The 121896-nt window shown below is 36.0% G+C and overlaps 2 protein-coding genes across 3 annotated transcripts; both read left to right on the forward strand.

The window, feature by feature from the left end:
* Positions 1 to 37044: 37044 nt before the first annotated feature.
* Positions 37045 to 113851, forward strand: RADX (RPA1 related single stranded DNA binding protein, X-linked). 2 transcript variants are annotated; one of them, XM_005594282.4, is made up of 14 exons: positions 37045 to 37793; positions 49044 to 49186; positions 51908 to 52100; positions 60420 to 60528; positions 60730 to 60821; positions 60928 to 61050; positions 64317 to 64421; positions 65540 to 65704; positions 67002 to 67162; positions 68032 to 68201; positions 76020 to 76093; positions 96554 to 96844; positions 103665 to 103832; positions 112561 to 113851. In XM_005594282.4, exons 1-14 carry the CDS (start codon positions 37151 to 37153, stop codon positions 112689 to 112691), a joined length of 2568 nt encoding a protein of 855 aa, XP_005594339.1. In that variant the 5' UTR covers positions 37045 to 37150; the 3' UTR covers positions 112692 to 113851. The 2 variants fall into 2 exon arrangements, with proteins under 2 accessions (XP_005594339.1, XP_045239318.1); XM_045383383.3 differs by lacking the exon at positions 67002 to 67162 and having other exon boundaries at positions 65540 to 65574.
* A 5248-nt stretch (positions 113852 to 119099) lies between these two features.
* LOC123570883 (endogenous retrovirus group K member 8 Gag polyprotein-like) lies at positions 119100 to 121437 on the forward strand. The gene is made up of 2 exons (XM_045383323.3): positions 119100 to 119967; positions 120051 to 121437. The coding sequence occupies exon 2, from the start codon at positions 120065 to 120067 to the stop codon at positions 120965 to 120967; it is 903 nt and encodes a 300-aa protein (XP_045239258.2). The 5' UTR covers positions 119100 to 119967; positions 120051 to 120064; the 3' UTR covers positions 120968 to 121437.
* The last annotated feature ends 459 nt before the right edge of the window (positions 121438 to 121896 follow it).

A 121896-nucleotide genomic window follows, 5' to 3' on the forward strand; every position in this document is an offset into this window, starting at 1 on the left:
TGACCTGATAGAGCTTAAAAACACACTATAAAAATTTGATAATGCAATTGCAAGCATTAACAGCAGAATAGACCAAACTGAGGAAAAAATCTCAGAGTTTGAAGTCTGGCTTTCTGAAGTAAAACAGTTAAACAATAATAAAGAATAAAGATTAAAAAGGAATGAGCAAAACTGCCAAGAATTATGGGATTATGTAAAGAGACCAAACCTGTGACTCACTGACAGCTCTGAAAGAGATGGGGAGAAAGGAAGCAACTTGGAAAACATATTTCAGGATATCATCCATGAGAACATCACCAACCTAGCTAGCCAGGGCAACACTCAAATAAGAAAATACAGAGAACACCTACAAGATGTTTCCCAAGAAGATCATCCCCAAGACATATAATCATCAGATTTTCCAAGGTCAGAATAAAAAAATAAAGGCAGCTAGAGAGAAAGGACAGGTGACCTACAAAGGGAAGTCAATCAGACTAACACAGATCTCTCAGCAGAAACCCTATAAGCCAGAAGAGACTGGGGGCTAATATTCAACATTCTTAATGAAAAGAAATTCCAACCAAGAATTTCATATCTGGCCAAACAAAGCTTCATAAATGAGGGAGAAATAAGATCCTTTTCAGACAAGTAAATGCTGAGGGAATTCATTACCATCAGACCTGCCTTACAAAAGCTCCTGCAAGAAGCACTAACTGTGGAAAGAAAAGGGTATTATCAGCCACTACAAAAACATACTTAAGTACACAGACCAGTAATACTATAAAGCAACCACACAAACAAGTCTTCAAAATAATCAACTAATGACAGGATGACAGGATCAAATCCATACATATCACTACTAACCTTGAAGGTAAACTGGCTATATGCCCCAATTTAAAAGGCACAGAGTGGCAAGTTGGATAAACAATTGAGACCCAATGGTATATTGTCTTCAAGAGAACCATCTCACATGCAATGACACATATTAGCTCAAAATGAAAGGATGGAGAAAAATCTACCAAGCAAATGGAAAACAGAAAAAAGCAGGGATTGCAATCCTAACTTCAGACAAAACAGACTTTAAACCAACAAAGTTCAAAAAAGACAAAAAAGGTCATTACATAACAGTAAAGGGTTCAATTCAACAAGAAGACATAACTATCCTATATATATATGCAGCCAACACAGGAGTGCCCAGATTCATAAGACAAGTTCTTAGAGACCTTCAAAGAGACTTAGACTCCCACACAATCATAGTAGGAAACTTCATCACCCACTGACAGTACTAGACAGATCATTGAAGCAGAAAATTGACAAAGATATTCAGTACCTGAACTCAACATTGGACCAAATGGATCTGATAGACATTTATAGAACTCTGTACCACCAAAAGAACAGAATACACATTTTTCTCATTGCCACATGGCATATAAAATTGACCATACAATTGGATATAAAACAATCCTCAGCAAATGCGAAAGAGCCGAAATCATATCAGCTACACTCTCAGATCACAGCACAGTAAAAATAGAATTCAGGACTAAGAAAATCATTCAAAACATGGAAATGAAACAATCTGTTTCTGAATGACTTTTGGGTAAATAATGAAATTGAGGCAGAAATCAAGAAATTCTTTGAAATTAATGAGAACAAAGAAAGTAACATACCAGAATCTCTGGGACACAGGTAAAGCAGTGTTAAGAGGGAAATTTAAAGCATTAAATGCCCACATCAAAAAGTTAGAAAGATCCCAAATTAACAACCTAATATTACAATTAAAAGAACTAGAGAAGCAAGAGAAGACCAACCCCAAAGCTAGCAGAAGACAAGAAATAACCAAAATCAGGGCTAAACTGAAGGAGACTGAGACACAGGGAAACATCCAAAAGATCAACAAATCCAGGAGTTTATTTTTTGAAAAAAAATTAAGATAGACCATTAGCTAGGCTGGTAAAGAAGAAAAGAGAGAAGATCCAAATAAAGATAATTGGAAACAGCAGAGGGGACATTAGCACTCACCTCGCAGAAATACAAATAATCATCAGAGAATGTTATGAACCCCTCTATGCACACAAACTAGAAGATTTAGAATAAATGGATAAATTTCTGGACACATGCACCCTCTGAAGATTGAAACTTAGGAAGAAAGTTAATCCCTGAACAGACCAATAATGAGCTCTGAAGCTGAATCAGTAATAAATAGCTCACCAACCAAAAAAGTTCAGGACCAGAAGGATTCACATCCGAATTCTACCAGATGTACAAAGAAGAACTTGTACCACTTCTACTGAAACTGTTCCAAGAAATTGAGGAGGAGGGACCCCTCTCCATCTCATTCTATGAGGCCAGCATCATTCTGATAACAAAATCTGGCAGAGACACAACAAAAAAAGAAAACCTCAGGCCAATATCCTTGATGAACATTGATGCACAAATCCTCAACACAAACTGAATCCAGGAGCACATCAAAAAGCTTACCGACCATAATCAAGCAGGCTTTATTCCTGGGGTGCAGGGTCAGTTCAACATATACAAATCAGTAGATGTGATTCATCACATAAACAGAACTAGAGACAAAGACCACATGATTATCTCAATAGATGCAGAAAAGGCTTTTGATAAAATTCAACATCACTTCATGTTAAAAAAAACTCTCAATAAACTAGGTATTGAAGGAAGATACCTCAAAATAATAAGAGCTTTCTATGGCAAACCCATAGCCAACATCATATCGAATGGGAAAAAGCTGGAAGAATTCCCCTTGAAACCTGGCACAAGGCAAGGATGCCATCTCTCACTACTCCTGTTAAACACAGTATTGGAAGTCCTGGCCAGAGAAATCAGGCAAGAGAAAGAAATAAAGAGCATCCACATAAAAAGAGAAGAACTCAAACTCTCCCTGTTTGTAGGTGACATGATCCTATATATATAGAAAACCCCATTGTCTTGGCTCTAAAGCTCCTTAAGCTGATAAAGAACTGCAGCAAAGTTTCAGGATACAAAATAAACATACAAAAATCACTAGCATTCCTGTATACCAACAGCAGTCAAGCCAAGAGCCATATCAGAAATGCAGTCTCATTCACAAAAGAATCTCATGCTAAAAACAGAATAAAATACCAAGGAATTCAGCTAACCAGGGAGGTGAAAGATCTCTGCAAGGAGAACTGCAAAACACCGCATGAAGAAATCAGAGGTAACACAAGAACATGGAAAAATATCCCATGCTCAGGGATAAGAAGAATCAATATTAAAATGGCCATACTGCCCAAAGCAATTTATAGATTCAGTGCTATTCCTATTTAACTACCTATGACATTCTTCACAGAACTAGAAAAACTATTTTAAAATTCAAATGGAACCAAAAAAGACCCTGAATAGCCAAGGCAATCCTAAGCAAAAAAAAAAAAAAAAAACCAAAATAAACAAAACAAACAAACAAACAAAAAACCAACACTGGAGGCATCACGCTACCTGACTTTGAACTATACCACAGGGGTACAGTAACCAAAACAGTATGATACTGACACAAAAACAGACACATAGACTAATGGAACAGAATAAAGAGACCAGAACCCAGAAATAAGGCCACACACCTACAACCATCTGATCTTCAACAAAAACAAGCAACAAAAACAAGCAATGGGGAATGGAAAAAAAATGTGGTACATATACACTATGGAATACTGTGTGGACATTAAAAGAACAAGATCATGTTCTTTGCAGGAACGTGAATGGAGCTGGAGGCCATTATCCTTAGCAAACTAACACAGGAACAGAAAATCAAATATTGCATGTTCTCACTTATAAGTGGGAGCTAAAAGATGAGAACACATAGACACAAAGAGGGAAACAACAGACATTGGGGCCTACCTGAGGGTAGAGGGTAGGAGAAGGGAGAGGAGCAGTAAAAATAACTATTGGGTACTAGGTTTAATACCTGGGTGATGAAATCGTCTGTATAACAAACCCCTATGACGTGTGTTTATCTATATAACAAACCTGCACATGTACCTCTGAACCTAAAATATGAGTTTTTAAAAAGAAAGAGTAGACAAAGAAATAAGACACTTGTAGACTATATGTATTCTACAAGAAACTGATTTTTAATATAAAAATACATATAGATTAAAAGTACATAGATGGAGAAAGATATACCATGCCAATACTAATCAAAAGAAAACAAAAGAACCTATATTAGAGCTGACTTTAGACCAAAGAAAATTATCAGGGATAAAGATGGGCATAACATAATGATAAATAGGTCAAATTTCATAACAGATGAAGTGGGTCAATTCCTTGAAAGACACAATCTGCCAAAACTCACACAAGAATAAATCGACAATATGAATAGGCTTATATCTATTAAAGAAATTGAATCAATAATAACCATCTAAAACAGAAAGCACCAGGCCCAGATGGGTTCACTAGAGAATTCTACCAAACATTTAAGGAACAATTATACCAATTCTTTACAATCTCCTTTAAAAGATAAAAGCAGGGGACATACTTCTTAACTCATTCTACAAAGCCAATATCATCCTAACACCAAGGCAGACACAGACAATCTAAGAAAACGACTTCACACCAACATCTCTCTTAGACACTGTTGCAAAATCCTCAACAAAATATTAGTCAATTAAATCCAATAATGTGTAAAAAGAAGTATACACCACCACCAAGTAGAATTTATCCCAGGTATGCAAGGCTGGTTCAACATTTGAAAATCACTTCAATATAATCTATCACATCAATAAGACAAAGAAGAAAAATCACATGATCATATCAATAGACACAGTAAAAGCATTTGACAAATGTTTTTCATGATAAAAACTCTCACTAAACTAGGAACAGAGAGGAACTTTCTCAACTTGATAAAGAATATCTACAGAAACCTACAGCTAACATCATACTTAATGGTAAAAAAAACTAGAAGGTTTCCCACTAAGTTCAGGAACAAGGCAAAGGTAGCTCCTTTCACCATTCCTTGTCAACATCATACTGGAAGCTCTGGCCAATGCAATAAGACAAGAAAAGGACATTAAGATATGCTGATTGGGAAGTAAGAAATAAAACTATATTTATTAATAGATGACATTATTGTCTACAATTAAAACCCAAAATGCTCAACAAAAAACTCCTGGAACTAACAAGTAATTATAGCGAAGTTCCAAGGCACAGGGTTAATATATAATACAAAAGTAAATCAGTTTCCTATATACCAGCAATAAACAAGTAGAATTTGAAATTAAAAATACAATACTACTTACATTAGCAACCCCAAAATGAAATACTTAGGTATAAAATTAACAAAATATGTGTAACTTCTGTATGAGGAAAACTACTAAAATAATTTAAAGAACTAAATAAATGAAGTGATATTCTATGTTCATGGATAGGAACACTCAATATTGTTATGATGTCGGGTTTTCCCAACTTGATCTACAGATTTAATGCAATCACAGTCAAGATTCTAGGAAGTTATTTTGTATATTTTGACAGACTGATTCTAATATTTATAGAGAGAAGCAAAAGATCCAGGGTAGCCAACACAATATTAAAAGAGAAGAACAAAGTTGGAGAACTGACACTAACCAACTTCAAGGCTCATTATAAAGCTGCAGCAATCAACAAAGTGTGGTATTGGTGGAAGAATAAATAAACAGACCAATGGAGCAGAATAGAGAGCCCAGAAATAGATTGACATAGATATATTAATAGTAAACTGATCTTTCACAAAGGAGCAAAGGCACTATAAATATAGGGGAAAAGATAGGGTTTTCAACAAATAATGCTGGAAGAACTGGATACTCAAATACTAAATAAATAAATAAATAAATAAATTCAGACACAGACCTTAAACCTTCACAAAAACTAACTCAAAATGGATCACAGAGCTAAATACAAAATCAAAACTATAAAATTCCTAAAAACATATAGGAAAAAATCAAGATAACCTTAGGTTTGGCAATGGCTTTTTGGATTTGGAGAGCTCTAACGCAAAGTATGGACTCTGGGCAATAATTATGCATTAATGTAAGTTTGTCAGTTTAACAAATGTACCACTCTGGTGAAAGATGTTGATAATAAGGGAGGTTATGCATGTATGGGGAAGGGAGTATTTGGGAATCTTCTGTACCTTCCACTCAGTTTTTCTGTTAATCTTTAGCTGCTCTTAAAAATAGTTTAATATTTAAAAATTTAAACACCACTGTTCCATAACCAAAGATACAATCCATGAAAGAAAGAATTGATAAGCTAGAATGTATTAAAATTAAAAATTTCTGCTCTGTGATTGATACTGTCAAGAGAATGAAAAGCAAGCCAGATGCTGGGAAAAAATATTTGCAAAAGACATCTGGGAAAAGGCTGTTCTCCAAAATATTCAAAGAACCCTTAAAACTCAACAATAAGAAAATGAACAGCCCAATTTAAAAACTGGCTAAAGACTTACACAGACACCTTACCAAAGAAGCTATACAAATGGAAATAAGTATATGAAAAGCCGGTCCCCATGACATATCATCCCAAGTAAAAAAATCCCAATTAAAACAACAATCTAATACTACCATATATGTGATAGTATAGCCAAAATCCAGAACACTGAAACACCAAATGCTGGTGAGGATGTGGAGCAACAGAAAGTTTCATATACTTCTGGCAGGAATGCAAAATGGTATAGCCACTTTTGAAAATAGTTTAGCAGTTTCTTATAAAACTCAACATACTCTTAGCATACAATTCAACAATCATGCTCCTTGGTATTTATCCAAAGGAGTTGAAATCTTATGTCCACACAAAAACCTGCCCATGGATGTTCATAGCCAGTTTATTCATAGTTGCCAAAACTTGAAAGCAACCAAGATGGTTTTCAATAGGTGAAAAGACAAATTGTGACACATCCAGACAAGGGATTATTAGTCAGTGTTAAAAGGAAATGAGCTATGAAGCCATGAAAAGACATGGAAGAAGCTTAAATTCATATGCAAGTGAAATAGGCCAATATGAAAAGGCTACATAGTATATTATTTCACTTATATGATGTTCTACATAAGGCAGAACTATGGAGACAGTAAAAAATCAGTGGTTGCCAGGTTAAGCTACAGAAAGGGGTGTATAGGTGGAGTACACAAGAATTTTATGGCAGTAAAAATACTCTGTATGATATTATAATGATAAATATGTCATTATACATTTGTCCAAGCCCATAGAATGTATGGAGAGAGCCCTGATGTAAACTATGGGCTCTAGACAATAATGATGCATTAATGTAGATTTGTCAATTTAACAGATGTACCACTCTGGTGGAGGATATTGATAATGGGGGAGGTTAAACATGTGTGGAGAACTTCTGCAACTTCCACTAAATTTTTCTGTAAATCTTAAATTGCTTTTAAAAATAAAGTCTAGTTTTAAAATATTTAAAAATCACTATTCTTTAACCCAAGCTTAATACCCAGTGATTGAGTGGAATATATGAGGCTGCCACGAACCAATTGTATCAACTGGCAGCAAAGTTGCTCCAGTTACCGCAACTGATATTTGCCTACCTAGGCAATTTAGTTAGGCTCAACATGAACTACCACTTTTAACCACCTAGATATTTACTGATCAAAGGCGTCTACTAAGGAGTACTAGCAGTAGCAGGCACCACAGTACATAGTTGGTCTGTCATACATTTTTTTAAAAAATATGGCATTGGCTAAAACTATGATGAAGAGCACAATGGAGTAAAATGAACGCATAAAATACTGTTAGATAAATTTGAATCTCACATTAAAAAATCACGATTCCAATTAGCAGCAATTAATTCTTCCCACAAGTCATTATTTATGGTTTCCAGAGGTTCATTTTAAAATCAACTACCTATATCTATATATCTATATATTTGTCTAGCAATATACACATATTGGCATGGGTGGCTGTCTGTAAAGTGTTCTGAAGAGTAAACTGGTTTCATAGTTATGGACAAACAATGTTCTAATGATGAAATATGAAAATAAATTAATATGACAAAATTAATAAAACAAAATAAACCACCCCATACCTTGCATTTCAGTGGAATCTTAATGTGTGTGTATTTTTCTGTGTATGTGACAAATGTATTTGAATGATACCCATGCAGTTGAAACTAGGAGTAAAATGGGATATATGTAGAAAGCTATGGAGTGAGAAATTATGAAATGCTGTATTATAAACAATACATTAAAAGTGTGTTACTTCAAGCAATAGGAAAAGGACTCCCTATTCAATAAATTGGATGGGGATAACTGGCTAGCCATATGCAGAAGAATGAAACTGGACCCCAGCATAAATAAAAATTAACTCAAAATGGATTAAAGATTTAAATGTAAGACCTCACACTATAAAAATCCTAATAAAAAACCTAGGAAGTGCCCTTCTTAACATAGGCTTTGGCAAAGAATTTGTAGCTAAGTCCCCAGAATCAATTGCAACAAAAATAAAAATTGACAAGTGGGGCCTAATTAGACTAAAGAGCTTCTGCACAGCAAAAGAAATTACCAACAGAGTAAACAGCCCACACAATGAGAGAAAATATTTGCAAACTATGCACCTGACAGAAGTCTAAAATCCAGAATCTACTAAGAGGTTAAACAAATCAACAAGCAAAACCCCAAAAAAATGGGCAAAGGACATGAACAGATACTTCTCAAAAGAAGACATACAAGTGGCCAACAATCACATAAAAAAGCTCAACATCACTAATCATCAGAGAAATGCAAATCAAAACCACAACGAGACACCATCTCACACCAGTCAGAATTGCTATTATCAAAAATTCAAAAAACAACAGATCCTGGCAAGGCTGTAGACAAAAAGGAACACTAATATGCTGTTGGTAGGAATACAAACTAGTTCAGCCATTGTGGAAAGCAGTTTGGAGATTTCTCAAAGAACTTAAAATAGAACTATCATTCAACACAGCAATCCCACTACTGGGTACATACCCAAAGGAAAATAATTCGTTCTGTCAAAAAGACACATGCACCCATATGTTCACTGCAGCACTATTCGCAATAACAAAGACATGGAATCAACCCAGGTTCCCATCAACAGTGGACTGGATAAAGAAAATGTGGTACATATACACCATAGAATACTACACAGCCAAAAAAAAAAGGAATAAAATCATGTCCTCTGAAGCAACATTGATGGAACTGTAGGCCATTATCCTAAGTGAACTAACACAATAACAGAAAACCAAGTACTGTATATTTTCACTTATAAGTGGGAACTAAACATTGAATACACCCGAGTGTAAAGACAGGAACAATATGGTAGCAATATATAATTGTATACCTATGTAACAACCCTGCACGTTGTGCACATGTACCCTAGAATTTAAAGTATAATAAAAAATAAGAAAATGTCCATTATTACAGCTATCAAGGCAAAAGTTTAACGCCATAGTTATTTCCAAATTAGAGACTACTTATAAACACACAAGATATTAATCTTGAAAATGTTACTATCATTAGTAAAGATTAACACTATTTCATTTGGCTATGTTTAGATTCCAGGTTTCTCTCAATTTTCTGAAGGAAGTCCAAGTGGGTTACTAAGGTCCAACTGTATCAACAAGTAGCAAAGTTGCTCCAGTTACCATAAATCATCATTTTGCTATTTGACAACTTCAAGTGGAGCCTCATATGCGGGGCTAGCTCAGTACCTAGAACAAGCTCAAAATAGTGAACTCATAAGAAACATTAGTGATAACATCCAACAAAATATTTACAATCTGCAATACCATTATTAAAACTATTAGAGTTTGGCTACGGGATATTAGCAAGTTTTTCAGCTTCTAGAAACCCTGTATAATCCTATAGTGAAGGACTTAATGGAAGAATTTAGAAAGATTGTCAATGTCACCCATTTATGCTCACCATGATGCATCCCCTGAGGCTTAGAGCTTGAACTGAACATAAACAAATGCATATATACTTTGGCATGGATGCTCATGAAGTGATCTCGAAAGTAAATATGTACATATTGATAAGCTGCATATGTTCCATATTTTTATATGAAAAAATAAACCAACCCTTACACCACAGATATTTCAGTATCACATGGATTTTGTCCTGACAAATGTTGAAAGATATCCACCAGGAATATCACTGGTTAAAAACGGAATGGTATGTGGAAGCAATATGTAGTTATGTAGTGGGAGATTATTAAATATCTAATTATAAATTATTTTCTTATTTCAATGGTTATGTTAAAATTACTATTTTCTCTGCAACACAACTTTTCTACACATTTGTTGTGACCCTTGCCTTCATTATGTAGCAGCAACCCTAATCCTAATGATAATCAGAGACAATTATCTCTACTAGCAGAGTAACTCCTTTCTTTGCCTCCTGGTCTACCAAAATGAGGAGCAGAAACTGCTCAAGAGGTCATTGTAGCTTCAGGTTTGGTAGAACTCTTAAAGTGCCCCCTGATGGAAGCATTTCTCCTTGAAAAGCAGAACCTCTAATTTAGCAGAGCCTGAGTATGTAGAAACAAAAAGCACAAATTGTATAAGTAGGTTATTGGATCAATTCCCAGACCTATGGAGTCTAGTTATTAGAAACACAGCACTGATATCCGTTATTAGTATATGAGTACATATACCTCATCCTGGAGGACAGTATTCCAACTCTGCAAGGTGTTATCCTCTATCTGGTGCCTTAGCTGAGCCATTAACAGGCCATGCAGTTGATTTCTTTGATCACCTGGTGTTAAGTTATATGTTAAATTATAGGACTAGTAGATCCTATGATTAGGTGCACATCACCACACTTCCTTCAGTGTAAAATGGGTCCTTTCATTACAATGTTATGCAGGATCCCCTGTCACAAATCAGGCATTTTGTAAGCTTCAAATTATGATGCCAACAGAAATATTGAGGGCAGGGAAAGGAAACTAAACCCATATATGGAGAAAGTATCAATGCTGTTGAGGACAAATCATTGCATTTTTCATGGTAGGAAGGTCTGAAGTAATCAACCTGCCATCAAGATGCTGGATGGCCATGGTGAGTAGTCCATGCTTTCCAGCCCATGTATAGCCTCAATTCTTACCATTGTGGCTTTTCCATTCCTAGGCCATTGTGCAAACACTGGAGTAGCCAAGGACAGAGGCTGGCTGACATGCATAGGACAAGTCAGAGATAAGGTTGTGCAATTGTGATTTGGAGTGCTGAATGTGCCTGCCACACCCGTACTCAAAGGTGTACACCACTAAATTCCTTGATATAATGTAGAGGAAGTAAGCCAAAGAATTAGAAAGGTAAGAATGGCGAAATGGGTTTATCATGTATAACCCACTAACTTGCCAACTATGTCCCCCAAAAGGACCCAAATGACACTTTCTTCACCAAAAATTGAGAAATTATTTGGAGAGGAGAGTACTATAATATCACTATAGTGGCTGCCCTCTGGGAGGCTAGGTAACTGCTGCCACAGAAATAGGCTTCTGAATTTCAATGGGTATCATAGGATCCTGAACCAGTAGAGAACAAGTGACAGAACCTTTGCTGACCTTTTGCAATGGCTAATTGATTATGGTAACCCTAAGACTAAAATAGATGGGCAGAATACTAAGGTTCTGTTTGGTCTGCATACCAAAAAAAAAAAAAAATTAACTCAAGTCTGGTGAACAGAGGCATGACTTAGGTCACCAAAATAGAAAGTCAGGCCCTTTCACAGTTCCCAAACCTAGGCCATTTTAAAACCCAGAGCCCACTGAATGAAGGGAAGGCCAAGTACCCTGGAAGTAGGATCCTGTAATACTGCCATAAGTATATGCAATAAATATTTCCCCTAGCCTATCAATCTGTGACCATTTAATGGGCCAAGTGTACACAGGAGAAGGGAAATAACCAAACATTAAGAGTATCACTGGACACTGATTCTGAGCGGATGCAAATCTCTGCAGTTCAAGAACACATACTACCAAATCAAAATAGAAATAGAGGCCACTCTACATAGTTCAAGAAGAAAGAAACTTAATAAAGGAATTTAGGTGCTTATAAAATTATTGTAATAGCTAGAGGGTGGAAATCAGAGCGCTGCCACTGCATCATTAAATTCAAGCCACTACTGTTGCCACCCACAACTACTTCCAATGCCCATGAAGCTAGGAACTAAACAATAGGATGCTAAATTGGCCTCTGTAATTGCCTTTACATACTCATAAAACTGGTGACCAGACTCTGGAATACTGGGTCCAGCCACAGCTGTCATTCTCTATCCATGACCTTGCCAGCAGCAATAGTTGCAGAAAGATGTCTTCCATCTCACTTCCACCTCACAAATATAAGACAAGTCTATCTAATTGACAGAAACTAATTTGCTATCAGAGCCCTAACTATAATTAGAAGGGTAGAATGGAGGGTTAGGTTGGTCAATTCACAATATTTGCTACATTTATTAAGGGTTTATGTACCTCTATTCATAAATGCAATTAGTCTGTTTTCCTGAGTTATCTTTGTCAGGTTTGTGTTAAGGTTATACTACTTTATAATTGAATATCTGTATACATTTCTGTGTGTGCCTGGGTTAGTTTGTAGAGCATAGGAGATACCTATTCTTAGAAATTGTTTAGGAAATATTTAACAATCTTTTCCACTTGTTTTTATACTTAATTTTTTATTTTTTAAAGAAACAATTGTTTCATATCTGTTGAGAAAAATAATAAAACAAGTCGTGGTAACAAACAACCCAATATTCTCAGCATGTTCAATTGGCTCTGTAGGGCAGTTCTCCTCCAAATGGTGACTCACAAGCTAAGCTGCTTCGGGTTTTGGCACTGCTATCTCAATCCAAGACCTCATCTTTTTGCCACAAAAAAGGAAGAGAGACCACAAAAGCAATTAAATCCTCCTGCCAAGTAGTGAATGTCACACTGATCACATGGCTCTTAAAAGAGATGGTAAATGTGATGTTCTATATACTCAGGAAGTAAAGGAGAAATAGATATTGGTGAACACGGTTATCTCTATCATAGTCCACAAAATATTTGCTTCATTCTTCCCACAGGGAAAACTCACTCACCTTTTCTCCAAGGAAGATACCACAAACCCCATTCAGTCACAATTTAAAAGTCCGGAATCCCCAGGTGATTAACGGTACTCTCCATCAGGTCAAATTGTGATTCCCGTTGGTCCTGAGACCTATAAACTAAAAAGATAGATCATCTGTCCCCCACTCACCCAATATGCAATGGTGAAAGAATGATGGAGTAACCACAGTGAACACTCTCATTCACAGAGGCAAATTGTAGCAGGCATTGTGAATATCTCTTATCCAGGGAGGTTAGAGATATTCATTTATTAGGTCTTGATTCTTTTCTCTGTAATAGTTCTCTTGTTCATTGTTCTCTGTGGACCCATGATTCACCCTCTCGGTAAGTTTTTCCTTTTCCATTATCTTCCTCAGCTGTAACTAAATTGAGCATTATGGAATATATGTCCTCTTCTGGGATATCTATTTCTCTCAGCCTGCGTCTTGCCTACAGAATTTTGATGGACTAAGGATTGTTTTAAGTCTGATGGCCTACTTTGTGTCTGATGGCCTAAATTGTTTTAATCCTGGTAACCCAAAGATTATTTTAAGTCTTTGTCACAGGCTTTCTTAGTTTAGGCTCATGATTTAACAGTTCAATTGTCTCAAAAACTTAATAGGCTTGGTTTCAGTCAGCTCCATGTGCAAATAACCACACCAAGAATTCTTTACAGGCAAAACTCTCAGATTTGTAGCCCGTTTTTTCATTTGTTTGCTTTCTTGCCCCCCCATATCTTCCTGTACCTTCAATGTGGATTAACCTGAGACTGTTAGTCTTCTATGGGAAGACTATACCCTTAAGATAATCTTTGCCTGGAGTAATTTTATTTAACTAAAAGGTTTTACATGGTGTCACACCATTAGTCTAATTTTTTCCTGAAAGCTCTCTAAATCTTTTTTTTTTTTTTTTTTTTGCAGTTTGAAGTTGAAACTCAATTGGTTTTCTCAAACACACAAGGTCTGAAATTTCTGTATTCTCTATTCCCCTTTATTTATGTATGCAAACCAGCTAATTCTTTCTGATCTCACCTCATTCTTGTACTGTCTTGCCAATCAAAGCCAGCAGCAATCAACAAGAACTACTATCACTCCTATTAACACTACTAACATTTTGTTTTCCAGGCTCTTTTCTATTAACACTTTTTTCACAATTTTTTCTTCTAGAGTTAGAAGTTCTTAATTTTATGTGTTGAGTTCATTGCAGATGACTGTTATACCAAATTTTTGCCACTGCAAAATCCTGCCACAAAACCACTTAGCCAATGTCGCATTTCAGGGTTTTGTTAAAATACTCCACTTTCAGTATCAATTTCTGAATTCATCAGAATAGGCTAAGCTACCCTATGGTAACAAACAGTCCTGTAATCTCAGTGGTTTAACACAACAAAAGCATGTTTCTGACTCATACGAATTACACTGTGGATTCAGGCAACTCTCCTGAGTGTCTGCCCCCTACATGGTGACTAAATAATAAGGCTACTTCAAATTTAAAGCTCCAGCATCTCAACACAGGGCCTTCTCGGCAGCTGCAACTAGGAAAGAGAGATGCTAAGAGAGTTTCACATTATCAATTAAATGTTGCAACCTGGAAACTAAATACATCATTTCTGTTCACAGACCTTTGGCCAGAACCAGTTATATGACTCTGACTAATTACAAAAGGCCTAGGAATTATAGCTTTCCAGTACTCGTTAAATGGAGGAGAACCAGATACTTGTTGAACTCCAGTGTTTATACCTCAGATACTACTGGATGTAGTATAGCTTGTAGTTAAAGAGTACACCTGGAGTCACAAACTAAATTTTAGCCCTAGCTCTTCCATTTGCTACCTGACAAATGGTTTAAACCCTGAGCCATGGTTTAAAGTGTGAGTAATAATATGCTTGTAAAATGCTTAACACAGTTCCTGGCACACAAGAAGCAATTATTTGAAATGATGTGTGGTACAGAAAAACATTGCGACTCGCTAAGCTGTGATCATGACCAGTGAGAAAGCTACTTCAGACAATCCTATGGACATCATGGCAGCACCACTTGTAACATATACATTATGACAGTTCTCAATCATTTACTAAGTCTTTAACAGACTGGAAAAATATTGATACTGTTATAGTCTCCATGGTAAATTAAAGTGAAGACTGTGATGATAGCAATGTGTTGACAGTAAGAAAATTACTGTGACAGAGGCTATTTTATTTGCTAAAATGTCATAAATTTTGTGGAACAATGACCATTTTCTATAATCAGGACTTACTTCAAAATTACATGCTGAAATAGAAATCTGAAAAGGAAACACACAGGAAGAACAAGTAAATGACCCTGAAGAGCCTCTCAAAAGAGCTCTGTGTAACATCCTTTTATTTGGTTTCTGAAATGCTATTACAAAATCTCCTGATAAGTAATTGTACCCTAAGCTATTACAAAACCTCCTGATAAGTAATTTTACCCTATCTTTATCTGTCATCAATGAGGATTTTTGAATAAATAAAATTTTATAATTTATGTTATTGAATGATGATTAGGCCCTTTTGATGAAGGAAGTGTGTGTTACAAGTAAGTTTTTGTAAGAGAACTCCTAAATTAAATGTATTTATTATGTTTATGACCCTAAATACCAAGGGCTTATGCAATGTGTTATTTTTTCTACTTTTATGTAATGTGTTTAAGTTTAAAACATAATAAATGATAATGTTTGAAATGTATTCTTCAACTGATATATCCGTATTAAACAAAAGGTTTTCAAATTTGTACATTTTTTCATTCTGTAATCGAATGTTCTTCCAGAATTATAAAATTAATATGCATTCACTGCAAGCAATGGAATGGAATAATATAATGATCTTCTCAAAAAAGAAATAAAATTTCACATACACATAAACCTTGTCCTTCCTCAGCTCCAACTCCAGATAATCTACTCTGTGTTATCGTACACTTTTCTCAGTATTCATTGAGTGTGTGTACATTTCACTTACCAATACATCATGAATATCCTTCTAGTAATTAATATAGCTGTAACTCATTCTTTCTCTAATTGCTGAATAAAATAGTCTATTATGAATGTAGCACAAGTTATTCAAGCATCCAGCTATTGGTGTACATACAATTAGTTTCCAGTATTTTGCCATTATAGACAATTCTTCAGATAAGCATTCTTATGCTAATAGAGTACATCAATAAAACATATGCAGTTCTCATTGAGAGAGTAAGCGAAAGTAAAAGACAGTTCCATTTCTCTTGGTACCAAATCTGGAATAATGTAATTTAGAAACCTGCTTATAGAGAATATCTTGGAAAGGAGCCTAGGTGTGAGGTCATAGGGCAATTAAATCTTACTTTACAGATTTTCCCTGTCATTTGTTTATCTAAAACATATGCTATCCTTATAGTCAGAAAAGTAAAAGAAGTAAACGATTTTGAAGCTATGAAGAAATTATTCCTTCTGCAAGTGATTCACATCTACTAATGATGTAGATAGTATGGACAATGAAGGTTGTCAAACATGCTGTTGTTTTTTGTTAAATGATTTTCAAATAGTTTATTTAAATTGTATGAATAGGGGACCCTTAGGAATCAGTTTCCTAGGGGTGCCATAACAAAATAACACAAACTAAGTAGCTTAAAACAAGATAAATTTATTTTCTCACAATTATGAAAGCTAGAAGTCAAAAATCAAGGTTTTGGCAGGTCCATGCTCTCTCTGAAGGCTCTAGGGGGAGAATTCTTGCCTCTTCTGGCTTCTAGTGGTTGCTGGTCCTTGGCTGGCAGATACATGACTCCAAATCCTGCCTCAGTCTTCACATGGCCATCTCCTCATACGTCTGTGTCTTCCCATGGCATTCTTCTCTGTTTCTCTCTGTCTCATCTTCCAGTATTGGATTAGGCCCACCCTAATTCAGTGTGATCTCATCTTAAGTTTGATTACATCTGCAAATACCTGATTTTCACATAAGATCACATTCATAGGTAACAGAGATTAGGATTTCAACATATCATTTGTGGGGACACATTCAACTCACAACAAGCAGGATAAAAGTCTGAAAGTTTACAGACCTAAATGTTAATAACAAATATTTCTGGGTGAAGAAATTACTGATAATATATAGGTCCTCCTTTATAATTTTCAGCATCTTATTAGATTTTTAAAGGACATTTATAAAATCAGAATAAAAATTGAAGTGGAAACTGACCTATCCTATTTTGTTAAATACGCACACGTGACTTATCTTTCAGTGAGAATGGAATTCTCCATGGAGCTGGAGAGTAGAGTCCTGCATATGTACTTGATGTAGAGAGTTGCCTGACTTGCTTAGAGTGTGTTTCTCTTTTCATCTCACTTTTTGGGTAACAGTATAATCAGAGAAAAAATAAGCTTAAAATGACATATCTCATTGTGTTACACATCACAACCTGTCACATATGAACACATACACATACATCCTTGTCTTTAGTTAAGAATGGAATTTTCCCTGGCTAAACAGTGCAGCCCATAAATCCACTATCTCTACTTGCCCAAATACCCTGGGTGTATTTTCCTTGTCATCTACCTGTATCGATGACTAACTCTAGTCAGCAGCTGATACTGGTATGTCTATGCTTTCCAACGAGAGAGCTATGGATATAGACAGTCCTGCGTTCTGATTTAAGCTTTCCCACTTCCCAGATGTGTGACTTGGGGCCCAAAAATGCCCGTTTCCTTTTCCTACTGTCAACATGGTGTTTGGTCTTTTTCTAATTTTTATATGCAAATGGGCAAAAAATCAATTCTCAGTACTATTTATATTTGAATTTACTTAATTGTTTTGTTTATTGTTTGTTTACCTAGTCATTGGTCATTTCTATTTTGTTTGTGGATATGTCACTTCCACTCAAATTTTATTGGCCAAAGCTAGTCCATGGCAATACCCAAATCCAAGGGAGCTGGGAAGAGCTAGCCTACCACACACCTAGAGTAGAAACCAGAAATATTACGCAAACAATATTGACTACCACAGATAGATTCCCAGAAGTGGAATTGTTTGGTAAATGACAAGTATATTTTAATTTTTCATAAGTACAATTTTCAATATTCCAAAGGAATATAGTCAAATTTTAGTAAAAAATGTGCAAGAGTATCTATTTCCAACAGCTTGATGGCATTTTTTTTTCTACAAAATGAGCACACCTATGGAACCAACATCCAGATCTAGATCTATAACATCATCCCCATCCCAGAAGCCTCCTCCATACTGCTCAGTCATCGGCATCATGATATAAACCACTATTCTGACTTTTATTACCATAGATGAGTTTTGACTATTTTTAAATGTTGTATAAATGGAATAATATGTGCATATTCTTTGTATCTAGCTTCTTTTGCTCAATATTCTTTTTGTGAAATGTATCCTTGTTATTTGTAATTGTGGTTTACTCTTTTCCATTGTTGCTAAAATCCCATTGTATGAATATAACACAATTTATTCATTCTGTTGTTGATGGACATTTGGGTTATTTACTGGTTTTGTCTATTACAATAATGTTGCTATCAATGTTCTCATGCATTTCTCTTGGTACACATGTATAGGCATTTCTATTGTACTTATATGCTTAGAATTGCTGGGTAACACCATAAGCTCTAAGATATACAGCCCATAATTTTCCAAAGTAGTTGTAACAATTAACATGCCCTCCAACAATGTATTAGAATTCTTACATTCCACATCATTGATGACACCTGTCTGCTTGCTTTTTTTTTAATTAGCATTTGTGATGAATATATAGTATTACCAGATACTGATTTTAATTTATATTTACTCAACTAATAAAATTGAGCACCTTTTTATTGTTCCATTGACCATTTGGATATCCTGTTTTTGATCTGGCTGTTCAAGACTTGTCATTTTAAAACAACAATTGGGTTTTTATTTATTGATTTATAGTTCTTCGTGTATTCTGAATACAAGTCATTTCTCAGATATAGGTATTGCAAATATTTTCTCCCACTCTGTGACTTGTCTTTTAACTCCCTTAGTAGTGTATTAATTTTAATGAAGTCGAATTTATTTTATTTTTGTTTAGAGTTAGTGCTTTTTATGTCTTTTTAAAAGAATGCTTGACTACATCAAGACCATTAAGGCTGCCGGGCGCGGTGGCTCAAGCCTGTAATCCCAGCACTTTGGGAGGCCGAGACGGGCGGATCACAAGGTCAGGAGATCGAGACCATCCTGGCTAACATGGTGAAACCCCGTCTCTACTAAAAATACAAAAAACTAGCCGGGCGAGGTGGCGGGCGCCTGTAGTCCCAGCTACTTGGGAGGCTGAGGCAGGAGAATGGCGTAAACCCGGGAGGCGGAGCTTGCAGTGAGCTGAGATCCGGCCACTGCACTCCAGCCTGGGCGACAGAGCAAGACTCTGTCTCAAAAAAAAAAAAAAAAAAAAAAAAAAAAAAAAAAAAAAAAAAAAAAGACCATTAAGGCATTTTCCTATGTTATCTCCAGTAACTTTTATTTGTTTCACCTTTGACATTTACTCTACAATTCATTTGGAATTAAATGTCGTATGCAGTTTTAAATAGGTGCAAAGGTTCATTTGGATCCATTTGGATACCCACTTGATCAAGATCTACTTATTAAAATGACCGTTCTTTTCCCCACTGCATTGTTACAAATTCTTCGTCATAAAGAGAATATGTATAGTTCTCTTTTTAGACTATTCTAGTCCATTGTGTCATTTTTCTATATTCATAACAACAATATATTGGTTTAACTATTGTGGCTTTGTAAAATATCTTGATTTCTGTAAATCATTAAACTTTGTTTTTCTTCAATATTTTCAATGCTACTCTTGACATTTGCAATTCTATTTAAGATTTAGAATTCATTTGCCAATGTCCTTGAAAAATAAGCCTACTGGAATTATTATTTTGAATCAGAGATCAAATTAGGAAAAAATAATATCTTTAAAATATGAAGTCTTCCAATTCACAATCAATATATAATTCTCTATTTAAGTCTGTGTTAATTACTTTCGATGTTTTGAAGTTTTCTGTGTAAAGATCTTGGACATATTTTGCTAATTTTAATCCTCAATATTTGATTATTCTGAAACTAATGCAAATGGTATTGCTTTTAATTGTACTTTCTGCTTTCTACTAATATATAGAAATACAATTAATTTTTGTATACTGACCTTATATCTGGCAAACTTGAAAAATTTACTTATTATTTCTAAGTTATTTGTAAATACTTTTGAAATTTCTAAACGTAATTATGTCATCTGTGAATAATGAAAGATTTACTTCTTTTCCAGTCTTTGTAAAGTTGATTCATCTTTCTTACCTTGTTTTACCGGCTAAAATATGCAGTGATTAGAAATGGTGATACAGAAAAAGCAGGTCTATTTCTGATCTCAGGAGGAAAGCTTTCAGTATTTCACCATTAATATGCCATGTATTGATGTATTGTAGTTTTTGAAGATTCTCTTTATCAAATTAAGAAACTTTCCTTCTATTCCTAGTTTTCTAAAATTGTTTCATATGAACGAGTGTTGAGTTTTATCAAAGGCTTTTTTGCCTCTATTGTAATAATCATATATTCTTTTTTCTGTTAATGTGATGAATTATGTTATTGCTTTATAAATGTTAAACCGTTCTTTCATTCCTGGAATAAATTCAACTTGGTTGTGATGTATTAACCTTATAAATCCCTGGATTAAATTTATTAATATTTTATGTAAGATTTTTGCATCTATATTCACAAGAGATATTGGTCTACGGTTTTCCTTTCTTATAAGGTGCTTCATAGATTTTTAGTATCAAAGTTATAATAGCATCACAAAACAAGTATGGAAATGTGTCGCTCCCCCTTTTTCTAGTTTCTGGAAGAGTTCATGTAAGATTGGTATTATTTTTTTTCCTGTAAATATTAGGGAGATTCACTATGACAGCACCTGGATTCAGTATTTTCTTTGCAGAATGATATTTACTATGGAATCTATTTCATTAATGTTTATGAGATTATTTGGATTTTGTATATCTTCTTGAAATCAGTTTTGGTAAAATGTATTTCAAGTAATGTGTGCATTTTATGCAAATTATCAGATTTGTTGTTCATTATACCTTCTCATCTTTTCAATATTTATAGATTCTGTACTGATGTCCCTTTTCCATTATTGATACTTACAATTTATGCCTTCAGTTTTTCTTCATTGATATTAATACAGATTTATCAATTTAATTATTCTTCTCAAAAAAACAACTTTTGGCTTTGTTGATCTTCTTTATTGTCTCTGTTGTACTTCTTTGGTTTCAGCTCTTACTATTTCTCTTCTTTCTTGGAATTTAACTGGTTGTCTGTTTAACCCTTTTGGTGTGAGTGTTTACATAATTTTGCATTTCTTCTTTTCTAATGTATGCATATAAGGTTTAAAGCTCTAAACACAAGTTGTGATGTCATACTTTTATTGTAATTCAGCACAAAATATTTTATAATTTCCATTTTGAGTCCTTCTTTGACTTGGTTTATTTAGAAATACATTGCTTAATTTTCCAATATTTGGGGATTTCTATCTTTTTGGTATTATTTCTGACTTAATTCCACTGTAGTCAAAGAACATATTCTGTGAATTCAGCCAATCAAAATTTATTGAGACTTGCTTTGTGGCCCCACACATGGTCAGTTTTGATAAATAACTTGCGTACACTTGAATGTGCATTCTACATTTATTGCATGCAGTGTTCTAAATATGTTAGCTAGGACCTACCTGTTAGTCTTCTTATTCATTCTTCCACATTCACACTTTTCTTTATCTGATTCTTTTACCAGTTACTGGAGGAGATGTGCCAAAATTTTCTACCATACTTGTAGGTTTATCTATTTATATTTAGAGTTCTGTTAGTTTTCACTTTTTGTATTTTTTATCTACTTCATATACGCATACCAAATAAGTTTTTTTAAAAAAAACTTGTTAAATTGATCCTTTAATCATTGTGAAACGTCTCGCTAGTATGTCTCACAATGCTTCCTGTCTTGAAGTCTGATTTGTCTGATATCACTATAACTACAGCAGCTTTACTTTGGTTCATGTTTGTATGGTATATCTTTTTTTATTACGTTTACTTTCAAATATTCTGTTTTATTTAAAGTATGTCTCTTATAAGCAGCACATAGTTGTAATTAGTATTTTTATCCAGTCTGACAATCTTCATTTTTTAGTTAGAGTACTTAATCTATTCATATTTAATGTGATTCCTTGAATTGCTTTGCTTCCATCTACAATTTTACTATTTGCTTTCCATTTGCTCTCTCTTCTTTATTCCTTTTTTAACTTTACTGCCTTCTTTTTAATTGATCAAGTTGTTTTTCATTTCATTTTAACACTCCTATACCTTGTCTGTGATATATTGTTTATTAATAGTTTAGTTATCATGATTACACCATTCCTTCTTGGCTTATGAAAATCTATGTTGAGGCTACAGAGAAAAGGGAACACTTATGTACCATTAGTAGGAATGTAAATTAGTTCAGTCACTGCGGACAGCAGTCTGGCGATTTCTCAAAGAACTTAAAATAGAACTACCATTCGACTCAGCAGTCCTACTGGGTATATACCCAAAGGAAAATAAATAATTCTATCAAAAATACATATGTACTCATATGTTCATCATTGCAGTATTCACAAGAGCAAAGACATAGAAACAACCCAGGTGCCCATCAATGGTAGACTGGAAAAAGAAAATGTGGTACATATACACCATGGAATACTACACAGCCATAAAAGAATGAAAGCATGTCCTTGGCAGCAACATGGTTGGAGCTGGAAGCCATAATCCTAAGTGAATTAATGCAGGAACAGAAAACAAAAATGGGAGTTAAATATCAAACACACATGGACATAAATATGGGAACAACAGACACCGGATTATTAGGGGGCAGAGTGGGGATGGGCTGAAAAACTACCTACCAGTTACTATGCTCACTATCTGGGTGATGGGATCCATACCTCAAACCTCAGCATCACACAGTATTCCCATGTAACAAACTATGTACCCCATGTATCTAAACTAAAAGTTAAAATTTTTAAAAATCAAAAATAAATGTTCACATTTCAACTAAAAAATAAATAAAAATAAAACCTACCTTAAGATAGTGCTTTTACTACTTCCCATATTGGGTAAGAACCTTAAAACACTTCAACTCCATTTATAGTCTCCTACCTTTTGTGCCGTAATCATGTATTTTAATTGCACATATATTTTAAATCCCAAAAGATATTATTGCTGTTGTTTTAAATAGCTAATATTAATATAGATTTACTCATATTAATCCTTTCTAGTGTTCTTTATTCCTTCTTGAATTGCTTTGCTTCCATCTACAATCACTTCCCTTTTGCCTAAATAACTCCCTTTAGTATTTCTTTTAGTGCACATCTTATAAATTCTCTCAATTTTTGTTTATCTTAAAACACATTTGATTCACTTTCATTTTGAAAGAATGTTTACTAGGTTGGCATTAATTTTTTTCCAGCACTTGAAGATGTCACAACTTTGACTTCTTTCACTATTTCTGTTGAAAAATTTATTTGTCAAGCTCACTGTTGCCCCTTTAAGGATAATGGACCTATGTTGTCTACTTACTCTTAAGATTTTATCTTTGTTTCTGATATGCATCATCTTCACTTTGATGTACCCAAGTCTGGTTTTCTTTCTCACTACATTAGTTTTCTATGGTCATAACAAGTTTCTACAAATTTAGTGACTTAAAACAATGCAAATGTGTTGTCTTACTATTTCATAGGCCAGAAGTCCAGAAAATGTCCTACTGGGCTAAAATTAAGGTATCAGCAGGGATAAGTTCCTTTCCGTAGGCTCTAAGGGAAAATTCATTTCCTTGCTTATTCAGATTGCTAACAGAACTCAGTTCTTTGCACTTGTATGACTGAATTCCCAGTTTTCTTGCTGGGTATAAGTATCAGCATTTCCTTCTTCCAGAGGTCACCTGCATTCCCTGACTCATGGCCCCCTTCTTCCTTCTTTAAAGCCAGCAATGGTTGATCAAATTCTTCTCATGCGACGTCTTTCCCTAACCAATACTGCTACCTTCCTTGTCCATGTTTAAGAGCACATCTTAACTAATCCAAGATAATTTCCTTATCTGAAAGTCATCTAATTAACAAACTTAATTCCATCTGAAACCTTAAATCCCCTTTGCTATGTAACATAACATATTCACAAATTCTTCGAATTAGGGTCATTACGCTCCTTCATAGTTACATAGCCTTTTGAACATGTAGCTTGATGCCTTCCTTCAATTTGTGGAAAATCCTCAGCAAGTATTTGTTTAAATATTGCTTTTGCCATTATCCTCAGCAAACTAATGCAAGAACAGAAAACCAAACACTGCATGTTTTCACTTATGAGTGTGATCTGAACAATGAGAACACATGGACACAGGGAGGGGAACAACACTCATTGGAGCCTGTCGGGGGAGGACAGTAAAGGGAGAGCATTAGGGAAAAGAGCTAATGCATGCTGGGCTTAATACCTAGGTGAAGAGTTTACCTGTGTAACAAACCTTCACATCCTGCACATGTACCCCAGAACTTACAAAACAAAAATAAAAAATAAAATAATGTTTTAAAAAATTCAAAAGAAAAAAATATATACATATATATTGCTTTTGCCCTCTTTTCTCTCTGTTCTCTTACCAGATTCCAATTCCACATATGTCATACCTTTTTATCATGTTGTCTATGTTTCTTACTCTCTTTTCTTTATCATTTTCATCATGTTATCGATGTTTCTTATTCTCTTTTCTGTATCCTTCCATTTTTTTCTCTACTGATCTAGTCAAGAAGAAATTTCATGCAGAATGTTGATCACACTTCTCTGTAGCTGTGTCTTAATCTGCTCAGACTGCTATGACAAATTATTATAGGCTGGATGACTTTAAAAAGAAATTTATTTCTCAAAGAGCTAGAGGCTGGGAAGTAGAAAATCAAGGTGCCAGTATGGTCAGGTCCTAGTGGAGGCCCTCTTTCTGGTTTACAGGCAGCCATCTTCTTAGATCTCCACATAGTGGAGAGAGAGAGTATCTCTCTTATGTCTCTTACAAATCCACCATTTCCATTCGTGAGGGTTCCACCTTCATGAACTAATGACCTGCCAAACACTCTGTCTTCTAATATTATCTTTTTAGGGGTTAGGATTTCAATATATGAATTTTGGAGCAACATAAACATTCAGTCCATAACAGCCTCTCTTTTTCCCCTGGGGACCTTGGACATTCAAGTCCCAGCCACTTGGTAGGTGTGACCTTCGGTTTTGGTCTTCCTGGCCCAGTAAGAGTGCTATAATCTCTAATTGCTGCTTTCTGTTTGGCCTTTATATCAAACACTCTGTGAATTGGACAATTCTTTCAGGGGAGAAAGCAGCAGCAAATACAAAACTCATCTCAATGTTTTTCCCTTCACTATAACCTATCCTGTCATGTCCTATCTGCCTTGGTTGGTCTCTAGTGTCTTCAAACAGCTTTGTAAAATATTTGTCAAGCATTTGTAATTATTGTCAATAGTTGAGCTAGTTTGATATTAGCTGCTCCATCCTAGCTGAAAGTAAAAGCCCAATGCATAATTTTCAAGCTATAATTTTTATATTCTAAAATATATCTCTGCCTTAGAGGCACCTCTGCAGGGAAGAAAAGAGATGGCTTCTGGCCTTAACGTGATGTCTAGAGTTTGGATCAGTCCATAGTATGAAAGGAGAAAAAGCATGAAAGATCCATAAACAGCCCAAGTGCCTTCCCTACAGTTTGGTTAACAAGTCCTTCTTCTCCTTGTTACTCTCACCTCACTAAGGTCCAACCACTTGGAGATGAGACAAAATGGCTACTTCACAATGACCCATTATCACTCTTCTAAAATTTTCTGGCAATTTGGTATGTAATTTTGTTTTTATTATTTTATTTTATTTTATTTTATTTTATTTTATTTTTGAGACGGAGTCTCATTCTGTCGCCCAGGCTGGAGTGCAGTGGCGCGATCTCAGCTCACTGCAAGCTCTACCTCCCAGGTTCACGGGTTCACGCCATTCTCCTGCCTCAGCCTTCCAAGTAGCTGGAACTACAGGCGCCCACCACCACGCCCGCCTAATTTTTTGTTTTCGTATTTTTAGTAGAGACAGGATTTCACCGTGTTAGCCAGGATGGTCTCGATCTCCTGACCTCAAGATCTGCCCACCTTGGCCTCCCAAAATGCTGGGATTACAGGCGTGAGCCACCGCACCTGGTCAATTTGGTATACAATTTTAAATGGCATTTACCTGACTACTAAAGAGGTTAGGATACTTTTCCTATGTTTATTGGCCATTTGGATTTCATACACACACAAAATTCAAAGTCATGTATTTCTTACCACGTCTCTGACTTATATACTATATCTTACATTATGAAACATCTTTTTACTGACTACTGCTCTTTAGGAATTGCTATTTGAACCCTGTAAATAGTGTTAACTTTCAAACAGGCCAGGTTCTAGACCTTCTAGTTACAGCATAATTCAAATCTCATAACAACCTTGTGAGGTAGGTGATCCACTCCACTTTTAAAAGGAGGAAACAGGCCTAGAGAGTTTAGGTAACTTACACAAGGTCAAACAACTAGTACGTGGAATAATAAGAATTCATATTTGTACTAGTTGAATTAAAAGTTAGGCTATCCAGTTCTCATAGTGAAAATAGAAGCAAACTGTGGATAAAACACGCAAATATGTTGTTGCCAATGCCTGTCTCCTATGATCCAGTGAGGAATAAAGTGGAAGATTCTCAACTAAAGAGAAATTATGAGTTAAAATGTCTCAACATTCCTCAGAGTATAAAGTACACTGATAGAGGAGAAGGATGGAAAAAATTATTTCAAGAGCCTAAGGGTACCCCCAAAGAAACCTAGCCATCCAGAAAATTGTGTCTAGTCAAAGAAGGAATAGTACATTTTAAAGTATGTGTCAGAGGTTATAATAACACCAACACAAACTAGTGATATGAATTGTTTCCAGGCTGTTTAAAAAATTAAAACCTTAGGCCTTCTATCTTATGAAGCCATCTAAGTACTGACTTTTATGAAAATTAGCAAACATTCAAGATTTAAGCTATCCAATCACATGGAGGACCACCAGATATCCAGAGTCTGATGAACCTTAATTACATCAAAGGTGGTCAGACATTCAGAGACTGGGTTGCTCAGGCATAGTAGTCGGCCTTAAAAATCATATAGCTAAAAGCCAACCACATGCTTTCATTTCAAAACTATCGGTGCCTCAATTCAGAATGTTGTATCATAATCAACTTGCATCAACCAGCATTAGATCTAAGCCCTATGGGTTTCACACATTTTAGGGGATAATCTGGTGTGGTGATTAAAGGGGCAAAATCTCATTACAATACCACATTTTTTTTTGGCAGGGTGCCTACTAAAGGACAGAGCTCATTTCCAAATCACAGTAATTTTAAAACTAGTATTTTTTTTTTTACAGGCTGGAAAAGTAGCTAAATAAGACAGATTATTTTGCTCTTACATTATAAAGACTGACCATAGGCAAGTGAGGGCTGGTATGCTGATACCATGAAGGCATCAAGTTATTCCATTGTGTGATTACATCACAATTTACTTATTCAGTCTTCCATTATGGACATTTGGGCTACTTCCACTTAAGAGCTATTGTGAACATTCTTTTACACATCTATTAGTGCAGCTATTTGGGTTTCTTTAGGCCAATAGGTCTCACCTGGGAAGGGTTGATTTTTCATAGTGATTGGGGAGTAAAACTGCCATTCAGAGGGTTAGGACCAGGGATGTTAAACACCCTAAAATGTCTGGTACTTTCCAGCACAAGGAAAAATCATTTCCCCATGAAATGTTAGTATCACCCTCCACTTTGAAAAACACTATTCTTGGAGATACACACACACGCACACACAAAATTTGTGGATCATAGTGTATGCATGTGTTCCATTTAACAATTAGTTGAAACAATTTACATTCCCACTAGCTGTTTATTGGTTCATGCCCTTTTTATTGCCAATCTAACAGGTATATAATGATTCTTTATTTAATTTCTTTTGTCCCCTTGAAGTTCTTGGGGGATGATCTCTAGATGATGCTGCTGAAACAATCCTTGCTGCAGATAAAGTGGAATACTTTTTCCATGACTCCCAGGATCAATATGACATCACTCAAGAGGTGTCACAGAAGATAATGATGCCTCTGATGAAGAAGTTCAAGATCCTAATGAAGATGGCAAAGAACCAGATGAGTCAAATTAAGAATTAAGAAGAGGAGAAGTAGGAGGAGGATAACCAAACAGGATCCAAACCAAGAGAATGCAATCCACAGTAATCAGGGTGTATGCATCCTTAAGGCTAATCTATATTGAAAATAGTCTAAATACCTCTACTATTTCACTTAGAACATTTTTTTCTTCCTAGAGTTATGGCTTTTTAATTTTAAAAATGGACTTAAAATAATTTTGTTTTTTAAAGAAATGTAATAATATCCTTTTCTGTTACATGTCGGTTGCAGAAAATTCTCTAAAGTATGTTCACTTATTGTAAGATATTTTGGTTCTGACATCTTGATGTCATGTAGCTATTTGGGGAGTATCTCATCTTTCTCTTAAATTAATATTTTCGACTGAAGAGCCCCCACCCCGCATTAGATTAACACTCTTGACCTCTCCTCCCATCCCTTAATTGCTCCTCCCCACAGGAGGAATAATGAAACGGATGACTTTGGGGTAATGATCTCAGAACATACAGCTTAGTCTCATCGTCTGGTTTCTGTGATCTCTGCCTGCTGCCAATGGTATATTCTGCTCTATTCTTTCAACTACATGCTGAAACTGGTGGGACAAACTCTGCTCTTGTGAGGTAAAATGTAAGTTAGGAGGTACATTGGGTTCAATTCATGTATACCAACTACACTATTTGTCTGTTAAATCTACTGAGAAAGTTGAATTTCTAATTTTTAAAAGGTCCTGAAAGAGAAATCTCCAGGCTCCAACGGTTTCACTGGAGACCTCTACCAACTTTTTTTTAGATAACAATTCTACACAATCTCTTCCAGAAAATAAAAGAGTGAAATTGCTTAATTCGGTTCATGAAGGCACTGTCACTCTAATGCCAACACCAGACAGACAGTACAAAAAAAAGAAAATTGGCCAGGCATGGTGGCTCAAGCCTGTAATCCCAGCTTACAATGAGGCCGAGGCGGGTGGATCACCTGTGGTCAGGAGTTTAAGACCAGTCTGGCCAACATGGTGAAACCCTGTCTCTACCAAAACTACAAAAAATTAGCTGGACGTGGTGGCAGGCACCTGTAATCCCAGCTACTTGGGAGGCTGAAGCAGGAGAATCCCTTGAACCTGAGAGGTGGAGGTTGCAGTGAGCTGAGATCGCGCCATTGCACTCCAGCCTGAGCAACAAGAGCGAAACTCTGTCAAAAAAAAAAAGAAAGAAAGAAAAAGAAAAGAAAAGAAAGAAAGAAAATTACAGACCAATTTTCTTCATAAATGTAGACATAAATCTTCTCAACAAAATATTAGCCAAGCAAGTTCAGCAATGTATAAAAATAATTATACATCATGACCAAGCAAAATTTGTTCTAGGTATGCAAGACTTGTTCAATATTCAGAAGTCACCCAATGTTATCCACCATATCAATGAGCTAAATAAGAAAAATCACATGACCATACCAATTGATGCAGAAAATGCATTTGGTGAAATCTAAAATCCATTCAGGATGCTTTATAAAATTACAGCAAAATAAAAATAGAAGGTAACTATCTCGATTCAATAATGGGTATCTACAAAAACCGTAAAGTTAACATCATGCTTAATGGTGAAAGACTGAATGCTTTCTTCCCAAGATTGGGAACAAGGTAAATATGTCCACTCTCAGTACTGCTATTCAACATTATATTGGAGATCCTAACTATCACAACAAGAAAATAAATAAGAGTTATACAACTCAGAAAGGAATAAATAAAATTTTCCCTATTTGCATATTACATGGTGGTCTACGTAAAATATGCCAAAGCAGGTACCAAAAAATTCTAGAACTAATACATGAGTTCAGCAGGTTTGCAAGATACAATTTCGACATACAAAAATCAATTTATTTCTACATATTAACAATGAAGACACGGACACTGAAATTTAAAACACAGTATCATTTACAATTGCTCAAAAACTGAAATAGGTGTAAATCTCACAATACACGCACAAAACTTACATGTTAAAAACTATGAAATGCTGATAAGAAAATCAAAGTAAACAGAGTTCATACATTGAAAGGCTCAATGTAGTAAAATCGTCAATCTCCCCAAATTTATATACAGGTTTAAAGCCATTACTATCAAAATCCTACCAAGATTTTTGTGGATATGGACAAAATATGTCTATAATTTCTACGGAAAGGTAAATAAATTTGAATAGCTAAAATAAATTTGATAAAAGGAGGAAGGAGAAATCTAATTTCAAGACTTGACCACCTACAATAATAAAGACTGTGTGGTATTTCTGGAGGAATATGCACATACATCAATGGAATAAAATTGAGAACCTGGAAATACCCTCACACAAGAACGGGCCACTGATTTTTTGACCAAGGTGCAATTCAGTGGTGGAAGGTTGGTCTTCAACAAATGGTGCTGGAATAATTGGATATCCATGGGTGAGAAAATGAATCTTGACCTAAGTCTCCCATCTTATACAAAAACAAACTCAAAATGGACCATGGACTAAAATATAAAATGTAAAAGGATACAACTTCTAGGAAAAAAAAAAAAAAGATTATTTTTGAAATCTAGTGCAAGGCAAAGGGTTCCCAGACTTCATACTAAAAGGAAATATTAGATCCCCTAATAAGGGGTTAGGAGGAATTGGTGATGATTAATGCATACCAAAAATACAGTTAGAAAGAATGGGCCAGGCACGGTGGCTCACGCCTGTAATCCTAGCTCTTTGGGAGGCCAAGGTGGGCAGATCACTTGAGCCTAGGAGTTCAAGACCAGCCTGGGCAACATGGCAAAATCCAGGTTCTACTAAAAATACAAGATTAGCTAGGCACAGCAGCATGAACCTTTAATCCCAGCTACTCAGGAGGCTGAGGCAGGCGGAGAGATTGAGCCCCGGAGGTGAAGGTTGCAGTGAGCCCAGATCACTCCACTGCATTCCAGACTAGGCGACACAGTGAGAACTTGTCTCAAAAAAAGAAAAAAATAAATAATAATAATAATAATAAGAGCTAGTATTTGATAGCACAACAGAGTGAATATAGTCAATAATAATTTAATTGTATATCTTAAAATAACTAAAAGAGCATAATTGGATTATTTGTAATACAAAGGAAAAATGCTTGAGGTGATGGACACCACATTTACCCTGATGTGATTATTACGTATTCCATACCTGTATCAAAACATCTTATGTACTGCATAAATATATACACCTACTATGTACCCACAAAAATTAAAAAATTAAAAATATATATTAATAAATTGGACTTCATCAAAATTAAAAACTGAAAAACTTTTGCTCTGTGAAAGACACTGTTAAGAGGATAAAAAGACAAGCTACAGACTAGGAGAATATATTTGCAATATTTTACAAAATATTCCACTTCACACACATAATAATAAAAAATAATAAAAAAGGAAAAATAACAAGTGTTGGCAAGAATGTGGGAAAGTAGAAATTATACATTGCCAGTAGGAATGTAAAATGATGCAACCCTTTGTCATACAGTTTGGCAGTCCCTCAAAAAGTTAAACATAGGCTTGTCGTATGAGCCAGCAATTTCACTCTTAGGTAACTATCAAAGAGATTAGAAAACATATGTCCACACAAAATCTTATACACTAATATTCATAGCAGCTTTATTCATAATAGTCAAAAGTGGAAACAACCCAAATGTCCATTAGCTGACGAATGGATAAACATAATATGGTGTATCCATACAATGAAATATTATTCAGTCATAAAAAGGAATGAAGTATACTACAACACGGATGAACCTTAAAATTATTACGCTAAGTGAAAGAAGTCAAGTACAATGTATGTTTCCATTTATATGAAAAGTCTGAAATAGGCAGATCCATGGTGACAGAAATTGGATTAGCAGTTGCCAGTGGCCAGTTGGAATTGGAAATGGCTGCTAATGTGTATAGGGTTCTTTTATAGGATAATAAAATATTCTAAAATTAGATTGTGGTGATGGTTGCACAAGTCTTTATACTACAAACAACTGAATTTTCCACTTCAAATGGGTAAATTGTATGGTCTGTGAATTATATTTTAATAAGGCTGTTGTATAAAAACAAAACAAAACAAAACAAAAACTAACAAAGACATCTTCAGAGAAATAGCCTATTTTGAACCAACTACCAGTCCAGTTCTATTTCAAGTACAGCAACCCAGGGTAGACACTGGAGTTCGGATTTCCAAAATGTTATCAAATTTTAGCCACACATTTTAACAAACAAAATCTTGAAAGCAACAATATAAGCACTGAAGGGTGTTAGACACATCATGACAAAGGAAAATGATAAGTGAGTATAAGAAGGACTAAGTTAATCTGTAGAATCCCAGGAGTTCACTGGCAATCCCACTTTCTCTAACAGTCAGAGAAAAGAAAGACTTAATAAATTGAAAACAGCAAATCTACACTCTAAAATCCAAGTCTCTTACAGAGATATAATATTAAGACTCAGAAGAAAATCTAACATGCTTAGGTCTTTACTAAAAATAGAAGTAGGATTTGGATGGAAGAAAGGAAGGGGGAACAACATCAATCACCATTCATAGTATGTTTAATATGTGCTCAGGTTGAGCAAAGGCAGGGAAAAAATATGAATATTTGCTTGAGATACTGAAGGGCAAAAGAGTCCAGAACCACTTTAATGGTAAATCTGTGTTAAAGACTTCTGTTTACGTGCTTCAAATATATCAATCAAACCTCATTCAACATCTGATAGAAAGATAACATAGGAGCAACCCTGATTCCGATGAGCTATGGGGTATTACAGGCTATACAGATCTATCCTTGTATATACCGGCAATTTAGTTAATAAAATCATCAAGAGCAGCCTTAAAAGGGAAAGATGTTGGAAAAGGGCAGCACTGCGCTGGAGGTTGTAGTGCTCTCGTTGCCAGGCAGCCACCCTCAGGCCCTCTCTTGTTACCGTGGTGATGTTTGGAGAGCTTACCTACTCTTTGAGATAGCAGCCGAACTCTCCACATCCTTTTAGCACCAACTAGTCATGCCACTTCTTTTTCTTCCTCCCCCACAACTCCACCCACACTCTCATAATCTTATGAATTTGATGAACCTATATGTGCACCTCCAGTGTCCAAGGCTGGAGAATAATGCTAATTTGCCTATCCAGGCAAATGAATGAAAGGATTGTTAAATGAATGTGAGGATAGAAAAAAACAAGGTTCTTCACACACAAAAAAATTGATTATGTTTGGAAGATAATGCAGGATCTGTCCTACCTAGCATCATGGAAAGCCTTTTTTTAAGGGTTGGTGATCAGAAGTCTTGGCTAGCAGTTCTTATGCTCTGCCACTTATCACACTGTTTTCTTGTTCATGTTTGTCCCCCTTTCTAGGCCTGAGTTCTTCATTTATAATAAAATATAGTTGAACTATAGAAGTTGTTTTTAAACATTTTGGCCAAAACTATAGTAAGAAATACATTTTACATCACAACCCAGTATACACATATACATACATCAAATCTAACACAAAAATTTTACAAAGCAATTCTTACCCTTACTATGTGTGATGTACCCTGATATTTTCTGTGCCGTTATTTTCATATATTTTTAATTGCTGTTTGTGACCCAATAAATTGACTTCATAGCCTCATTAATGTTTCACAATCCACAGTCTGAAGAACACTGAACTGTGGGCATCTAATGGCTCCCTATAGTTCTAGAATTCTATGATTTTATGTTATGCCTTTATCTTCCTTTTAGAATAATAGTAAAAATAGATAGCAATTATTGAGCTTTTACTATGTGCCAGGCATTGTTTTAAGCACTTTGCCCATATGAACTAACTTAATTTTTCAACAACTATGACTACTTTTATTGGTTCAATTTTAAAGATGAAGAAAATCAATGTGGCTTATAGCTGCACCAAATTTAGTGGACAACCAAAATAAATTTCATAACATATTTAAGGTGTTTTGAATACCTTAGAACATTCCATTTTATAAAATTTTGTCTTGCTTATTTTTACCATTTTAAACCCTGGAAGGCACTGTAATAAACCTTCCAGATCTGAGAGGAGAAAAAGATCAATAACCTTAATAATACTCATTACTGGCTTTGAAGGTCATATCCTTTACTTTTTCTATTATTGTGAAATCGATCCTAAAACAGGTACTTAGTAATGCCAAATCAGAGAGCATTCATACTTTCATAGGTGTGACTACTACTCAAGTAGGCACGTTAATTATTGGGGAGATGCACACTATCAGCAGATTGTCAGTACAGCAATATAAGTCTCCAAATGTGTGCCCACAGTCACCATACATCTTTGTTAGTAGTAGTGTAAAACTAAACATTAGTGCTATTTCTTCCCAATTCCAGTGATTATCCAAATACTAAGCACCACTGCCAATATCCATCTTTCATGAATTAGCTGGAAGGACCCAGAATGTGATGAGACAATACTATTATTCATAAATTTCACTGAGGATATATAGTTTAGGGGCTGCTGATGGAATAGATTTGAAATATTTCAAACACATTCTCCTTTGATAAACAACAGAGATAGTTGACATTTAATGACCCCTACAGTAAATGTAATACAAATCCACAATTTCATTTATTCATTCAACAATACTATTGAGTACCTACTATATGCTAGATACTGATTTTGCCACTGGAGATTCTGCAGTTAACATAACAAAGTACCTACACTCAGGCAACTTATTTTATGTTTGGTAAGTTTGGATTTTTGTATATTGCATTTGTTTGTTTATGGAAAGCCACACTTGTATATTCCCTTCGGTAGAGAGGCACTGGGAATTATATGTTTTACTTATTTAAAATATTTGAGTGTCTTTTTATGCATAACAGTAGTGAAAGAACTACAGGAAGCAGAAAAGAACAAATCAGTTTCTGCTTTCGAAAAGTTTAAGATCTAGTTAATGCAGATTGCAATCGGATGTTGCAACTTGGAGCGACTCTGCCACCCCAGGGGACATTTGGCAATGTCTGGAGATATTTCTGATTCTCACAACTGGAGAGGGAGGTGCTACAGGCATCTAACGGGTAGAGGCCAGAGTTGCTGCTAAGCATCCTACAGTGCACAAGACAGCCCGCAACAAAAAACTTTCTGGCCCAAAGAATCAAGAGTGCCCATGCTGAGAAACTCTGAGTTATGCATACATTAAGTTTCTTTTTTAACTGCAAGTATTAGATGATAAATGTCAAATGAGTGATACAAGGTGATACAGAGAAGAGAAAGGTTATCCTAGACTGAATTGGTTAGGGGAGGCATCATGAAGGAAGTGAGATTCAAGACTAAGTAACAGAAGAAATTCTGCTACCTCTCTGATCTCACCTCCTACCACTCTCCCCCTCGCCCTTCCCCTGCAGCTGACTGGCTTAGGCATTTCCTTAAAAATATCAAGTATGCTTCTGTCTCATGGAATTTAGTCTTCTTGTTTTCTCTGATTCAAGTGCCATTCCCCTAGATATCCACATAGCTCACTTCCTCACTTCCTGCACATCTCTGTTCTGTTCAGTCTCTTACTAGCGAGTCTTTCTGTAATCATACTTTTTATAAAATATTAACTCCTGTTCCCTCCACTTCTTTCCCCTTACTGTATTTTCTGGTCTCCCTAGCAAGGCTATAACTGGCCGAGATCAGACACTCAAGAAATCTGTATAGAATGAGTAAATTAGTTAAGTATTAATAACGGCAGGGTTCTTTAGCCCAAGCAATGAGAAGAAACTTGAGGGAAGGACCCTGACTACAGTTATCACCAGTGGCCTAAAACAGTGCCTACCTCATATAGAGACTTCATAAATAGTGAATAAAGAATGATAAAATAGAGAGTCAAAGGAAATTAATATAAACAAAATTAGCTCATAACCATTTTAAAAAGTATTCTTAGAACAATTACTACCTCTGTGTATATTGGTACATCTAAGTACATCTGATAAATATTTTATCCTTAATTTTTACTATTCTTATCAGCTTTTTCACTTTACATTCATTCCTGATATATGCCTTGAATTAAACAAACGAAGTTTCTGAAATCTATACCCTAGATGTATATTCGGCCACGTATTATATTAAAACTACGTGCATTTTAAGAAGTCTAATCTAAAGGCAGTCCTTTACAAGCCGGTTCTAGTTTTCTATTTTCATTTGCACTTAAACACTAATTCACCCACCCTACACTCAGGGAGCCACTACAGATAATTATGCTAATGCTAATCGCAATAGCTGCTAATGTTTATTGAGGACTTTTTGTGCTACGGCCTGTCCTGGAGGCTGTGCATAAATTATCTGGTTTTGTTCATACTACAGGAAACCCATGTTATTACATTAATGTATATTAACCAACTCTAAATTACTTTCTGTTCCTGGCCCAAAGCCCAAACCCCTAAAACCCTGAGCTTTGACTCTGCACCCTGATTCTTGCCACTTTCTGTTTTCCCTTGCCTCTAGGCATCCTCCTTTCCAGGGTAGCCACAAGCGCTCCTCCCCTTCCCTCTTTGAGAACCATGACAACCACCGATTCCCCCTCCCCGTCCCCTGTCATCCCTCCCCCAGACGGCAACCCGGCGGGCACAGGGTCCGACGACCTGCTACGTAACTCGCGCGTGTGACTGCCTAGTAACAGTGTCTCGAGTCGGAAGCGCACTGAGCGAGGGGCGGGGTGGGAGAGCTGGCGGGCGCAAGCGTAAAGTCTTTGCAGCCTCGCTACGGGGCGGAGCCTTGCCTGTCAGCAGGGGCAGAGTAGCGATCGTCGCGAAAGCGCGCGGTTTTATTACTCTCCGCTTTGGAAGGGGCAAACTAGCTTTTGGGAGTGAAGCGGGTACGCAGTTATCCAACAATGTCTGGTGAGTCAGGACAGCCTGAGGCTGGTCCCTCACATGCAGGGCTAGATTGGCCGAACCCTGAGAGGAATCGGGCTGGGGTCCCTGGAGGGGTGATCCGAAGAGCTGGTGCCCAAGGGCCCAGGTCCTGGATCCAAAAGGTTCTTGAGCAGATTATGGACTCACCTCGCCAGTGTGTCACCCCCTCGGAGGTGGTGCCTGTAACTGTGTTGGCCGTCCAAAGGTACCTGTTAGAGGATGAGCCACGGGACACGGTGCCCAAGCCTCCCCTTTATTGCTATGATGTGACGATCTCAGACGGGGTGTACCAGGAGAAGTGCTACCTGGACCCCAGCTTGAACTCTCTCGTATATCAAAATATTCTTAAAGTTGGCATACAAATGAGAATTTCCAGAGTCTCGTGTCTTTACAATGAGAAAAGGATAGGCCAGGGGATCCTGTGCATAGATAACGTCCACTGTGGGGAGACTTCAGACAGTATTTCTTTAGAAACTCCCTTCAGAAATAGAGCGCACCAGGAGAAACCAGAGAGGCCTTTAAGAGGCGGGAAGAGTCATTACCTGGCGCTGTGGAATAACGAAGATCCCTATGGTGATATCTGGTTAACAGACAAGCAACCTGAGGAACACAACTTTAGCGGTAAGTGTGTGGAAAGAATGGCAGAGGGTTTTAAAAAATAGTTTTCAGCAGCTTGAGTGAACGGGAAAGGAAATGAAAATGCTTTTGTGTTGTTAATTGCAAGCCAGGAGTGGTAGGTAGACAAATTTTCTTAAATGACCAAGGGATGCTCAATGAAATTTGCACAGCCCATGGTTTTTGTTGGTGTTTGTTTGTCTGTTTGTTTGATTGCAAAAGTGGCCAATTCAGGAAGTGTGTCTGACTACATCTTAAAATTCAGTCTGGCAAATGTACTGATGTGGGAGTCAGTATTCCTCATACGTTCGTTACATGTTTGATTGTGGTGGAATTAATCTTAGTTTTACCCCCAATCCAGTTGGGGAAATAGTACGTTGTGGTTGAAGAGCTTATAGATTTGAAGTTAGCATAAAGGTTGTAAAAATTTGCGGGTTTGAATGTTTTAATCTTCATTCAAAAAGGATGTTTCGTGATGTATGCCTTAATACTTTACATTGATTGAAAGGCCGTGTAACAGTTATGTAAATACCACCTTTTAACTGTGTGATTTTTATGGAAGGCTTGACATTCTCATTTTCTTGTTTCTTATTACTCACCACAAAGAGTACTGATCTGGGAACTTCAATTTTTCTGTATCAGAATTAGGAAGTTAGCTTGAAAACACTAGCTTGCCATCAACAACCGCTCTAAAATACGTTTTTTTCCTCTAACAGATGAAATTAAGGGGAATGATAGTACCGTAGGCATGAACACGCTTGAAATGGAGAAAGAAATAAAATGCAAAAAACAAAATAAGAGAAAGTACTGGAAGGAGAAAGACTGTAATTTTCTACATTACTGCTTTTCAGTCCCTTTTGCAATGTTGTTGTCACAATGCTAAATCACGGATAATCTTACTGTGACGTGTAAGAGCAACAAACTTGAAAGTAAAAGGATAACTGGCTCAAAAACCATGCAATTATAGTCACATCCAGTTGTAAGGAAAAAATATGTTATAGAAATGTGTAGGCAAGGAAGTTTTAAATAACTAAATTTTAGAAAGCAAGATAGCTATTTATTTCTGGTATGAAAAAAATGGAGTTATTTTATCTCAAGCGTGAAATAAGGCACTAGTGCATTACTACTCTAAATGTTGATCACTTTAATTTTTAGAATTGAATATGTAAATGAAAAACTGGTGCCCTACAAGAAAAGTTGAGGGGATTAATACTTTGTAAAATGTATTTTGTCATAATATCTATTCATTCATTAAAACCATATTTATAATACAAAAGGCAATGTATGTATGCCAAAATAAAACCCAATCTGTATATTTAAAAGTATGTTGTGTTAGAAATATACCACCCAAGTATAGTAAAATGTTAGTGATAAAATCTAGGAAGTGGGCATATTGATGTTCATTGTAAAATTTGTTCAGTTTTGCTGTATGTTTCAAATTGTTAATGATAAAATATTAGGGAGAAGTGAAAGACCTCTTTCACCTTCCCTGGTGCCTTCACCTTTCTTCTAAAAATCTCAAACTGTCAGCAGTTTGTTGTGTATCTCTCTCTCTCTCTTTTTTTTTTTTTTTTTTTTTAAGAAATCAATGTCACATTGTGTGATTTGCTATTTCCACTAAACATACTTCAGGCATCTTTCATGTACATCTGTACATACAATATACCATAGCATGGGTGTGCTGTAATTTCTATAATCATGCCCATGTGAATAGGTAATTTATAGTTTTAGGCACTTATTACTGTTTTAGTATTAAATACAATGCTAAGCATCATTAGAATGCACACATATTTTTGTTTACTATGTTCAAGTATTGCTGTTGAATGGCTTCCTCTGGCGAAACTGCTGGCTTAAAAGGTATTTAATTTTTTTAAAAAATTTTGTGGATATAGACAGATCATCTTCTGAAAAGGTTGTACTAATTTACATTCACCAACATACATATGAGAATGCCCATTTCCCCATATCTTACTATTTTCAAATATATCTTTTGATATTTTTCTAATTAATTTATAAGATTCCTTTGCTAATGGGTATTACAATTTTGTCTGCTATATACTGCAAATTATTTTTTTGCATTCTGTTCTTTTTCTCTTAACTTTGTTTATGGCACACGTTTGTGCTTTTGAAACTTTTCATTACAGTTTACCTTGTACACAGTAAAAAAAAAAGTTTTAAAAATACAGCTTGATAAATTTTCATATATATGTACCTGTGTAACCATCACCTCCCTTCCTTCAAGATATAGAACATTTCTGTATCTTGTTACCCCAAAAGTCTCCCTCATGCCTCCTCCTGGTCAGTAGCCTATCTGAAAGGTAGCACATATTGTGACCTCAAAGATAGCTTTTAAAAATAGAAGTTAGCCTGTGCCACACCCTCCTGCCTAAATCTCTCAGATGGCTCCCCACTGCATTTAGGCAGCAACCCAAACTCTACTGGGGTCTGGAAGGCAGGCCGTACTCCAGAGGATGGCGAACTTTACGTAAAGAGCCAAACAGTAAATCTTTTTGTCTTTCCGAGACATGATCTCTGTCACAACCATTCACTTTTGCCATTGTATATGGAAAGCAGTCACAAGCAGTATGTAAATAAATGGGTCTGGCCGTGTTGCAATAGAACTTCATTTACAAAAACAAGCAACAGGCAGGATTTGGCTTGTGGGCTGTATAGTTTGCTGACTCCTGCCCTACAGAATCCCTTACTCACCTCTCTAATCTCTAACCCCTCTCCTCCACCATTTTGTTCTAGCAACCAGCCTTCTTTTTGATCCTCAAACCTCCAGTCTTTTTCCTGCACCTGCTTTTTCCTCTTTCTGGAAAGTTTCTTCCCACCTTCCAGTTTCAACTCAAATAAAAACATATTAAAAGAGCTTTTTAAATAAATATTTCCTTCCCCATTTATTCTTATTATACCACCCTGCAAATGGTCTTCCTAGAATCATAGCATTCTGAAATTATTTTCTTTAGCTGTTTTTCTTTCCCCCCTTACATTTTTATAAGATCCACGACTCTTTTTTTTTTTTTTTTTTTTCATTTCTGTGGGCCGTATCTTATAGCTAGAACAATGTCTGGCACATAGTAGGCATTCAGTATTTGTTGAATAAAGGAATGAATGAAATAAATTGATGGTTTTACTAATGTTGAGCCACTTTTGATTTCCCACTTGGTCATGATTATTTTTACATCTGCTTATTTAAGTGAATTTGGTCTATAGGTTTGGTTTTTGTTTTTGTTTTTTGCAGGGAGAGTACTTTTTCAATGCAATTTTTATATGGAGTTAATATTAGCCTAGTAGAATGAGCTGGAAAGCTTGTCCGTCTTTCTGTGCTTACAGAAATTATATGTTCCTTAAAGGTTTAGTAAAATTCCTCTCTAAAACTATCTGAACCTGTTGTCTTGGACCAGGATTGGGGGTTGTGGGGGGATGCCTCTTTTTCAATTTCTTTTAGATAAAATGATTAAACCAATAATGGTTTTTCAAGAGCCCATTTTTTAGAGTTGATAATTCACTAGGAAATCTCATTTCACCTAGATCTGAAAGTTATACGTAGTAATCAATGTTTTTTGACCTATCTTGTCAATTACGACTCTTTTCACAATCCTCATGTTTGTGTGTTCACCTTTTCTTATGGTGAGCCTTGCCAGAAGTTTATCAGTCTTATTGTTGGTCTTTCTTTTAAGACACTTGGTTTTACTAATAACAAAATCTATAGTGAGGAGGTATTTTCTACTTAATTTCTGCTATCATCTTTAATTTCTTTTACATACTTCCTTTGTTCATATTTTTCTTGTACTACTTTCTTGAGTTAAATGCTTGGTTCATATATTTGCTTGTTTATTTCTTCCAAAAGCATTTAAAATTCTGAAATTTCCCATGGATATTGCTTAGGCTGCATCCCCCAGATTTGGAAGTATAGAGATTTTATTGTTACTCGTTATTTATATTTTCTTATTTTATCTTGTTTTATTTTTGTATTTTTGAATTATTGAATTATTGTAGTCATTTCTGAAATAATTACACTCCAGCCCAATGGTTTTTCTTTAGTGTTTTCCATCTTTCAAATCCATTTAAAAAAATGACAAAACTGATTTAAACAATGTTGGAAACTAGATGTTGTGATAACTTAATGTGCATCAATTCATTTTGATTATATACTTTCATTACCTTCCTGTATTCTGTTTAGCCTTTTGGAGTCTAAATTTCACTGATATTTTCCAATTTTGGGGGTCTTCTCTGCAATTTCAAGTGATAATTTTACAGAGACAGTAATATCTTTAAACCCCTCTCTTTTATTTTCTTGGCATGCAATTGGCATTTCCGTTTTTCTTTTTTCTTTTCTTTTCTTTTTTTTTTTTTTGTTGTTATTGTTTGTTTTTTGGTTTGTTTGTTTGTTTTTTTTTTTTTTTTTTTTTGGCAGTCTCATTGTGTTGCCCAGGCTGGATCACTGGCGTGATCTCGGCTCACTGCAACCTTCGCCTCCCGGGTTCTCCAGCAGCGATTCTCCTGCTTCAGCCACCTGAGTAGCTGGGACTACAGGCACACACCACCACACCCGGCTAATTTTTGTATTTTCAGTAGAGACGGGGGTTTCACCATGTTGACCAGGCTGGTCTCGAACTCCTGACCTCAGTTGATCCACCCACCTCAACTTTCCAAAGTGCTGGGATTACAGCCGTGAGCAAATGTGCCTGGCTCTTTTTTGCTTCTTTAATCTCTGAAAGTTCAGAAAAAGCTTGTTTATTAGGTTTAAAGTTTATTATTATACCAGGTTTTTAAAAATGTAATTCACATATTCCATATCCTTATTTTTAATCTACTTTATTTGCCCGTTTCTCAGAGGAATATTGGCTTCTCTCTATGAGGATAGCTGCATTTATTTCTCCTTATATTTCTAAAAGGTTTTGCTTTAGATGTTACTATAACGTGTGCAATTTCGTAACTGATTAATATATTATTGTTGAGTTTTACACTTTATCAATGTGGAATTTGCCTCTTTTTCCCTTTTGCCTTGAGTTCTATTTTTCCTGATAGTAATGTTTGCCACTTCCACAGTATTTTTGGTAGCATATTAGGACAATGATACCCAAATGTGAGTAGGCATGCATATCACCTCAAGAGTGCCAGTCAGAAAAATAACTTAAGTGATTCTTAACTTTACAAATTCACAAATAATATCAAGAAACACTGCAAAAAATGGATGGGGCAAAAATGCAAAAATGAGCAACGGGAATTGGAGACAAATAAGCATCCAGGTACTGACAAGTTCGTATTACACTTACAAAAATCAGAGAAAAAACATTTAAGCAGAAAAAAAGATTTGGAAAAGGTTGCAAAGATAAAGAATACACCAAAACTTAAAGAAATTATTAAGGCAGTATGTTTCAAATGTCGAAGCAAAAAAGAAATGCCAATTGCATGCCATGAAAATAAAAGAGAAGGGTTTAAAGATATTACCGTCTCAGTAAAATTCTCACTTGAAATGGCAGAGAAGACCCCAAAAAGCTAAACAGAATACATGAAATTATGTAATCAAAATGAATTTATGCACAATAAGTTATCACAACATCTAGTTTCCAACATGATTTTTTAAATCAGTTTTGTCGTATTTTTAATGGATTTGAAAGATGGAAAACACTAAAGAAAGGCCGTTATGCTGAAGTGTAATTATTTCAAAAATGACTACAGTAATTCAGTAATGTAAAAATACAAAAATAAAACAAGATAAAATACAGATTGCTGACCACCGTTCCCAGTGTATGATTCATTAGGTCTGAGGTACGGCCCTAGAATTTACATTTCTAACATGTTCACTGCTGGTAACAATGCTGTTGGTACAGAGACCACACTTTGAGAACCACTGGCAAGCGGGTCGCGGTGGCTCATGCCTGTAATCCTAGCATTTTGGGAGATCCAGGCGAGCGGATTGCTTGAGTTCAGAGTCCATGCTGAGACCAGCCTAGGTCCAGACCAGCCTAGACCAGCCGAGGCAACACGGTGAAACCCGTCTTTAATAAAAATACCTTAGCCCGGGCGTGGTGATTTGTGTCTGTAATCCCATCTACTTGGTGCGGGGGTGTCGTGGGGGGAGCCTGAGTCCAGGAAGTTGAGACTGCAGTGAGCCTTGATTGTGCCACTGCACTTCAGCCTGGACCAAAAGAGTGAGACACTGTCTCAAAAAATAAAGAAAGAGAACCACTGGCCTTAGTGTATGCTTCTCCATCCCTTTATTTCCATTTCGTTTTAGGGTTGTCTTTTTTAAAAAGTATATAGCTAAGACTGCCTTTTGACCCAAACCAATTATTTTTCTTTTAAGAGATCAATTTAATTTATCTAAATTTAATGTGAATAATGATGTTTGTACCTGTTCTTGAAATTCTACTTTATGTTTACCATATGCCACCTTATTTTTTTTTACTTTTGCAGGATTAAAATTTTCTTCTGGTAGTTTGGAAATTATACATTATATTTGTATTCTTCTAGTCTCCTAGTTGTTACTCAATGTTTTTTAAAAAATTTTATGGGTACATAGTAGGTATGTGTGTGTATAAATATATATATATATAGTACATGTATTAATGTTTTAACAAAATTATTTAAACTTACATCTCTGTTGCAGTCTCCAGAATTATTCAAAATATATAATATACCCCTACTGAATAAGAGAAGATATTTAGAACTCCACTTGATCATGGCACAGTTGTCTTTGTGCATGCTTCTAAATAAGTATTGTATTTAGGATTTTAGCCATCATAACTGATTTTTGATTTATAGTTTTCTTTCTTGTACTATTTCTGTTGGAATTTTTCAGGATTATTCTAAGTTTATAAAGTGAAGTGGTACAATTTCTATATTTTATTAGGCTTTGGGACAATTTATAGCTCAAGGAAAGAGCTGTTCTTTGAAATTTGTTAGAATTTTCTTGTAAAACCATGTGAACCTGCTGCCGGTTTTGGAAGCCATCATTCATAAACTTTTTTCATTTTATTCCATGGGTAAAGACCTAGTTTGGTTTTCTTTTACTTCTTATGGCAATAGTGGTAATTCATATTTTTCTAAGAAATTACCCACTTCACTGATCTTTTCAAATTTATTGATATAAAATCATACATAATAATCTTTTAACAATTTTTCTTTGTGTGTATAGTTGTTTACATTCTGAGTATTACATTTTTGTTTTCTTTTTCATGATTAGACTTGCCAAAGATTTACATTTTCATTAATTTTTCTAGAGAATTGAATTTATCAATTCTATTTTTTATTGTGGTATAGTGTTTTCCGATTCATTATTTTTAGCTTTAATTTTTATTCCTTCTACATTCCTTAGATTTATTCTTCTGCTATGATTTTTACAGTATGGTCCAGGGACCTCTAGTGGTGCCCCAAGACATTTTCAGAGGATTCATGAGGTCAAAGCTATTTTCACAATACTAAGGCTTTACTTACCTTTTTTCACTCTGATGCTCTCGCAAGTGTACGGTGTAGTTTTCCAGAGGCTAAATGACATGTGACATAAAAGCAAACTGAATATAAAAGAAGATATGAATATCCACCTGTCATTTATTAAGCTAGATTCTAACAAGATTTGCAGAAATGCAAAACAATGCCACACTTCTCACTACATTGTTTTTGGTTTTGGAAAATACAGTCATTTTTCAAAAAAATATGTATTTGTAATTATACATATTAGTTTATTATTGTTATTTTTAATGAATTGATCATTTAAAAATTCTTAGTCTACTTTATAGTACAGTAAAAATCTCTTCAGGATGGGCACAGTGGCTCACGCCTGTAATCTCAGCACTTTGGGAGGCTGAGGTGGGCAGATCATTTGAGGTCGAGAGTTGGAGACCAGCCTGGCCAATATGGTGAAACCTCGTCTCTACTAAAAAATACAAAAGTTAGCTAGGCATTGTGGTGCACACTTGTAGTCCCAGCTACTCAGGAGGCTGAGGCAGGAGAATCGCTTGAACCCGGGAGGTGGAGTTTGCAGTGAGCCGAGATCACACTACAGCACTCCAGTCTGGGCAACAGAGTGAGACTGCATCTCAACAAAAGAAAAAAAATAGCTATTCAAGATCTTCAATATTTTTTAAGAATGTATAGGGATCCTGAGACCAAAACGTTTTGAGAACCACTGTTCTATTGCATATTGAATAACCAGTTTATTTTCATCATTTTTTGATAATGAACACATTTATTGCTATGAATTTACACAAATTCTTCATTGTCTAAAAACAACCTCTAATTCTTTTTTAGATTTGAGAGATAAAATGTGTATTCTATGAAGTTTGTGAGTTAAAAACCCAAACTGGGAAAAATGTTAACCAGAAAGATGTCTGATTACAGCTAACTCTCTGGACCTAATTATAACAGAAACAGAGGCTCTTAGAACTCTGGTTTTACGCAACTAGGTAGCTCTTGAATTTATTCCAGACGGTAAAGGAGCTGTATGTGCCTTCATTGATCAAGAGTATTCCACGTACATCCCAGACAATTCAAAACTGATCCAAGATTCATCTGACATTAAAATGAAATCACTCAATTCTATCAGATCAAATGTTAGGACCTGTGATCCTAGGATAGTAATCTATTGGGAGAATCTGGAAGGAAAATCTGGTTTTCATCTCTTTCCAGTAATTTCTTTTTAATAAGGGATTAAGTGGTATTATATAATTACGCCTATACTATAAAACACACACACAATTTTTAGTATTAGGATACTCTGTAATTTTCCTTCCAGATTCTCCCAATAGATTACTATCCTAGGATCACAGGTCCTAACATTTGATCTGATAGAATTGAGTGATTTCATTTTAATGTCAGATGAATCTTGGATCAGTTTTGAATTGTCTGGGATGTACGTGGAATACTCTTGATCAATGAAGGCACATACAGCAAAAGACACTACCATCAGAGTGAACAGGCAACCTACAGAATGGGAGAAAATTTTTGCAATCTACTCATCTGACAAAGGGCTAATATCCAGAACCTACAAAGAACTCAAACAAATTTACAAGAAAAAAACAAACAACCCCATCAAAAAGTGGGCAAAGGACATGAACAGACATTTCTCAAAAGAAGACATTCATACAGCCAACAGACACATGAAAAAATGCTCATCATCACTGGCCATCAGAGAAATGCAAATCAAAACCACAATGAGATACCATCTCACACCAGTTAGAATGGCAATCATTAAAAAGTCAGGAAACAACAGGTGCTGGAGAGGATGTGGAGAAATAGGAACACTTTTACACTGTTGGTGGGATTGTAAGCTAGTTCAACCATTATGGAAAACAGTATGGCGATTCCTCAAGGATCTAGAACTAGATGTACCATATGACCCAGCCATCCCATTACTGGGTATATACCCAAAGGATTATAAATTATGCTGCTATAAAGACACATGCACACGTATGTTTATTGCAGCACTATTCACAATAGCAAAGACTTGGAATCAACCCAAATGTCCATCAGTGACAGATTGGATTAAGAAAATGTGGCACATATACACCATGGAATACTATGCAGCCATAAAAAAGGATGAGTTTGAGTCCTTTGTAGGGACTTGGATGCAGCTGGAATCCATCATTCTTAGCAAACTATCACAAGAACAGAAAACCAAACACCGCATGTTCTCACTCATAGGTGGGAACTGAACAATGAGATCACTCGGACTCAGGAAGGGGAACATCACACACCGGGGCCTATCATGGGGAGGGGGGAGGGGGGAGGGATTGCATTGGGAGTTATACCTGATGTAAATGACGAGTTGATGGGTGCAGCACAGCAACATGGCACAAGTATACATATGTAACAAAACTGCACGTTATGCACATGTACCCTACAACTTAAAGTATAATAATAATAAATAAATAAATAAATAAATAAAGAAAAACCAAAAAAAAAAAAAAAAAGAAATTACAAGTGTGATTTTTGTGTCAAAAACGTTGACTAGGTAAAACATTATGTAAACAAAGCTAGAAATGAAGGGAGCCTTAGCAAAAGAAATACTGGTACTAATGCAAATTCAGGTCTTAATAGTTGGGACTGTGGGCTGTGAGAGAGAAAAATGTGGAGACAACTGCAGATGGAACCTCTCTTAATCCAAGGAAGAATACATCAGTATGACAAATTAATTCTTTAAGATGATGAATAGCTTTTAAGCAGTTTTTGAACTTGCCAGCAAGCTTGCAGATAAAAACGTTTCTAAGTAAATTGTATGGCATATGAGAAGATAGTAAGTGCAATGTAGAAAAATAAAGTGGAATGGAGGATAAATAAAACAGTCAGTTTTTAATAGGATGGTTAGGGATAATATCACTGAGAAGGTGATATTTGAGCAAAGCTTGAAGAGAGGAGAGAGAAAGACACTTGGATATCTAAAGGGAAGACAGCAATTGCAAAGGTTCTGTTACAGGGCCATGTCTGTCATGTTTGGGGGAGATAGAATTTATACATATGAAACTGAGATGAAGGCAATACAAAAATGTGTAATAAAACTATTATTATTATTATTATTATTATTATTATTATTATTATTATTTTGAGATGGGTTCTCAATTGCTCAGGCTGGAATGCAGTGGTATGATCATGGTTCACTGCAGCCTGGGCTCAGGTGATCCTCCCACTTCAGCCTCTTGAGTAGCTAGAGCTTTAGGCATGCCACCATGCCCAGCAAATTTTTCTCTTTTTGGAGAGACATGGGGGATTTCGCCATGTTGCTCAGGCTGGTCTCGAACTCCTGGGCTCAAGCAAGCTGCTGGTCTCGGCCTCCCGAAGTGCTGAGATTATAGGCATTAGCCACTACACCTGGCCCATTTCTATATATTAAATATATAAGTGCTTAATAATGGGAAACATATTCCATGACATTGAGTTTTTTGTTTTTTTTGTTTTTTTTTTTTTCACAAAATATCTTCAGAGAGGTGAATTTAGATCCAGGTTTTCCAGAAAGTTATTAAATGGTTTGGTAACATGGAGGGCATTCTAGGTGGAACAATGTGTTGGTTAATATAGGTGTTTACCTATGTTCCAGGCACATAGTAAGCCCTATATATATTTCAGCTGTTAATATTAGGGATCAAATTTAGTTTATGTGGGAGAGGTATATAGACTTAGCTGGCAAGGTTTAGCTGGCAAGAAGGAGTCACTTTAGGTATGATCAACCTATTATTTTTAACCATTAAAATAGATCTTTGAAGTTACCATTACATGTTAAACAGGATTTCTTTCCTCTTTTTTATATTCTAGATACCAAAATAATTTCCCTTTCTCACCTTGAAATGACCTGGACTAACAGAAGAAATTTTCCTGCATTGCTTGTGAGGATCTTACATAAATCAAAACTGCGATACTATGGAAAACCTGATAAAAAGATGATTGAACCATATCAGGTACAAGTAATAAGATATCATATGCTAATTTAAAGTTATAAATTATAACTTACACACCTAACTCCATAGTATGATAACCTGCTCATTTAAATAACATTTCATAAATTCAATATAATAATTTTTAATTGTACATAAATGTATACTATAAAGTATTTTTCTGCATAGTTTATTGTGCAAAAAGAAATTATTTCTGTATTGGTGCCCTTTATTTCCCTGATCCAGGTGGTCTCCTTCCCACCTTTTTATTTTCCTTCAACTTTTTCTTCTCACCTATACTTTCTGCACCAACATATAAACATACTCTAGTCTCCCATTTAAAAAAGAAAAGAAAATAGTCTCCCTTGGCCTTATTACTCTTCTATTCCCTATCTTTCTCTTCAGGTAAGCTTCTTGAAGAAGTAGTCTACACTAGATGTTTTTACTGTCTTGCCTCCCATTTCTCAACACAATTATCTTGGCTTTTTTCCTTAGCTTATCGTTCACTAGTAACTCTAATTGTCAAATCTGTGTGATACTTCTTTATTGTCTTTACTCTCTGTGCCGTATAATGCTCATGAGCTCTACTTTCTTGATATGTTTGTGTTCTATATTTGTCTTACTTAATATTATATTGTATTTTCCTATGATATCAAGAACTATTTTAGATGTTTCATTTAACTTTTATTATAAAAGTTATACATGCTTATTGTAGGGAATGTGGAAAATGTAGAAAGCTGTTTGAAGATCTTACCACTCAGAGAGAGCCACTGTTAACATGATGTGTTTTATTCTCTTTCTTGTGTGTGTGTAAATCACATATATACACATATATAAGCATATCATATATATACATACACATATCTATTATATTCTAATCATATATATCACATATATGTGCATATGTATATATATTATATATTTCATGTGACTGTCATATATCACATTAAATTATCTTACAAAATGAGTACCGTATTGTGCATACAATTTTGTATTATTTAACATTTTCTTAAATATTTTCTCATATCACTAAAAATTCTTCATTCATATTTTACAGTTATATATTTTTAGCACATTATATCATAAATTATTCAGTAATTCCCTGATAGTTTTTTGCCTTCTCATTGTTGCAATACTTTCCTCCCTTGTTTGTTGCCTTCCTACCTCCTTGTGTCTCCATCATTTCGTCCTTGCTTGCCTCTCCAGTCTCATCTCTTCCTGAGCTCTCTATGCCTCATACTAACCAAACTGCCCTACCTGGAATTTTCTAACGGTAGCCAGTTGTTTTCTACCTTTCATACCTCTGCGCATGTTGTTTCTTCTGCCTAGAATCCTCTTCCTCTCAATTCTCGTCAGATTGGCAAAGCCATCTTTAAGATTCAGTTCAGTGCTTACCTCTGATTTAAGTCTTTCCATGTATACCCATATGCCTAGTCACTGGGAGAATCAACTACATGCTACTCAGGACCCCACTGTATGCCCTTACATAGGTCTATCCGAGCATGCATAACCCAGTTACACATACCTGTTTGCTAATCTTACTCTACTGTGACCTCCCTGACTGTAGGGAAGAAGTATCTAATAGTGCTTAAGAGTGCATGCCCTGTAGTCATATGAACTGAATTCAAGTTTCAGCTCTGTTTACCACTTCTTACCTTTATAATGTAGGGAAAATTATTTATTCTTTTAAAGCCTCAGTTTACTCATCTGTAAAATAGGGATACTAATTGTACTTACCTTACAGGGTTGATGTGAGGATTGAATTAGTTAATATAAGTAAAGGATTTACCTATGTTCCAGGCACATAGAAAGTCCTATATATATATATTTTAGCTATTATTATTAGGGGCAGTGTTTGATTCATCTCTTCATTCCAGGGTCTAACATAATGTCTGGAATATGGATTCAGTAAATGTTTAATGAATAAAGGAATGAATTATCCAAAATGTATATTCATCATTTAGAGAAAGGGTCTGAGAATATAACATCATTATTTAAGAAGAAATTAAGAATTAGAAAACACTTTACAGACTGCCGTTTAGGCAGAACTGAAGTTGTCTGTCACTGTATTTTAATACTGAGAAATACTCCATCATATACTTTCTACCTCAATAGATTTCTCTATTTTAACTATACTCAGAGTCAGCAAGAATGCATACTTGTTTTAACATTCCCCCTTCTGCTAGCATAATTTCTCAAGTAGTATCTCAGAAATGATTTCCATGTCTTATGTTCCAGTCTCAGATATTGCTATAAATAAATTAATGTAACCAGGGCATTGATGGCATCGTGCCCACTCAATTATATGTCTATCTAAAGTTCTCAAATATAAATATCAAGGCCATCCAACAGTTCAGATAACCAAGAATGATGTCAAAATTTTCATGTAAAACTTCTAATATGTGATTTGTCTCATTCATTTGTCAAATGTATTGTGGGATCACTCTGTGTAAGGCACCATGCTAAATATTATGGAAGAATCAAATATAAATAAGGTTTGGCCTGTGCCCTCAGAGTTTACAGTCTCACAGTAAGTTAGTAGTATATTTAGTACTTCCATTGGTCTGGTGGCACTCTCTTTAGATTATCAATATTAACAGAATTGTCAACTGAATCATTATTAATAAACAATTAAAATTTAAATGTTTTTTTCATCACTCTAAATGATCACAAATAATATGTTATGTATTATCTGTATAGATAAAAGTGACAAATATGTATGTGCTTTAATCATTTTCTTTCTAGACCTTTTTGGAAGTTGCTGACAGTTCAGGCACAGTGTCAGTGATTATGTGGAATGCCCTGTGTCCTGAGTGGTATAAAAGTTTGCGGGTTGGTTTAGTTCTTCTGCTTCAAGACTATTCTGTTAAAAAGAGTTATCCATTCAGAATACAGCCTGTCCCCGTGGATCCACAGATCAAACTAATTTCTACAATGGGTTAAGTATTCAATGAATTTGTTGTCTTATCACTGTTTTGTTTATATAAATTGGCAACGTACCGTATTAGGAAAAAAGATCATAAAAATTACTGAAGCTGTTAGAACCTATGAAACCTTTACATTTCTTTGTCCATAAAATTTTCAAGCAATCACATAACCTAATAAATATACCTATTTATTATTTCATTTATTAAGAGAAATTATCTGAGATATTTATTGTTGATTGAAGAATGAGCTCCACTTGGGTTGTACTTATTTTGTTTTATTTTAATTTTGATCATAAAATATTAAGTTAATGTTGAATATATTTTGCAGTTACTAGGAGGTGCTATCTAAAAAGGACTTCTGTTAACTTTTTGAAATAATTTCAGACTTACGTAACAGTTGAAAGAATGGTATAGAGAACTCCCATATACCCTTTATCCATATTCAACAATTACCAACATTTACCTTTGCCTTATCATTATATATCTCTTTTCATACATATACATATCTTTACACACACACACACATACACACGTATGTATGTATACATATTCCTTGTGATCCAGCAAGAGAAAGTGGCAGTCATCATACATATCCCTTTAAGCCTAAACACTTCACTAGTATTTCAGCATGTATTTTCTAATAACAAGTGCATTCTATTACATAATCTGAGTATAATTACCAAAATCAGGAAATTTAAAATTGATACAATACTAATATCTAACCTATAGTCAGTATTCAAATTTTGCCAATTGCTGCAATCTTGAAAGGGCTTTTCCTAACTAGTATTGATATATTGACATCACAAATATTTTTGGACCATTAAAATTAATGTATTAAATAATTGTTTTTAGATATGACTGTGATTTTTTTCACTTTCATTTGTAAGAATTGTAGATTAAATATTGTTTTTGGTTTATAATACCTTTATTCTGAACCTGAGTTTCTGTGTATTCTGAATTCCCCAGCTAATCCATTAAGCTTAATTACTTAGAGAATATTCAGGTAAAGGTAGCAGTTGTTAATTGTTTTCGTAAACTTGTGTTTATTTGCAAAAACCTTATATGATTATTTATTAAAATCTTAAGCATCTTGCAGACATTGGTCAGATCTTGCTAGATGAAGAAGTTATTACCTAGGTAGTCTGGTACACATAGTCTATTACCTCATTAATTTTTGCTATAGAAAGGTGAGGAACTAAACTGAGAGAGATATTGTGACTTACTAAGAAAACACAATATAAGGAGTAAGGAAAGGATCCAGTTTCAGCTTTCTACTTATGGCTAGCCAATTTTCCCAGCACCATTTATTCAATAGGGAATCCTTTCCCCATTTCTTGTTTCTCTCAGGTTTGTCAAAGATCAGATGGCTGTAGATGTGTGGTATTATTTCTGAGGACTCTGTTCTGCTCCATTGGTCTATATCTCTGTTTTGGTACCAGTACCATGCTGTTTTGGTTACTGTAGCCTTGTAGTATAGTTTGGAGGGGGGAGGGATTGCATCAGGAGTTATACCTGATGTAAATGACGAGTTGATGGGTGCTGATGAGTTGATGGGTGCAGCACAGCAACATGGCACAAGTATACATATGTAACAAACCTGCACGTTATGCACATGTACCCTAGAACTTAAAGTATAATAATAATAAAAAAATTTTTTAATAAATAAATAAATAAAAATAAAAAATAAAAGAAAACACAATTAAAGTTGGCAAGAGGACGCTGATTTACAGCATGCTACCTCTGCTATATAGAATTATAGGACCAGATTTTCATAATGGAAACTCTCTAAGGTATGAGAAACTATGCTTTCAAGTAAGTGATTGCAGATACAGAAATTATTTTTTTAACGATAGCCTTGGTGATAATATATTTAAAATGTACCTTTTGGTCTTTAAAACAGTTTTACTTCTAATTAATGTTAGCCTTGGTGATAATATATTTAAAATATACCTTTTGGTCTTTAAAACAGTTTTACTTCTTATTAATGTTAGCAGCAGTCTCTATTTTCTCCCTTATATTTTTGATAAGTAACAGGACTTTTGCCCTCTTTTTTTAGGAAGCAATAGACTATTTCTGTAAAGCGCCAAGTAGTAAATATTTTAGGCTTTGCAGGCCATTTGGTCTCTGTTTCAGCTTCTCAGCTCTGCCTTTGTAGACTGAAGGCAGCCATATGTATGTAAAGGAATGGATATGGCAATATTCCAATAAATATTTATTTACAAAAGCTTGCAGCCATCTGCAGCCTGTAGTTTGCCTAGCCTACATGTATAAGTAGATTACAACTCTGGCTGTATATTGGAATCACTTGGGGAGCTTTAAAGAGCCACTGGTCCCCATCCTCAGAGATTCTGATTTAATTACTCTGAGAATGGGACCATGGCATTGCTCTGGGTTTAAATCTCCTCAGCTGATCCCAAAGGTACAGTCAAGGTTGGGAACTACAGCTTTACGATCTTTAAAAATTACCTGCATGAAACTAACTAATGATCTTTTTATCCTAGCATTTTCTTTATTTTTAATTGACAAATAATAATTAAATATATTTAGGGGGTGTAGTGTGATGTTTTGATCTGTGTATATACATTGTAGAAAGACTCAATCAACATATCCATCACCTTACCAAATTATCACTGTTTTGTGGTGAGAACATTAAAAATCTATTAGCAATTTTGAAATATATAATACATTATTATTAACTGTAGTCACTATCCAATGCGATAGATCCCTAAGACATTCCTGCAGTCTGACTGAAATTTTGTACCCTGTGATCAACATCTCGCTTTTCCCTATCCCTCCCCACTTGCTCCCCAGCCTCTGGTAACCATCTTTCTACTCTCTGTTTCTATGAGATTGACTTTTTTAGATTCTTGGAGAACATTATGCTAATTGAAATAAGCCAGGCATAGACTGGGCGCAGTGGCTCACGCCTATAATCCCAGAACTTTGGGAGGTCGAGGCAGGCAGATCACAAGGTCAGGAGATCGAGACCATCCTGGCTAACACGGTGAAACCCCATCTCTACAAAAAATACAAAAAATAAGCCAGGCATGGTGGCGGGCGCCTGTAGTCCCAGCTACTCAGGAGGCTGAGGCAGGAGAATGGCGTGAACCCGGGAGGCGGAGTTTGCAGTGAGCCAAGATCGCGCCACTGCACTCTAGCCTGGGTGACAGAGCGAGACTGTCATCTCAAAAAAAAAAAAAAAAAAAGCCACGCTCAGAAAGACAAATACTATAAGATCTAACTCATAAGTGGAATCTGCAAAGCTGATCCCATAGAAACAGAGTAGAAAGGTGACTATCTTTTTTATTGTTTTTTGTTTGTTTGTTTGTTTGTTTGTTTTGAGACAGAGTCTCACTTTGTCACCCAGGCTGGAGTGCAGTGGCACAATCTCGGCTCACTGCAACCTCCACCTCCTGAGTTCCAGCGATTCTCCTGCCTCAGCCTCTCAGGTAGCTGGGATTACAGGCACACGCCATCAAGCCCAGCTAGTTTTTGTATTTTTGGTAGAGATGGGGTTTCACCATGTTGGCCAGACTGGACTTGAACTCCTGACCTCAAGTGATCTACCTACCTCGGCCTCTCAAAATGCTAGGATTACACGTGTGAGCCACCACGCCTGGCCGGGAGGTGATTAATTATCTTTTAAAGAGAAAAAAAAAGCAGTTCTGTAAATCATGTTAGGCACAGGAGAAGCAAAAGTAAGTAATATACAGTTCTACCCTTAAAAATTAGTCTAATGGGGTGATAGCTATGTAAGATAAACAAATTATAGTAAAACGAAAGGCTAATGACATAAACGACATTAAAAATGTAATAGACAAAAAGGATAAGGAAATGAATAAAAATGTAATTGAAGAAAGAATGGACAGTAAAGTAGGAGAATGTGTTGCATGGGAAAAGTGTTAAGCAGAGGTTAGGAAAAATACCAGTGTAGTTTAAATGTTCTGAGCATTATAAATGAGAAACAGTATATAGTGGGAGGAGAGTTGGTCACTAAAGGTGGTACCGTCACTGTCTTTTAGGTGTTCATGTTGGAAGAAAACTACTGGGATCATTTATCTTGGTTTATTTTTCATATTTCCCACACATAGTTCCAAGTTAGAAGAACTAAGATGTGGTTTTTTGTTTTTGTTTTTGTTTTTGTTTTTTGAGACAGAGTCTCACTATGTCACCCAGGCTGGAGTGCCATGGCACAATCTCCGCTCACTGCAACCTCCACCTCCTGGGTTCAAGTAATTCTCCTGCCCAAGTAGCTGGGATTACAGGCGCCCACCACCATGCCAGGCTAATTTGTGTATTTTTAGTAAAGACAGGGTTTTGCCATATTGGCCAGACAGGTCTTGAACTCCTGACCTCAAGTGATGCACCTGCCTCGGTCTCCCAAAGTGCTGGTAATATAGGCATAAGCCACTGCACCTGGCCAATGTAATTTTTTTAAAAGACTGAATAAATGGAAATCTATAAAGATGGAAATTCTATTGCAAAACAAAGAATATATTATTTGCTGGATATGTATGGCTTTGTATATTGACGTTTTGTGTATTATTCTGTATACCTTTTACAAAATAGTATGTAGCTGGCATACACAAATAATACACTCTTTAAAATCTTGAAATTTTCAGACTGTATTACACAATGCATATTGATTGGATGATAGCAACAAGCATTTTTTATTTTGGCGGGCAGGGGCTATTTCTTTAATTAGGAACCCTAGCATTTTAGAGCTGGAAGGGACCTTGAATATAATTAAGTGATACTATGACAATGAAAGTACTTTGGAATATGCAAACTATGATGCAAGGTAATATTACATAATACAAACTTTGCTTGCTTATATATGAATAGACTGAAACTTATAAAGGTAAAGTGAATATTTCCTTTCACATGACTAGTAATAGGCAGAAATAGAAATCAAATATCTTTATCCTGGTTTAAGCTTTGTTTGCTACACAGAAAGTTCTTAGAAAAATGTAACTAACCAAGAAGAGAAAAGCCCAAATAGCTTTATAACTATTAAAGGAATTGAATCAGAGGTTTAAAATTTTCCCACAAAGAAAATACCAGGCACACATCATATTATAGAGAAATTCTACCAAACATTTAGGGAATATATCATTCTAGACATATTCCAGAGACTAGACTAGAAAGTATATTCTCAAACTCATTTTTTGCTGCCAATATAACCGTGATAATCAAAACCAAACAAAAATAGTATGAAGGAGAAAAATTATATGTCAGCTTCAGCCACTAACATATAAACATATATAGAGATATTCTGAATGGAATATTGGCAAACTGCATCAAGTGTTAAAAAAATTAAGTTCACATACTGTGACTAGGTTGCATTTTTCCTCAGCAATGCAAAATTGGTTTTACATATAAAAATCTGTGTCACCCACTACTTTTACAAATTAGATAATGAGCATTGTAATAGATACACAAAAAACTTTTGTTAAAATTTTACAACCATTCATTAATTCAAAAAAGAAAATAGCAAGAGAAGCAACCTTCCTTAAACTAAGTAAGGGCGCTGAGCATGGTGGCTCATGCCTGTAATTCCAGCACTTTGGGAGGCCAAGGCAGGAAGATCACTTGAAGCCAGGAGTTTGAGACCAGCCTGTGCAACATAGTGAGACCCTGTCTCTACAAATAAAAATAAAAAATTAGCCATGTGTGGTGGCATGCACCTGTAGTCCTGGCTACTCAGGAGGCTGAGGAGAGAGGATTGCTTGAGCCCAGGATTGAGGCTTCAATGAGCCATGATTTTACCACTGCATTCCAGCCTGGGCGACAGAGCAATACTATAAAAAAAAATTAAAAAAAAAAAAAAAAAAAAACCTAATAATGGGTATTTACAAAATCAAAACCAAACGGCAAACACAATTCTTAATGAGGAAAAGTTAGATACATTCCTTTATAAAATGGGGAAAATGGATGTCTCCTATTATTACTATTTCTATTTAATGTTGTACTGGCTGTCCTAGCCAGTGTGAGAAGACAAAATGAATTAAAAGTATAAAGGTTTTAAAGAAAAACACAAGATTCTTATTACTCGCAAATTAAATTTTCTACAGAGAAAACTAAAGTAACACAAAGTATTAAAAATAATAGAATTTATTATCCTTACCAAACTAATGCAGGAACAGAAAACCAAATACCACATGTTCTCACTTACAAGTGGGAGCTAAATGATAACACAAAGAGGGGAACAGCACACACTGTGTCCTACTTGAAAGTGGAGGGTGGGAGGAGGGAGAGGATCAGAAAAAATAACTATCGAGTACTAGGCTTAGTACCTGGGTGACAAAATAATCTGTACACCAAACCCCTGTGACATGAGTTTAACTATATAATAAACCCGCACATATGCCCCTGAACCTAAAATAATAGTTTTTAAAAATAATGAAATATTGGCAAAGCTACAAAAGAAGTCAACTGATTTTATATACTCCAATAATAAAGAGTTAGAAATTGTGATTTGAAAACATCATTGACATTGTCAACAATAACTATAAGATGTCTAGAAATAAATATAAGAGAAGATGTGTAAGACCTGTGTGAAGATGATTATGACACATTATTGGAAGACATTAAGAAAGCCTTAAATAAATAAGTAGAGATAAATAAACTGGGTAAAGATTGTATTTGCCACTACATAATCAATGAAGAATTAATATCCAACATATAAACAACTCTTGCAAATAAATTTTTAAAAGACAATTCAACAATTCAGTAGAACAATGGGCAAAAGACCAAGGCATTTCACAGAAGAGAATGCATATATGAACCGTAAGTACATGAAATGTTGTTCAATATGATTAGTAATAAGGGAAGTACAAAATAGGATCACAACAAATTGTGATCTATCACTAGATTGACCAAAAGTACTAAATTTGACCATGTGCAGTGGCTCACACCTGAGACCCAAGTGCTCTGGGAGACTGATTCTGGAGGATGCCTTGAGGCCAGGAGTTCAAGATCAGCCTGGGCAACATAATGAGACCCCTCCATCTCTACCAAAAATTTTTTTTTAAGAAATTAGCTGGACATGATGATTCTAGCTACTCAGGAGGCTAAGGCAAGAGGATTGCTTGAGCTCAGGAGTTCAAGGCTGCAGTGAGCCATGATTGTATGATTGTGCCACTACACTCCAGCCTGGGCAACAGAGTAAGACCCTGTCAAAAAAGAAAAAAAAAAGAAAGAAGGAAAGAAAGGAAAGCAAGAAAGCAAGAAAGCAAGCAAGCAAGCAAGCAAGAAAAAAAGAAAGAAAAGGGGAGGGGAAGGGAGGAGAGGGGAGGGGAGGAGGGATGGAGTAAAGGAGGGAGGGAGGGAAGGAAGGAAGGAAGGAAGGAAGGAAGGAAGGAAGGAAGGAAGGAAGGAAGGAAGGAAGGAAGGAAGGGAAGGAAGGAGAGAGAAAGAGAGAGATGGAAGGAAGGAAAGAAGGAAGGAAGGAAGGAAGGAAGGAAAAGAAAGAGAAAGAGAGAAGGAAGGAAGGAAGGAGCGAGAGAAAGAAAGAAAAAGAAAAGAAAGAAAGAAAGAGAGAGAGAAAGAAAGAAAAGAAAGAAAAAAGAAAGAAAAGAAAGAGAAAGAAAGCTGACAATACCAAGGTTTGGAGAGGATGTGTATCAGTGGGAATTTTTACACATTGCTGGTAGAAACACAAATAGGCTCATTACTTAAAATGATTAGGGATTATGCTATAAAGCTGAACATTTACATATCATATAATCCAGCATTTCTACACCTACATATAATACCTTAGAAAAATACTTGCCTGTGTGCACAGGGAGGCATATACAAAAATTTTTTAACAACCCTATGTATAATAGTAAAAACCTGGAAATAATCCAGATGTCCATTAACACAATAATGGATAAATAAATTTTAGTTAATAAATTGTAGTATATTAACACACTGGAACATTATTCAGCTGTGGAAATGACAAGAAAACTGCTATGAATTTTATTAATATAATGCTGAGTGAAAAAAGTAGTCATAAAATACCAAATATAATTTCACTCATATAAAGTTCAAAAACAAAGCCAAATAGCATTTTGTCCAGGCAAAAACACGTAAGTGATAAAACCCTTTTTATGTTAAAGAAATGATAGAACACAAAGTTCTCAAAGTGTGGTTAAACTTTTTAAACTGTGGTGGAGAGATAAGGGGATGTGATAATGGAGGTAGAAGAACATTGATAATAATCTAGTTCTTGAGTTTAGTGGTGAGTTCAAAATGTTCAGTCTACTATTTTGCTGTTTAATATATATACATGTATATTCTTTGGTGTGTATTAAATAGCATATTAAAGTAATATATTTGTTTTTCAGAAATCTGCCTGAATCTTCGAGATCCCCCAACAAATATAATTATCATTCCAGAAAAGCAGGTGAAACCAGAATGGAGACTGCCAAAGTTAAATCACCGATTTACCACAAGGTAAAATAGTTTCTTGCAAAATGTCTTAAATATTAATCTTCAGTCTTGGTTACTGAAAAACAATGCATTATAATGTGCTCAAAATGTACCCAGAATTAGGCTATAGCAATTATGTAGATATACATTTTCAAAATAATAATTGTAGAATGCTTTTTCACTGTTTAAAAATAAAATATTAATTTAGTGATTTTACTTTTTTAGGTCAGAACTGGATGATATGCCAGAAAATTGCATCTGTGATGTTATTGGCCTTTTAGTTTTTGTAGGAAGGGTCCAGCGGTCAAAAAAGAAAGGTAATCTTTTAAAATTGAAAATCATAAAAAGTATTTCAGTGAATAATTTTGTGTTCATATGTATATAACAGTTACCTTCATTTATTTTAATATTCTATCCATATAGAAAACCGTGAAGATTTTTGGTCATATCGCTGGATTCACATTGCTGATGGTACTTCAGAGCAACCATTTATAGTGGAACTGTTTTCAACATCGCAACCAGAAATCTTTGAAAATATTTACCCAAGTAAGCAATTTTTAATATTTTTATTCTATGTTTGGAAGTAGGAGAATTAACTTTAAAAAAAATAGAGTAAACTGACTTACAGAAGTAGCGTGACATTCGGTTGGCAAATTCAAGCAGTCTGACAGCATGTTTAAATCTTTTCTATATTAATATTGTATTTGGTATTAGAGACATTAACCACCCGTTGGTTGTCTATTCAGAATTAACTTGGGATTGAAACCAGTTTTTCAGAAAACAGGTCCTCTTATCAATTCTCATTGTAAAAATTCCACACATTAAAAAATCCTTAAATTTCAGTGAGACTAAAACATAGGCAGTCAATTCCCTTTGTATACATTTGGAAATTGATTATGTAGACCCCGTTAAAGACATTGAAGACTTATATAGCATTAATTGGTAGATGATTGGTGGACTATGTAATTACATAATGACAATTGTAAGTATGATTCCAGTTGAATATTAAGTTAATATTAAGTTGGTGGTGTTATTTATACTGGCTGGTCAATATTTTACTTTGGCTTACTTTGGCATTGACTTTCTTCCCTGGATTCATTCAGACATAAAAGTATTTTTTCCACTAGTTTTATTTATTTGAAATTATTTTAAGTTTGTCCTATTACATATTACATATAACAGTCTAGTCTTCAGATCTATTATGATAAGGAAAAAAGTATAATACTTTTCAATAGTTTCAGTGAATATTTCCTTATTTAAATTTAGAATATAAAGCTATTTTAGATAGGGTATGACATTTTATTATTTTCCAAATGATTACATGAATAAACACTAATTGCTACCTGTGTTAAATGCTTGGCCAACATTTAAGAAACTCCCAATATTTACTACATATATATATACACATATATATATATTTTTTTTTTTTTTTAATTTTTTGAGATGGAGTCTCACTCTGTCGCCCAGGCTAGAGTGCAGTGGCATGATCTTGGCTCACTGCAACCTCCGCCTCCCAGGTTCAAATGATTCTCTTGCCTCAGCCTCCTGAGTTCCTGGAACTGCTAGAGCACACCACCATGCCTAGCTAATTTTTATATTTTCAGTAGAGACGGGATTTCACCACTTTGGGCTGGTCTCAAACTCGACCTCAGATGATCTGCCCACCTCGGCCTCCCAAAGTGCTGGGATCACAGGCGTGAGCCACCGCACCTGGCCTACATCTATTATTATTACTACTTTTTTAAACCAGCAATAAGATAGACATTGTGGAACACCAAGAGACCTAGACATTGTATATAGGGCTGTTCTGTTGCCCCTTTATTCTCTATACAAAACAGTATTATACACCTCTGCTTTGTTAGATTCCACCCTAGGCTTGTGAGATTAAATTTTAAAAATATATCTGAATAGAACCAAACCTCACCCCAATTTATGGGGGATGAAACAGAAAGAGAGCTTTGGCCAAACCAAGGCATGGACTTCCAAAGTGAGTGGGCTATAAACTCTGATATAACTTCTTTTAGGGCATAAGTAATTGGCAGTGATGACTTCTGGTGATAATCCTATTGCCTCAATTTAGGTGGGTTTTATTGCCAGCTTCCTTTTTGTTTGTTTGTGACCACTTTAAACAACAAGCTAACAAGAATTTTGGATAAAGATTTCTCACAGAAACTTTGCCAAGCACACATATTCTATTTCTTGTGATAATGTGAAATGTATCCTTCTAAGAAACCTATATACGGATCTTGGTGAGATTTATTCTAGTATAATAGTTGACAAGAGTCACAATTTATTTTTATCTTTTGACCAAGAGTGACGGAAAAAATCATTAAATTAATGGTGAGTATTAGGGGGGCTTCAGGCCTATGAAGAAGAGCATGGCTAAGAGTCTTCTGGAATAATACCAAAATTCTTTGGTAGTATGACTGTTTTTTTTCCATAAGAAAAGTGAAGAACTAAGGGGAAGTAATATTGTGTGTTTACTGTGTACCAGATGCTTATAGATATTATCTCATTTTGTGCTCTCAGAAGAGTTGATGTTGTTATAAATTTTCAGGTGAGAAAGCAAACATCCCGAGGGGTTAAGTAATTTCCTGGATTTCGTATAGCTAGAAAGCATTAGATCTGACTCTCAGATTTTCAGTGGCCATGAATTTAGAATTAGAGGTTTCTTTATTTTTTTCTAAATTTATTTTATTGCTGTAAGAACACGTAACATGAGATCTACTGGCTTGACATATTTTAGAGGTTTCTTTAATATTTCTATATCAACAACTTTAGCCATTAATATTCATATGTTTGTAGTTTTTGAAATAAAGGAAAAATTAAGATAATTCTTAATATAAATTAAGATACTTCTTAGCATTTGAACAGATTTTCTTCCTTTTCATTGCTACAGAATAAAGAACTTAGTAAATATGAGATGTAGCAAATGAATTTACAGTTGTGTTCTGGAGAAATTTTTATTCTCACATGAGAACTTACTTTTGTGTGATTATAACAATTTACGTTTATTTCTTCATTTCCTAGTCTGTAAAACCGTAAGTGTTTTGACATATAATGAGTTAAAATGAAAAATAATGTTGGATTAATGAAACTATAATAATTAAATAGCCTGTTAGATAAAAACAATTGATAACTGTTGAAAGTAGTTGAAATCTGAAGATATTATACTCTCATTTTTAGATATTCTTTTTAGCCTATAATCATAGCAAGGTGAAAGGAAAATAAACAGATGATGTAAGCCCTGCCATTAGCCTTAAAATCTAATTAAGATAAATACATAAAAGATAAAAAAAACACTTGCATAAGCAAATACGAATCAATAATATGTAAGCCCTATCTGGTGGAAGGAGTTAGAGTAATTCAGAGTTTAGTGTTAGATAGGGTTAATCATGGAGAGACTAAGCTTTTTTTTTCTCTGTTGGAAATCGCTGTTCACACTCAGTTGTGTGCCCAGTTAAAATGACTTGCACTCTTTATCTGTGCAACAAACAAATGACTTTAGTTACTTGCAGCTGTTGTACTTTCCGAAAAAAAGGGGCTTCTCACAAAAAGCAGACTAGTGTTAAATCCTTGTTGTTCCTAGTGTGGTCCCAGGACTGGGAGCACTAATAATTGCCTAGGAGATGATTAGAAATACAGAATCTCAGGCCCCACCCTAGACCTACTGAATCTGAATTTGCATTTTAACAATGGTACCATGTGATTTCTTTGTGCATTAAAGTTTGAGAAGCATTGTGTTAGATCCTGATCTTGTTATGTCCTATTTGAAATGGAAAAGTAATTTCATAAATATTTTTGTTTTCTAGTGGCATATTTTGTGTGTACACAGTTGAAAGTTGTCAGAAATGACAATCAAGTACCTAAACTGCTTTACCTCACCACGACAAATGAGAGTGGAGTGTTTATTACTGGTGAGTAATTTCTTTGTGTATATTATTAGAAATATATTTTCTCTTCCCTAGAATTCTTCAGTACATATTAACTTTTACATAATAACATTCAACTACAAGATAGTTTTATTTTGACTTCCTTTATTACTATAAGAGTGTTTTAGCAAAGAATTTTTGGCCTGTGAAATACATTGCTTATGGATTACTTACGAATGAGGCAATGATTTTGTGACTCAGTGGAAAATTGCATTTATATCCTTCAGTCAACTTTAATTACCGCTTGGCATAGAATGTAGATAATCATAAATTGCTTGATAGATTGAAGACCTGGTTAGGCCTGGTTTCATAATATGGATTCTGTTAACAATATTTTAAAATTCTAAATGAAAACAAAAATGAGTGTCGATTTTCAGCCCCAAGATCTTATGTTTTATTTATGTAACAAGAGAGGTCTCATTACTTGTCTGCAAGTATATTATTTTTTCCCTATTTCCTCCAATAATAGGATCAAAACATTAAAGAAAAACGTTTCCAAATGAGAGAGTGAGGAAATAGTGTGGAATGGGGTATTTACCAGATTGTTACCATGTTGGTAATTAAGAAATGTGTTAAAAGAAGAATCCTAGGAAAGCTGTAACATACATCTTTGTCAATGCATATCTTATTTTATAAATACTATCAGATGTGAATATGGCACTTTTAAGTATGTTCTAAGAACATAAATTTAAATGCTGAGCCGTATTCATAGGACGTTTCATTCATACATGATGCCATAATTTCAGGTTAATTCGTAGTTTAAAAAATGATTATTTCAGAAGATGTCAACGATTTGGATAGTTAGAAAAATTCAAATTGTTAGTTTTTCTTCTTCCTGTGATTTTTAGCATCCTATAGCTAGCTGCAGTTTAGTCCACTTAAACTCGAATACATAGTGTGTCTGATTTCCTTCCTAGGATTTATTTACTGTCTTTGGATAATTATCTGCTACATAGCGAATAAGTGAACTTGACTGTTTTTTCTTGGTAATAAAAGAGGAATTGTTTTAATAGTAAACCGTTTTTATACAAAAATATTCATGCAGATTGTTACAGTGACATTTTTATTTCTCATTTTTTATGATTTACCCTTCCCGCGAGGAGGTCATAGAGGCCAGCCGTATACGTATGATGCCAAGGTAAAAAACTTTATTCAATGGATTAGAACAAAGTCCGATTCCGGGGAACAGAAGAATATGGTTATTGGTGGATATTACCCCTATCCACCAGTGCCAGAGACATTTTCCAAGTATAGTAGTTCTATTAAAGGTACTAATGTAATTGCCAGTCCTTCTAAATGTGTTTACATTTTATACATATGGCTTATGCTATTTCAATTAGTCATCTTTATTCTTTTCTTTTATGGGAGTGAACTAAAGTTTAACAACATTCACCGATAATAGCTTTGTCTTAATGCAGATCTAAAAATACATGTCACGTATTTTCTATATAGTTTTCCCTATATCTCGCATGGTAGTTTAAAGATTAATATTTTGATTTTATCAGACTGGAAGAAAAGAGAAAACATAGAAGATAACCAACTGGAGATATAGGTTGAGTATTCCTAATCCAAAAGTCCGAAATCTGGAATGTTCTGAAACCTGAACCTTTTTGAGTACTGAAGTGACACTCAAAGAACTACCCATTGGAGCAGTTCAGATTTTGGAATTTTGCATTAGGGAAGCTGAATTGATAAGTATAATACAAATATTCCAAACTTTAAAAAAATCAAAATCTGAAGTATTCTGGTCCTGTATATCAGAGAAGGGATGATCAGCCTATAAATATCTTGATTTAATGTCATTGAGAACACATCTGACCTTGGTGTAGATCTCAATTACTAAGATGTTCTACAGAAAGACTAAACATATCTAAAGGAGACACTGGGTAATTTGATATTCAGATACTGACAACTGTATTGTGCTACTGTGGAATGATATATATTGTGTTTAACAAAATTGAGTGCTACCTTTAAATATAAAATGATGCCAAAATAAATGAGATGCTGAATTTGGAATTGAAGTACTGATGAAAAGCCTACTATTAATATACTTTTTAGTAGAATTAATATATGACAGTTGAAAAGTTTAACACAAGCATGTTCTTTTTAAAAAAGCTATGAGATAATTGCACGATTTTGGAAAAAAAGAGAAACTTTAAAATGCTGACCTATCATCATCTAAATATTGGCATCCTCTTATACATCATAATGCTAACAATATGTAATAGTGTTTGAAATAATTAAAATGTGTTTTTCTATGCAGTGACTAGGCAACACTTTATAGTTTGAAATATAATATGTAAATTGCATTTAATATGCAAAATTTATTTTGCAAATGAAGGGTACAGAGAGGAAGCCTGTATTCAAATTTAACTGATAAAAGTATTTTGCCGATTTCACAAAATTATATAAAAGGATGCCAGATATAAACACAGTGTCTCACAGTTAAGTTAATGTAGTAAGTTTATAATTTTGTGTTGTGAAATTACATTGCAAATCTAATTCTTATTTTTATCATTTCAGTTCTTTAAAACTTACAATTTTCTTGGACTTACTCTTTTGCAGTTGAGTCGCTCTTGACAGCTATAAGTGAAGTCAGGAAGGAGATTGAAGACTTGCAGTATAGGGAACAAAAGCGCATTGCAATTCAGGGGATAATTACTGCTATAAAGTATATCCCCCATAGCAGTGCGACTGAAAGTGCCTCAGCATCAGAAACACTTCGGGTATGGTGCCAGAGAATTAATAGTATTTCTCTGAAAGCACTGTGATCATGATTGCAATTGGTACCTTTTACATTTTATTCAGAACTCACGTGTATTGACTCTTAATAATGTAAGCCTAAGAGAAAACATTAGGTTGGTGCAAAAGGATTTGTGGTTTTTGCCTGTAAAAGTAATGGCAAAAACCGCAATTCCTTTTGCACCAACCTAATATTTTTAGTTTTTTGTTTGTTTCCTTTTAGTGTCATTTATTTGGGGGCAGACTAGGCCAATAATGATTACAGACTCTGACATTTCCCAAGGCCCTCAAAACTTGGTATCCTGTTTTTGCACTCAGTGTAATTTGAGGCTATCATGGGTGTTTTAAATTTCTAGGTGGTATCTATGACTATATTAATTTCCTACCTTTTGTCCAGGCCAGTACTACAGGAAAGCTTTCATGGGAAGTTTTCTCTATATCTGGCATAGTAGTCTTACCCAGGTTCTATAACTCTTCTAGAATAAATAGTTTAGTATTATAGAAGACGCCAGTTCTGGAATCCTGGCCCAATCAAGACAAACAAGTTAACTTTTCCCATGAGTTTATCTTTTTAAAAACTATGTCTAGGACTATTCCTATTTATATGGAAATAAGTATTTAATCCAGCTTTTCAGATAGTAGTATAAGAAGGACTTATGTTTGTCTTCCTTTTAAAAAATATTTTATTAGCAGATGGATTAGATTTAATCATTTTTATAAAAGCACTGTTATGATTGAAAAGTTTTGCCAGAACTCTTGATTATGAAAAATGAATAAACTAAAATTGTAGTCTTTTATGAGATTAATGCTTGTGAATTAGCATAAAATGTTTTCTTTAAATTATTGGTTTTAGAATGCTAACAGACCCTCGACATCTCAAGCAGCTAGAGTAGAAATTCAAGAAAGAAATGGTAAACGGCATCAAGATGATGAGCCTGTGAATTCTCAGTATTTCCAAACTACATCTACAAATTTGAGCCTTAGCAATAAAATAAGAATTCTTCAAGGCCCACATGCTAATCCGTAAGTCATTTGTATTAATTATATGTAAAGTATATTTTTTCTTTTGGTTTATCTCTACCCTGTAAAATAAGCAATTATCGTAGAAGCTGTATTAATTTGTTAGGGCCCCTATAACAAAATACCACAACTGAGTGGCTTAAACACAGAAATTTGTTGTCTCAAAGTTCTGGAGGCGCCGGGCGCGGTGGCTCACGCCTGTAATCCCAGCACTTTGGGAGGCCAAGGCGGGCGGATCACGAGGTCAGAAGATCAAGACCATCCTGGCTAACACGGTGAAACTCCGTCCCTACTAAAAATACAAAAAATTAGCCGGGCGTGGTGGCAGGCGCCTGTAGTCCCAGCTACTCGGAAGGCTGAGGCAGGAGAATGGCGTGACCCCGGGAGGCAGAGCTTGCGGTGAGCCGAGATCGCGCCACTGCACTCCAGCGTGGGCGACAGAGCGAGACTCCGTCTCAAAGGAAAAAAAAAAAATTTCTGGAGGATAGAGTTCAAGATCAAGATGTCAACAGCATTGCTGCTCTCACGGATGCAAGAGAGAATCTGTTCAATGCCTCTCTCCTAGCCTCTTAGTGTGCTGACAATCTTTGACATTCCTTGACTTGTAGAAGCATCACCCCAATCTCTGCCTTCATATTCACATGGCGTTCTCTCTGTGTAGTGTCTGTGTCCAAATTTCGCCTTTTTCATAAGGATACCAGTCATATTGGATTAGGGGACCACCCTAATCCAGTATGACCTCATCTTTATCAGTAACATCTGCTATGACCCTATTTCCAAATAAGGTCATATTCAGAAGACCTGAGGGTTAGGACTTCATCATATGAATTTTGTGGGGACGCGACTCAACCCATAAGTCTGCCCTCTGGTCCCACAAAATTCCTGTCCTTCTCATATGCAAAATAGATTCACCCCATCACAACATTCCCAAAAGTCTTATCCCATAGCAGCATCAATTCTAATCCAAAATCTCATCTAAATCTCATATGGATGTAATTCATCCATCCATGATCAGGCTGATTTATCCTGGGGCAAAAATTCTTCCTCATCTGTATACCTATAAAATCAAACAAGTTATCTGTCCAGAATACAGTGATGAGATAGGTATAGGATAGACACTCCCATTCTGAAAGGGAGAAATTGGAAGGAAAAGGGGGATCATGGGTCACAAGCAACTCCAAAATCTAACAAGGCAAATAAATTGCATTCGTTTTTAAGGCTTCACAATTATTTTCTTTGTCACAGTCTTGTGTCCTCTGGGCCCACTTGGGTAACATCCCCACTCCTACAACCCTGGGTGATGGCCCTACACTCTAGAACCAAGGAAATGAACCCACCCTTTGGAATTGAAAAGGGAGCCCTTGTCCTCTGAAACCAAGGAGGTAGTGTCACTCTCAAGGTCATTCTTCCATTTTCTTGAACAACAAGAACATTATAGCTTATATTTGCTCACCAGTTTTTTAAGCATGGGTCTTTACTACAAAACATCCATACATTATGAATTGTACATGACTGGAAGTTTTTGTTTCTTTAAAGTGTCAGGAAAGCCCAAACACTCCTAAAGCAGAGTGCAGAATCACTTTGGATTTTAAGATTTTAAAAATTCCAGTCTTTTAGTGTGTGCCCAGGTGCACAGCAGTTTTTGGTTGTGAATAAGTAATAGGTAAAATTTTTAATTTATTTTTTAAAATTTTTTAACTTTTAATTTTTGTGGGTGCATAGTAAGTATATATATATTTATGGGGTACATGAGATGTTTTGATACAGGCATACAATTTGAAATAAGAATGTCATGGACAATGGGGTATCCATCCCATCAAGCATTTATCGTTTGTATTACAATCAAACTACACTCTTTTAGTTACATTTAAATGTACAATTAAGTTATTATGGACTATAGTCACTCTGATGTGCTATCAAGTAGTAGGTCTTATTCATTCTTTCTAACTGTTTATTTGTACCTATTAAACATCTTCACTTCCCCGCACCCGCCTACTACCCTTCCCAGACTCTGGTAACAGTCCTTCTAAACTCTACCTTTATGAGTTCAATTGTTTGATTTTTAGATCCCATAAATAGGTGAGAACATGGAATGTTCATATTTCCATGCTTGGCTTATTTCACTTAACATAATGATCTCCAGTTCCATCCATGTTGTTGCAAATCACTGGATCTCATTTGTTATGGCTAAATAGTACTCCATTGGGTATATGTATCACATTTTCTTTATCCATTCATCTGTTGATGGACATGTAGGTTGCTTCCAAATCTTAGCTATTATAAACAGTGCTGCAACAACATAGGAGTGCAAATATCTCTTTGGTATACTGATTTCCTTTCTCCTGGGTATATACCCAACAGTGGGATTGCTGGATCACATTGTATTTCAATTTTCAGTTTCTTTGAGGAACCTCCAAACTGTTCTCCATAGTGGTTGTACTAATTTACATTCCCACCAACAGTGTACAGAGTTCCTTTTCTCCACGTCATCACCAGCATTTGTTATTGCCTGTATTTTGGATTTAAGCCATTTTAACTGAGGTAAAATGGTATCTATCCACAGCTTTTTGAGGGTTTTTGTCATGAAGGAATGTTGAATTTTATCAAACGTCTTTTTCAGCATCAAATGAAATGCTTGTGTGATTTTCATTTGCATTTCTCTGGTGATCAGTGATGTTGAGCACCTTTTCATGTGCCTGTTTGCCATTTGTATATCTTCTTTTGAGAAACGTCTATTCAAATCTTTTGTCCATTTTTGATTGGATTATTCGATTTATTCCTGTAAAGTTGTTTGAGCTCCTTATATATTCTGGTTATTAATAATCCCTTGTCAGATGGATAGTTTGCAAGTATTTCAACCCATTCTGTGGGTTGTCTCTTCACTTTGTTGATTGTTTCCTTTGCTGTGCAGAAGCTTTTTACCTTGATATCATTCTATTTGTCCATTTTTGCTTTGGTTGCCTGTTCTTGTGGGGTACTACTCAAGAAATATTTGCCCAGACCAATGTCCTGTAGATTTTCCCCAATGTTTTCTTGTAGCAGTTTCATATCTTGATGTATTAGATTTAGGTCTTTAATCCATTTTGAGTTGATTTTTGTATATGGCGAGAGATAGGGGTATAGTTTCATTCTTCTGAATATGGATATCCAGTTTTCCCAGCACCGTTTATTGGAAAGACTGTCTTTACCCCAGTGTATGTTCTTGACACCTTTGTTAAAAATTAGTTCACTTTAGGTGTGTGGATTTGTGTGTTGATCAATTGAAATGATTGTATGGTTTTGATCCTTTATTCTGTTGATATGATATATCACATTGATTTGCATACGTTGATTAGGATAGCTTTGGCTATTCTGGGTCTTTTGTGGTTCCATCTAAATTTTAGGATGGTATTTTCTATTTCTGTGAAGAATGTCATTGGTATTTTGACAGGGATTGCATTGAATATGTAGATTGCTTTCAGCAGTATAGATATTGTAATAAATTGATTCTTCTAATACATGATCATACAGTATTTTTCCATTTTTGAATGTCCTCTTCAATTTCTTTCATCAGTGTTTTATAGTTTTCATTATAGACATCTTTCACTTGTTTGGTTATGTTCATTCCTAGGTATTTAATTTTATGTGTGGCTGTTGTGAATGGGATTACTTTTTTATTTCTTTTTCACATTTTTCATTTTGGGCATAGAGAAATGCTACTGATTTTTGTATGTTGATTTTGTATCCTGCAAGTTTAGTGAGTTTACGAGTTCTAATAGTTTTCTTGTGGAGTCTTTAAGTTTTTCCAAATATAAAATCATATCCTCTGCAAACAAGGATTATTTGACTTCTTCCTTTCCAAGTTGGATGCCCTTTATTTCTTTCTCTTGTCTGATTGCTTTAGCTAGGACTTCCAGTACTGTGTTTAATAACGGGGGTGAAAGTGTGCATCCTTGTTGTCTTCCAGATCTGAGGAAAGGCTATCAGTTTTACCCCATTCAGTATGATGCTAGTTGTGGGTCTTTCATATATGGTTTTTATTATGTTGAAGTACATTCCTTCTATCCACAGCTTTTTGAGAGTTTTTATCATGAAAGGATATTGAATTTTATCAAATGTTTTTTCAGCATCAATTGAAATGATTGTATGGTTTTGATCCTTTATTCTGTTGATATGTTGAACCATCTTGGCATCCCAGGGATAAATCTCACTTGGTCATGATAAGAGATCATTCTAATATATTGTTGAATTTGGTTTGCTAGTATTTTGTTGAGGATTTTTGCATCAAAATTCCTCAGAGATATTGACCTGTAGTTTTCTTTTATGGATGTGTCTTTGTCTGGTTTTGTTATAAGGGTAATATTGGCCTTGCAGAATGAGTTTGGAAGTATTCCTTCCTCCTCCATTTTTTTGAATAGTTTGAGTAGGATTAATATTAGCTCTTCCTTAAATGTTTGGTAGAATTCATCAATGTAGCCATTGGATCCCAGGCTTTTCTTTACTGGGAGACTTTTTATTACAACTTCCATCTCATTACTTGTTATTGGTCTGTTCAGGTTTTGTATTTCTTCCTGGTTCAATCTTGGTAGGTTGTATGTGTCTAGGAATTTGTCCATTTCTTCTAAATTTTCCATTTCGTTGGCATATAGTTGTACATAGTAGCCACTAATGAACCTCTGAATTTCTGCAGTATCAGTTGTAAAGCTCCTTTTGCATTTCTAATTTTATTTATTTGGATCTTCTCTCTTTTTTTCATAGTCTGGTGAAATGTAAGTTTTGTTTAACTTTTCAAGAAAGCAGCTTTTTGCTTCATTGATCTTTTGTATTGATTTTCTCATTTCAATTTTATTTATTTATGCTCTGATCTTGTTTTCTTCCACTAATTTGGGTTTGTTTTGCTCTTGCCTTTCTAATTCTTTAAGATGCATCATTAGGTTGCTTATTTGACTTTTTTCTTCTTTTTTGTTGGAGGCACTTATAGCTGTAAACGTCCCTCTTACTCCTGCTTTTGCTGTATCCCTTAGGTTTTGTTATGTTTTGTTTCTATTTTCATTTGCTTCGAGAAATTTTTCAATTTTCTTCTTAATTTCTTCATTGACACATTGGTAATTGAAGAGCATGCTGTTTAATTTCTATGTATTTGTATAGTTTCCAAAAATCATTCTTGTTATTAATTTCTAGTTTTCTTCCATTGTGAACACAAAAGATGCTGGATATTATTTGTTTATTTGAATGTTTTAAGACTTGTTTTGTGACCTAACGTATGATCTACCCTTCAGAATGATCCACGTGCTGAGGAAAAGCATGTGTATTCTGCAGCTGTTGGATTACATGTTCTGTAAATATCTATTAGATCCATTTGATCTACAGTGCAGATTAAGTCCAATATTTCTTTGTTGATTTTCTATCTAGATTTGTCCAGTGCTGAAAGTGGGGTGTTGAAGTCTCTAGCTATTATTGTACTGCAGCCTATCTGTCCCTTTAGCTCTAATAATATTTGGTTTATATATCTGGGTGCTCTAGTGTTGAGTGCATACGTATTTAAAATTGTTATATTGTCTTGCTGGATTGACTCTTTTATCATTATATAGTGACCTTCTTTGTCTCTTCTTATTGTTTTTGTCTCGAAATTGATTTTGTCTGATATAAAGATAGCTACTCCTATGGTTTTTTTGGTTTCCCTTGACATGGAATATCTTTTCCCATCCGTTTATTTTCAGTTTACATATATCCCTATAGGTAAAGTATGTTTCTTATAAACAACAGATCAATGGATTTTGCTGCTATGGGATAAGACTTTTGGGGATGTAGTGATGGGGTGAACCTATTTTGCATATGAGAAGGACAGGAATTTTGTGGGACCAGAGGGCAGACTTATGGGTTGAATTGTGTCCCCACAAAATTCATATGATGAAGTCCTAACCCTCAGGTCTTCTGAATATGACCTTATTTGGAAATAGGGTCATAGCAGATGTAACTGATAAGGATGAGTTCATACTTTTGTAGAGAGCTAAATCTGGTGAAAGAGACAGACTTTTAAACCTGTAATTTCAGTATGATATGGTGAATGCCATGATAGAAGTTTATTCACAGTACTATAATAGCATATACAAGGGGCAGTTAGCCTTGGCAAGAGATCAGGGGAAGCTTCTTGTAGGAAATTATGCTGGAGCTAAATCTTGAAGGATGAGTAAGAGTTAACCAGGTAAATGAAAGGGACATAGGATTGTTCCAGGCAGAAAGAAAAGCATGAAGGTTTAAAGCACCATGGGGCTAATAAAAAACTATGAACCGAAGTTGGAAAGGCAGGCCAGATTGTTTTCCATAATTTTTGAACAAAGAAAACATAAAAACTAGGCCATTGCATTTATTTTATTTTTACTTATTTATTTTTAATTTTTGTAAGTATATGTTAGGTACACATATTCATGAAGTACATGAGATGTTTTGATACAGGCATACAATGCATAATAATCACATCATGGAGAATGGGGTATCCATCCCCTCAAGCATTTATCCTTTGTGTTACAAACAAATTACACAGTCTTTTAGTTATTTTAAAATGTACAGTGAAGTTATTATGGACTATAGTCACCCAGTTGTGCTATCAAATAGTAGGACTTATTCAATCTTTCTATATTTTTGTACCTATTAACCATCCATACCTCTCCCAAACTCCCCCACTCCCTTTCCCAGCCTCTGGTAACCATTCTTCTTCTACTCTCTATCTCCATGAGTTGGGCTGTTTTAATTTTTAGCTCTCACAAATAAGTGAGAACATGCAATGTTTATGTTTCTGTGCCTATCTTATTTCCACTTAACACAATGATCTCCAGTTCCATCCATGTCATTGCAAATGACAGGATCTTATTCATTTTATGCCTAATAGTACTCCATTGTGTATATGTACCACATTTTCTTTGTCCATTCATCTGTTGATGGACTCTTAGGTTGCTTCCAAACCTTAGCTATTGTAAAAGCTGCTGCAACAAATATGGAAGTACAGCTATCTCTTTGATATACTGATTTTCTTTCTTTTGGGTATCTATGCTCAATTATATGGTAGCTCAATTTTTAATTTTTGTAGAAATCTCCAAACTTTTCTCCATAGTGGATATACTAACTTACATTCCTACCAACATTATACAGGGTTTTCCCTTTCTCCACATTCTTGTCAGCATTTGTTATTTGCCTGTCTTTTGGATTTAAGCCATTTTTACTGGGATGAGATGATATCTCATTATAGTTTTGATTTGGATTTCTCTGATGATCAGTGATGTTGAGCACCTTTTCATATACCTGTTTGCCATTTGTTTGTCTTTTTTGAGAAATGTCTATTAGAGAAATTTCATTTCTCATAAAAATGTCAAATCTTTTCCCCATTTTTCATCAAATTATTAGCTTTTTTCCTTTACAGTTTTGTTTGAGCTCCTTATATATTCTGGTTATTAATCCCTTGTCAGATGAGTAGTTTGCAAATATTTTCTCCCATTCTGTGGGTTGTCTCTTCACTTTGATTATTTTGTTTGCCGTGCATGCAGTAAATTTTAAATTTCTGTCATAAAGAATAAAAATATTATCTTCAGTTAATATTTAATAAAATTAATGCTCCATTTTATGGAATAATCCTTAAAATTTCAATCTATTGCAGTATTTGAGTTGTTTTATATATGGATATTTTTCATAATTATTAGTGTATTTAAATATATTATTCAACAAACTTTACCTGTATATTTTCTAAATTTATTGAATTAGAATAAATTCTGAATAGAACCAATTGATTTGTTTTTCATTTGAGGCTATTTTTATAATGATTGGTTATACTCTTCTTATCCTTCATAGAGTTGCTGTACCACAACCAGGAGCTTCTGTACAAACAAAGGGAATTAAACCAGGCATGCCAAGCATCTTCAACCGTATGTTACTGTTTGTTGCCATTATTTATGAAAACTTTATGAAACATTATTCTATGAAGATTACTATTTAATTACTAAGCACAATTAATACGAGCTTAGAATGTATGCTTTGCATGTAGTAATATTAGCTTAGGTCACTGTCAAAAATGTACTGATCAATTTGGTATCATCCCAAAAGTGAAAGTAATTATAAACAAACTTATACTTATCAGTTTGTTTCATTAGTAATAGCATATCTCTTCAAATGTACTATTTTTAACAGAAGAATAAGTAGGAAGTTTAATTTTATTTTTAATTGACAACAAATATGGATATCTCTTAAAAGTAAATTGTATCTTCTTTCTTTGCTATTGGGTTGACTGGTTTGAACTTTGGCCTCATTTCCGAGGTGATTTCGTAATACAATTTTTTTCTGGTGGGGTGTCCATAGGGTGGTTTGGTTTAAGTCAGATCTTAGGTATCATCTCTCTGGATTAGACTTTTTAGCACCTTATTTCCTTGCTTTGCTTTTGGTGTTATTTTGTTTTCATCCTCCACCTAGACAAAAGTGATACTGTCGTTTTATTGAATACTACCTTGTTAAAGTTGATGTCTCAATGAACTTTTCCAAAGTATTTAAATATGACTTTTGTTGATTGTTACATGATATAAAATTGGGGCATTGTGAACAAGTCCATTCTAAACATTTTAAGCCTTTTTAGAAACACAGTACCCATCTGTGCTTACCTATTAGATTTATGTATGTGGGTTAGTTAATAATAGATTTTTATTCATTTCTCATGTCATATTCTAGATTGATTATTCTCTATAAGGCTGAATACTTTGTCCAAAAGTTTCAATGAGCACTTTAGATGATTTCAGTAAAAAATGTAATTTGGGGACTTAGGGAGAAAAATATTATTTTTTTCCCAGCTAAGCATAATTTGAAATAAAAAAATGTTCCTCAGACAATGGATCTTGCCTGGACTCTAAATTGTAAAAATGAAGGAGAAAACCATAATTGTTCCCAGGTTTTGTGATTCTCTGTTTAATATCCAAGAAAGCAATTAAATTATATTCTTCAGCTTGTCAACTTGGTGATTAAACTTCATAAAGATTTCTATATTAGCATCTGCTAAGATTATCCCCTCTCTTTTACCTGTAGAAGATAATATGGTACTTCTCACAATTATATAATAATAGTACCAGCCATTTATTGAGCATTTATGTGTCAGGCACTGTGCTAGGCTTTATGGGCACATTTTGTTTATCCCACAGGGAGTGGTTATTTGAAATTAATCTCATGTTTTCCTTCCTATTCCATGCTGTTTTGGAGAAAGCTCTTGTTTAGATGTAGTTAATCATTCACTTGCTAACTAAAGTTGAAAGATATAATTGATTGAGTCTTAGGCTAGAGAAAGAAATAAATCCAAGACTAGCCTGACAGACCAGTAGCAAAAAGAGGGATTGCCTTATGGTAAATCTGGCCAATTGAAAACCCAAAACAAAAGAAAAACATTATAATATAAGTGTATAATCAAGCTCTAAACAAGAATGAAAAATCACCAGGTGCCAGAAACAAAAAAGGAATTTAAATTTAATGGTGAGTAGGATCCAAAACTAAAAATGTTCAAGGACATCTCAGAACTAGATAGAGGCCTTAATTTTCATGGGCTGGGGTATAATAACTACATGGGAAGGAGAGTCCAGACCACAGGCCTCCTACTTGTGAAGAAGTAAAACTAATGTAAAGTTGCAAGTTTGCAGAAGGGCAGAAAAATTGTGACCATCAATGTGGAGAGGTATCAAAGAACTTTCTGTATCTCCTGGGCAATGGGTGAGAAAAAGTCATCTGAGAGAAAGTGGAATCCCAGACCTGTGCAGCATGGAAGTGTGGTTGCAGTTCACATGATTAAAATGGTGAGGCTACTGAACTAAGGAGTTAACACTAATATCTGGTCCAAAATCAGTGAAATCAAGACCCTAAGGTCTAGACAAAGGCAGTTGTGAAACTTCCTAAAAGAGATTTCTTGTAACATAGGGTGCTTGGGATTCCCTTGGAAAACAATGTCTACAGAAAATGGATTCATGGTTAAAAATTACAAACTTCCAAAGGAAATGAGCTACTACTGAAAGGCAATGTGATCAGATGTAACACATGGAAGAATTTATACCCCAGGAAGTAGAAATACTAGGCCAATCAGAAAGAGGGTTTTAAACCTATTTTTATTATTTTTATAATTTTTTTATAGAGATAGTGTCTCACTCTGTTTCCCAGGTTGATCTCAAACTCCTGGCCTCAAGTGATCCTCCAGCCTCAGCCTCCCAAAGTGCTAGGATTACAGGTTTGAGCCACTATATCCAGCTCTAAAATAAACACATTTTAAAAGTTAAAGGAATAAATAAAAATCAGTAAGTCGGAAACAGATCAATATGAAGAAAAAACTGACATGTGTGAAAAAGGTATCCATGCACACACTTATCAGTAGACGATGAGTAGAATAATAGATAAATGCAGATGAAGAAATAATTTAGTGTGTTTGGAGATACTTAGGAAATCACACCAGAGAGTGGTAAAGAGTTTAGAAAGGTAAAATATAAGTTGAGAGACATGGTGGATAGGATGAGAAAGTTCCATTTTTATCAATAAAGGTTCAGGAGGACAGAACAGAGATAGAAAGAAGCAGTATTTGAAGAGGGTATTTTTTCAAAATTATATATATATTTTTTTATATATACACATATATGAATTTTTTAAATTGAAGGATCACAGTGAATTCTGAGTAGAATAAAAATAATCTGTATCTAGACATATAATATGTGATAAATGATACAGACCATGATAATGAACCGTAGAGCATCAAAGATAAACATTCTTAAAACTAGCAGAGATAAAAGACAGATTCATCAACAAAGAAAACAAAATTAGATGGAAAAATTTCCCAAAAACAATAATGCTTTAGACAGTGAAATGTCTTCAAAGTGTTAAGATAATTCCTAACCTGGAATTTTATGTCTACCTAAACAATCAAGCAAGAGTGAAGGTGAAATACAGGTATTTTCAGATAGAGACTAAAAGAGTTATTACTTGTAGAGTCTCAATGAATGAATTACTAAAGAATTCTGAGAGATGGAAAAGCAAAACGAAAGGAAGTATCAGAATGTAAGAAGCAATGGTAAGCAAAGAAGTTAGTAAAATATTGGTAAATATAAATAAATATGTTCAGTAGAAATTCATAACGATGATAATGCATTATTTCATGGGATTTGAAACAAAGTAGAATGAAAATACTATTTAAGGTCAAATGGATGGAAAGATGAGAATTGAAGCATTCTAAGATCATTGTATCTTTATGGAAAATAGTAGAGATTTATATACTGCAGACTTTGTAAATTTAAACATGTGAGTTAAAAAATTTAAGATCGAGCTGAAAGAATAGGATAGAATGTATAACTTCTGAAGCAGCACAGAAAAAAAGAGGAGGAATTATGAAAAATTTTTCAGGGCAGTAAAATAGAAAAAAGGAGAAAAAGCAAAGAAAAGGTTTGATTGAGATAAAACATGGGCTGGGAATGGTGGCTTATGTCTGTGATTCCTGCACTTGGGGAGTCTGAGACAGGAAGATTACTTGAGGTCAGGAGTTCAAGACCAGTCTGGGCAACATAATGGGACTCCATCTCTCTCTTCTTTTTTTTTTTTTTTTTTTAATTTATTTATCATTATTATACTTTAAGTTGTAGGGTACATGTGCATAACGTGCAGGTTTGTTACATATGTATACTTGTGCCATGTTGGTGTGCTGCACCCATCAACTCATCATTTACATCAGGTATAACTCCCAATGCAATCCCTCCCCCCTCCCCCCTCCCCATGATAGGCCCCTGTGTGTGATGTTCCCCTTCCTGAGTCCAAGTGATCTCATTGTTCAGTTCCCACCTATGAGTGAGAACATGCGGTGTTTGGTTTTCTGTTCTTGTGATAGTTTGCTGAGAATGATGGTTTCCAGCTGCATCCATGTCCCTACAAAGGATGCGAACTCATCCTTTTTGATGGCTGCATAGTATTCCATGGTGTATATGTGCCACATTTTCTTAATCCAATCTGTCACTGATGGACATTTGGGTTGATTCCAAGTCTTTGCTATTGTGAATAGTGCTGCAATAAACATACGTGTGCATGTGTCTTTATAGCAGCATAATTTATAATCCTTTGGGTATATACCCAGTAATGGGATGGCTGGGTCATATGGTACATCTAGTTCTAGATCCTTGAGGAATCGCCATACTGTTTTCCATAATGATTGAACTAGTTGACAATCCCACCAACAGTGTAAAAGTGTTCCTATTTCTCCACATCCTCTCCAGCACCTGTTGTTTCCTGACTTTTTAATGATCACCATTCTAACTGGTGTGAGATGGTATCTCATTGTGGTTTTGATTTGCATTTCTCTGATGGCCAGTGATGATGAGCATTTTTTCATGTGTCTGTTGGCTGTATGAATGTCTTCTTTTGAGAAATGTCTGTTCATATCCTTTGCCCACTTTTTGATGAGGTTGTTTGTTTTTTTCTTGTAAATTTGTTTGAGTTCTTTGTAGGTTCTGGATATTAGCCCTTTGTCAGATGAGTAGATTGCAAAAATTTTCTCCCGTTCTGTAGGTTGCCTCTTCACTCTGATGGTAGTTTCTTTTGCTGTGCAGAAGCTCTTTAATTTAATGCATCTCTCTCTTCTTTTTAAGATAATACACAAAATAATATAGCTGAGATAATTCTGAATTATTTCAATAAATGTAAATGTATTAAACTTTCATATTTCAATCTTAAAAATTAATCCAGTTACATCCTACATATAAGAGACACACTTCAGCCTGGTGCAGTGGCATGCACCTATAGTCCTAGCTACTCAGGAAGCTGAGGCAGAAGGATCACTTGAGCCCAGGAGTTTGAGACTGTAGTGTGCTATGATCATGTCTGTGAATAGCCACTGCACTTCAGCCTGGGCAACAGAGTGAGAACTCATCTCAAAGAAAATTTTTTAAGAGAGGGACATACTTAAGCAAAATTATATGAAAGGTTAAAAATAAAGGAATGGCAAAATATATACCTGATATATACTAACCAAGAGAAAAGTGGTATAGCAATATTCATATGAAGTAAATAGAATTTAAGGTAAAAACTATAAGTAAAGGTAAATAGGGACAATATAGAATATATTGGATGATAAGTGGACATTCCACTAAGAATACAATAACAATCATGAATGTATATAACATATAATATAATATAATATTAAAAAGGTAAATAACCTGGTAGATTTTAAAAGAGCAGTTGATGCGCATAACAATCATGATGCACTCCTCTTAAAATAATAGAACAAGAAGACAAAAACATCATTAAATGCACACACACACGTACACACACACCACTGAAAACCAGGATAAACGAAATCTTAAAAGAAGCGGAAGAGAAAAGAAAAAAATACACATAAGTCACAAAGGAGCAAAGACAAGCATTACAGCAGATGTCTCTTAAGAAATTATATAATCATGGAGCATGCCTGTATTACCAGTGACTTGGGAGGCTGAGGCAGGAGAATTGCTTGAATTCAGGAGGCGGAGGTTGCAGTGAGCCAAAATTACACCACTGCACTCCAGCCTGGGTGAGAGTGAGATTCTGTCAAAAAAAAAAAAAAAAAAAAAAACCTGTAAACTTAGAATTCTATACACAGTGAATATAACTTTTAAAAATAAAGGCGAAATAAAGACAAAAGCTGAGCGATTTCATCACCACCAGACCTACACAATGAAAAATATTAAAGGAAGTTCTTCAGGCAGAAAACGTATAACACCTGATAGAAATTTTGATCTAAATAAAGGAAGATAAAGCACTAGAAATAGTAAATAGGTGGGTAAAATAAAATATATTTTCTCATTTTTCTTTTAGATCAGAAATAGTGAAAATATATTGTGGAGTTTATAGTTTATATAGAAGTAAAGTGTTATGGAAAAAATAGCATGATGACTGAAGGGGATATGGAAATACACTGTTCTAAAATTCTTACACTACATACATGAAGATGCATGTAGTTCATTTGAAGGTTCAATGATGCATGTAGCAAATGATGCATGTAGCATCATTTGAAGGTAGATTGTAGTACGTTAATGTTGTATATTATAGACCTTAGAGAAAACACTAAAAAAAAGTGTAGCTAATCAATAACAGGGCTTAATGGGATTATTTTTTATTTTATTTTATTTCATTATATTATACGTTTAAGTTCTGGGATACATAGGCAGAACGTGCAGGTTTGTTACATAGGTATATACGTGCCATGGTGGTTTGCTGCACCCATCAACCCATCATCTACATTAGGTATTTCTCCTAATGCTATCCCTCTCCTAGCCCCCAACTTGCTGACAGGCACCCGGTGTGGGATGTTCCCCTCCCTGTGTCCATGTGTGCTCATTGTTCAACTCCCACTTATTAGTGAGAACATGTGGTGTTTGGTTTTCTGTTCTTGTGTTAATTTGCTGAGAATGATGGTTTCCACCTTCATCCATATCCCTGCAAAGGACATGAACTCATCCATTTTTATGGCTGCATAGTATTCCATGGTGTATATGTGCCACATTTTCTTTATTCAGTGTATCATTGTTGGGCATTTGGGATGGTTCCAAGTCTTTGCTATTGTGAACAGTGCCTCAATAAATATACATGTGCATGTGTCTTTATAGCAGAATAATTTACAATCTTTTAGTATATACCCAGTAATGGGATTCTGGGTCAAATGGTATTTCTGGTTCTAGATCCTTGAGGAATCACCACGCTGTCTTCCACAATGGTTGAACTAATTTACACTCCCACCAACAGTGTAAATGCATTCCTCTTTCTCCACATCCTCTCCCGCATCTGTTGTTTCCTGACTTTATAATGATCACCATTCTAACTGGTGTGAGACGGTATCTCATTGTGGTTTTGATTTGCATTTCTCTAATGACCAGTAATGATGAGCTTTTTTTCATATGTTTGTTGGATGCATAAATGTCTTCTTTAGAGAAGTGTCTGTTCATATCCTTCACCCACTTCTTGATGGGGTTGTTTATTTTTTTTCTTGTAAATTTGTTTAAGTGACCAATGGAACAGAACAGAAGCCTCAGAAATAACACCACACATCAACAACCATCTGATCTTTGACAAACCTGACAAAAACAAGCAATAGGGAAAGGATTCCCCATTTAATAAATGGTGTTGGGAAAACTGACTAGCCACATGCAGAAAACTGACACTGGACCCCTTCCTTACACCTTATACAAAAATTAATTCAAGATGGATTAAAGACTTAAACTTAAGACCTAAATCCATAACAACCCTAGAAAAAAACCTAGGCAGTATCACTCAGGACATAGGCATGGGCAAAGACTTTATGACTAAACACCAGAAGCAATGACAACAAAAGCCAAAATTGACAAATGGGATCTAATTAAACTAAAGAGCTTCTGCACAGCAAAAGAAACTATCACCAGAATGAACAGGCAACCTACAGAATGGGAGAAAATTTTTGCAATCTGTCCGTCTGACGAAAGGCTAGTATCCAGAATCTACAAAGGGATTATTTTTTAAAACATTCAATCCAAGAGAAGGCAGGAAAAGAGAAAATCGATCTAAGGAATAGATGACTCAAGGAGAAACAATAGAAAAGTAGCAAATTTAAGTCCTTCCATGGTTAATTGCACGCATACCTCAGAGATACTGTGGGTTTAGTGCCAAACCATTAGAATAAAGTGAAAATTGCAGTAGAGCGAATCACACAAATTTTTAGGTTTTTCAGGACATGTAAAATTATGTTTACATTCTAATAAGTATGCAATATCATTAAATCCAAAAATGTACATATCTTAATTTAAAAATACTGTATTGCTAATAAATGTTAACCATCATCTGAGCCTTCAGTGAGTCATAGTCTTTCTGCTGGTGGAGGGTCTTGCCTTATGTTAATGGCTGTGGCAATTTCTATTTTTTTTTTAAGTTGTTACTAGTTTCATTTTTTTTCAGATTTTCTTTTTTTTATTATACTTTAAGTTCTAGGGTACATGTGCACAATGTGCAGGTTTGTTACAAATGTATAGATGTGCCATGTTGGTGTGCTGCACCTGTTAACTCATCATTTACATTAGGTATATCTCCTAATGCTATCCCTCCCCCACTCCCCAGCCCATGACAGGCCGCGGTGTGTGATGTTCCCCACCCTGTGTCCAGGTGTTCTCATTGTTCAATTCCCAGCTATGAGTGAGAACATGCGGTGTTTGGTTTTCTGTCCTTGAGATAGTTTGCTCAGAATGATGGTTTCCAGCTTCATCCATGACCCTACAAAGGACATGAGCTCATCCGGTTTTTTTTTATTATTATACTTTAAGTTCTAGGGTACATGTACACAACATGCAGGTTTGTTACATATATATATATGTGTCATGTTGGTGTGCTGCACCTATTAACTCATCATTTACATTAGGTATTTCTCCTAGTGCTATCCCTCCCCTCTACCCCCTCCCCACAATAGGACCCGGTCTGTAATGTTCCCCTGCCTGTGTCCAAGTGATCTCATTGTTCAATTCCCACCTATGAGTGAGAACATGTGGCATTTGGTTTTCTGTTCTTGCGATAGTGTGCTGAGAATGATGGTTTCCAGCTGCATCCATGTCCCTACAAAGGACATGAACTCATCCTTTTTTATGGCTGCATAGTATTCCATGGTGTATATGTGCCACATTTTCTTAATCCAGTCTGTCACTGATGGACATTTGGGTTGATTCCAAATCTTTGCTATTGCAAATAGTGCTGCAATAAACATATGTGTGCATGTGTCTTTATAGCAGCATAACTTATAATCCTTTGGGTACATGCCCAGTAATTGGATGGCTGGGTCAAATGGTATTTCCAGTTCTAGATCCTTGAGGAATTGATCACTGTTTTCCACGATGGTTGAACTAGTTTACAGTCCCACCAACAGTGTAAAAGTGTTCCTATTTCTCCACATCCTCTCCAGCACCTGTTGTTTCCTGACTTTTTAATGATCGCCATTCTAACTGGTGTGAGATGGTACCTCATTGTGGTTTTGACTTGCATTTCTCTGATGGTGAGTGATGATGAGCATTTTTTCATGTGTCTGTTGGCTATATGAATGTCCTCTTTTGAGAAATGTCTATTCATATCCTTTGCCCACTTTTTGATGGGGTTGTTTGTTTTTTGTCTTGTAAATTTGATTGAGTTCCTTGTAGGTTCTGAATATTAGCCCTTTGTCAGATGAGTAGATTGCAAAAATGTTCTCCCATTCTGTAGGTTGCCTGTTCACTCTGATGGTAGTTTCTTTTGCTGTGCAGAAGCTCTTTAGTTTAATGAGATCCCATTTGTCAATTTTGGCTTTTGTTGCCATTGCTTTTGGTGTTTTAGACATGAAGTCCTTGCCCATGCCTATGTCCTGAATGGTATTACCTAGGTTTTCTTCTAGGGTTTCTATGATTTTAGGTCTAACATTTAAGTCTCTAATCCATCTTGAATTAATTTTCGTATGAGGAGTAAGGAAAGAATCCAGTTTCAGCTTTCTACTTATGGCTAGCCAATTTTCCCAGCACCATTTATTAAATAGAGAATCCTTTCCCCATTTCTTGTTTTTCTCATGTTTGTCAAAGATCAGATGGCTGTAGATGTGTGGTATTATTTCTGAGGGCTCTGTTCTGTTCTATTGGTCTATATCTCTGTTTTGGTACCAGTACCATGCTGTTTTGGTTACTGTAGCCTTGTAGTATAGTTTGAAGTCAGGTAGCGTGATGTCTCCAGCTTTGTTCTTTTGGCTTAGGATTGTCTTGGTGATGCAGGCTCTTTTTTGGTTCCATATGAACTTTAAAGCAGTTTTTTCCAATTCTGTGAAGAAAGTCATTGGTAGCTTGATGGGGATGGCATTGAATCTATAAATTACCTTGGGCAGTATGGCCATTTTCACAATATTGATTCTTCCTATCCATGAGCATGGTATGTTCTTCCATTTGTTTGTGTCCTCTTTTATTTCACTGAGCAGTGGTTTGTAGTTCTCCTTGAAGAGGTCTTTTACATCCCTTGTAAGTTAGATTCCTAGGTATTTTATTCTCTTTGAAGCTATTGTGAATGGGAGTTCATTCATGATTTGGCTCTTTGTTTGTCTCTTACTGGTGTATAAGAATGCTTGTGATTTTGGCACATTAATTTTGTATCCTGAGACTTTGCTGAAGTTGCTTATCAGCTTAAGGAGATTTTGGGCTGAGACAGTGGGATTTTCTAAATATACAATCATGTCATCTGCAAACAGGGACAATTTGACTTCTTCTTTTCCTAACTGAATACCCTTGATTTCTTTCTCTTGCCTGATTGCCCTAGCCAGAACTTCCAACACTATGTTGAATAGCAGTGGTGAGAGAGGGCATCCCTGTCTTGTGCCAGTTTTCAAAGGGAATGCTTCCAGTTTTTGCCCATTCAGTATGATATTGGCTGTGGGTTTCTCATAAATAGCTCTTATTATTTTGAGATACGTTCCATCAATACTGAATTTATTGAGAGTTTTTAGCATGAAGGGCTGTTGAATTTTGTCAAAGGCCTTTTCTGCATCTACTGAGATAATCATGTGGTTTTTGTATTTGGTTCTGTTTATATGCTGGATTATGTTTATTGATTTGCATATGTTGAACCAGTCTTGCCTCCCAGGGATGAAGCCCACTTGATCATGGTGGATAAGCTTTTCGATGTGCTGCTGGATTCAGTTTGCCAGTATTTTATTGAGGATTTTTGCATCGATGTTCATCAGGATATTGGTCTAAAATTCTCATTTTTTTGTTGTTGTATCTCTGCCAGGCTTTGGTATTAGGATGATGTTGGCCTCGTAAAATGAGTTAGGGAGGATTTCCTCTTTTTCTGTTGATTGGAATACTTTCAGAAGGAATGGTACCAACTCCTCCTTGTACCTCTGGTAGAATTCGGCTGTGAATCCATCTGGTCCTGGACTTTTTCGGGTTGGTAGGCTATTAATTATTGCCTCAATTTCAGAGCCTGCTATTGGTCTATTCGGGGATTCAGCTTCTTCCTGGTTTAGTCTTGGGAGGGTGTAAGTGTCCAGGAAACTATTCATTTTTTCTAGATTTTCTAGTTTATTTGCGTAGAGGTGTTTATAGTATTCTCTGATGGTAATTTGTATTTCTGTGAGGTCGGTGGTGATATCCCCTTTATCATTTTTTATTGCATCTATTTGATTCTTCTCTCTTTTCTTCTTTATTAGTCTTTCTTGCGGTCTATCAATTTTGTTGATCTTTTCAAAAAACCAGCTCCTGGATTCATTGATGTTTTGGAGGGTTTTCTGTGTCTCTATCTCCTTCAGTTCTGCTCTGATCTTAGTTATTTCTTGCCTTCTGCTAGCTTTTGAATGTGTTTGCTCTTGCTTCTCTAGTTTTTTAGTTGTGATGTTAGGGTGTCAATTTTAGATCTTTCCTGCTTTCTCTTGTGGGCATTTAGTGCTATAAATTTCCCTCTACACACTGCTTTAAATGTGTCCCAGAGATTCTGGTATGTTGTATCTTTGTTCTCATTGGTTTCAAAGAACATCTTTATTTCTGCCTTCATTTCGTTATGTACCCAGTAGTCATTCAGGAGCAGGTTTTTCAGTTTCCATGTAGTTGAGCGCTTTTGATTGAGTTTCTTAGTCCTGAGTTCTAGTTTGATTGCACTGTGGTCTGAGAGACAGTTTGTTATAATTTCTGTTCTTGTACATTTACTGAGGAGTGCTTTACTCCCAACTATGTGGTCAATTTTGGAATAAGTGCGATGTGATGCTGAGAAGAATGTATATTCTGTTGCTTTGGGGTGGAGAGTTCTGTAGATGTCTATTAGGTCCGCTTGGTGCAGAGTTGAGTTCAATTCCTGGATATCCTTGTTAACTTTCTGTCTTGTTGATCTGTCTAATGTTGACAGTGGGGTGTTAAAGTCTCCCATTATTATTGTATGGGAGTCTAAGTCTCTTTGTAAGTCTCTAAGGACATGCTTTATGAGTCTGGGTGCTCCTGTATTGGGTGCATATATATTTAGCATAGTTAGCTCTTTCTGATGAATTGATCCCTTTACCATTATGTAATGGCTTTCTTTGTCTCTTTTGATCTTTGATGGTTTAAAGACTGTTTTGTCAGAAACTAGGATTGCAACCCCTGCTTTTTTTTGTTTTCCATTTGCTTGGTAGATCTTCCTCCATCCCTTTATTTTGAGCCTATGTGTGTCTCTGCATGTGAAATGGGTCTCCTGAATACAGCAAACTGATGAGTCTTGACTCTTTATCCAATTTTCCTGTTTGTGTCTTTTAATTGGACCATTTAGTCCATTTACATTTAAGGTTAATATTGTTATATATGAACTTGATCCTGTCATTGTGATATTAGCTGGTTATTTTGCTCGTTAGTTGATGCAGTTTCTTCCTAGCCTCGATGGTCTTTACATTTTGGCATGTTTTTGCAATGGCTGGTACCTGTTTTTCCTTTCCATGTGCTTCCTTCAGGATCTCTTGTAGGGCAGGCCTGGTGGTGACAAAATCTCTCAGCATTTGCTTGTCTGTAAAGGATTTTATTTCTCCTTCACTTATGAAACTTAGTTTGGCTGAATATGAAATTCTGGGTTGAAAATTCTTTTCTTTAAGAATGTTGAATATTGGCCCCCACCCTCTTCTGGCTTGTGGAGTTTCTGCCAAGAGATCTGCTGTTATTCTGATGGGCTTCCCTTTGTGGGTAACCCGACCTTTCTCTCTGGCTGCCCTTAACATTTTTTCCTTCATTTCAACTTTGGTGAATCTGACAATTATGTGTCTTGGAGTTGCTCTTCTCGAGGATTATCTTTGTGACATTCTCTGTATTTCCTGAATTTGAATGTTGGCCTGCCTTACTAGGTTGGGGGAGTTCTGAATGATATCCCGCAAAGTGTTTTCCAACTTGGTTCCATTTTCCCCCTCACTTTCAGGCACACCAATGAGAAGTAGATTTGGTCTTTTCACATAATCCCATATTTCTTGGAGGCTTTGTTCATTTCTTTTTATTCTTTTTTCTCTACACTTCTCTTCTCGCTTCGTTTCATTCATTTGATCTTCAATCACTGATACTCTTTCTTCCAGTTGATTAAGTTGGTTACTGAAGCTTGTGCATTTGTCACGTAGTTCTCGTGTTATGGTTTTCATCTCTATCAGTTCTTTTAAGGACTTCTCTACATTGGTTATTCTAGTTAGCCATTCGTCAAATCTTTTTTCAAGGTTTTTAGTTTCTTAGCGCTGGTTACATAGTTCCTCCTTTAGCTCTGAGAAGTTTGATGGACTGAAGCCTTCTTCTCTCAACTCAACAAAGTTATTCTCCATCCAGCTTTGTTCCATTGCAGGTGATGAGCTGCATTCCTTTGGAGGGGGAGATGCGCTCTGATTTTTTGAATGTCCAGCTTTTCTGCACTGCCTGCTTTTTCGCCATCTCTGTGGTTTTATCTGCCTTTGGTCTTTGATGATGGTGACGTAGTGATGGGGTTTTGGTGTGGGTGTCCTTTCTGTTTGTTACTTTTCCTTCTAACAGTCAGGACCCTCAGCTGCAGGTCTGTTGGAGTTTGCTTGAGGTCCACTACAGACCCTGTTTGCCTGGGTATTAGCAGCGGAGGCTGCAGAAGATAGAATCTTGCTGAACAGCGAGTGTTGCTGTCTGATTCTTGCTCTGGAAGCTTCGTCTCAGGGGTGTACTCAGCTGTGTGAGGTGTGAGGTGTCAGTCTGGACCTAGTGGGGGATGTCTCCCAGTTAGGCTCCTCAGGAGTCAAGGACCCACTTACCCACTTGAGCAGGCAGTCTGTCCGTTCTCAGATCTCAGTCTCTGTCCTAGGAGGTTCACTGCTCTCTTCAAAGCTGTCAGATAGGGATATTTACCTCTGCCGAGGTGTCTGCTGCTTTTTGTTTAGCTATGCTCTGTCCCCAGAGGTGGAGTCTACAGAGGCATGCCAGCCTCCTTGAGCTGTGGTGGGCTCCACCCAATTCAAACTTTCCAGCGACTTTGTTTACCTACTTAAGCCTCAGCAATGGTGGGAGCCCCTCCCCCAGCCTCGCTGCCCCCTTACAGTTGAATCTCAGACTGCTGTGCTAGCAATGAGGGAGGCTCTGTGGGTGTGGGAACCTCCAGGTCAGGTGTGGGATATAATCTCCTGGTGTGCCATTTGCTGGAACCCTTGGTAAAGCACAGCATTAGGGTGGGAGTTACCCGATTTTCCAGGTGTTCTGTGTCTCAATTTCCTTTGGCTAGGAAAAGGAATTCCCTTCCCCCTTGCACTTCCCAGGTGAGGCGATGCCTTGCCCTGCTTCAGCTCTCGCTGGTCAGGCTGCACCCGTGGACCAGCACCAACTGTCCGACACACCCCAGTGAGATGAACCCGGTACCTCAGTTGAAAATGCAGAAATCACCCATCTTCTGTGTCACTCACGCTGGGAACTTCAGGCTGGAGTTGTTCCTATTTGGCCATCTTGGGTGCACCTGCCTATCCCAACTATGTGTTTTTAATTTGAGCTCATCCTTTTTTATGGCTGCATAGTATTCCATGGTGTATATGTGCCACATTTTCTTTTTTTTTTTTTTTTTTTTTTTTTTTTTTTTGAGACGGAGTCTCACTCTGTCGCCCAGGCTGGAGTGCAGTGGCCGGATCTCAGCTCACTGCAAGCTCCGCCTCCCGGGTTCACACCATTCTCCTGCCTCAGCCTCCCGAGTAGCTGGGACTACAGGCGTCCGCCACATCACCTGGCTAGGTTTTTGTATTTTTTAGTAGAGACGGGGTTTCACCGTGTTAGCCAGGATGGTCTCGATCTCCTGACCTCGTGATCCACATTTTCTTAATCCAGTCTATCATTGATGTACATTTGGGTTGGTTCCAAGTCTTTGCTATTGTGAATAGCACCACAATAAACATACATGTGCATGTGTCTTTATAGCAGCCTGATTTATAATCCTTTGGGTATATACCCAGTAACGGGATGGCTGGGTCAAATGGTATTTCTAGTTCTAGAGCCTTGAGGAATCGGCTGTGGCAGTTTCTTAAAATAAGACAGCAATAAATTTTGCCACATCAGTGGACTTTTCCTTTCAGGAAAGATTTCTCTTCAGCATGTGATGCTGTTTGACAGCATTTTATCCACAGTAGAACTTCTTTCAAAATTGGAGTCACTGCTTTCAAACCTTGCCACTGCTTTATCTATTATGCTAAGCGTATGTAATATTCTAAATTCTTTATTTTCATTTTAACAATATTCACAACATCTTCACCAGGAATAGATTCAATCTCAAAAAAAAAAAAAAAAAAACACCTTTGTTCATTTGTAAGAAGCAACTCTTCATCCATTCAAGTTTTATAAAGAGATTGCAGCAATTTAGTAACATCTTCAGACTCCACTTCTAATGCTAGTTCTCCTGCCATTTCCACCACTTCTGCAGTTACTTCCTACCCTAAAATGTTGAACCCCTCAAAGTCATCTATGGGGGTTGGAATCAATTTCTTCTAAACTCCTGTTAATGTTGATATTTTGACCTCCTTCCATAAATCACAAATAACTTTAAATGGCATCTAGAATGGTGAATCCTTTCCACAAGGTGTTCAAATTTCCAGGAGGTTTTCAGTTTTCCCTTTGCCCAGATACATCAAAGGAATCACTATGGTAGCTGTAGCCTTATGAAATGCATTTCTTAAGAATTAAGACTTGAAAGTCAGAATTACTCCTTGATCCATGGGCTTCTGAATGGTTGTTGTGTTTGCAGGCACCAAAACAACATTGAACTCTTTGTACATCTCCATCAGAGCTCCTGAGTGACCAGATGCATTGTCAGTGAGCAGTAATATTTTGAGGGGAATCTTTTTATCTGAGCAGTAGGTCTCCATAGTGGGCTTAAAATATTCAGTAAACTATAACATCGACAGATGTGCTGTCATTGAGGCTTTGTTCCATTTCTAGAGCACAGGCAAAGTAGATTTAGCATAATTCTTAAGGGCCCTAGGATTTTTGGTAAATGAGCATTGGTTTCAACTTAAAGTTGCATTAGCCCCTAAGAAGAGAGTCAGCCTGTCCTTTGAAGATTTAAAGCTAGGCATTAACTTTTCCTCTCTAACTATGAAAGTCTCAGATGGCATCTTCTTCCAATACAAAGCTATTTTATCTCCATTGAAAATCTGTTGTTCAGTGTAGCCACCTTCATCAGTTATCTTAGCTGGATTTTCTGGATAACTTGCAGCTTCTACATCAGAACTTGTTGCTTCACCTTGCACTTTTATGTTATGGAGATAGCTTCTTTCTTAAACCTCATGAACCAATCTCTGCTAGCTTCCAACTTTTCTTCTCCAGCTTTGTCACTTCTCTTAGCCTTCATAGAATTGAAGAGAGTTAGGGCCTTGCTAGTAATTAGGCTTTGGCCTTAGGGAATATTGTGGCTAGCATGATCTTCTATTCAGACCACCAACACTTTCTCCAGATCAGCAATAAGGCTGTTTCACCTTGTTATCATGCATGTGTTCACTAGAATAGCATTACTTTCCTTCAGTAACTTTTCCTTTGCATTCTCAACTTGGCTAATTGTTTGGCTCAGAAGGCCTTAGTTTTCAGCCTATCTTGGTTTTTGGCATGCCTTCCTCACTAAACTAAATTGTTTCTAGTTTTTGATTTAAAATGAGAGATGTGTGACTCTCCTTTCATTTGAACACTTAGAAAACATTATAAGGTTATTAATTGGCCTAATTTCAATATTATTTTGTCTTAGGGAGTAGGGAGACTTGAGGAAACTACCATTTGAGAATAATTTAACAATACCTAATTTGTTAGGAATGCGTTATACTCTGTGACCTAGAAATTCCATTTATGCCTTTGGCCATATAGGGAGACATATTCCAAGATGTTTTTTGGAACATTATTTATAATAGGGAATATTGAAAGCTAAATTTTAATTAACAGAGGATTATAAATATAACATATTAGTATACTGTAATGCTATATTGCAGTTTTAATGAATGAATTAGATCTATATGTGTCAACATGGTCACTAATGTATTCCCAGGTAGTTTCATGATAGCTTTGGCTTTTTCTGTGCTTGTAAATTCAAAAGTCATTCATTTTGTGAATATACAATTAATATGTTTGTGTGGTTTGTGCTTATATCTAGTAACTCAGAAATACATTTGAAAAGTTAACAGTAACACAAGGCATTACAGGTAGCCTCTGGCTTTCACTAGTCTTTAAAAATCTGTTATATGCTTGCTACTAAACATACTGACTGGAATCCCCTGTTATTTTTCAGCCTTGTAGATCTTGCATCAGGGTGGGATCAGTGGAGGCAAGAAGGAGAGGCAGAGAAAATAGCTCCTTTTCCTCCCCCATGTCTCCATACACCCCATCACTTTTTTTTTGGTGGGGGGGACAGAGTCTTGCTCGGTCACCCAGGCAGGAGTGCAACGGCACGATCATGGCTCACTGCAGCCTTGACCTACCAGGCTCAAGTGTTCCTCCCACCTCAGCTACTCCAGTAGATGGGGCCATAGGTGTGTGCCACAATGTCTGCTTATTATTATTATTATTATTATTATTATTATTATTATTATTTTGTACAGACAGGGTCTCCCTATGTTGCCTAAGCAGGTCTTGAACTCTGGGCCTCAAGCAGTCCTCCTGCCTCAGGCTCCTAAAGTGCTGGAATTACAGGTGTGAGCCTGCCTCTATCAACCTACCACTCTTATCCACATAATGAAATGCTTGGAGTAGATTTTTTTAAAAAATTCACCATGCCTACGTACATACATTTGAATTGCATTCTTTTTTTAACCTTATGACTTAAATGTAAATGTTCCTCATTAAAACATTGAACCAATCTCACCAGAAATGAGTAAAATAGATAATTGAAATAATAGAATGAAAATTATAATTGTAAAATATAAAAATATAATTTTGCTAAGTAATTAACCTATATTTTAGCTATGCATTAAGTTTAAAATATAACATGTTTCATATAGTAATTTTATTAATATTCAAAAAAACTAGTTCATGATTTTCCATCTTATTTTTAGAAAAACCTGACCTCTAGATATATTTTGTCTCTTTCCTGTTTATTGCCTTTGATTTGTTACTATTCACAACCAATACCTGCCAGTGTCTCCTGTATTGATTTCATACCTATTTGTATTAGTTAATTATGAAGATATAATTGAGGTAGGTAATTGTAGTCCCCAGTTACTAAAATAAAAAAATAAAACATGTTTCTTTAGAGGAATTTTTCATATAAACATTTGTATCTTGGCAGTCCTTAATATTAACACTCAAATAAGAAAATATGCATAGAAAATATTCTGACTTCTTCCGAACAGGTCAATCATATAATTGTTTTCTATAAGGTAGATGTAAGTACTTAATTTTTAAAAATTAGAATAGCATATCACTTTTTCTTTTGCATGCTGTATTCTAAAATAAGTCAAGCAGGAATGTTTCATATGGGTTAGATCACTGTAATACCTACTAATCATTGTTCTGATTATGTACTTTTATTAGTTTGAGAAGAGATTTACTTCTAGAAGATACAAAAGATGAAGTCATTTCCCAATCATCAATTTAGTCCTACTAACTCTTTTTCTCAGCTTTGATTTATTCCTTTTGATCTTTTTATGTGTGACTAAGTTTTTTAGCCCTTTTGTTATCAATCATTATTATAGGAATTTGTGTGTTCATCAACTGAATTTTAGTTTAAAAAAGTCTTTTGTAGTATTGCAATATTTTAAATTCCTGATGAGTAAGAAGTATGTGTTCAACTTCTTCATTTTCCCTTACAACTCAAGCTAATACTTTACCTTGTAATAAGTTTTCAATAAGTCTCCAGCTAGGCTTAAGAAACCAAGCAAGTACTCTGGGAATATGTAATAAAGTCTAATAATCAGAAGTAGTATATCAACCATACTGAAACCTTGCTATTGCAGCCACCTTCTGCCTCAGCAAAGTTTTTTATGCTAGGATAAGAATACCAGGACATAAGCAAGAAAGCAAGTCAGCAACTTTGGTAAACTCTGAAGCTGTCAGCCTGTCTCAGCTAGCAGAAATGTTGTTCCAAAATTAATTTTTTTTCTGATTTTACTGTGTTTCTGATTCTACCGTGGTACATTATTTATTCAAAATATTACTTGTACCAAATTCCTTAACACAATGTCTGGCACATAATAGGTGCTTTGTAATTGTTTGCTGAACGAATGTCATAATTTATATGTGTATTATCTGTTCTCACACTGCTATAAATGACTGCCTGAGACTGGGTAATTTATAAAGAAAAGAGGTTTAATTGGCTCACAGTTCCACATGGCTGGGAAACCTACAATCATGCCAGGCACGTCTTATATGGCAGCAGGCAAGAGAGAGAGTGTGTGCAGGAAGAAATGTCAAACACTTATAAAACCATCAGATCTTGTGAGAACTATCTCATCATGAGAACAGCATGGGAGAACCACCCCCCACGATCCAATCACCTCTCACTAGGTCTCTCCCTCAACACCTGCGGATTACAACTCAAGATGAGATTTGGGTAGGAATACAAAGCCTAACTATATCAATAAGGGATAAATTATATTCTGCATTAGAAACTTAATTTGTTAGATTTTAATCATACATAAATGATAATTTGATTTCATAATAGAGAACAACAAAAATTGAGGGGGTCTTTCATCTCAATGTCATTCCCTTTTTGTTTTCCATATTTTATTTATATCTGAAAGGAGTGTCATATATAATAAATAAATGGCCCCTTTGTTTTTTGGTTTTTGTTTTGTTTTAATTTTTTTTTAGAGACAGGTCTCTCTATGTTAACTAGGCTGATCTTGAACTCCTGGCTTCAAGTGATCCTCCAGCCTCAGCTTCCAAAAATGCTGAGATTACAGGCATGAGCCACCATGCCCAACCCCTAAATGGCCCCTCTGAAGGAGAGAAGTATTGAAGAAGGAGACTGTATTTGTTCAGGTTACTTTTAGCAGAGATTAACAAAGTTTTATTTTAGGCTCAAATTTCCACCAAGAGTGAGTGATCTCTAATCATGAATTTGATTTAATTTGGATTTGTCACTGAATATAAAAAGAACATATGTTTAAGAGCATTTAGAACATTTGGAAAAAGTAGAAAGAAGGTAACTACAAATCTACATAATTCCAACAACAGAGAAAACAATGTCACTTTAGTATTTTACTGTAAAAATTTATTTTGAAAGTGAATTTAGTTCCTCACTTTAATAAGAATTTTCTTTTGTATATTCATTTTATATTTTGTAGGTGGTTGTTTGATTTTTAATGTTACTTAAACTCTTCCTCATTTATCTGTGTGGTTTTTTTTTTTTTTTTTTTTGCAGTGAATGACTTTATTTGATTAGTTTATAGATCAATTGTGTCTATCTCATTGTGTCTTTAACAGGTCGAGCAAATACAAATGCTAGTCTGCAAGGGAAAGCCAGAAAAACCATAAGTGATAGGTGGGAGAGTCAGCTGTGGAGGGAGAAAAAGTTTGGCTTAATAGATCACCTACACTACAGCCATGTTTATCCTGAAAGTATTCCACGGAAATTTATGTTTGAACACAGAAAGTTTCTTAGTGAGCAGTATAATTCTCAGCCTGCAAAATATGTACCACCAGAAGGAAGGCCCCCAAAACTTGATGATTTTAAGAGTGCCCGAAGCCTTGGACATTTTGAAGTAACCATACTAGGTAAGTCCCCTGTTCTTTTTGAATATCATTAATTTAACATATTTTAAATATACCTACTATTTTGCTTTAAAAATTTAAGCCCTTCCCACAAAAACATTAAGCCCAAGGGAAGTTCTTGTTTGGCTCAAACAAAAGGAATGGAGCACTAATTATGGAATAAATGAAGCTCTAATTGTGTGCTTCTAAACATTGGCAGTCCTTGGAAAGTATCTGGGGAGAGAAGAATGGGAGAACTAAGGGAATTTTCCTCATTCCTAACTATCTGACTACTTCTAAGGCAGCTTCTGTTCTCCCTGAGCCACCACTTTCTTGCCTATGTTCTCGGCTTCTTCATTCATTGGAACCACTGAAGGGTAAAGTGTAAGGTAAAGAGAAGAAAGAATACTAATCAAAAGAAGCCCTACAAAAAAAAGGTCTGTTTAGACCCTCAAGATAATAAAATAATCAAGTAACTAAAGTTGACTGGAAAAAAGTTATTGAAAAAACTTCCCTTGTCTGGTAAGAGGAAATAAGCTGATTTACCCAGGTTTTTCAAAATTGAGAGGTAGCTATGGAACTTACAGAAATTTAAAGAAGTCAAAACATTTTAAAACTTAGATTTTTTTTGTTTGTTTCTGAAAGATGAAAAATTACACACAAAAAAATTCTAAAACAAAATCTTAGCTAAAATGACTCGGAGTCAAGGAAGACAATGCATTTGTGTTTCACAGGAAGATCTTAGTACCAGGTCTTATTACCTAAAATGAAGGAATGAGGAAAAAATTATAAGCAAATTAACTTAATGACCGAATAATGTAGTTCATGGATTTTTACATTTGTAGTACTGGACATCTTGGCCGGTTAGTTCAGTTGGTGAGAGCGTGGTGCTAACATTTGCAGTCCTTGGATGAATTGCCTTGACCTTTATCAAGATTCTCTTTTCCCTTTTATTCTCTCCCAACCCCTCTTCCCTACCTCCTCACATATAAATATGTACAGACATGTGAGTATGTATGTAATCTATGAAAAGTCTGAATTCTCACTGACTCCATTAGAAAATCACAGACCTAAGTTTCAAATGCTTTTTCACTAGACTGCATTACTTGGTCTCTTCAGGTAGTTCATCAACTTTAGTTTTGTATCTAGGAAACAAAAATTATAGCAAAATTTCCCATCCATCAAAAATAATCATGGTTAATGGACACAAAAAAATAGAAAGAATGCATAAGACCTACAATTTGGTAGCACAGTAAGGTGACTATGGTCAATAATAATTTAATTGTACATTTAAAAATAACTAAAAGAGTATAATTGCATCATTTGTAACTCAAAGGATAAATGTTTGAGGGGATGGATACCCCATTTACCCTGATGTGATTTTCACATATTGCATGCCTATATCAAAATATCTCATGTACCCCATAAATATCTACACCTATATACCCACAAAAATTAAAAATTAAAAAAGGTAACCATGGAAATGATGAGTTCATCTAGAAACTAGAACTTGAATTTTTTCTCACTTTTAAAATGTTACTGCTCTATTAAAACAGTTTGACTAAGACTTCTCAGCTGTACTACATGTAATTATAAACTTGTGTAGCTTTGTCTATGAGTCAGCTAAAAGCAGGAATCAAATGTGAAGAAGGAAATGTCATCATTCCTCCCACTAGCTTTAATCCATATTAGAAGTATGCTGTTTCTATATAAATTTTATATCCTACATTTTTCCAAGGATGGTTTACATAGTTAAAAGACAGTGGAAAATAAACCATTTATGAATGAAACAAAACAGAACATTTTAAAGGAAGCACAAAAAGTAGGTATTACTAGGTACTTGCAAATAACCAAATTTCTACCATTAGAAATAATTTTCTGTGCTTTCTGGCAGGAAGGGAGAAGGGTTTGTTTTTAGTAGTTATTTCTTTTTTCTGGTGATATATTTAATTTTAAAGCCAAAATAAACCTTGGATATCTTCTAGTCTTACCCTTGGCTAGGTAAAAGCCAGACCATGATTAGAAATCAGATCTCCTGAGTCTCTAAATGTATCATCTGTTGCAGAGAAAACAATTTATATAGGAACCCTGCTATTTTTTTTCCTCAAACAAAATTCAAGTCTGAATTAACTATGAAATTATTGTGTAAGTAGCACAGGATAACAAATGGGTTATCTTCAACTGTAGCTTTTTTAAAAAAAAAAAAGGTATGTAAATGATCTTCAGATAGTTGCTTCGTGCATCAACATTTTAATATACCTAACCAGTATAATCATTAGTCATATCTTAATAAAGCATTTCTATAAAGGAATATATTTTCACTTTATTATTATATAATCCAAGTACTTCACGCTCTAATAGTTTAACTTAATAAAGGGATAAAACTTAGAGAGCTGGGATAAAAGGTACTGGATCCAGTGATTCTCATACAGTCTTGTTGGGAGGGGGTATCTTATCAAAGTTATCTACAAGAGGCCTATTCATACTTCTTAGAATTCTGATACACACTAGAGAAGCAGCCCATTCAGTCTACTCCATTCATAAGAGAGACTTATTGCCACAGAGAGAATGCCACTGCCAAGAACACATCCTGTCCATCAGGTATAAAGGAGTAAATTAAAGGTTGAAAACTACTATGCTTTAAGTAGTACTTGAAGTATAGACAATGTCTATATTCTAGCACTATCTAGTACTATCTATATTCATATCTTCATTCATTCAAGTACTATCTACATCTATACTTCAAGCACTACTTAGAATGAGAGCTGAATATCGGATGTGAAAGTGCTGAATTTGTCATATCTTTTAGGAAAGTATGAACCCAAGTTGTATTATAAGACCAGACAAATGGTTTGTATATATTTTAGCATGGACATGAGCAATAAACTCAGAAGAGAGGAATAAATCTGTTATTACCATGCTATTTGTTAAAAGGTAGAATCCTAAAACTGAAAGATGACTTTAAACGTATCTTATACAAGGCGGCACGCTTGGTCAGTAAAGGGCCAAGTAGTAAATGTTTGAGGTTTTACAGGCCATACAATTTCTTTTGCAACTACTCAGCTCTGCTGTATTAATGTGAAAGCAACCATTGACAATATGTAAATAAATGCACATGGTTGTTTGAAAAAAACTGTATGTACACTAAAATTTGAATTTCATATTTTCATGTATCATAAAATATTGTTCTTTTGATTTTTTTTAACTATTTAAAAATGTGAAAGCTATTCTTAGCTCATGGAATGTACAAAACCAGGGGCAGGCTGGATTTGCGCCCCCCAGTCATAATTTACCCTGTTCTAGACTCCTTAGTTAAGTCTCAGTTAAGACTGCCTAAACCAATCCAGGCAGATAAATCTGTATGATGTTTAAGGTTCTCTAAGCACGAAGATTGTCTCATTCAGTGATACTATATTCTAGTGGTTTATTATACCTCTGCAATATCTTGCAAGTCTATAGAAGACCTCGTAATTTTGAAGTGTCTTATTCTTGGAGCCAAAAATGTTATTTGGACCACAACCCTGTTACTTGGTCATTACCTCTGACTGGAAGGGTGAATTGTTATTGAAAACATTGAATAGAATTATTAGTCTTCCTTCTTTCCCACAGTTCTGATGGCTCTCAGCAACCACCAGCTTGGTACCATGGCAATGTCAGAAACCTATCCTAGAAGCACTGGTTCTTGTCTTTAAATTCTTGCTGGGCCATCTCACCTGTCTCAAATCAATAGATTATAACCATTAAAACCTCAGCCCATTGCCTACCATGTAAGATCACACACTTTAAATAGAATATACTGAGGTGAAATAACGAACTAGATTTTCAGTGCCCTTAGCCCAAGTACAAAATGTAAAATATGTTGGTCAGTCTTTATCAATTTTAAGAATTATTTCTCACCTTAAATATAAGAACACAGCTTTCAAAAGTTTTAATTGAACTTACAGGTGTTATAGTGTATCATTGGCTCTACTAACACTAATTTGTTTACCCATGAAATCTGATGAGTCAAAGTTTAAAAGTCATCTCCTCAATTTTCATTTGACTTAGATAATTAGGAACATAATCCAGCCAGCCTTTCCAAGTTGCTGAAGGCTGCCTATTTGTCTTTTAAAAGTCAAAAGATACAAACCCCAATAATAGTATTAATTGGTGAGGGAATCAACATTGAGGGAACCCAGTGCTATTCAGCTAATCTTTCAAATAGGCTTTCAGCAAGGAAGGTGGCATACCCCAGAGGTACAAATAATTGATCCTGAGCCCACAGGCTAATACCAAGGAGGGAAAAAATTATATTGGTCTGTTTGGCTGCTTTAATAAAAGAAAATATAAAGATGAGTAAAGCCTTATTATTTCAGTGTAACTGTAGTATATTAAATTACCTTGATGTCACAATTAATGTTATTAAAATTTGAAATTATCTTTTAAATGCATTTTACAGTAAAGGAAAAGAACAAACCACGTGACAAATTTTTCCAAAAAATACTTTGACAAAAAAATCTAGAAAAGATTATTTTAACAGCTCTCCTTACATCATAGCCATTTTTCTTGGGGTTTGTACAGGATATTTGTGTTCATTTATTGGTAATGGGAATATGGATGAATTTATATTTGAATACTCTTGCACAAATGTCTTAAATTCTATTATTGAAAAATTGTAGGTAAAATGCACACATGTATATTTATTTACTCAATTTAAGAAATATTTATTGGGCATCTACTGTGTGCCTAGCACTCTTCTAAGTGCTAAAGTCACATTAGTGAACACAACAGATAAAAACCCTGCCCTATAAGAGCTTGTAGTAGAGTGAGATGGTGATAAGTGCTAAGAAAAAACAGTTGCTGGAGAGTGTTGTAGTAGGAAAGGGTTAAATTTTAAATAGCAGAGGTCTCCTGGAGAAAGGAACATTTCAGAAACCTGGTGGAGATGTAGTTATCTGGGGAAAAAACATTCTAGGCACAGAGGCAGCAAGCACAAAAGCCCTGAGGCCTATTGACTTAAACGTCTGTACTTTGAACTCTAGTAGTTTGTTTGTTTTTGAAACAGGGTATCACTCTGTTGCCCAGGCTGGAGTACAGTGGTACAATCTTGGCTCACTGCAACCTCTGCCCAAGTAGCTGGGACCACAGGCGCACACCACCACACCCAGTTTATTATTATTATAATTATTATTATTATTATTGTATTTTTGGTAGAGACGGGGTATCACCATGTTGCCCAGGCTGGTCTCGAACTCCTGGACTCAAGCAATCCGCTCACCTCGGCCTCCCAAAGTGCTGGAATTACAGGCATGAGCCACCACGCCCGACCAGAACTCTAGTTTTAATCAAACAGCTCAGTAAAAAATTCACTGATAATGCTGAAGCTCAACTCCCAATATTTTATAATTTAGAAAGCAACTCAAAATAATATCAATAACACACTAATATATCTGCTTTCTTGAAAATATCAAGATTTCCAAATTCTGATAGTTTCTCAGTTTTAAGGCATCCTTCCTTTTTTGTTTGCAAGTTGAAATGGTCAACGGTACATTTAATGCAGTGTTTTCTTTTTATTAAAAAATAAAATTAATGATATATATATGAGTTAAATTTAGTCTTAGAATAAAGGATATAAGATACCAGCATGTGCACATTCATATGAGTCTTGCAGCATTGCTAGGAGTTGTAACATGGCTATGCTCCTTATAATACTGAATTAGAATTCTTGGAAAATTCTAGATGACGTGATTATTTCAGTTTATGGCTACCAAATTTTAGTAATCCTTAGAAAGCTCTAAGTGGCCTTTAGCTGTATGTTAAGTTAAATATATGAGATTTAATGTCATCTCCCCATCAAAAGCAAAGAACTTGCATTTCTGGATTTGTTTGCAGCTTAACAAGAAGGATTTGGTTACCCATCATTGCCTGTACTCAGTACTTAAGAATCACTATAAGGGATGAATCAGAGAAATATTAAGGTCATATAATCTAGCTGACTAAATATCTGGGAAAGACCGAAAAGGAGGAGTTAAAGATAACTCTCAGGTTTCTGATTTGTGTCACTAAATGGAATTCACAGTTTCAAAGCTGTGCTCTGTGTGATTGTTTACCCTTACTCTAGCCAAGATGGTCTTTTACTCTGGTCTACACCTTTGGCTTGTGCTATTCCCTGCCATGCTTAAAATGCCCTCTTCTCTGTTTATTTAAATGCTATCCATCCTTTAGTACGTAGCTAGAATTCTTTTCTTCCTCTAGGAAGTCTTTTTTATCTACCCCAACTGACATTGACCCACATAAAAAGATGACAGTCAAAGGTCGGAATTCACTTTAGTTGTTCCCCCTTAGCCCTTTTTCTAGCACAACCTTTTATGGCCCTAATGGTGAGTGTGTGAACCATGTCTTGTATATTTGAGGACAGATGAGATGTAGCTACTACGTCATCCCCGACCTTGCATTAGTCAGATATCCTTGAGTCCAAATGGCAATAAGGGAACCAATAGTCATCTCCAAATTCCCCTGCCCCGGAATAGCACCTGTCCTAAATGACCAAGGAAACACTCTACATGTCATTTATGTGACCATGCTGTCCTCTGGATAGTAGATTCCAATCTTCCATCAGTAGGGGAAACCTTTTGAACTGTTATTTCCAGCAGTGGTGAAAGGTTGCACTGGAGTGTCTACTCTTTCAACAAATACCATGTATTCATAAATTGCAATACTAAGAGTTTAGTCTCCAGTTTTCAAACACATTTTTTTTCAGATCTAAAGCTCTCTGGAACATGTTGGGATCAAACCAGCAAACTTGGCATCAGTACCACATGCTAACCCACTGAACTTTCAATAACATATGAATTTTCTTTAACAGGTCTGAACCATGAGATAGCAATCGATGTTGCATTCCTACCCATGTATTGTCCAGAAGATATTCGAACATCTCAAATAGACACACTGTTGACCTCCATGAATTACAGCTGTGCATATCCACAGGACACAACTGGAAATGACCGATTGCCAGGTCCAAGAGCGGTTGCAGGTAAAACAATCTCAGTGTTCTTTTCATTCAGAAAAAAAAAAATTATAAACAGCCCTAACCTTAAGATGTTATTATGTAAACAGTTCTAGCCTTAAAATTTAATGTAGTTTTAATTAAAGGGTTATTTGGTAAATGTTCCCCAAGACTTATAAATGAGAATATGTCTTTTAAATAAATTGAATAGCTGTTTCGACTCTAGGCAAGCATTAAGAATATTATCTTATAATACAATTCCAAGTATAATTATTTCATCAGACATAAGTGGTATGCACATGGAACAGCACAAATTCTACTCTTTTCTTCCTTTTTCTCAGGTGACACGATTTGTCCTTTCACCTTGTAATTGCCTGAAATCACAATACCTCTATAGTATAATACAGTAAAATTGTTCCCTCTTATAAATGTGTAGTTATTCCAATGCTATGCAATAAATTTCTTGAGAACTGCTAGGAGCATATGTATTCCCAATAGTGAAACTCTTCAACCAGCTAATTGTTTAGGTTGCTGCATAATATACTGAACTCTAAATTGTTTCTACGTACCTATAAAATTATCTGTCCAGTTATAATTACCCCATTCATGTTTTTCTGTTATTTCTAATTCCTAAGCATGTGGTAAAGTTTCTAGCAGTTTTCATTGAGCTTATCGGGATATTACATTTAAAATGGCTTTTAAGAAAGGCCTTATTATCTTGGTATTTTCTGGCGGGTCTTTCTAAGCTGATGAAACTCTTGAGTGTATGTTGTTTTTGAATAAGTGTTATGAGCTGTGCCTGATGACAAAGTAATTTGAGGCAGTGACAGTTGCTACAAATTAAACTTGGGTACCTAATTTTATAAGAGCTGATTTTTTTTTTTTAATTTTTCCCACAGTCCATTTTAGAGATGATGTACACTTGCAGTATTACTTTCTACATTGGAGCTCCTTAGACTTTCAGTAACTTCACATTTCTTAATTAGTGCCCTAACATGCAACTTAAATATTTGTGCACTCATGTATGCTCATGTTTCATATAATATCCACTTATGTCACATGTCTTCTGCTATATGTCTACACTATTATTGATATAAAATGCCAGTTCAGCATTCTCAGCTAACTGCTTGGTGCTAGTGCCGGTATTCTTCCAGTAGTCACTAACATGGTCATATGAAAAATACCTGGTACCCTTCTGCTAACGCAGGTAATATTTGAGATGTGAAGGACAAGAATCACTAGGGAAGAAAAATTAATTCGTAATCACAAACAAAGTGGTTCATTTTGAGAGGAATACCATGGTTTTCATGACATAGCATTAATAATATGTATAATAATAATAATAATAGTAATAGTGTCCATTAAATTCTGTACCAAGCACTGTGCCTGGGCATTTTATATGGTACAACTAATCCTAATAAGAATCTCACAAGGTGAACCTTATTATCCCCTATTTATAGATAACTGGACTGAAAATCAGAGAGATTCACTAGCATGAGTAAGCTAGATTTTGAAACCTGATCCGATTCCAAACTTTTTCTTTCCTTTCATTATTCTAAACTGAAAGATAAAAATAGTTACAAAATGATATAATGCAGTGTCTCATGGTATAATACTAGTGTCATCTTTCAAACATTCTTTATAAAGTAGTTTCTTTTTTATTACAAAAGCTATACACATTAATAATTTAAAAATTCAAATACTACAGAAAGGTACCAGGTAAAAATGAAAGCTCCCCTCCTTGCCTTCCCAGGTCCAGCCCTTTCCACCAACTCACTCACCTATTCTCAGGAGATAACCAGTATTATCTGAACTCTTTAAGAAATGATTTTTGCATGTGAAAGTATGTATTCTATTGCTCTCTTTCTCAAATAAATACGCAAAAATGGAATTAGTAAACATATGGTTCTATAGCCAGCTTTTTCCCTTTGACAGTATATCTTTGACATATTTCATATTAGTATATAGAAAGCTACCTCGTTCTTTTTAATAACTACAAAGTATTCCACTGTGTGGATGTGCCAAAATTTATTTGACCAGTCTCCTACTGGTAGACATTTAGATTGTTTCCAAATGTTTTTGCTGTTAACAAACAGTACTGCATGAATATCCATTATGTGTGTGTGTGTGTGTGCCAATAAAATCTTTACACTTGTTTCACTTAAGATAATGTTCCACCCATGTTCCTAAAAAAGACATAATTTCATTCTTTTTATGGCTAAATAGTATTCCACAGGGCATACTTATACAAGAGATATGTAATTTTGGTAGATACTGTCAAATGATTCTCTAAAGCGGTTATACTAATTTACACTAGAACCAAAAGCAAGAGTGCCACTTTACTAATGCCCTTGTAAAAACTAGATATTGGTCTTACTAATCTATGGCGGATAGATAGGCAAAAATATATATTATTATTTTGATTTGCATTCATCAATCATTTCTGAGCTTTAAAATCTTAATACATTTGTTGGCCATTTATATTTTTTTCTTTCTATATACTTTCTATGCTAGTTTTACCTTTCATTTGTCTCTATTTTTCCTTAATAATTTGTAACTTCTCTTTGCATATTAAAGAAATTAACCTTTTATCATGTGTTACAAAGACTTTTACCCAGTTTGACATTGTTTCAATGGGATGTTTTGGTTGTTGAAGTAATTTTACTCATATGCACTCAAATACACTAGATTTTTTATCTTGTGGCTGCTGGTTTTATGTCATACTCAGGCATCACTCTGGTCAAGACTACATTTTTTAAATTCACTGTCTTTTTCCAGCACTTTTAGAGCTTCATCCATTATCTGATACATTTTTATTGTGATAAAACATACAGATCAAAATTTACTATTTTAACCATTTTATAGTTACTATTCAATGACACTAAGTACATTTACAATGTTGTGCAACCATCACCACTATTCATTTCCAAAACGTTTTAATCATCCCAAACAGAAACTCTGCACCCATTAAACAGTAACTCCTCATTCTCCCCTCTCCTGATCCCTGGGTAACAGCTATTCCACTTTCTGTCTCCAGAAATTTGCCTGTTTTTCATTCCTTTTTATGGCTATGGCTGAGTGATGGTCTTGGACAAGATCCAGGAGAATTATCTGAACTGCCATGCAGAAACTCTTGTTTTCTTCCTGACTTTCTCCCAAAGATAGTCTCTCTTTTCTAAGCCACTTGAAGCTGGGGCTGGAGTGACACAAGCTGCCCTGTAGCCACCACCACTATGACTGCGCTGGGTCAGACCTGAAGCCAGGACCACTCTGGGTCTGGCCCAAGGCCCGCTGTAACCACTCCCTGGCTATCACCTATGTTTGCCTTATGCCCTAGGGCTCTATAGTCAGGTGGTGGCAAAGCCAGATAGGCCTGTGACAATCCCTTCAGTGCAGCTAGTTCCTCTAGTTCACAAGCAGGTCCAGAGGTGACATCCAGGAGCCAGTGACTAGAGTCAAAAATCTTAGACGTCTACATGGTATTGTATTGTACTGTAGCTGAGCTGACTTTCAAACAAGACACAGTCATTCCCACTCTTCGCTTCCCTTTCCAAAGGCAGGAGGTACCTCGTCCATGGCTATCACCACCACAGGCCTATGGGGAGCACTGCCAGACCTCCACCAATGTTTGCTTAAGACCTATAGGCTCTTCAGTCAGCTTGCGGTGAATGCTGCCTGGCCTGGGACTCACCCTTCAGGACAGTGGGCTCCCCTCTGGCCCAGGGCAGGTCCAGAAGTACCATCTAAGAGCCAAGTCCTGGAATCAGGAACCCCAAGTGCCCACTTGTCACTCTACCTCCCTGTGTCCACGCTGGTATCTAACATGCAAGACAAAGTCCCCTTTACTTTTCCCTCTGCTTTTCGTGAGTAAATGGAGTCTCACCCGAAAGCCACCACAACTGAGAATGTGCTGAGTCTCACCTGAAGCCAGCCAGTCTCAGAGTCTCACCCAATATCCTTGACATAGTACCTGAGGTATCACTGCAGGTTATTCAGGGCCCAAGGGCTCTTCAGTTAGCAGGTGATGAATACTGCCAGGTTTGGATCCTTTCTTTCAAGGCACTGGGTTCCCTCCTGGCCTAGAGCGTGTCTAGAAATAACATCTGGGAGCTAAGGCCTGAAACGAGGTCTTCACGACTCTTACTACTCTTACTGGTGCCCTATCCTGCTGTGCCCTATCTTGCTGTGTCTTCTTTGGATAAATATCTGTCAAATGCTTTGCCCATTTCTTCCCTCTCATCTCCTCAAGCAGAAGGAAGGGGCCTCTTTTGGAGCCATGAGCTGTGCAGACTGGGGCTAAGGGAGGAGTGATGCCAGCACTTCCTTAGCCACCCTGACTAATGTCTCAGTAGGTTGTGTCTCCCCTCTCCACCCCCCGGCGCACACACACACACACACACCCCACCCCTGGTACACTGTCTCTGAGCCCAGTTCAGCACTAGGACTCTCCTAGGAGCTGCAGTCCTTATAGCCTAAACTGCCTTCCCGGTTTATTTAGGACCTCAGAATACTTTAGCCCGTGGTGCTGAGGCTTGTGGACCACTGGGATTAGTGATTCCCGTCTGGCTAGAGCTGGTTTCAATGCTCCATCCATGGGCAGGCATCAGCTGATTTTGGTCCAGTTTTGCTTTCTGCTGTAGGTATTGGTGATTCAGGAGTGTTTTTTCTACCTCTTAAGTGCCTCTTTCAGTGATATGAAGTTAAAACCAGGTACTGTGAGTGCTCACCTGATTTTTGATTCACATGAAGGTGCTTTTTTGTGTGTGTAGATAATTGTTCAATTAATGTCCTTGCCAGGGGAGGGGTGGGGGACAATTGGTGGAGTCTTCTATTCCACCCTCCTTCTCTGCCTCCAATCCCTCAACTTGATTTCATTTCCTTTGGATACATACCCAGTAGAGGAATTGCTGGATTAAATGGTTATTCTATGTTTAACTTTTTGAGGAACTGCCAAGCTTTCCCATGGCAGCTGCACTATTTTACATTCCCACCAGCAATGCATGAGGATTCCAATTTCTCCACATCTTCACCAGCACTTGTTTTGTTTTGTTGTTGTTGTTGTTTTGACAACAGTGATCCTAATGGATGTGAAATGGTATCTCATTGTGGTTTTGATTTGTTTTTCCCTAATTACTAATTATGTGTTAAGCATCTTTTCATGTGCTTATTGGTCATTCGTTTGTCTTCTTTGGAGAAATATCTATTCAAATGCTTTGCCCATTTCTGAATTCAATTTGGGGGGTGTTGATATGGCTTCATCTTTACAACTTAAACTTTTAATCCATTTAGAATTTATTTTTGTGTAAAGAATGAGATAGGGATCCTTGGCCAGGTGCGGTGGCTCATGCCTGTAGTCCCAGCACTTTGGGAGGCCGAGTTGGGCGGATCACAAGGTCAAGAGATCGAGACCATCCTGGCCAACATGGTGAAACCCCATCTCTACTAAAAATACAAAAATTAGCCAGGCGTGGGGGTGCATGCCTGTAGTCCCAGCTACTCGGGAGGCTAAGGCAGGAGAATCGCTTGAACCCAGGAGGTGGAGGTTGCAGTGAGCCGAGATCTCACCACTGCACTCCAGCCTGGCAACAGAACGTGACTCCATCTCAAACAAATAAATAAATAAATAAATAAATAAATAAATAAATAAATAAATAAAGTGAGATAGGGATCCAGCTTCATATTTTTTTTTTCCAAATAGCCATTTATCCCAAGTCATTTATTGAATACCGATTACTGATATGATATCCTACTTGGTGTCATCTTTAACTTTGAAGTCCAAGGATATCATTTTAGAAGTACAGCATAATATGGAAGTGTTTTAACACATCAAAGAAAACAATTTTATTATTCTCTAGGTAATCAAGGTTTCCCTTATTAGTTTCAGAGACAGGAATACCACACTGTATTACAATATCTATTGGACTATGCTCAATTACAAAACAACTCTAAAGTCACAGAGACTTTAACTCAAGAAGTTTATTTCTTGCTCAAGTCTGATGCAATCTGTCATCAGCTCTCTTCCCAGCAGCAATTCAGGAATCCAGTCTGCTTCCATCTTGTTGCTGCCCAAGCAGGAAGAAATGGTTTCTAGGGTTGTCAGGGCAGAAGAAGAAGAAGATGAAGGCTTTTAATTACACTGGACCAGAATTGACACATTACTTCTACTTGCATTCTCATTTGCAAGAACTAAGTTACATGATCCCAGCCTAGCTACAAGGGAAGCCAGGACACTTTGTTTTTTCCTGTGACCAAAGAGAGGAAATGGAGTGGAGAACACATAGTGTTGCCTTTGTCACACTTACCTTATGCATTTGTAAAGTTCCTAAAATGTACAGTTTTTGTAATTCTAGCAATTTAAAATGAACTGAAGAGAAGCTCGTTTTATAGGTAAAATCTATAGCCCTTTTTAAAGAATTTTTATGATATAAATACTATCCTAATTTCATAATAGGTTTCCTTAAGTAAAAATAATCACTGCTAATATTTAATTGAATGCTTGCTATGTGTCAACTACCATTCTAAATGCTTTTTGTGTGTTTAATCCTCAAAACACCCTATGATGTAGGTACTAGATAAGCAAATTGAGGCATAGAGAAGTTGTCATTCACAGCTAGAAGTTGTCATACACAACTAGGCAGAATTACCTGAACAGAAGACTTATTTATATTTCATGTTGTGGATAGGAGTAAGTCATTGTTCATAAAAGTCAAAATATGGTAACAGAATGATCAAGGTTTAGGTTGTTACTGTTAGCATCAGATCTCAAGATCTTGAAATCTTTCCAAAGCATCTGGATTAAAGTCCACCCCATTCAAGGCAAAAGAAAATTATATAGTACTATCAGTTGTAATCATTATGATTAAGTGAACTTACACAATTTTAAATCACTAATTAGATCTTTTGATAAGTCTAGCAGAGATGAATTTACTGTGATGCTAATGTAGCCTAAATTTGCACAAATCCCTTCTATAACCCATTTGGCATTCTTACATATCTTGTATTTTTTCATTAAAAAGCGCCCCCAAATAGTATACCCTTGGGTTCTCACAAAACCTGGATCTACTACTATATTTTAGCACAGTTTTTTAGAGATGTAGCTCTAGCATAAAAGGTTAAAAGCATATACCTTCATGCCAGCTTGTCTGGATAAAAATCACCATGTGACTTTGCTTGTTACTTAACCTCCAAATGTTTTCATTTTCTTACATTGAAAATAAAGTATTTTTACGTGTAGCCACTAAAGTCTGTGACGCATTATCTTAGTAGTAGTCAGCTAGTGTTTTGACAGTTTCCTTAAACACCTGGAGCCAAGAAATGAAAAAGAAAAAATATGTTCTCCCAGTTTTTGCAGATTGACCCAGAGTGGTGGCACTCCTTCGACACTTAGCCAGGCCATTTACAATTCTGCCTTAGCCTTCACTTCCTGCTCGCTCAGAGCATGAAGGTCAGCCACAGATGAATGATGAGTATTCTCAGCCTTTTTTTCACCATATGTCTACCCTGGGTATGCATGTGGCCTTCTTGATTTTCCGTTGTACACAGAAGCTTTTAAAGCCCACATTCTACCATATATATCATTTCTCAGCTTCTTCCTGCCCAGAATTTTTTGGTTTGCTTATTGCTTGTCCCAACTTTATAACCTGCCCAACTGCACTGGCTAGTATTTTTGTCTTTAAATGTGTTCAGCAATGTCACCACCAGAAAAGCCATCCCAGCTGTGGGAATGCTCCAAACTGGGTAAAACAAAAGTAAACCCTTGCATCTGTCCTTGAGGGAGCTACTGTAAAGATGAGAACACATGACCACATCTTGGAGAATAAGGTCTTCATTGCCCCCTTTGGTACTAGCAACCTGCAGCAGAAGTGCAAGCAGCCATCTTCATGGCTTCCCCTTATCTGCGGAGTGAGGAGTGGCAGGCAGGCAATTTAAAACACCACAGCACCCTCTACCCATCATGTAGCAGTTTCTTTCTTTATTAATTTTTCCCTAGTTGCTCTAAATTTTTGTGTAGATTCTAGAGTTCTGCAAAAATTTATTCTAAGAGTTTTTGTCAGCTTATAAGATGCTTTACGGAAGGACAGAACCCTGGAACTCGTTACTCTGCCATGTCACTCACCTGATCCTTTTTTTTTTTTTTTTTTTCCTGAGAAGCAAATTGTCTTACTGGAGACCTGATCCATTTTTCATAGAGTTTCTCAAGAGTATCCAAAGCTAAGTTTTAATTAATAAAGCCATTTTAAAGGAAATACACTTTAAAAGATGCATCAGTTACACATATACACATATGTATACATATATTTATGCAATTAAAATATACAATGTAAATACAGTTTTGCTTTATGGCTTATAGATTTACAAAAATATTGATAATTGAATTTCAAAATAGAAAACTTTATCTTTGCATTTATTTGAAGTATACCAATAAGCTATTTATTTGGAACCTTATAAATGACCTTGAAGATATGTGGATTTATTTTGCTTCACCAAGAACAAAACAAAAACCCAAAAACTAAATATGGCTTTTGAATACCAGTTCATGCCTTGACATTGTTGGTATATCTGTTTGATGTGTTCACCTTTATCTGCAGAAGTTGCCATATAATTTTGGTAAATGCATGTAATAAATTGGAGGGAAGAGGGAGAGGATGAGGCACGGTGTTAATATTATAAGAAAAAATTAACAGCTTATGTGATACTAAAGTCAAGTAAATATTTAACTACGTTACAGTACTTACCATCTGCTTTTTACTTTTAGGTGATATTATAAAAGCGGCAACTGAACTGGATAGAGTGCATATTGTCGGTATCTTGGATATCTGTAATTTGGGTAATAATAAAGTGGAAGTCTATTTGCACAAAATTTATAGTCCAGAGAATACTTCTTAAAAGTTAGCGAATGGAATTATTACAGATTATATGAGTGTACTGCTTTAAAGATATTCTGTCATTTTGCTGGTAATTTCAGTAACTGTTTTCAGCAAGAATATTACATGAGCTCTAAAGTTATTAAGCAGTTTTATGTTCGTCTTGTGTTTAGGGGACTAAAACACTTCATTTTAGATTCATTATTGAAAAAGGTCATCAAAATAATTTTTGTGTATAAGGAAATTTACCTTGCTTACCTTACTAATATGACTATTATCTTGACTTGTAATAATTTATGTTCACTATTCCATCTGTGAAGTGTACTTCATTCTAAGGCCTCAGTATAAGGCATCCTAATTTACAAGAGTAACTTTCCATGGAGATTTAACATCTTTCCAATTTTATTCACATGTAATGGGAAATTTTGAATTGTCAGTTTGAAGACTATTCTCCTAAAGTGGTCAACCTGCACTTCTCACAACCAAGGTAGTTTGTATCATTTTCAAAAGTACACATTATTAGGGTCTAGTTGCCCCCTGGTCCTTAGCTTGCTCAGCTGCAAAATAAGCATGCTAAATTAAATGGTCTTAAGGTTTTTCCACTTCATTTTGTGACTTTGTGTGGTTCGAATTTCTCAGTATTTTAACCAGCGTGTTGATGTCAAAGTCAAAGGCTGCAGTATGTCTATATTCTTGCTGTATTCATTTGTAGTTTCAGTATATGTAATGTGAGTTTAAATAGTGAAATTCCAACTGCTCATATTGAAAATGGAAAATAGTAAATATGGGAATTGATTTTATTCTGGTTGTCTATAATACTTCATTTTAAAGGTAAATGGCCACTCTGCATTTGCAAGGCCCTGTGGTTGACATCTGTGTGATTTGTTAGATGAGACAAAATGACCACTAAATGAGTTTATAGATTATTCTGTATCAAGATAAATCTGATTCCAGTTAAGCTATAAACTTGTGGAATTTCCTTGTAGCCCTATAGTTCTGTGACTTCATTTGCTATACGCTTTAAATGTGTTGGGCAGCCTATGAACCTAAAGACATACTGCAGTTTGTTCATAAATGTGTTCAGTCTTTTATTCTTTATAATTCTGTGTAAATGTTAATTAAAATAGTGGATTCCTCTCGTGTTACCGTTTTGAGTGAATTATTAAAGAAGTTAAAATGCAATAACTTTTTGGTCTTCTGTCTCATTTTGAATGAATTTGATGTGTTTCCTTCATATTTTTGGCCAAAATATATACTTAGTAAATGAGCCAAGATGATTCTTTCATATGGATTTAAAGACTGTTGTCAAACAAATCTGAACTATATTAGTTTTTCGAAAAAATATATGCATATTTTTGAAAATCAAGCAATATCCCTAAAAGAACTCAAGTACCTCTGATGTTATTCTAAGGTTATTGTACCTGACTTCTAGTAGCTTCAGATCTAGAAGTTGCCCCTAACGAGGTTTTAATATCTGTTTTGTAGATGGGAAACTGAAAGAGAAAGAGACTAAATGACTTAATGTAAATTAGTAAAGACAATTTAATGGTAAGGTCAAGCTTATATTCCAAAGTCTATTTCTTTAAATTCTAATTCGAGCAAAAAGTAAAATGTTTGAGGCTGGGCATGGTGGCTCACGCCTGTAATCCCAGCACTTTGGGAGGCCAAGATGAGTGGATTGCTTGAGCTTAGAAGTTCGAGACCAGCCTGGGCAACATGGTAAGACCCCTGCATCTAGAAAATAGAAAAAGTAAAATGTTTAAATAATAATACAATTTCTATTATTATATTAGATCACTACACGATAAATTCTATGCCATGGGGCTCATGAAATAATGAGCTAAAGTATTGCAGCTTATATTGAAATCTTTGAGTGTCCACTCCATGCCTAGCACTGAACACAATACAATACAAGCAAAAATAAACAAGGCACCTATTCTCATGGAACTTGAAAGTCTCATGGAGGAGAAACACATCCAAATAATTGCACAAATAAGTGAGACAAATGTGTCAATGGAAACATGTGATATATATTAGAGCTTTTTAACAAAGTGGGGGGCACTAGGAAAGTTTTTCCTGAGGAAGTGAACTTGAGGTATAAAGGACATGCAGCAAAAGATATGTTTGAGAATTGAATAAGGACTGATATGGCTGGAGTGCAGAAAGTGAGATACAAGATGAGACAAGCAGATAGACAAGGGCTCTTACAGACTATACCGTCTTATAGGCCATGGCAAAGACTTGAGTTTAAGTTTGTATCTTTAAAGCACTGGGAAGCCATTGAAAGATTTGTGGCTAGTATATGCTGTGATTCAATTCCTGTTTTAGAATGATCACTGTCTGCTGGAAGGAGAACGGATTATAAGGAGGTTGGCAGAGACTGCTATAATAGATGTACCCTAATACCTGTTCTCTTCTTCTAGATCTCCCAACATTTATCTGGGAACAAAGCTACCTAGAATAAAGAATACCTTTCTCTGCTTCCTTTGTAGCTAAGTAGGCCGTATGACCAAGTCCTGACCAATGGGAGTGAGCATATGTGATATGTACAGTTTTGGAACCTTTTCCTCAAAGGTTAAGAGGGAATGCTTTATTTCCGTCCGCCCCCTACTTCCTGCTAGCTATAAAGTGAGCAAAATCATGAGACATTGTGGATCATGCAGAGAAGAGCAACACCCTAGGGATGGCAGAGCAACCAGCTATTAGGAGCCGAGGTCCCTGTCATTGTGGAGCTGCCATACCAGCTTTGTACACTGCTTACCACAGTTTTGGCTGTTACATGAGACAAAAAATAAACTTCTATTTTCTTTAAGGCACTATTATTTTGAATATCCAAACAGAAGTTAAGCCCGTATTCTACAAATGCAGGAGGCAAAGGTGAAAGCAAGGAGACCAGGTAGGTAACAAATAATATTGAGAGAGGTAGATATATTCAATATAAATTTTAAAGGTAACATTAAATGCAGATTTTATTGTTACAGTTAAAATACAGATTTTAAAAGTAATAAGAACTTTCATTAAGGTACATAATATTAAGTACAAGTAGTTGAAAAAGTCTAGTAATGTTAAATTTTGACAGCAATATATAGTAGTGGTTCTAAAACTTAGTTTCATATTGGTATCACCTGGAAAACTTCATAATTACTGTGCCTGAGATGCACCTCTAATTGGGGTGTGGCCTGGGCACTGGAGTAGTTAAAAGATCCCCAGGTGATTTTAATGGATTTTAATGTGCAAATAACTTTGCAAACCATTGGTATATAGCACCGTTTCAAGGATTTGTTAGTTTTATTAGAGCTCAAGCATCACACAATGCTTTGAACTGACCTCCTATTTAGGCACTGTAATTTCATGTACTCTTAATGCAGCTTTATTATGAATTGTGCTGCTGGGAAGGAAAACATTAGAAATTGGTAATTTGTAAACAACTTTTTCACAGAGTTCTAGTGTGTTTCATTTGGAAAATTATAGATAAATCCTAGTCTAACCTTGCTTATTGTGCAAATGAAGAAAACAACCCAGAGAGATTTTTATTTTCCCAAGGATATGATACTAGTTATTGCACAGTTGGCACTTGTGGAAAGTTTTGGGTTGTGAGATGCTCCATAAATGTTCAGAGTACCACCTAAAGTAAAAGTAAACATCAAACATTTATAGATTGGGAGTTGAGGCTCAAGGATGAGTTCATGTCCTTTGTAGGGACATGGATGCAGCTGGAAACCATCATTCTCAGTAAACTATCGCAAGAACAGAAAACCAAACACTGCATGTTCTCACTCATAGCTGGGAATTGAACAATGAGAACACTTGGACACAGGAAGGGGAACATCACACACTGGGGCCTGCTGTAGGGTGGGAGAAGCGGGGAGGGATAGCATTAGGAGATATACCTAATGTAAATGATGAGTTAACGGGTGCAGCACACCAACATGACACATGTATACATATGTAACAAACCTGCACATTGTGCACATGTACCCTAGAACATAAAGTATAATAAAACATAAATAAATAAATAAATAAATAAATAAATAAATAAATAAAATGAAATGACAGCAACTCATTTGTCAAAACCAGAACTAGATCCAGTTACTATACATCATGTAGAAGTGGTATGATCTATAGTTCTTAAAGTGCATAGAAATTACCTGGAGAGCTTATTTAAAAAGCAAGTTCCTAGGTTTCCCCTCAGATTTTGATTCAAGATGATGGAGGGTGGGACCCAAGAACTTTCATTTTAATGAGCTTCCAAGGGATCCTAATGTAAGTGTTCCACAGACAAACCAAAAACACTGAATAAGAACTTAGACCATTCTCCTTCCAGCAAATTACCTTAAGAGTTAAAAAAAAGAAAGAAAATTGTATTGATGGGTGTTTATTATTTTAGGACTAATTCTACTCAACCACAATTTTTTAAAAACAATTTAAAATTATATTTGCTAGTTATGACTCTCTGAAAACCATAAAAGGAAAATGTAAAAGCACTTGTGTGCACCATATATGATGATGGTTACCATAACATCATGTACTTCAGGGGGAAGCCTAGGAAGATGGTCAAAAAGAAGACTCCACCAGTTATACGCACAACAGTACACAAAACTGAACAACTATCCACACAAAAACACCTTTATAGGAACCAAAAATCAGGCAAGTGATCACAGTACCTGATTCTAACATATTAAGGAAGGAGGCACTGAAGAGGGTAGAAAAGACAGTCTTGAATTGCCTACACCACCCATTCACCAGCAGCAACCACGTGGTGTGGACAGAGAATCTGTGTGAATGGGGGAGGGAGAGTGCAGTGATTGTGGGACTTTGCATCGGAACTCAGTGCTGCCCTGTCACAGAAGAAAGCAACACAGGGCAGAATTCAGCCAGTGCTCACAGAGGGAGCATTTAGAACAGCCCTAGCCAGGGTGAATCCTCCATCCCAGTGGTAAGACCCTGAGTTCCAGCAGGTTCCACCACCACAGGCTGAAGTTCTCTGGAGTCCTAAATAAACGAAAGGCAGTCTATGCCACAAGGACTGCAATTCCTGGGCAAGCAACAGTGCTGTGCAGGTTTCACAGGCAGTGAGACACTGGCAAAGGCAGCCAAGGGCGTGCTTGCATCACCCCTTCCCCAACCTTAGGCAGTGCTGCTTACAGCTGCAGGAGAGACCCCTTCCTTCTGCTTAAGGAGAGGAGAGGGGAGAGTAAAGAGGACTTTGTCTTGCAACTTTGATACTAGTTCAGTCAAAGTAGGATAAGGCACCGGGCAGAGTGTTGAGGCTTCCATTCCAGGTCTCAGCTACCAGATAACATCTCTAGACACACTCTGGGCCAGAAGGTAACCTGCTGCCTAGAAGGGAAAGGCACTGTACTAGCAGGATTTATCACCTGCTGACTAAAGGGGCCTTGGGTCCTGAATAATCAGCAGTGGTAGCCAGGCAGTACTCACTGTGTGCCATGGGTGAGACTCAGAGACATGCTGGCTTCAGGTGTGACCCAGCACATTCCCAGCTGTGGTGGCTACAGGGAGAGACTCTGCTTGAGGAAAGGAGAGGGAAGAGTAAAGGGACTTTGTCTTGCAGCTTGGGCGCCAGCTCAGTCACATTGGGGTAGAGCACCAAGCAGGCTCCTAGAGTTCCTGATACCAGGCCTTTGCTCCTGGACAGTATTTCTGGACCTTCCCTGGACCAGAGGGGAGCCAGTGCCCTTAAGGGAGAGACCCAGACCTGGAAGTATTTACCACAGGCTGACAGAAGAGTCCTTGGCTGTTAAACATCAGCGGTAGCCAGGCAGTACTTGCCACAGCCTGGGGTGGTGATAGCCACAGGAAAAGACTCCTCGGTTTGAGAAAAGTGGAGGAAAGGGTAAAAAATATTTGGTCTTGCAACTTGGGTACCACATCAGCTTCAGTAGAATAGAGCACCAGGTAGACTCCTAAGGTCCCAACCCCAGCCCTTGGTTCCTGGATAGCATCTCTGGACCCTCCCAGGATTGGGTGAAGAACTTGCCACCCGGAAGGGAAGGACATAAGCCTGGCTGCATTTGCCACTTGTTAATTGTAAAGCCCTAGGGTCTTGAGTAAACATAGGTGGTTGCCAGGAATGGTCACCATGGGTCTTGGGCAAAACCCAGTGCTGTGTTTGCTTCAGATCTGACCCAGCATGTAGGGGACTACGTGCTCACAAACAGGGTGTTCCCCATAAGTCCTGCTCTCGCAAACGAAGCAGGGCGTTCCGACAAGTCCTGCTCTTGCAAACAAGCAGGGCGTTCCCAATAAGTCCTGCTCTTGCAAACGAAGCAGGGCGTTGGGGGCCTGTTTATATGTAAACATCTTGAAAATCCAGAAAGTCAGGGAAAGGTCAGAAAAACAACGATGTGTCTTGTGACTTGGCAACATTCCACAAACGACTGTATAAAATAAAGCGGAGCGCGCCATTCGGGGCGGCCACCATGTTTGTCTTGTCTTGTGTTGTCTTGTGTGTTCATTCCTTTGTTTAGGAAACACGCGGACCCCAACATCTGGCGCAGCGAGCAGGGTCCGTGGCTCCACGAGAGCAAGGAACTGGAGGGGGAACACCCCAGGCAGGTAAATAAAGAAAGGGGGACCCACGGGAAAATTATGGGGAATTCCACCTCTCTGGCCTCTGAATATTTGCGGTTACTCCAGGGACTGTTGATGTCTATAGGAGTAGAAGTTAGTTAAGGAGCATAAGGCTTTGAAGTGATTGTTTGCCCATGTTGAACAACATTGTTATTGGTTTCAATATCAAACCAAAGTGCAGTTAAATCGAAAGGAATGGTTACAAGTGGTTAAAGTCCTGCGTCGAGCTCATCAGTGGGGGCAAACGATGCCTCTGACTTTGTGGACTTTGTGTAATTCCATTACTCAGGCATTAGAGTTACTTGAAACTGACTCGGAGCATGGCGATACTGCCACAGGAGGTGAGGCATCTGAAGGTTTAGAGAGGAATGATCTTAGAGAGGAACATGTTTATGTCCCGGTTATTGAGGACAAGGAATTGGAAAAAGAGCTAATGCCTCCTTCATCTGAAGGAAATTCTGATTTGCAGGACATTTTAGAGATGTTACAACAGTTGTTAAAATTGCAAGATACCGCTGCTCCTGTTTCTCCTATCTCTCCGCCATGAGCCTTCCCTGTTACCTTCCCTTATGCTAAAAGGATTTCCCTTTGCCTCCACCTCCAACCTCTTTGTCTATGTCAGGTCAGGTTTTCTCTGTGCCTCTTCCTCCTGTAGGAGAAAAGAAGGAATAGAAGGAAAAGGGTGATTTCGAGGAATTAGATTTATTCCCAATAACACGGGCTGCTTTCGGCCCCAATGCTCAGTTCCCAAACGGTGGCCAGAATGTGACTTTTACAGCCCTACAATTTAAATTTTTGAAAGAAATGAAAGCTGCAATTTCTAATTATGGACCTCAATCACCGTTTGTCCTTGGCCTTCTCGATTCCTTCTCTTCAGAACATATGATGATTCCTATTGACTGGGAAACGTTGGGACAGGCTGTCCTTGATCGTTCGCAATGGCTTCAATTAAAAAGTTGGTGGTGGGAAAAAGCAAGAGTACAAGCTAGAAAAAATGCTATGCGAAATCCCCCAGGACCTACTGAAGAGCAGCTTACGGGTTCAGGACAATACGCCACTCTTAATGCTCAGGCAGGCCTAGATGATATTGCTCTCACTCAGATTAAAGCCTTGTTTTTAAAAGCGTGGACTAAGGTTGAAATAGCGGGTAAAACTTCTTTATCTTTTGTAAAGATCCTACAAGGAGCCACAGGGCCATATCCAGATTTTGTAGCCCATCTTCAAGATGCTGTATTAAAGACTGTAGGTTCAGGCCCTGCTGCTAAAATTCTTTTGGATACTCTGGCTTTTGAGAGTGCTAATCCTGAGTGCCAAAAATTGCTGCGTCCTCTGAAAGCTAGTGGGGCTAATTTAGATGAATACATTCGGGCTTGTGCAGGTGTTGGAGGAGCTATTTACAATGCTCAATTGTTTGCTGGGGCACTTTCTAAGGCTTTAAAAGGCAATTCTAAACAAGGTATATGCTATCAATGTGGGAAACCCGGTCATTTTAAAAAGGAATTCCGGAAAAAATTAGGCTTTTCTGCTCTAAAAGAAAAAAGGTTACCATCTAATATGTGTAAACGATGTGGCAAGGGTCGACATTGGACCAATGAATGCCGTTCAAAAACTGATAAAAGTGGGAATGTACTGTCACCCCTCTCGGGAAACGGAAGCCGGGGCCCGCAGGCTTGGGGCCCCAACAACTACAATGCAGGCCTACCCTAGTACCCAGTGAGCAGTGGCTTACAACATCAAGGAATGACCTCGAGTCCTCCTTAAAGACATCTTACCCTACCCCAGTTTCTCAGCTTTATGCTGCCACTAAGCAGAGTGCCGCTGCTGACCTAGCTATTGTCCAGCCTTATACTTTAACTCCTAATAGAGGAATATATAAGTTGGCTACCGGAGTGTGTGGTCCTTTGCCAAAGGGACATGTAGGACTTTTACTAGGTTAAAGTAGCAACGCTATGCGGGGGTTAATGGTGGTCCCAGGAATAATTGATGCTGATTTTACTGATGAAATCCTTATTATGGTACAAGTCTCACAACTTATGCGCCTAGAGGCAGAAGAACGTATTGCATAATTGCTTTTATTGCCTTTTTTTCCTTTCTTATCTGGAAATGTGTCTCGTCAAGGAGGTTTCGGTAGTACTGGGAAAACTGTTTTCTGGGAAACTTTAGTTTCTGATCAAAAATCTTTATGTTCATTGCAAATTAATGGGATACTTTTTGAGGGCTTAGTCGACACAGGAGCAGATGTATATAATAATGTTTGGCTCAATGGCCTGATCATTGGAAAAAGAAACAAGTATCGGTTACTCTATCCGGTCTAGGTACTGCTTCTATAGTCTACCAAACTGTCGAGCCCCTAAGCTGTGTAGGACCTGAAGGACAACAAAGAAAAGTGTTCTTTTATATTGTATTTGGGGCCGCGATCTTTTACAACAATTTGGTGCCTTTTTAAGCATTCCTCATATTTCTTCAGCTGCCAAAAATATGATGTTCAAAATGGGCTACAATCCTTTAAACTCTTAGCCACTGTCCACAAGCCTCAAGCTTTACAATTGAAGTGGAAAACTACAACTCCTGTTTGGGTGGAACAGTGGCCATTATCTAAAGAAAGACTTAAGGCTTTAAAGAATTTAGTTAAGGAA

This window comes from Macaca fascicularis, chromosome X (genome assembly GCF_037993035.2).
Source record: "Macaca fascicularis isolate 582-1 chromosome X, T2T-MFA8v1.1".
NCBI classification, from domain to species: domain Eukaryota; kingdom Metazoa; phylum Chordata; class Mammalia; order Primates; family Cercopithecidae; genus Macaca; species Macaca fascicularis.

What these genes read in the sequence shown, in the direction of transcription:
- RADX (XM_005594282.4), top strand. Translation starts at nt 37,151, where the DNA reads ATGTCTGGTGAGTCAGGACAGCCTGAGGCTGGTCCCTCACATGCAGGG. An exon ending in AGATGATTGAACCATATCAG is followed by an intron (nt 49,187 to 51,907) that starts GTACAAGTAATA and finishes TTTTCTTTCTAG; the next exon opens with ACCTTTTTGGAAGTTGCTGA. An exon ending in AATCACCGATTTACCACAAG is followed by an intron (nt 60,529 to 60,729) that starts GTAAAATAGTTT and finishes TTACTTTTTTAG; the next exon opens with GTCAGAACTGGATGATATGC.
- LOC123570883 (XM_045383323.3), top strand. Translation starts at nt 120,065, where the DNA reads ATGAAAGCTGCAATTTCTAATTATGGACCTCAATCACCGTTTGTCCTT.